The 144,179-nt window shown below is 36.5% G+C and overlaps 8 protein-coding genes, 1 non-coding gene and 3 pseudogenes across 9 annotated transcripts; 5 read left to right on the top strand and 7 right to left on the bottom strand.

The window, feature by feature from the left end:
• Window positions 1–10,471: 10,471 nt before the first annotated feature.
• Window positions 10,472–11,451, top strand: LOC131395708 (olfactory receptor 4C11-like). The gene has a single exon (XM_058527548.1). It carries the CDS (start codon window positions 10,519–10,521, stop codon window positions 11,449–11,451), a length of 933 nt encoding a protein of 310 aa, XP_058383531.1. The 5' UTR covers window positions 10,472–10,518.
• Window positions 11,452–21,455: 10,004 nt separating this feature from the next.
• Window positions 21,456–22,388, top strand: LOC131395707 (olfactory receptor 4C11). The gene has a single exon (XM_058527547.1). The coding sequence runs from the start codon at window positions 21,456–21,458 to the stop codon at window positions 22,386–22,388; it is 933 nt and encodes a 310-aa protein (XP_058383530.1).
• A 14,474-nt stretch (window positions 22,389–36,862) lies between these two features.
• LOC131395706 (olfactory receptor 4C16-like) lies at window positions 36,863–37,795 on the top strand. Its single transcript, XM_058527545.1, has one exon. The coding sequence runs from the start codon at window positions 36,863–36,865 to the stop codon at window positions 37,793–37,795; it is 933 nt and encodes a 310-aa protein (XP_058383528.1).
• A 9,583-nt stretch (window positions 37,796–47,378) lies between these two features.
• LOC131395705 (olfactory receptor 4S2) lies at window positions 47,379–48,311 on the top strand. Its single transcript, XM_058527544.1, has one exon. The coding sequence runs from the start codon at window positions 47,379–47,381 to the stop codon at window positions 48,309–48,311; it is 933 nt and encodes a 310-aa protein (XP_058383527.1).
• Window positions 48,312–53,661: 5,350 nt separating this feature from the next.
• On the bottom strand, window positions 53,662–55,164 carry LOC131395704 (olfactory receptor 4P4-like). The gene is made up of 2 exons (XM_058527543.1): window positions 54,525–55,164; window positions 53,662–53,948 (listed from the first exon to the last, which is right to left on the bottom strand). Exons 1-2 carry the CDS (start codon window positions 55,162–55,164, stop codon window positions 53,662–53,664), a joined length of 927 nt encoding a protein of 308 aa, XP_058383526.1.
• Window positions 55,165–72,928: 17,764 nt separating this feature from the next.
• Window positions 72,929–73,059, bottom strand: LOC131395901 (small nucleolar RNA SNORA18). The gene has a single exon (XR_009216403.1). It is a non-coding gene; the product is annotated as a small nucleolar RNA SNORA18 (small nucleolar RNA).
• A 1,170-nt stretch (window positions 73,060–74,229) lies between these two features.
• Window positions 74,230–75,165, bottom strand: LOC131395703 (olfactory receptor 4C16-like). The gene has a single exon (XM_058527542.1). The coding sequence runs from the start codon at window positions 75,163–75,165 to the stop codon at window positions 74,230–74,232; it is 936 nt and encodes a 311-aa protein (XP_058383525.1).
• A 19,103-nt stretch (window positions 75,166–94,268) lies between these two features.
• LOC131395702 (olfactory receptor 4C6-like) lies at window positions 94,269–95,198 on the top strand. Its single transcript, XM_058527541.1, has one exon. The coding sequence runs from the start codon at window positions 94,269–94,271 to the stop codon at window positions 95,196–95,198; it is 930 nt and encodes a 309-aa protein (XP_058383524.1).
• An 8,718-nt stretch (window positions 95,199–103,916) lies between these two features.
• On the bottom strand, window positions 103,917–104,859 carry LOC131395701 (olfactory receptor 4C11-like; annotated as a pseudogene).
• A 14,303-nt stretch (window positions 104,860–119,162) lies between these two features.
• On the bottom strand, window positions 119,163–120,122 carry LOC131395396 (olfactory receptor 4C11-like; annotated as a pseudogene).
• Window positions 120,123–128,056: 7,934 nt separating this feature from the next.
• On the bottom strand, window positions 128,057–128,995 carry LOC131395700 (olfactory receptor 4C15-like). The gene has a single exon (XM_058527540.1). The coding sequence runs from the start codon at window positions 128,990–128,992 to the stop codon at window positions 128,057–128,059; it is 936 nt and encodes a 311-aa protein (XP_058383523.1). The 5' UTR covers window positions 128,993–128,995.
• A 15,119-nt stretch (window positions 128,996–144,114) lies between these two features.
• Window positions 144,115–144,179, bottom strand: part of LOC131395395 (olfactory receptor 4C6-like) — a 919-nt pseudogene continuing 854 nt past the window's right edge.

The raw sequence follows: 144,179 nt of genomic DNA, 5'->3' as shown, positions 1-144,179 counted from the left end.
AGCACAAATCCCCTTCACTGGGCCCGGGCACCCAGGCCCCAGCTGCTGTGTGTTTGGGCTGCTAACAGCTTACAGACTCATCTCCTCTGGACAATTGCACCAGGGAAAATTGAAGCTGCTTCCCCTGGGGGATGACGCCTGTAACAGGGGAAAAACTAAAAAGCCTTGGAGCTTCTCTCTTGATGCCGCCCCATATCAGTTCCCCTACATTAAACCCAGCATAGATGGGGTTAAAACCAAAAGCACTCATTCCCTCTTCCTTGCTTCTCTAAATTACATTCACATGTAGATATTGGTTGTTTTAGCCTTTGTGTCCCTGAATTCCACCAGACAATGGAGGTAATAAATTGTTAAAAGCCCTGGGGGCTACAAACTGAAATTGTGGCTAATTACCAGTTCTTGAGGTTTGTTACAAGTAGACTGATATCTTGAAATTATCAAGAAGCTGAAGCTCCCCAACTCCTGGTTCGTGGTGCCAAATCCACCATTCATCACAGGAACAGACAAATGGAGGACACTTCCAGCTGCCTTTATCTGGGCTAAACGCAGGCTGATGGGAGGACACCCGACTGCAAAGCATTTATTGGCGGCGGTTTCCTTCCACTTCCCAGGGCCTAATTTTGGGTGATGCTGAAAGATTGATTGATGGAGCCCTAAATCTCCTGCTATAGATAGAGATAACAGCTGGCTTGGCTCCAGAGAGCTGGGACCCCTCCTCCAACAAATAATCACAGTCACCAAGGGTACATTCTTTCCCACAGATTCCCCTTTAAAAACCCCATCTCCTAATGCCTCAGGAGGACTGTGGATTTTGGGACATGAGCCCACCGCGGCCTCATTTTGCTGGTAAAATTAAACCATTTTTCTTCTCCTTGATCCCTTGTCATTGTCTTCATTGATTCGGCTATGGTGACAGGGTCCCGGGTTTTTCCGGCTACATGCCCACTATCTTAGGGCCCAAAGTAGCCAGTGAATGACCAGAGCAGGGGCAAAAAAAAGGCTGGTGCCCTTGCCTCAAGGTGGAATCAGCTCAGTAGTGTAATGTGTCCTCTAGAGTTCCGATGGCTCCAGCCTGAAGCCAGACTCCAGTTGAGACCACATCCTTCCTTTCCAACTGATGGTGCTCAGGGCAAGCTACCCCAGGAGGCACCACTCTGGTATGCGGATTATTTCGAGCTGAAGACAATAAGGACTCAGAGAACTCAGGAAGAATATTTGAGTTTCCCCTCCCAAACTGCCTAAAGAATTTAAAACAAAAGATCTGTTTCAGGCAGGAGTTATTATCATGATGGCTATAAAGATAATGTAGGATAGAGGTTACAATAGAAAAGGCACCAACAAGCCTATCTTATCGGAAGTTCTGTCTCTCTGGCCACATTCTCTGGATGGCCCTGCGAGGAGTTGCCAGACAATCATTTACAAGGGAAATCTCCATTTGTAAAGGTATCTCCCTCTTTGTATTGGGAAGAGGGGGGATGACCTCATTTCTAGAAACTTATCAATGTGGAAGGTGAGGCCTTAAAACTGTATAATAAACCTTACTCTTGTTTACAGTGCTTTAGTGGTAATCTCCTGTAACTGACACCCCCACCCCCAACATTCTCCTTGTCTTTGGTTGAACATGGTATTTAAGACGAGAATTTCTCCTATTGTGTTGAGAAACGCAGTGTCCCTGCTTTCTCCCATGTATACATGTTATTCAACTTGGCATTATTTTCTCCTGCTAACCTGTCTTGTTAATTATTTGGCCAGCCATAAGAACCTTAAGGAAAAGGGCAGAGGGAGATTCTCCCTCTTCCTCCTGACACTACCGTAGTCAGCTTCCCTCAACCCTTCTCCTTATAAATCACTTTCACTAAAATCCCATCTCAGGGTCTGCATCTAAGAAACCCAAACTAACATGGAGAGATAGAGAAAGGTTCAGGAAATATTTAGAAATTATAAACAAAAGAACTTGATATAGGATGAAGATTTGAGAAAGAAGAGCACTAAACAAAACCCAGGTTCTCGCTTAGATCACTGAGTGGATGAGGAAACTGAGAAGATGGAAGAGAGAGAAGATGAGTCTCTGTTAGTGGAAGAGGCCTTTCCACTCTCAGTGGAAGTGGCTTCTCCCCCTGTTTCTGAAGGATTAACCCTGCATTGCCTGAGGAAACTGTAATGGCCTCCCCTGAGGCAGTTGCCATGAAAGACAATGCTGATTCTCCTCAGGACCCACCCCACCACCCTCCTTTGTTCTAGACCTATAACCAGACACAAGTCCCAGCAGGCCCCTAAAGGTGAGGTACAAAGCGTGACATGTGAGGAGGTGCACTGCACTCCAAAATAACTACTTGAGTTTTCTAATTATACGGACAGAAATCTGGGAAATATGTATGGGAATAGATATTAAAGTTATGGGATAATCATAGAAAAAACATCAAGTTTGATCAGGCTGAGGTTATTGATGTGGGCTCATGAAGCAGAGATTCCACTTTTAACGTTGTAGCTGGAGGAGTTAAGAAAGGCTCTAGCAGTTTGTGTGGTTGGTGGCAAACACAAGAACCAAATGGTGGCCCATAGTCAGAGACCTAAAAATACCAGACCTGCCTTGGTTTAATGTAGAGGAAGAAATTCAACAGAGTAAGGAAATTAGAATGCTAGAGTGGATTTGTGATTTAAGATCTACTCAGCCACACTGGGAGGGTCCAGAGAACATACCTTCATCACAACCATAAAAAATAAATTGGAGGGGGGTACCCTGGCATCCTTGAAAAGCTCTGTGATTACTCTTTTCTGTAGACCAGAGCTTTAATGGGAACTATGGTCACTGAATTGGGAAATCTAAATGCAGTGGGAGTAATGTGATCCTGGGTGACCGTGGCCGAGTGATGGCACTCAATCCCTAAAGGCAAGGTGGGCATTGTTACCATAATGGACAGCAGAGTTAAAACAACAATCAGAATAATCAACACAAGAAGACTTACAGTGTGGGCTAGTTGATCATGATGTTCCTAGAAGTGAAATAGAGAAAAAGCCAACTCAGTTTTTCACTGATCTGTGTCAGCAGAGAGATTCTAGGTTAAGAAAACAAAAGTCTAACTTGAACCATAAAAACAGAGCCATGGCCTCATAATCAATTCCCAGACTTGAGCCAGTTTACAGACTGGATGCTTTGAATGAAGGGGAGATCAAGTCCCCTTGAGGAAGGACCCTGGAACACTGCTAAAAATTTATATATTTTTATTTTTCCCAGCCTTCCCCAAAGGGACTTAAAATCTTTTATCAGGGTAACTGTGCACTGTGGAAAAGAAAATAATCAGACCTAATCAGGAACTACTGGACACTGGCTGTGACCCGAAGATGATTCCAGGAGACCCAAAAACAACACTGTGATCGACTAGTCAGAACAGGAGGTTACAGAGGTCAGATGATCAATGAGGTTTTAGCTTAGGTCTATTTCACAGCAGGTCCAGTGGGTCACTGAACTGGTGCTATGGCTTTTTCCCCAGTTCCAGAATGCACAATTGGAATACACATACTTAGCAACTGGTAGAATCATCACATTGGTTCTCTGACCTGTGGAGTGAGGGCTATTATGGTGGCAAAGGACAAGTGGAAGCCACTAATACTGCCTTTACCTAGGAGAATAGTAAACCAAAAGCAATACCACATTCTTGGAGGGGCTACACAGATTAGTGCCACTATTAAGGCCTCAAAGATATAAGGGGGAAGTTCCCCACACACACATTCAACACTTCTATTTTACCTATGCAGGTGACAGATGGATCATGGAGAATGACAGTAGAAAATTGTAAGCTTAACCGGATGGAGACTTCAATTGCAACTGCCATACGAGATGTGGTTTCATTGCTTGAGCAAATTCACAGATCATCTGGAACGGGTTATATAGCTAGCGATCAGGCAAATGCTTTTTATTTCCCCGTCAATAAAGACCACCAGAAGCAATTTTATCTCAGCTTGCAAGGCCAGCAGTGTTGTCCTATGGGAGGGGTATGTCAACTCTCCAGCACTGTGCCATAATTCAGTTCATAGGGATCATGATTGTCTTTCATTCTATAAGATATCATGCTGGTCCATTATATTGACATTGTTTGGGGTTGTGTCTGTGACGTTTGTCTGGATGATATTAACACTCAAATCATTAGACTGAGTAAAACAGATTGTCGTCTCTAAGGTAGATGGTCCTCATCCAATCAGTCGAAGGCATGAAAAATACGAAAAGCTGAGATCCACTGAGTAAGAAAGAATTTTGCTGCCTGAGAGCCTTTGAACTGAAACATCAGCTCTTCCTGTCTGACAGCCTGCACACTGGCACGTTAACTGCCTGATTCTACAGCAGCTTCCTATGGACCTGAACCGGGACATTGGCTCTTACTAGTTTACAGTAGTTTCTGGCCTTTAGACTCAAACTGGGACATTGGCTCTACAGATTTTGCACTTGCCAGCTTCCATAATTACAAGAGCCAATTTCTTATAATAAATCGCTCTCTTTCTCTCTCTCTCTCTACATATATAGCTATGCATCGCTTAATGACAGGGATACATTCTGAGACACATGTCATTAGGCAATTTCATCATTGTGCAAATATCATTTAGAGTATACTTACGCAAAACTTGATGGTGTGTGGTAGTAATCTTGTGTGGCCACCATTGTATATGCAGTTCATCATAGACTAAAATGTCCTTATGCAGTGCATGACTGTATATATGCTATTGGTTCTGAAAGATATTTCATTTTCATGGATTGGAAAACTTAATATTGTTAAGATGTCAGTAATACTTAAAACAATACAGATTCAATAAAATCACTATCAAAACTCCAATGACGCTTTTTGCAGATACAGAAAATTTATCTGAAAAATTCACATGGAATCTCAAAGAAACCCATAGTCAAGAAAATCTTGAAAGAAAAACGAAGTTGGTGGTCTCACACTTCTTGATTTCAAAACTTTCTGTACAGCTACAGTAATCAAAACAGTGTGGTACTAGCACAAAGACAGGCGTATAGACCAATAGAATAGACTAGAGTTTAGAAAAACCCATCACATGAATGGTCAAATGACTTCTACAAGGGTGCTAAGACCATTCAATGAAGAAAGGACAGTTTTTTCAACAAATGCTATCGGCAGAACTAGATATCTACGTGCAAAAGAATGAAGGTGGACCCTTAACTTACACCATATGTACAATAAACACAAAATGCACTGAAGACCTAAACATGAGAGCCAAAACAATAGAATGCTTAGAAAAAGTAGAGAGGATAGCTTTAGGTCATTATATTAGGCAATAATTTTTGGAATATGACACCAAAAACACGGGCAACAAAAGAAAAAAATAGATCAATTGAACTACATCAAAATTAAAAACTTATATGCATCAAATGACTCATTCAACAGAAATAAAGGGCAACTCTTTGGTTAGGAAGAAATTATTGCAAATATACATCTGATAAGAGGTTAATATCTAGAATATATAAAGAATTCCTATAACTCAATAACAAATAATAACTAGATTAATAATGGACAAAGGACTTGAATAGACATTTCCTCCAAAGAAGATATACAAGTGGCCAATAAGTAATGAAAGGATGCCCAACATCACTAATCACACTTGTGTACTCTTCATGGAAATGCAAAATGGTGCAGCTGCTATGAAAGACAATGTGGCATTCCTCTAAAGTTAAAAATACAATTACCGTATAATCCATCATTTCCACTTCTGGGCATATACCCTGAAAGCAGAGACTCAAGGAGATATTTGCACACTCATGTTTGTAGCAGTATTATTCACAACAGCCAAAATGTTTAAGCAACCTAAGTATTCACCAATACATGAATAGATAAACAAAATGTGGTATATATACAATGGAATATTATTTAGCATTAAAAAGAAAAGAGTTTCTGACACATGCTACAACATGTACAAACTTGGAGGATGTGTTAAATGAAATAAGCCGTTCATTTTTAGTAAACTTTATAACAGGTTTATATTTATAGGGAAGTTGTGAAAATGATACTGAGAGTTTCCATATACCCCACACTCAGTTTCCCCTATTATTTTCTTATGTTAGTATGGCATATTTATCACAAGTAATTAATTACCATTATTACTTTTTTTTTTTAACTAGAATCTATGCTTTATCCAGATTCATTAGTTACTCTACTAAAGGATTTATCTTCTCCAGAATCTGCTCCAGGACACCACACTACATTCAGTCATCAAGTTTCCTTCAGCTCCTCCAGACAGTGACCGTTTCTCTGACTTGATCACCTGGCTGAGGTAGTGTTTGTCAGATTTCTTCTCTGTAAACGTACTCTTTACCCTCCTCCCATACTGTGGTCTTGGAAGGAAGCCTCTGTGTACAGCCTACGCTTAAGAGGTGAAGAGTTTGAGGGCAGAGTAGTTACCTAAATCACGTGGAATTCTTCTGTATAGTCTCCCTTATTTAGTTATTTATTCAGTTATTTATATCATTATAACACATGGATATTTACTTTGTACTTTGTGTTATATTTGAATTCAGTGTTATTTATTTGGTTGCTCAATTTTTTTTCCAGCTTTGGCCATTGGGGCTCTTTCGGTTGGCCCCTGTGTCCGTTTGGCGTATCCTTACCACTGTGTGAGTGTGTGTGTGTTAGCACTTCTATACTTTCTAGCACTACAAGGTGCTTCAGTTCATCTTTACAATCCCTGCTCCAGACCTAGAATCAGCCATTTCTTCAAGAAGTCCTGATTCATTTTATTGGAGAATGGTGTTAGAAACCAAGACTGGGCACTAGATGACTATCCTTTCTTATTCTAATCAAAAGATGTCATTTATGATCCATATGAACATCTTTAGTTGCAAGAATAGGCCACCTTTTTTTTTCTTAATGTAATATGGCAAATTGAAGATTAAGTTCTTTGTAACATCTGGTTCATGTTTCTTAATTGGAAGAGAAGGGACACTTTAGGTAATAACCTTACCCAGACTCCTATACTGCGTGTCATTCATGTTAAATCCTCCTATAGGAAAGCCAGAAGAGAAGCATTTCCAAGTCAAAATCCTGTGCGAGCATGGATTTCAGAAAGAGTGGCGTGCATCTGAGACCATTTTAGCCTGCCCTTTGGCGTGAAGGTGAGAATTTAAGCCTCTTTGAGAGATGAAAGAGATCCTGGTTCCAGATAATGAGACAGAATTTAAGAAACATTTTTTATTCTCATTTGAGTAAAGGGTGTCCAAATTGCCTTGGGAAGAAAAGAGGGCAACTGAACATCCTAGGCTCTGCATAAGCTCTTACCAAAGCTGGTAAGATTTGTATTGGGGATTAACTTAATACTTGGAGAAAATGAATCTGATCAACGCTACTGTGAGTATCTAATACATACAATGCATTTGCAGATGGATAGAAAATTTAAGACATTTCTAGGAGTGTTTTACATTCTAAAGTGAGATGATGGAAATAAAAAATGTGTACAGCAGCTCCTGATGGAAATGAAGGTGTGAGAGAGAAGCAAACAGAAACAATATCCACTTTCCCGGAGTTCCAGGAAATACTCCATAGACATGATGACGTGGTGGTGGATATAACAGGATGCAGGCTTCCCTTTTCCTCAATGGCATCTGAGTACAGAACAGTGCAGAACGCTATTGGATTGTATTATAGGGTATTTTCTTAATTCTTTCATTAATTCAACAAATATTTATTAAACATCTAATTTTTTTTAGATACTGAAATTCAGTAGTTTATGGACAAAAGTTCTCATCCTTATGTTGCTTCCTTCAAGGTGTGTCATTTGTGTATATGGAATACTGATGTATATATATTTCTACATACTCATAAAGATAAACAGATATAGATGAGAGATATTTATATAATATTCTTAATTGATATAAACTGCAAACAATTTTCCATTTGTTTGTTGAAGAGGTTTGAGAAGAGTGTATTTGGAATACATCCAAGAAAGCCAGAGAGCCTGTAGTTAACGGCAGTGTGGTGGTGTATGACGTGATTCTAAAGCACTGAGTTCCAGAACTGCCTCTATAGTTAGCTCACTGTCTCACTCACACTCTTAGGTCTCATTGTTGCCTCAAAAATATTGCTCTTCTTCCTGCCCACATCAGGAGACAGTGGTTATGGCTCAGTGATATGCCAGTGTGAATAACAGACTGTCTCCTAAGAAAAGATAATGTTTTAAAAAACTTTACTTTTTTGAGGGACGAAACACATGATAGTGATGTATTTTCAAATTTTACCGAAGAGCACATCTTAGAAATTAGGTATTGCTCACATCTCTGATGCCAAGAATGCAGTTTCCTCACACAGAGAGTACAAACGCACGTTTTTGTTGATATTCTTCTAAGTATAATTCATTTACATTAGAGAATATGCATGTAATATGTTTATTCTGCTTTTAATTAAAACTTACCGTCTTAGCATACAGTTCTGTCCTCTTATATTTAACTTTAAAATATATTTTAGAGACCATTGCATGCATATCAGTCTTTTTTTTTTAATCAACGGTTATATCAATGGGCAGTACGAATAAAAACACCATTCTTGATTCGTTCAGCTCTCTTCAGATGGATTTTAAGTTCTTTCCCATCTTTGCCAGTGAGAGTATAGGTAGGATGTAGAATTACTATGTGAAGTTATATTATCGATGTTGAAAATCATCCCCGAGAGATTGTGCCCACTTAAACTCCTACCAAAATGAGTGGGGTTGACTATTACCCCCAACTTGTCAGCACTACATGTCAACAAATTTGTATCATACAGATTACTTTATTAAAATGATAAGTGAAAATTATATCTAATTGGAAATTTAATTTAAACATATTTAACTGGGAATGAAATTAAGCATCTTTCCACACACTTAATTACATTTAATACGTAGAAGAGGATCTTTTAAAATTGACTCTTTGGCCCATTATTCATTTTACTGTTTTTTTTTTTTTTTTCAGAGGAAGGGTTGCCCTAAGCTAACATCTCTTGCCAATCTTCCTCCTTTTTCTCCCCCCGCAAAGCCCCAGTACATAGTTGTGTAAAGTTGTAAATTCTTCTGGTTCTTCTATGTGAGCTGACACCACAGCACAGCTACTGACAGACGAGTGGTATGGTTCTGTGCCTGGGAACTGAACCCCAGCCGCCAAAGCAGAGCTCACCAAACTTTCACCACTAGGCCATCAGGGCTGGCTCGATTTTTCTGTTTTTTAATGTTGATGAGTGAAACCCATTTATATTTTAAAATTATGCTTTGTCTGGTATATGAGTTGTAAATATACTTCACCGGTTTGATCCTTATAATTTGCTATTGACTATGCTATTATTTGGAGAATATAAAGGCACATAAAACAATCTGTCCACTGTTTGGCATGTAGTTAGATATGAATAAACATAAATTCTCTTTTTACTTCTATCTTCTCTTACTTGAAGTGAGAGTATAGGACATTCAAGATATATATCACAAGAATTCTACTGAAAAGTTTCAGGTATGACTTAGAGCTCATGAGCTCATTTGCTATATCCCTTATGCTTAGTCTTCAGTCTGAAATTTGAAAAAATATTCTGATTTATGGCAAATATTGTCCCTTTATTTTTTCTTCATTTTAGTCTCAGTGAGTCCTTTTGTCTTAAGAAAACATATTGAAAGACTTAGAAAAATAATAAATAAAGGGACAAATTTAACTTTGGATAACATAGTATAATTTAAAAAGTACAAAGTTTAGTAATAGAAGCTGAATTTAAAACTGTAAACAATTAGAAAGATTTGAGAAGTAAAGTAAAAGGAAATGTATTTAGTCAAGGCAACAGATTAAAATAAGTCTCACGGTGGACTGGGCCAACTGGCTGGGTGTCCATTGCTAACATTTTAACTTTATTGTTTCTATCTTTCCACCTCCCTCCTTCTGTCGTGTGTGTGTGTGTGTGTGTGTGTGTGTGTGTGTGTACGCACGCGCGTGTGTGTGTGTTTAGGTTTTATCAAGGAAGACACTCCGAAATGTTTAGATAATCGTTGTCTAATACTATATTTACTAGAAGAGTATGTTATAACTGGACTCTTGGTTGCAGAAAGGTGAAAGCACATTGAGTAAAACATGTAAAAGTTTCCTCTACTTCTGCAACACGCTACCCCAATATTGATACGTTCTTGATGAAAATGGAAGAAAACATTCAGCTGAAGAAGTTATTCACATAATATTTATTTATTATGTGAATATTATATAATTTATTATTCACATAAATTAACATTTATTATGTCTGAAGAATCATTTACTTTTTCATTAATTTTCTATTTCTTATATCATTATTTTCATATGCAATGCGTAAATAGATTGAATAAGTATTATAAATTCTATTTCATTCAGATAAAAGCAGTACACTGCAGGTAAGGAATTATCTATCAGAAAGTGGCAGTTCTGTGATCCAGCATATGTATTCAACCTCCAAATGTAGTATTCATTTTAAAATTCTTTTTTCTTTTCTTCTTTGCAGATTATTTCTAACCAGTGCTTTCTCTGCATTGACTGAAACAATGCAGCAAAATAACAATGTAACTAAGTTCATACTGTTAGGATTGACACAGGACCCTAAGAGGCAGAAAATGGTATTTGTAATCTTCTTCATTTTCTATGTGGGGACTGTGGTGGGGAATTTTCTTATTATTGTGACCATCAAGGCCAGCAAGACACTTGGAAGTCCCATGTACTTCTTCCTTTTTTATTTGTCCTTAGTGGATACCTGCTTTTCAACGTCCACAGCCCCTAGACTAATTATGGATGCTCTGTCTGCAAAGAAAATCATATCTTACAATGAGTGCATGACTCAAATATTTGCCCTGCATTTATTTGGCTCCATGGAGATCTTTGTCCTCGTCCTCATGGCGGTTGATCGCTATGTGGCCATCTGTAAGCCCCTGCGTTACCCAACCATCATGAGCGGGCAGGTCTGCATCATCCTGATTGTTCTTGCGTGGGTAGGGTCATTTATACATTCCATAGCTCAGATTAGCCTGGCCTTGAGATTGCCTTTCTGTGGATCCAATTTAATTGATCATTATTGCTGTGATATGCAGCCGTTGTTGAAACTTGCCTGCATGGATATTTATGTGATCAACATATTGGTGGTGTCTAATAGTGGGGCCCTTTGCACAAGCAGTTTTGTAATTCTGATGATCTCATATGTTGTCATCTTGCATTCACTGAGAAACCACAGTGCAGAAGGGAAGAAAAAAGCTCTCTTCACTTGCACTTCCCACATCATTGTAGTCATCTTATTCTTTGGCCCATGTATATTTATGTATACACGCCCCCCAACCACTTTCTCCGTGGACAAGATGGTGGCAGTATTTTATGCTATTGGAACACCCTTTCTCAACCCACTCATCTACACGCTGAGGAATGCAAAAGTAAAAAATGCGATGAGAAAGTTATGGCATATCAAAATTACCTCAGAAAGCAAAAAATAGATTGAGGGCTCGGCCTGATTACTTATTGAGCCATACTTTGACTGAATCTGTACAGATATCAGATATGACAGTCTGACTATTGTGAGAACAAAAAAGAGTCATATATGATTGTGAGTTGCTATCTTTTTTTCTACTTCACAGGCAAGATGAATGCCAAGGCTTTAATTGTTTAATTGCACTGAACTTACCAGTTCCAGCTATATCCTCCTGTCAAAGATTATTTTGAAATAAATTCAGTAAAACAGCATGAGTTTTCTTGTTCTCATTTCATTTTACCTTCTGGGTCATTATGAAGCTCAGTGTCTCCCCTGGTGTCTCAAAATTGTCATGTCATGCGTGAGGAGGGCCATGTATTCACTGGAGAATGTAAATGCCATGATTCCATTATAAACTCATTTAATCTACACCTCCATAACACCAGCACACACACACACATACACAAAACACAGGATTTCATGGTTATTTGCATTTCAGATGAATGAATGAATGAAGGTAAAAGGTATAGAAGAAAATAAAATAAGCTAACATGTAAGTGAAAAAATGAAGTTAAGATAATAGAATAAGAAGAAGTTACAAAAAGAAGAAAATCTAGAAGGTTTATATGGTTCAAAAGAACTTGCAGTTAAATTAAAACTAGAAAAATAGTGTAAAAATTTTTTTAAATTTCTGGGACACTATACCCATCCAATGTATAGTTTTGAATAGACCCTCCACCCTCAAAAGTGATTCTACTTAAAGAGAAACTATGAATTCTAATTATTCTTTCACTTTAGAAAGTAGTAGAATGCCTGAAATGTGTTCAGTGCACTTTTGTTATCATCCTTGTGTCACATAAAAATAATACAAAGTTAGGTATGTTTACTGAAAATTTACAGATGAAAAATCTAAAGTTCAGAGAAGTGAACAAATTCTATGAGTTTGTTCTGCTAAGAAGGACCAGAAGCAAAGTTTTAAAGCAGTCCTGTATGTCTCCCAAATCACCAATAAACGCTTCTGTCTCACTTTACCTCTTAATTTAAATATCTCTACAAGATGGCTTAAAATAAAGGAAACATTTGGAAGTGGATGAGCGATCACGAACTATATTCATTCTGGCTTTAAGATGGGTGGTATAATACGGTGACTGAGAGTATGAACTGTGGACTAGGACTCATAAATCCAAATCCTGGCTCTACCACTTTATAGCCCTGTAACTTTAGAAAAGATACATGAAATCCTGGGCCTAAATTTTGTCTGTAAATTAGAAACGAAAATAGTCCCTATTTTATTGGCTTGTCATGAGGATTAAACAAGACGGTATACATAAAGAGCTTAGGGGGAAAAAATTTAGTATGTGCTATCTATTTTCATCATGATAAGAATGAAATTTTCAAAAAGAATTTTCAAAGTATATTTACTAAAATTTATATTTTTAAAATAACAGCCCCCATATATGTTTACTAACAGTATTTTTATTTTATTCAGAGAATGTAATTTATAATTATAATGGAAGGTAAATTTTAACTGAAAATATCAGTCAAGTACTGTTTTAAGAGGACTAAATAGAAACCTAAGAGAATGTTAAATGCATTGGTACTGCTTAAGAAAGAAAAGAGACTCTTGAGAACATGCTCCAGGCTGTTTACATTTTGCATCATCAGGTTTAAAGATGACTTATATGTGGAATCTGAAAAAAAAAAGAAAAGAAAGAAAAGTTAAACCCATAGCAACAGGAAACTTTGGTAAAAGGGAACAAACTTTCAGCTATAAGATGAGTAAGGTCTAAGGATCTAATATAAAACATGGTGACTATGCCTGAAAACTTGGTGACTGTATTGTGTAACTGAAATGTACTAAGAGAGGAGAACTCAATTATTCTCACCAAAAAAAAAAAAACAAACGGTAAATAGGTGAGGTGACGGATATCTTAATTAACTATTTGAAGGGAATCTTTTCACAATGTGTACAATATATCAAATAACAAATCACCATGATGTACCCGTTAAATAGCTTAAAATTTTATGTGTCAATTATACATCAATAAATCTGAAATTAAAAAAAGAAAAAATATTTACCCTATGTAAAGGGAAGAGAGGAACATCTATCTGTTGTGAGCATGTGAAGAAATCTTCAAAAATGGGGCAGATGGGCATAAATTCAGATTGACATCTTGCATGCAATTGAGGTTTGAAAATAGAAGAGATAAGAGATGCAAAAATTTCAGAATATCATTCACACTTATAGTCAGGCGCTGCATAATGACTTTTCGGTCAATGATTGACCATGTATATAACGATGGTCCCATAAGATTAGTACCATATAGCCTAGATGTGTAGTAGGCTATACCATCTAGATTTGTGTAAGTACATTCTATGATGTTCACATGACAATGGAATCACCTACTGATGCACTTCTCAGAACATGTCCCCATCATTAAGTGATTCATGACTGTCCTGTAACTTTGTAGTACAGTTTGAAATCAGGAAGTGTGATGCTTCCAGCTTTGTTTTTCTTTCTCAGTAACACCTTGGCTATTCAGGGTCTTTTGTGATTCCATACAAATTTTAGAATTGTTTGTGCTATATCTGTGAAAAATGTCATTGGAATTTTGATAAGGATTGTGTTGAATTCTATAGATGGCTTTGGGTAGCCTGGTCGTTTTAACTGTATTAACACTTCCCATCCGTGAACAGAGGATGTTCTTCCATTTATTTGTGTCTTTTTTGATTTCTTTCATCAAAGTTCTGTAGTTTTCATTGTACAGATCTTTCGTTTTATTGCTTAAACTTATTTCTGAGTATTTTACTGTTTTTGATGCTACTGTAAGTGGGATTGTTTCATTTATTTCTTTTTTAGATATTTTGTTGTTAATGTACAGAAACACAACTGATTTCTGTATGTTGATTTTGTATCCTGCAACTTTACTGAATTTATTGTTAGTTCTGACTTTTTTTTTTTTTGGTGGAGTCTTTACTATTTTCTCTATATAATATCATATCATCTGCAAATGGAAACATTTTTACTTCTTTTCAATTTAAATGCCTTTTATTTCTTTATCATGCCTGATTACTCTAGCTAGTATTTCCAGTACAATATTGAATAGTAGTGGTAAGATTGGACACCCTTGAGTTATTCCTGGCCTTAGAGCATAATCTTTCAACTTTTCACCTTTGAGTATGATGTTAGCTGTGGGTTTGTCATATATAAACTTTATTATGTTGAAGTATGTTCCTTCTATACCAAGTTTATTGAGTATTTTTACCATGAAAGTATCTTGTATTTTGTCAAATGCTTTTCCTTCATCTATTGAGGTGATCATATGATTTTTATGTTTCATTTTATTAACGTAGTATATCACATTTAGAGATCCAAGAATATGCAATGGGGAAAAGATAGTCTCTTCAATAAATGGTGTTGGGAAAACTGGATAAGCACAAGCAGAAAAATGAAACTGAATCCTTATCTTATACCCCTCACAAAAATTAACTTGAAATGGCTTCAAGACCTAAACATAAGACTTGATATGATAAAACTCTTAGAAGTGAACCAAGGGAAAAACTCCTTGACATTGGTCTTGACAAAAAGTTTTTGTATATGCCATCAAAAGCAAAAGATCAACAAGTGGAACTCTATCAAACTAAAAAGCTTCTGTACAGGAATATAAACAATCAAAATAATGAAAACGCAACTTATGGAATGGGAGAAAATATTTACAAACCATATGCCTGATAAAGGGTTAATATCCAAAAGATAGGAACTGAATAGACATTTTTCCAAGAAAGAGATCTAATGGCCAATGAGTACATGTAAAGGTGTTCAACATCAATAATCATCAGAGAAATGCAAATCAAAACCACAATGAGACATCACCTCAAACTTGTTAGAATGGCTATCATCAAGAACACAAGAGATAGCAAGTGTTGGTGAAGATATGGAGAAAAGAGAACCCATGTGCACTGTTGGTGGAAAGGTAAATTGGTACAGCCACTTTGGAAAACAGTGCAGAGGTTCCTCAAAAAATTATAAATCAAACCATCACATGATTCAGCAATCTCACTCCACTCTATATATCCAAAGGAAATAAAAACAGGATATTGAAGAAATAGCTGCACTCACATGTCCATTGTAGCATTATTCACAACAGGCAAGATACATAAACTATCTAACGGTCTGGGGTCCATCAATGGATGAGTTGATAAAGAAGATATGATGTATCTGTGAATATAAATATATGTATATATGTATATATATAAATGGAATATTATTCAGCCATAAGAAAGAAAAAAATCCTGCCATTTGTGACAACATGGTTAGAACTTGATGGTATTATGCTAAGTGAAATACGTCAGACACAGAAAGACAAATACTGTCATGACATCACTATTATGTGGAATTTAAAAAAGCCAAACTCATAAAAACAGAGAGTAGAATGGTGGTTACCAGGAGTTGGAGGTTGGGGTAACTGAGGAGGAGTTGTTCAAAGTGTACAAAGTTGAAGTTAGAAAATGAATTAGTTCTAGATATTTAATGCACAACATAGCGATTATGGTCAATAATACTGTATTATATACTTCATATTGCTAAGAGACCAAATCTTAAATGTTCTCACACACAAAAAAATAGATGATTATGTGACGTGATAATGATGTTATCTAACACTATAGTGGTAATCGTATTGCAATATATTAATATATCAATATATCAAATCAAAACATTGCATACCTTAAACATACACAATGTTATATGTCAATCATCTCTCATTTAAAATTTAAAAATGGGGGCCGGCCCGGTGGCGCAAGCGGTTAGGTGTGTGCGCTACACTCAGCGGCCCGGGGTTCGCCGGTTCGGATCCTGGGCACGCACCGATGCACCACTTGCCAAGCCATGCTGTGGCGGCGTCCCATATAAAGTAGAGGAAGATGGGCACGGATGTTAGCTCAGGGCCAATCTTCCTCAGCAAAAAGAGGAGGATTGGCATCAGATGTTAGCTCAGGGCTGATATTCCTCACAAAAAAAAAAAAAAAATTAAAAATGGACAAGGACTTGAATAGACATTTCTAAAAAGAAGATATGCCAGTGGCCAATAAGCAATGAAAAGATGACCAGACATGACTATTCACACTTGTATGCTGTTCATGGTAATGCAAAATAGAGCAGCCACTATGAAAGGCAGTAAGGCATTCCTCAAAAATAAAATTAGAATCAGCATATGATCCAGCATTTCCACTTCTGGGTATATACCCCCAAAATTGGAAGCAGGGACTCAAAGAGCTATTTGTACACTCATATTCATGGCAGCATTGTTCACAATAAGAAAAACGTGTAAGCAACTCAAGTGTCCATCAATATTTTAACAGATAAAATGTTGCATACATACACTGAAATATTCTTCAGCATTGAAAAAGAAAATAATTCTGACACATACTACAATATGGATAAATTTTGATGACATGTGAAATGAAATAAGCCATTCATTTTTAATAAACTTTATATTTTATAATACATTTATATTTACAGGGAAGTTGTGAAAATAATCCAGAAATTTCCCATATACTCCACACTCAGTTTCCCCTGTTATCCTTTTACATAGTATGGTACATTTGTCACCACTAAGTCATTGATGTTAACACACTATTTTTAAGTAAAATTTGTGCTTTATTCAGATTCCTTAGTTTTTAACTAATGCCATTTTCCTTCTTCAGAATCTGCTCCAGGAAACCACATTACACTCAGTTGTCATGTTTTCTTCAGCTTCTCCAGGTAGTGACAGTTTCTGACTTTTCTTGTTTTTGATGAACTTAACAGTTTTGAGAAGTCCTAATCAGATATTTTGTATAAAAGCCATCAATTGGAGTTTGCCTGATATTTCACTCAAGATTAGACTGGGGTCATGGATTACTGGGAGAAAGACCACTGAAGTAAAGAGCTATTTTCGTACATCACATCAGTGGGTGCATATTCTCAATGTGACTTCTCACTGTTGGTGTTAAGCTTGATCACCTGGCTGAGGTAGTGTTTGTCACATATCTCCTCTGTACATTTATTCTTTTCCCCCCATTCCACAGTGTATCTTTTGGAGGAAGACACTACGTACACTCTAAATAAGAAATGGAGAGTTATTTTATAATTCTTGAAAGCAGAGTAGCTATATAATTATTATGAATTCTTTTTCATGTGAGATTGGTCTATTTTACCCTATTTATTTAGCTATTTACTCAATTATTTACATTACTATGAACTCATGGATGTTTTTAATACTATGAGTTTTACTTCAATTCTGTGTTATTTATTTTGTTGCTCAATTTTTTTTCCAGCTTTGGCCATTGGGGCTCTTTCAGTTGGCTCCTGTGTCCCTTGGGCATGTCCTAATCACTGTGTGTGTGTGTGTGTGTGTGTGTGTGTGTATTTTAGCACTTCCATACTTTCAAGCACTACAAAATGCTGCAGTTTATCTTGTGCATTCACTGCCCCAGACCTAGAATCAGTCATTTCTTCAAAAAGCCCTGATTCATTTTATTGAAGAATGGTATTAGAAACCGAGACCTGGGCACTCAATGATCATCACTTTTTATACTAGTCAAAAGATGTCATTTATGGCCCAAATGAGCACCTTTAATTGTGAGAATAGGCCATCTTTATTTTTCTGTAATGTAATAAGATAAATTGATTATTAAGTTCTTATCACATCTGGCTTATGTTTTTTAATTGGAAGGGAAGGGACACTTTAGGGAATGACCTTGGCCAAACTCCTATATTGTGCATCATTCACTTTGGTATACTCCTACAGGGAAGGCAAAAGAAGCATTTACCAGTCAAAACCCTGAGTGAGAGTGGATTTCTGAAAGTGTGGGATGAATCCGGGATCACCCCTTCTGTCTTCTTTCATGCAGGTGAGAACATAAGCCTCTTTGTGAGATCAAAGAGATCCTGGTTCCAGATAATCAGACTGAATTTTAGAATCACGTTTTTATTCTCATTTGAGTAAAGAGTGTCCAAATTATTTTGGGAAGGAAAGAGGGCAATTGAACATCCTAACCTGTGCATAAGCTCTTATGAAAGCTGGTAAGATTTGCATTGGGGATTAACCTAGTTGTATTTACTACTTAGAGAAAATGAATCTGATCAATGCCACAGTGTGCATCTAATATATAAAAGGCACTAATGGAAGGATAGGAAGTTTAGGGGATTTTCTAGAAGTGCTTTACAATCTAAACTGAGAAGATGGAAATAAAAGATGTTCACAGCAGCTCCTGTTGGAAATGGACACTAGGTGAGGGCTATTTTTAGACTATGATGTGAGAGATAAGCAAAGAGAAATAATATCTGTTTGAATGTTCCACGGATACAATGATTTTGCTGTGGAATATAGCAGGATGCAGGCTTCCCTTCTCAATGGTAACTGAGTATAGAATAGGGCTGAAAACTATTGGATACTATCTGTAGGAAATTCTCGTAATTTTTTCATTCATTCAACAAATATTTATTATTAAACACTTAATTTTTTGTAGGTGCTTAAATTCAGCAGTGAACAGACAAAAATTACTTTCCTTGTGTTGCTTCATTCTAATATATGTCACTTTTTTATCTATCATTCAAATTTATACATATATATACATGTATCAATTTTGTGAACTATACAAATGTATCCATCTGTCTATATCTCTATCTAGTAAGATAGATAAGTAAATAGATGATAGATAGAGAATCTTTTCATAATTCTTATTTGTTAGGAACTGCAAATAAGTTTTCATTTGTTTGCTGAAGAGTTTTGATAAAGAGCATATTTGAAAAACATCTAAGACTGTAAGTGGACCTGTAGTTAATGGCGGTGTGGGGGTATGAAATGTGATAAAGAGCACTCAATTCCAGAACTGCCTCTATGACTGACTCATCATCTTACTCAAACTCCTAGATCTTAATGTGCCCTAAGAATTTTGCCATCCCTCCAGCCTACATCAGAAGACAATTGTTTTAGATAAGTAGTATGCCAATGTGAATAACAAATCACTTCCTGAGATAAGGTTTCTAAAAGCTTTATTTTTAATGCAGCATGATTATGACATATTTTCAAATATTACCAAAGGGAATGTATTAAAAGGCAGGTCATCTTCCCAACTCTGATATTAAGAATGCAATTTCTCCAGCTGGAGACCACAAATATCATGCTATTTTAGTTTTCTAAATACAATTAATTTATGTAAGAATGTATGTGTATGTCATACATATTATTCTGCTGTTAATGAAAATATTACCATCTTAAGCACAAAGTTCTGAATTCTTTCACTTTACAGCATATTTTCAAAACCATTGCATATATATCGCCTTCATTTTGATTAGTACTTGCATAAAGAACTATCCCTGATTCATTCATCTCCCTTCTGATGGCCCCCTAAATTGTTTCCTATCTTTTGCTACCAGGGAAAGGGCTGCAATGGTTGTCTTTGTGACTGTAAGTGAGATTTTCTGCAGCGAATGGAATCACTAGACTTGTGTGTATATGCAGTTGTAATATCATCGATGTTGAAAATCACTCCCTAAAAGATTGCACCCAAACTCCTACCAAAAACATGTGGGATTGATTGTTTCCCACATTATTTTCAGTACTATTTGTTAAAAGACATTTATTCAAAAAGATCACTGTTAATCTAGTAGCTGAAAAAGATGTCTAATTGGAATTGAAACTTGAATGTATTTAGCTGTGAATGAAATTGAACATCTTTTCACATGCTTAATTATTTTTAATAAAAAAGATTTCTTTTGAAATCAGTTCTTTTGCCCATTATTCACTTGCTCTGTGTTTGTAAAGATTGCTCTCTGAAATCCATGCATATTTGAAGAAATTATGCTTTTGTCTGGTATGTATGTTGCATATATATTTTACCAGTTTGGCACTTATCTTGTGTTTTAAACTTTGCTATTATTTGGAGAATATATGTGATGAGGTACACAAAATAATTTGTTTTCTGTTTGGTATGTATGAATGAATATTAGTTCTCTTCTATTTCTATCTTCTCTTACTGAAGTCAGCAGATGGGACACTCAAGAACATAGATCCCAAGAATTTAATTTGAAAAGTTTCAGCTATGACTCGGAGCTTCATGAGCTCATTTTCTAAATCCCTGGTGCTTAACACAACATGAAATTTGGGAGAATATTCTGATTTATGAAAACCGTTTTCCCTCTATTTTTGCTTCATTTTCATCTCAGTATCTCCTTGTGTCTTAAGAAAATATGTTGAAAGACTCCAAAAAATAATGAATAAAGGGAAGAATTTAACTTTGGACCACATAGTATAATTTAAAAAGTATAAAGTTTAATGATAGAAGCTGAATTTAGAACGGTAAACAACTGGAAATGTTTGAGAGAGAACGTAAAAGGAGATAAACTTAGTCAAGGCAAAGGTTGAAATAAGTCTCATGATACTGGACCTACTGACTGGGTGTTCATTGCTAAATTTGTGTTTGTTTCTCTCTCATTCTCTCCCTCTCTCTCTCTCTCAATCTGTGTGTGTGTGTGTAAGTTTTATTAAGGAAGACACGATCAAATGTTTTATCATTCCTTGAATACTCAGAATACTTACTAGAAGATATTTTATAACTGGACTACCAAGTTTAAGTAATGTGAAAGCATATTAAGGTAAATCATGCATAAGTTTTCTCTATTTTTGCAACATGCTTCAAATAGGTCCTTGCTGAAAACTAAAGGAAGACATTCAGCTCAAGAAGTTATCCACTCATACTAAATCTCCTAAATTAAAGTTTATGACGCCTGAAGAATCATTTACATTTTCAACGTGTATATATTTCCTTATTTTCATAAGCAGTCAGGTGAGCACATTGAATAAATATTTTGATTTCCACTTTATTCAGGAAAAAACAACACAGAACATAGGTGAGTACCCATTGGTAAGTGGCACTTCCATAATACAGCATAAGTATTTGAACTCCAAAAGTAGTATTTACTTCATATTTTTTTTCCTCTGCAGGTTACCTGTTTCTAACCTACACTTTCTCCACTTTGAAACAATGGAGCAAAATAACAGTGTAACTGAGTTCATACTGTTAGGATTGACACAAGATCCTATAAGACAGAAAATGGTGTTTATAATCTTCTTCATTTTCTATGTGGGAACCGTGGTAGGGAATTTGCTTATTATTGTGACCATCAAGTCCAGCCGGACACTTGGAAGCCCCATGTACTTCTTCCTATTTTATTTGTCCCTTGCTGATTCATGCTTTTCAACTTCCACAGCTCCGAGACTAATTGTGGATGCTCTGTCTGCAAAGAAAACCATATCTTACAATGAGTGCATGACTCAAGTCTTTGCACTACATTTATTTGGCTGCATGGAGATCTTTGTCCTCATTCTCATGGCTGTGGATCGCTATGTGGCCATCTGTAAGCCCCTGCGTTACCCAACCATCATGAGCGGGCAGGTCTGCATCATCCTGATTGTTCTTGCGTGGATAGGGTCTTTTATACATTCCATAGCTCAGATTAGCCTGGCCTTGAGATTGCCTTTCTGTGGACCCAATTTGATTGATCATTATTGCTGTGATTTGCAGCCCTTGATGAAACTTGCCTGCATGGACACTTATAGGATCAACCTCTTGTTGGTGTCTAACAGCGGGGCCATTTGCTCAAGCAGTTTTGTGACTCTGATGATCTCATACATCGTTATTTTGCATTCACTGAAAAACCACAGTGCAGAAGGGAAGAAAAAAGCTCTCTCCACTTGCACTTCCCACATCATTGTAGTAATCTTATTTTTTGGTCCATGTATATTTATATATACACGCCCCCCAACCACTTTCCCCATGGACAAGATGGTGGCAGTATTTTATACTATTGGAACACCCTTTCTCAACCCACTCATCTACACGCTGAGGAATGCAGAAGTGAAAAATGCGATGAGAAAGTTATGGCATATCAAAATTAGCTCAGAAAGCAAAAAGTGAATTGAGGGCCTTGGTAGATTACTTATTGAGTCACAGTTTGACTGAATCTGTACAGATATCAAATTTGATAGTTATATCTTGACTCCCTCATGCAATCTAATATAATGCACCTGATTTCCTTACTTTTGTCTGTGCTTCTGCCCTCAGTCTAGTAGCTCCTCTCACATTTTCAGTCTGACTCTTTCTTTACCTGAGTTCTCAGTTCTGGCATTGCTTATGGTGAACTACAGTTCACCTCATAACATAGTCTATACTCTGGTTTGATAAGAAGAAAGACATTATATAATCACAACTGTTCAAACGTGAGCATCTATAAGTAAACTGTAGCTAGTGTTCTATGATTTGTATTCTTTCTATTGCACATTTCAAATAAGGTATCCTGCTTTTTCTTGAACATCTCCAGAGCAAAGGAACTAACTTTGTGTATTAAGTTCATTTCATTATGTCATTAGTTTATCTTTGAAGAGTTTCATAGTATTGAATCAGTCTTTTTTCGTAAATTGATATTCTAAAATAATTTTTCTTATTGTTTTCTTTGGCTATTAAGATAACCGAGACATTATGTATGTGATTTTTTAAAAATAGTGTTACAAATGTACCTTGAGATAGTCAGCTGTTTGTGTGATTGGTGTATAGGAACTACAGCAATAGAGTCCTATAACTCTAAGAGGTAAGAAAGTAAAATGGTGTATGTTGTCAGGATATAATGAACATTGAAAATGCACCAGAGATACAACATATTTTCTGAGCCTAAAGTACAGGAAGTAGAACCTGGTTTGAAGAAAAAAATGTATAATCTTATTTTATTTGAAGTTGGATTATGTCAATAACATAAGAGAAAGTACTATAGGCACTCAGAGAACGCTCACTAGACTGGTCTCTAATTAGTGGAGTTAGAGAGAACCCACTACTGCAACAGGAAGCCACTTTCTCTATTTGTACTTTCTTAACAAAGGAATAATACAGATTCATAAGTTAGAATTGTCAATAGAATGTTGGTGCCCAGAGTGGGCAAAGCAGATTAACACACATGTGCCCTGGATGTGCATGCCAGGGGTTATATCATGAACTTTTAATATTTATCACTTTCAGTATATTAAAGTGTACCACATTCTTAGTGACTGTTACAACATTCCATGTCATTTTTAATACTGTTTCTCATTATCTAATTGGAAAATCTTACTAATATTAATATTCTCCTCCTGTCAAAGATTATTTTAAGCAAATTCATTAAAATAACGCATTTTCAGTGTTCTCATTTCTTTTTGCTTTCTGGGATATTTTGAAGTTCAGTGTCTGCACTGGTGTCCATAGTTAGCACGTCATGCGTGAGGCAGGTCGTATAATTAACTCTGAATGGAAATGTCATGATCCATCATAAATTTAATTAACCTCTTATACCTTCTCTATTACACCAGCACACGTAAACACACACACACACATACTATACAGGCTTTCATGGTGATTTGCATTTCAGATGAATAATTGAAAGTAGGAGGTATAGAAGAGAAGAAATAAGCTAAAATATAAACAAAAAAATCAAGGCTGTAAAATAGAAGTAGAAACAGCTACCTGGGGAAGAAAAATTTGAAGAGTTTGAGTGGTTCAAAAGCACTTTTAGTCAAATTAAAACTGGGAAAATGAAGTAAAATTTTTAAAATTTCTGGGCTATCATATGCATCCAACAGACACTTTTTAAGTGACCACCAGGTCTCAAAAGTAATTCATCTAAAAGAAAAATTTATGAATTCTAGTTATCCTTTCATTTAGGAAAAAGTAGTATCTAATATGTGTCCAAGGCTTCCTTGTTGTTACCATATTTGTGTCTCACAAAAATAGTAAAAAGTCATGTACTCCTATTGAAAATATAGAGATGAAAAATCTAAAAGTCAGAGAAATAGACACATTCCTTCAAGTTGTTTTACTACGAAGTACCAGAAACAAGGTTTGAAACCAGTTCTATGTGTCTTCCAAGTCACTAACAAATGCCTCTATCCTATATCATGCCTTACTTCAAACATCTTTGCAAATGGCAGAAAGCAAAGGAAACATTAAGAAGTTGAGGCAGTGATCATAAACTGCCCTTATTTTAGCTTCAAGGTAGGTGATAGACTATAAAGATTACAAGCATAACCTCTGGAGTCAGACTGCATGAATCTAAATGCTGGTTTCACTTTTGTTAACAGCTTTATTGAGATATTTTTTGACTTACAAAAATTGCACGTGTTTAATGTGTACAGCTTGATGTTTTGATATATATATAATGTGAAAAGATCACCACAATTAAACTAATTAACATACTCATTGTCTCTACATAGTTTCCATTGTGTGTGCATGTGTGTGCGATGAGATATAATTTAAAATCTATCCTCTTTGCAATTTTAAGCATACAATATGGTATTGTTAAGCATAGTCACCATGCTATATATTAGATCTCTAAAACTTATTTGTTCTACAAAACTGAAACCATGTACCCTTTGACCAACATCTTTCCATTTTCCAAAACCCCCGGCCCCTGGTAACCACCATTCAATTCTCTGCTTCTATGATTTGAGGTCTCAGGAGATGTGGGAGATCCTGGGGTTCTGCTTTTATTGGGCTCAAGGATGGGGGTCTAGGGTCTCTAGGGCTCACTCTTCATTGGCAAATTCAAAACAGAAGGGAGGGAATTTAAACCGGGGGAAGAGAGAAAAAAAAAGAAAAAATAACAACAGGCTCAAATGGTCAATTGTCTAAATCAACCAGGATTTCTAAAACAAAGGAGCCAAATGGAGGGCAGTGGGGACTGGAGGCCCACATCCTGGCTCTTTAGCTGGTCATGTGGCTGGCAATGTGTTTCTTTGAGATAGCCTTCCTTGAAGCAGATGCCTCTTTGAAATGGATGCCTTGGTAATCAAAGCTTTAGTCAGGCACTTGTATTACAAAATGCAAGGCCAACTGTCAGGGCTTACTAAACACACACACACACACACACACACACACACACACACACTCACACCGTATTTTCTTTATCTACTCATCTTTTGACAGAGTTAGATTGTTTCATGTGTTGGCCATTTGACTAATGCTGCAAAGAAGATGGAACTGCAGAAATCTCTTCGAAATCCTCTTTTAATTTCCTTTGGGTGTACCCAGAACTGGGATTGATAGATCATATGGTAGTTAGATATTTAATTTTTTGAGGAACCGCCATACTATTTTTTATAGTGGCTGTACCAATTTACATTCCTATCAACAGTGGACCAGTGTTCCCTTTTCTCCAAATTCTTGCCAACAATTCTTATCTCTTGTCTTTTTGATGGTAATTATCCTAACAACTGTGAGGTGATATCTCATTATGTTTTTGATTGGCATTTCCCTGATGATTAATGATGTTGAGCACCTTTTCATGTACCTCTTGGCCACTTATACGTCTTTGGAAAAATGTGCGTTCAGTTCTTCTGCCTATGTTTTAATCAGACTATTATCTTTCTGTGTATTCGGTCATATGAATTTTTATATATTATGGATATTAACCCCTTATCAGATAGATGGTTTGCAAATATTTTCTCCCATTCCATAGGTTTACTCTTCATTTTTTTTGATTGTTTCTTTTGCTGTGCAAAAGCTTTTTAGTTTGATATAGTCCTGCTTGCTGATTTCTGCCTTTGTTGCTTGTGCTTTTGGTGTCACATCTAAAAACTTTTTGCCAAGACTAATGTCAAAGAGGTTTTCCCTGTGTTTTCTTCTAGGAGTTTTATGGTTTCAGGCCTTACATTTTAGCCTTTAATAAATTCTGAGTCAATTTTTGTGAGTGGTGTAAGTTATAGGCCCAATTTCGGTCTTCTGTTTGTGGTTATCCAATTTCCCTACAACATTTATTGAAGAGGCTATCCTCCATTGAGTATTCTTGGCTCCTTTGTCAAATATCAGTTGACTATATATGTCAGTGTGTATTTCTGGGCTCTTACTCTGGTCCATTGATTTATGTCTATTTTCATGCCGGTCTCATACTGTTTAGAGAATAGTGTATAGTATAGTTTGAAATCAGGAAGTGTGATGCCTCTAGCTTTGTTCTTCTTTCTCAGGATTGATTTGGCTATTTAGGGTCTTTTGTGTTTCCATATTGTTTTAGGATTATTTCTGTGAAAAAGGGCTTTGGAATTTTGATAGGGACTACATCAAATCTGTAGATGGCTTTGGGTAGTATTATCACCAACTAGGTGCCCAGAGGAACTCAAGGGTGGGTTTGGAAGCATTTAACTGTTTTTCCAAAATGTTTTTTTCCTTTTTGTTATGTTAAGGAGATGCAACCACCAACCACTCTGAACCAGACCAAGCCTCACCACAAGAGCTACACTCATGACCTTTGCCTCATTTTTAATGCTAAGATCTCTCCAGGAGGAGCTTAGGCCTTATCACCCTAACCAGCAGTGTATATGAAACCATGTTTTCCAACTGAGCCTGTGCAAATGAATACGCGCCTCTCCCTTTAGAATATTCATTCCCCATCCAAAATAAAAGATCTTTGCTTCCCTTTATTCAGGGACACCGCGACTTTGGAAATGATTCCTCATAGTCTCCTATTTGCTGCAAATACACTTTACTTTGTAAGACAACTTCCACTGGTGTAGAGTCTTATTTAACTCACCAGGAGGCGAACTCTCTTGGTTCAGTAACAGTGTGGATATTTTAACAATAGTGATTCTTACTATCCATGAACATCAAATATTTTTCCATTTGTTAGTTTTTTCTTCAATTTCTTCCATCAAAGTCTTCTAATTTACAGTGTTCATATCATTCACCTCCTTGGTTAAATTTATACCTAAGTATTTTATACTTTTTTGTGCTGTTGTGAATGGGATTTTTTAAAATTCTTTTTCAGATATTTTGTTTAGTGTTCAGAAATGCAACTGATTTATGTACATTGATTTTGTAGCTTGCAAATTTAGTGAATTTGCTGATTCATTCTAAATTTCTTTTGGTGGAGTGTTTAGGATTTTCTAGACATAAGATCATATCATCTGCAAACAGATATTGCCCTACTTTCTCTACTTAGATTTGGATTCCTTTGATTTCTTTTTCTGGCTTAATTGCTCTGACTAGAATTTCCAGTACTATGTTGAATAGGAGTGGTGAGAGTGGACACACTTGACGTGTTCCTGATCTTAGAAGAAAAGCTTTCAGTGTTTCACCGTTGAGTATGAAGTTAGTGATGGATTTGTCTTATATGGTCTTTATCATATTGAGGCATGCTCCTCGTATATGCAGTTCGTTGAGTGTTTTTATCATGAAAGAATGTTGTTTTGTCAAATGCCTGCTCTGCATCTATTGAGATGATGATATGGTTTTTATCTTTCATTCTATTATGGTATATCACATTTATTGATTTGTGTATGTTGAACCATCCTTGCATCCCATGGATTATTCCCTTTAGGCCATAGTGTATAATCCTTAAGGTGTTGTTAAATCCAATATGCAATATTTTGGGGGAATTTTGCCTCTATATTTGTGAAGTATATTGGCCTGCAGTTTTCCTTTCCTATAATGTCCTTTTCTGGCTTTGGTGTCAGGGTAATGCTGGCCTTGTACAATGATTTTAGGAGTATTCCTTCCTCTTTAGTTGTTTGGATATGATATTTCATTGTGGCTTTGATTTGCATTTCCATGATGAATTGAGATGTTGAACACAATTTCATATATCTTTTAGCTATTTGAGTTTCTTTTTTTGGGAAGTGTCTATTTATATCATTGGCCCATTTTTAATTGAGTAATTTGTATTTTGGGTATTGAAGTATACATGTTCCATATATATTTTCAATATTAACCCCATATTTGATATATGATTTGCAAATACTTACGACATTCCATACATTGCCATTTTATTATGTTGATTTTTTTTCTGTGCAGAAGCTTCTAAGTTTAATGAAATTGCACTTGTATATTTTTACTTTGGTTGCTTTTGTTTTGTTATCCCAAAAATTATTGTCAAGGCCAACAACATCAAAAAAGCTTTTCCCTGTGTTTTCTAGGATTTTTATGGTTTCAAGTCTTACATTTAAGTATTTAATCCCTTTTGAGTTGGTTTTTGTGTATGTCGTGAGATAGGTGTCCAGTTTCAGTATTTTGCATATAGATATACAGTTTTCCCAACATCCTCTGTGGAAGAGACTGTCCTTTTCACATTATGTGTTCTTGTCTCCCTTGTTGAAGATAAGTTCAACATATGTGGATGAGTTTATTTCTGGCCTCTCTTATTCTATTCCATTGGTCTATCTGTTTGTCTTTGTCATACCAGTACCTTACTGTTTTGATTACTATAGCTTTGTAATATAATTTGAGATCAGGAATTGTGACGTCTCAGCTTTGTTCTTCCTGCTCCAGATGCTTAGCTATTACCGGACTTTTGTGGTTCCATATGAATTTTAGGATAGTTTTCTATTTCTGTAAAAATCATTATTGGGATTTTACAGAGATTGCATTGAATCTGTAGATCACTTTGGGTATTAAGACATTTTAATAGTTTTAATTCTTTTAACACTTGAATATGGGATGTCTTTCTATTTGTGTGTGTCTTTTGAAATTTTCTTCCTCAATGTTTTATAATTTTCAGTGTATAAGACTTCCATCTCTTTGGTAGGTTAATTCTTAAGTATTTATTCTTTTTATTGTTAATGTGAATGGGACTGTGTTCTTAATTTCCATTTTGGATACTTCATTCTTTCTGTATTGTAACACTGTTGATTTTTATACACTGATGATGTATCTGGCTACTTTACTGAATTTATTAGTTTTAATAATTTTGTGTAGAGTTTTTGGGTTTTCTATGTATGTGTTCATGACATCTAGAGAGAGGTAATTTTACCTCTTCTCTTTTGACTTGGTTTCCTTTTATTTTCATTACTTGCCTAATTTCCCTAGGTAGGATTTTCAGTACCATGTTGAGTAGAAGTAGTGAGGGTTGACATCTTTGTCTTGTTTTAGATCTCAGAAGAAAAACTGTCAGCTTTTCATCATTGAGTATGATGTTATCTGTGGATTTTTATATAAGACATTATTTTGTTGAACTCTGTTCCTCCTATACCTGTTTTGTTGAGATTTTATTATGAAAAGATGTGGAATTATATCAAATGCTTTTTCTGCATCTATTGAGATAATCAAGTGATTTTTGTCTTTTATTCTGTTAGTGTGGTATATGATGTTTATTGATTTTTATATGTTGAATGAGCATTTCATCACAATATTTATCTCTATTGGTTGTGATGAATGATCCTTTTAATGTGCTTTTGAATTCAGTTTGCTAGTATTTTATTGAGGATTTTTGCATCAGTGTTCATCAGGGAAATCGGCATATAGTTTTCATTTCTTGTGCTGTCTTTGATTTTGGAAAGAAAGCAATGCTGATTTCAAAGAAAAGAGTTTGGATGTGTTCCCTCTTCTTTTTTTTGGAAGAGTTTAAAAAGGGTTGGTATCAGTAATTATTTGAATGTTTGGTAGAATTCACCCATGAAGCCATCTGTTCCTGGATATTTTTTGTTAGAAAGTTTTTGATTCAATCTTCTTGTTTGTTATTGGCCTGTTCAAGCTTTCTGTTTCTTATTGATTCAATCTTGGTATGTTGTATGTTTCTAGGATTTTATCAATTTCTTCTAGGTTATCCAATTTATTGGAACATAATTGTTTATAATAGTTCCTTATAATCCCTTACATTTCTGTGTCATTCATTGAACTATCTCCTCTTTCATTTCTAATTTTATTTATTTGAATCTTCTTTTATTCTTAGTTAATCTAACTAAGGCTTTATTGATTTTATCTTTTCAAAAAACCAAATCTTATTTTCATTGATTTTTCTATTGTTTTCCTTTTCTCTGGTTCCTTTATTTCTGCTCTAATCTTTACTATTTTCTTTCTTCTACGTTTTTTGGGTTTACTAAGTTATGTGTATTCTACTACTGTTGGGTGAAAATTTCTGTATATGTCTGTTAGGTCTGTTTAGTCTATTGTGTTGTTTAAGTCAGCAATTTCCTTATCAATTTTCTGCCTGGCTGTTCTATCCAGTATTGAAATGGGAGTATTGAAGTATCCTACTATGGTTGCATTGCTCTCTTTTTCTCTACAGATATGTTAATGTTTGCTATGATATTGAGTACATATATATTTATAATAGTTATGGTCTCTTGATGAATTGGTCCTTTTGTCATTATGTGTCCTTTGTCTCTTTTTGACCATTTTTGACTTAAAGACTATTTTCTCTGATATCAGTATAGCCACATCTGCTCCATTTTATTTAGTATTAGCATTGGATATCTTTTTCTGTGCCTTCACTTTCATAATATTCATATCCTTAAACTAAAGTTGTTTTTCTTGTAGACAGCATATAGTAGAATCTTTATTTTTTTTTTAAATCCATTCAGCTGCTTTATATCTTCAGATTGGAGATTTTAATCTAAATACATTTAAAGTAATTATTGATAAGGAATGGCTTATTTTTGCATTTTGTTATTTATTTTCTGTGTGTCTTGTATTTCTTTTGTTACTTTGTTCCTTTCTTGCAGTTTTCCTCTATGTTTTGTTGATTTTTTGCAGTGATATTCTTTGACTCCTTTCCATGTTTCTCATTGTATCACCTATACAGGTTTTTGTGTGCTGTTACTATGAGACTTACATAAAGCATCTTATTGTTATAATAGTGTATTTTAGTGATAACGTTTTAACATCAACCACATCTACACTTTTACTTCTTCTCTCATGTTTTTAAATAACTTTATGTTATTTATATCACAATGTATATATATGTATACTGTCTCCATTAAACAAATTTGTAGTTATAGTTATTCATATGTGTTCATATTGTTGTTTATTTTCCTTTCCTTTCATCTTGAAGAAGCCACTTTAGCATTTGTTGTAAGGCCATTCTGGTGGTGACCAACTCCCTCAGTTTTTGTTTTTGTGGAAATGTACATCATCTTTATTTGTAAAAGACACTTTTTTCTGGGTATTGAATTCTTGGTTGGCAATTTTTTTTATTCAGCACTTTGAATATATCATCTCACACCCTTCTCTTCTGCCGGGTTTCTACTGATAAATGCAGGGAGGACTAATTTAGGGCTCTGGTTAAGAGCAGAGTTGTTTCTGGGTCATCCACTTCTTTTTTTATGAATGATACTATTTTTATTCTTTCTGTTCTTTACCACCCTCTCCACCATTCATTTGTTTTACTCTTCTTTTTCCCTGGTACTGTTGGTCAGTCTGAAGCAATTAAAAACTCCTAATCCTTGTTTGTATGTGGTTAATGAGCATGAGGAGGACCAACTTGCTATTCTTATATGCTGAATAGACAAATAAAAAGTTAAGTTTATTAGATATGAGTCTGAATAGCAAAGTAAGGAAAACTTTAGGGAATAATACTTTGTAGGATGCTAATAACTTATGTAATTATTTCTTAAAGTAGTCCCCCTAGAATGCAGACAAGAACATTATTTTCAGTGCTCCGTGAGGAGGCTGCTATGAAAAAAGGATGGTCTGACTCGACTAATTCAGAGAGCCTTTTAAAAGTAAGTGACAAATTATCTCCATCTTTTTACACAGAGAGGCATCATTACAAATAATCCAAAAAATTTTCTAATATACTTCCATATTTATTTATTTATCTACTTTTTTTTTTCTTGGTGAGGAAAATTAGCCCTGAGCTAACATCTGTTGCCAATCCTCCTCTTTTTGCTGGGGAAGATTGGCCCTGGGCTAACATCTGTGCCCATCTTCCTTTACTTTATATGTGAGAGGCCTGCCACAGCATGGCTTGGTAAGCAGTGCATAGGTCTATGCCTAGGATCCAAACCTGTGAACCCGGACCTCCAAAGCAGAGTGCATAAATTTAACCACTATGCCATTGGGCTGGCTCCTTCATAGTTATTTTGACTATATGGTTTCCACATATTCTGAGAAAGGAACAGAAAAAAAAATAATTCAAAGTTTTTTGATGTTTAGTGTTAATATAGGAAATAAATAGAATAAATATAAATGTTGAGGAAAAATGATATTTCAAACTCAATAAATGTTTTATGAGTACCAGGTTTGTGAAAAGCCATCATTGCAGTGTAGGAATAGACGAATGCATTCCATGTGGTAAGGTTTATTACAGTTTCTAGAGATGGCAGAGTGTTAGAAGAGTTCACAGATGATTTTTATGTGAGTTAGTGTGACAAGACAAGTCCTCACTAAGAGGTATGGGTTCTAGAGAGTTAGAAATGATTGCACCTGCTTAGAAATTGTAGAAAAGGTTAATGGAGTCACTAGCTTCTGGAGAATGCCAGCTTTTCCATCTCCAAGAGACATTTTTGCATAGAATTTCTTTATCAGGGTATAAAATTATTACTCCATGTATGCTCCTAAAATAATATCGTAAGAATATAATTTGCAGTTGACACACTTAGGAGATTTAATTTAAAAATAGAATATTCACAGAAAGCTCCAAGGAAACATGACAATGAAGAGGCTAAAAATTGAAAGATAACATGCCATATATGAAGGTGAAAGGTAATATGCCATACATGTGGGAGGGGAGTTCCTGAAAATGTTTTGGGTAAGAATATTCCGTTTTCATTATTTGTCCCTGCTCAACATTCTTCCACATATGATCTTATCTACCCTTCCTCTTCCATGAGGCTCCTGCTCTCTTTAGTAAGATTGGGAAAGAAGAATAAATAAATATTAATTTCATGTCATTTGGGGCAACCAGATATAGGAAACATAAGTAATGGGTATTGAGCTTATTGATGACTTTTTGGTTCTCAGGTAATGCTGTTTCCCAGGGCATATCTTGAACAGATAAGCAGGAATCATGTGATTCAGTTACATAGAATGAGGAGTTCAGAGAAGGTAGATTATATTACTCTTTTATTTGGGATTTTGAGGGGTAAAGAATCTCAGCACAACTTATTAACATTCCCACAGAGACTGGTAAATTCTGTGTAGAAATAAACTGAGTGTAGGGATTCTCCTAAAGATAGAAGTCTAGTGTAACTCAATTAGGGAGGAGTGGGTAGCTTAAGAGACTGTGCCTAAGGAAAGCAATGCTTCTCACTGCAGCATCTGCAATAAAACATAGAAGGACAGAAGGCACAACCTCACACTCTGTATTACACCCTCATCTACTCTCCACCTCTTCCCGTCTGCTTTTCTTTCAGTACTTCTTTGTTTCCCACCCATTCTCAAACCAACACATTCTCTTATCATTGTTTTTGCAAATTTAGCCATTTTAGAGTTGGCTTATCTTGTTTGAAGAGTTGAGGCGAGTACAGTAGTTATTAGAAGATGTGCTATTTTACTGATGCTGTTTTGTCTATGTTACTGATGCTGGATCGTTGTAACATGTTTTTGTGTCAGATTCTATTGATAATCTGGTGAAAGATGTTAACAGTCCTGTGGGGGGGAGGAAATTGGACATGTGGTCATATACATACCACACATAAAAACATGAATCAATTTTAGGAGGATATGAAAAATGTCCTCTTTGTACTCTTAAGGGCCTAGGATTCATGAAAAAAATGCTTTAAGATTATCATTTTTATGGATGTTAGAGATTCGATGTTTTAAATGCCACGTGGTACTGTTCAGAGTACAACATCTTCTACTCCAGGTTGTACACTATTCAAACCTTATTAAAATTGATCTCAGTTTTCTTTTCCTTTTTCTGGTATTAAAAATTGGAAGTATATTTGTCTCTCCACCATGCACAATAGACAGAAGGCCCCAGTAAATTTATGTTGTGAATGAGTTTTGTAATCAATATAGTACAGAAACAAGGAGATAAATATTATCACATTTTAAGGGATAATAGAGAATATTCAGTTTAAAAGCTCTTATTGAGCACCTCCAAAGTACAAGACATTGGGTTGGAACAGTGGAAAATAAAATTCTGAGAACACATAGTTTTCCAAGATTCTAATTCCAGGAAGGAAGCTCAAATAAGCATACTCATTCTTGTTTTACAAGCAATAACACCTAATATTATAAGAAAAGCTATTAAAAAAGCCTTTAGAGAGCAGGAGAATGAATTTCCCTTCTCACAGGCAATCACTGAAGGCCATCTGAGGATGTTTCTCAGCAGTTCAGTCCTAAAGTTCACAGAAGGTTGAAGCAGCTAGAAATGAAAAGGGGTTCCAGGAAGAAAGAAGAAGGCAAGGTGAGCTTGATTCACTATAGCTAGTTATTTTTAATCCTTGGCTTCTACATTACTTCCATTATAGAGATTCACTTGATATATTTACTAGTCTTTGTGTGCTCCCGTTGCATTGTGAACATACCCTGTTTATCCATAGACTTCATTAAATACCTATTGATTTGACAACTATATTCTCCCTTGTCTAAATCATGGGGTAGTATAGATTATAAAATAGATTAAAAATCCTTTTGTTTAACATAAAAGAGAATCCTTAAAATGCACTTGAGGCTACAGAGAATATTTTTCAAAGCCGTTAATAACTATATGACTAAAGTAGCTTGGATTGTTCGGAACATAAATGGATAGAAATGAGCTTTATGAAGGAAGATTGGGTTGTAGACTTTTAATGTCATCGTGAAATTATTGATTAAATATTTGATGAAGACCCATAGTTGTTAATGTTTACTAAATTATATGTGTATTATTATTAATTTTTAAGTATATATGTCCAAATGTAAAAAGGAAATGTTTGTCCTAAAAATGGACAGGCTAATGGGATTGATAGTGGACAAAATCATTGACTAAGTAGAGCAAGAGACTGTTGCATCATCTTGTTTCCAATGCCTACCGTATTTTCAAATGCTAATATTATACGATACGGCACTCATTTAAGTGAATAAAGGAAATTATAAGCTCATCATAATGATTAAGATACCAAGACTCAGTTCTCTTATAGTTTCAGATCTTTGTCCAAGGTCACAAGGTCCAAAGAGACTTTTTTAATCCTTGGAACTCCAAAGTGAATGACTTCATCAGACATTTTCCCAAGAGTTGTTTTTGATTTGGAGGATGATAAGGTAAATTTCAAGTCCGTTGAGAAGAAAATTTACTAAAGGAGAGAAAAAATATATAAGAGTAATTTTGTGTCTATTTAGTCTATCATAGTCTGAGCTTTGGTCAACTCACAACTTCCAAGACAATGTATTAGAGGTATGGATGAGATTGGGGAGGAAGACAATAAGATAAGTAAGTCTTCCAGATTATATTTAAATATGTTAGATCTCAGTTTATATTTTTGCTTTCATATAATGTCTCTTCCAACATCAACTTGGCAATATCTAGAAAAAAAGATTTTATTCTTGGAAATGAGGGTCATGGTATTTGTTTTCAAATTTGAAAATAGAAAACTTCATTGAAAGAAGTTACATTTCAAAGTTCAATAATCTTTGACTTTGTTAAGACAGAAAAATTAGTAAAGAAGTCCATTACTGACTATATTTTTTGCCTGTTTCTAAAACCACATCTCTCTCCCGTTTCTACTTCTCTGCTCTGTTTCATGAGTGTGGAGATTGTGGGATTACAATCATGATCTGGTCCTACACCATCTGCCTGGTGACACCTCAACACACAACCACTCTAGATCTATAATGCTTGGGCTAAAAACTTGAATCATGAAAACAAACTATTAAGGAATATCTCCTGTTTAATTTAGAAATGTAACTCTAATGTGCTTTACAGAAATTGAAGATATACAAATAGAAATGGTATATTTGAGATATTAACAACTATCAAACAACATTTATTTCTCTTCATTAGTATTGGTCAAGAACTAATATGCCAATCTTTCTTGAAGTTTGCAGGAGATTATTTAAAGGCCATCAGTATTTCCTGTTCCTCCTTTCAAGCTGGAATATCTGGGAGAGATGTGCAGAGAACTGGAGAACACTGTTTATTTCTAAATAATATATGTTTGTATAAACGTGTATAACAATATGTGATATGTAAATGAATGTATAAAGAATACATTCTTTATCTTTTTGGGAGTGGTATGGAAGTTTTTTATTTTTATTCATGACTGACAAAGGCAGTCATGTATATCCTGAATGCCAAGTAGTACACCATGCAAAGCGTGGGCTCCAAGATGTATTAAAATTTTAAAAAATTAATGAAATAAGAAAACAGAGACTATCTCTTAATTTTATAGTTGTTGAATTGGCAAAATTAATCAGAATAATCTCAAAGTTAACAAAGGATGGTACTTGAAGAGTGCTGTAGGAAAATATCACTTTCACAAGCTTATTTGAGACTCAATATACCTAATAAACTGGTCATTAAAAATTGAGGAACAAAGTATTGAAGTGACATTAAGAAATCACAATTAAAATGTACCTCTGAAGAATATCCACTCAAAATATTCCATAATCTCACATATCATATTAAATTAATTTGCTTAAAATAGTACATAATTTCTAAAAGCACATCATGAATTAATTCCTTTATTTTTTGCAAATAATCTATTTCACACTCACTCTTTCTTCTTGTTCATGAAATCATGCTGCCAAAAAATAATGTGACTGAGTTCATTCTGCTTGGGTTGACCCAGGATCCTGTTAGGAAGAAAATAGTGTTTGTCATTTTCTTGATTTTCTATCTGGGGACATTGCTGGGTAACTTGCTGATTATTGTTACCATCAAGACCAGTCAAGCACTTGGGAGTCCAATGTACTTCTTCCTTTTTTACTTATCCTTAACTGATACCTGCTTGTCTACTTCCATAGCCCCTAGAATGATTGTGGATGCTCTTGTGAAGAATACCACTATCTCTTTCAGTGAGTGCATAATTCAAGTATTTTCATCACATTACTTTCGTAGCCTAGAGATCTTCATCCTAATCCTCATGGCCGTTGACTGCTATGTGGCCATCTGTAAACCCCTGCACTACATGACCATCATGAGCCGACGGCTCTGTGGTGCGTTGGTGGCTGTGGCCTGGATTGGGTCCTGTGTGCATTCTTCAGCTCAGATTTTTCTGGCTTTGAGTTTACCTTTCTGTGGTCCCAATGCGATTGATCACAATTTCTGTGATTTGCAGCCTTTGCTGAAACTTGCCTGTACGGACACCTATGTGGTCAATCTACTCTTGGTGTCCAATAGCGGGGCCATCTGTACAATGAGTTTTGTCATGGTGATGTTCTCCTATGTTATCATCCTGCATTCTCCGAGAAACCACAGTGCTGAAGGGAGGAGAAAAGCCCTCTCCACCTGCGTTTCCCACATCATCGTGGTCATCTTGTTCTTTGGTCCTTGCATATTTATATACACACGTCCTGCAACCACCTTTTCCATGGATAAGATGATAGCTGTGTTTTATACACTTGGAACACCTTTGCTCAACCCTCTGATTTATACACTGAGGAATGCAGAAGTGAAAAATGCCATTAGGAAGTTATGGAGCAAGACGTTGATCTCAGATGACAAAAGATGAATGGAAGTTTCAAATTTTTCTTCATTGTTGGGACTGATCTAAAAGTTCATACAGAATATGGTCTTATTGTGAAGTTATTACAATCCTAACTTGGGGGCTGAGAGTTAGTTTCTTCAGGAAAATAAATAATGTGAATACATAAACTGGCCAGAGTTCAGTCAAATTTATGAAGGGGAAGTGAGAGCACCAGGTATAAATTGGTATGTAAGGCCCACTGCCTTAGTTGCTGTTCATGGCTGTGTCTCTGCCTCTTGCCTTCCTGGTATCACTTCTGGTTTTGATTTAGTGTTTTTCCTTCTCTTCATCCTGTCAACTTCTGGTGTTTTCTGCTTCTAGACTAACTGAGTCCCCACATGCTTATATCCACACCCAAGCTATTTTACCTCTTCCAAAGTGTTTCATTTATTAGACACTTCTGTCTCATCAAGTTTGATCATGAACCCTCAACTTAGTTGTTGTTCTTGAATCAGTAGAAAGTACTAGATTCAAATAATTGTGGAAAGTTCATGTAGTAAGGGAGAATATAAAATCTAGTAATCTCTCTTCTTATTCTTGAGTGTTTACTCCAAATTCTAACCATGCATTTATTTAGATCTTTCTCAAACTGTGACGTAACAGTGTGGAAATTCACTCTTCTGAGTTAAGTCTCTGATCTTAGGAAGTCTTTGACTATTGGGTTTATTCTCAGAATAGTATTGTTTTGGTAAAATCTACTTTCTGCTATTAAGTTAATTACTTATAATTTAAGGGAAGTCTATTAAGGTTTCTTTTGAATCATATAAACTAATTGTAGCATAGATGGCCCAAATTAAGGGCGATATATTTATGTAATCGAGAAGTAGAGAGAGTAATCAATTGATGTACTGAATTTTAAAATACTAATGGAATAAAACAATAAATGAGATAACATTGAGGAGGATATTTAGTTTTTAAAACAGCAATATTTACATGATAGTTACAAATTATAAATTCCCTTTCAGGAAAAGGCAAAACTGTGGAAACAGTAAAACATCAGTGGTTGCCAGGGTACAAGGAAAGCGGAGATGAGTTGAATAGGTGGAGCACAGGTCATTTTTAGGGAAGGGAAACTATTATTTATGATACTGTAATGATGAATACACGACATAATGCACAAGTCAAAACCCATAAAACTGTAGAGTAAAAAGTGTAAGGCCTAATGTAAACTTTAATGAACTTTAATGCAATGTAATTTACTTCAGTACAAATTTGACAATATTAGTTCATCGCTGTAACAATTGTACAAACTAATGCAATATGTCAGTAAACAGGAAACTGTGAGGGGGACAGAACAGATATATGGGAACTCACAGTACTTTTTGCATAATTCTTCTGTAAACCTACAATGGATCTAAAAAATAAAATCTATTTTAAAAAGTTTTACTCACAAGAGAAAGTTTAACTTCTTATTACCATGTTTGAAAATATTTTACTTTAATTTTTTATACTAACTAATTATATAATACCAATATATGTATTATTTAGGCACATATTGATATCCTCAAGTTTTTTCCAGTTTGCTCTTTTATGCTATACAAATATCATTAATGAAGATGCAAGATTGTATTTTCTGTGTGAAAACAATTTTTAATTGAGATATAAAGTCACACACATTAATTTAAACAATGTTATTATCATGAAGAATTTGCAATAAAGACTTTAGCTGAATTCCACAGGATAGTCTTTAATACTATATATTTACATATCTAAAAAGTTTTTTTCTTATCCTTTTCTTTATTCTCTTTCTTGTTTTAAATACCATCTTCATAGATATTTGCATATCAATAAACACAGAAGAAGATACAACTTTTTAAATAATTTGTCTCCAATAATAACAAAATATATTATTTTTTCTGACTCCCTTCATTCATTTTGCCCACTCCCCCATCCATCACCTCTGGCAACCACCAATCTATTTTCTGTATCTATGAGCTTGGTTTGTTTTGTTTTCTTTCTTTTAGATTCCACATATAAGTGAGATGATATGGTGTGTGTCTTACTCTGTCTGACTTATTTCATTTAGCATAATGCCCACAAGGTCCATCCATATTGTCACAAATGGCAAGGTATCAATCTGTTTTATTGCTGAATAGTATTCTATTGTGTATGTATGTATATATATATTTATATATATATACCACATACCACATCTTCTTTATCCATTCATCTACTTAGGTTGTTTCTATATCTTGGCTATTGTAAGTAATGCTGCAATGAACGTGGGGGTGCATATATCTTTTCAAATTAGCGTTTTTGTTTTTTCGGATAAATACTTAGAAGTGGAATTGCTGGATCATAAGATAGTTCTATTTTTAATTTTTTGAGGACGCTCTATAATGTAAAAAAAATATTTTTTAAATCTAACTATATGTTGTCTACAAGAGACCCATTTTAAAGTTAAGGACACACATAGGCTGAAAGTGAAGGAATAGAAAAAAGATCCCAGGTAAATGGTAACCAATAAAGGGCAGAATCGCTAATATCAGACAAAAAATAGACAAAAGAGACAAAGAAGTTCATTACAAATGACAAATGGTCATTTCCGCACAAAATTGTAACAAATACATATGCATTCAACATCACGGCATCAAAATACATAAAGAGTATATTGAGGGATCTGAATGGATAAATACACAGGAATATAATAATAGTAGAAGACATTGATATCCCACTTACAAAATCAGGCAGATCATCTAGCCTGAAAATCAATAGGAAACAACAGACTAGAACAACACTATTGGTAAAATGTACCTAACAGACATATCTAGAACATTCCACCAACAGTAGCAGTACACATAGGCACACAGAATTTACTCCAGGATAGATCATATTTTAGGGCACAAAACAAGTCTTAACAAATTTAAGAAGATTGAAATCATCCCAAGAATCTGAGCCCAATGGAATGAAACTAGAAATCAATAACAAAAGGAAATAGAAAAATTTACAAATACATGGAAATTAAACAACACAGTCTTGAACAACCATTGACCAAAAAGAAGAAATCAAATGGAAATTAGAAAATATCTAAGACAAATGAAAATGAAAACACAACATACCAAAAATTATGGGATATATCAAAAGTGTTACTAAGAGGGAAGTTTATAGTGATTAGCATACAAATTTAAAAAGAAGAAATATTTCAAGTAAACAACCTAACATTAAACCTCAAAGAACTAGCAACAGAACAAACTTAACCTGAAGTTGAGAGAAGGAAGGAAATAATGAAGATTACAGCAGAAATGCATAAGTGGAGAATAGTAAAATAATATAAAAAATTGATGAAAATAGGAGCTGGCTTTTGAAAAGATAACTAAAATAAAAAAACCCTTAAAGAGACTAACAAAGTTAAAAAGAGAAAAGACTCATGTAACTAAATAAAATTGTAAGAGGAGACATTGCAGCCGATGCCACAGATATGAGAAATAACATAATGGATTATTATGAACAATTATATGCCAAAAATTGGATTAACTAGAAGAAATGGATAAATTCCTAGAAGCATAAAACCTACCAAGACTGAATTAAGAAGAAATAGAAATCCTTCTGACCAATTAGTAATAGGGGATGGAATCACTCACCAAAAACCTTCCAACAAAGAAATGCCCAAGACCACATGGTTTTACAAGTGAATTCTCTCAAACATTTAAAGAAAAATAATATCAATCCTTCCTAAACTCTTCCAATAAATAGAAGAGGGAACATTTCGAAAATCTTTTTATGAGGCATCATTCCATTGCCAAAGCCAGACAAAGACACAAAAAGGAAAGGAAACTATAAGCCAATATCCCTGATGAACACAGATGCAAAATCCTTAACAAATTATTAGCAAATATAACTCAACAGCACATTAAAAGGATGGTACACCATGACCAAGTGGCAGTCATCTCTGGGATGCAAGATCTGTTCAACAAATGCAAATCCATCAATGTGATACACCATATTAGCAGAGTGAAGAATAAAAATCACCTTATCATCTCAATAGATGCAGAAAAGTTTTCACAAAATTTAATATCGTTTTATGATAAAAAATTCTCAAAACGTTAGGTATAGAATGACCTTAATTCACCATAATAAAGATCATATATGAAAAGCCAACAGCTAGCATCATACTCAGTGGTGAAAAATTGAAAGCCTTCCTCTAAAATATGGAATAAGACAAGGAACCCCACTCTCTCCAGTTCTGTCCAAAATAGTACTGGAAGTCCAAACCAGAACAATTAGGCATGAAAAATAAATAAACAGCACCCAACCATAAAGGAAGAAATATAATTACCACTGTTTACAGAAGGCATCATCTTATAACTAGAAAATCCTAAAGACTCCACAAAAATACTCTTAGAAGTAATTAAGTAATTCAGCAAACTTGCAGAATAAAAAAAATCAACATACAAAAATCAGTTGCATTTATATACACTAACAATGAATTTTCTGGGAAAGAAATTATAAAAACAATCCCATTCATGAAAGGCTTGTACAATTAAACTATAAAACATTGATTGAAAAATTAAATGAGACACGAATAAATGAGGAGACATCCTATGTTCATGGATTGGAACACTTAAATATTGCTAAAATGTCCACACTACCTCAAAGTAATGGATAGATACAATGAAATCCTTATCAACGCCCTAAAGGCCTTTTTTTACAGAAATAGAAGAAACAATCCTAGAATTCACATAGAACCACAAAAGACCCTGAATAAACAAAGCAATTTTGAGCAAGAAAAATAAAACTGGAGGCATCACATTTTCTGATTTCAAACTAAATTACAAAGCCACAGTAATCAAAACAGTATGGTACTAGCATAAAAACAGACACATAGACCAATGGAACAGAATAGAGAGACCAGATAAAAACCCTCTCATATGCAGTCAACTGAAATTTGACAAGGATGTCAAGAATAAACAATGGGGAAAGGCTATCTTCTCAATATATGGTGTTGGGAAAACTGGATATTCTCATTCAAAAGAAAGCAATTGGACCCTTATATCACATCAAACACAAATAATCAACTCAAAATGGGTTAAAGACTTAAATGTAAGACCTGAAACCATAAAACTGCTAGAAGAAAACATAGAGGAAAAGCTTTTGGACAATGACCTTGGTGATGATTTTTTGGATATGACCCCAAAAGCACAAAAAACAAAAGGAAAAAGCGACAAATGGTATTATTTCAAACTTAAAAGCTTCTGCACTGCAAGAAACTATTTGGTATTTAAATATAAGTATATATATATATCTATTTTTAAAAATGGAAAATAAAGCTTCTGCACTACAAAAGAAACAATCAACAAAATGAAAAGGCAAACTATGAAATAGTAGAAAATATTTGCAAACCATGTATTAAATAAGGGTTAATATCCAAAATATGTAAAGAACTCATACAACTTAATAACAACAACAACAACAACAAAATCCAATTAAAAATGGGCAGAGGAAATAAATAGAAATTTTTCCAAAGAAGACATCCAAATGGCCAATAGGTACATGAAAACGTGCTCAGCGCTGTTAATCATCGGAAAATGGAAATCAAAAACACAGTGAGATAGCACCTCACACCTATAAGAATGGTGATCATCAAGACTACAAGAGATAACAACTGTTGGCAAGGATGTGGAGAAAAGGGAACCCATGTGCACTGTTGGTGAGATTGTAAACTGGTTCAGCCACTATGGAGAACAGTATGGAGGTTCCTAAAAAAAATTAAAAATAAAACTACCATACAATCCAGTATTCTCACTTCTGAGTATATAACTAAAGGAAATGAAAACAGGTTATTGAAGAGACATATACTCTCCCATGTCTATTGCAGCCTTACTCACAATAGCCAAGATGTAGAAATAACCTACATGTCTATCAAAGGATGAGTGGATGAAGATAATGATGCGTGTGCACATGTGTGTGTGTGCGCGCGCGCGCACACACACACAATGGAATACTATTCAACCATGAGACAAAGGAAACTCTGCTATCTGCCATTTGAAACAACATGGATGGACCTTGAGGACATTATGCTAAGTGAGATAAGTCAGAGAAAGACAAATACTGAATGACATCTCTTATATGTGGAATCTAAAATGACCCCATCTCAAAAAAACAGAGTGTTGTTAATTATAGCCATTCTGACCAGCGTGAGGTGATATCTCACCATAGTTTTGATTTTTATTTGTCTGATAGTTAATGATGTTGAACATCTTTTCATGTGCCTGTTGGCCATCTGTATATCTTCTTTGGAAAATTATCTTTTGAGAACTTTGCCAGTGGGAAAGAGGAGCCAATGGATACATTTGTCCCATTTCTAGCTATTTACAGATGGTTTGGAAAAGGAACATGTAGCATCTCTTAAAAGGTCCAGTGAGATCAATAAATCAGCTATGCTTAGTAGCAAGTGACGGGCAGCTCTTAAGTTCCCTCTATGAGTATGAACAAGTAAAAGCATGATTTTTGGAGTTTGTATGAAAAAAGAAGAGAGAGGTGGGATGAGAGTAGAAAGGGGAAAGAAAGAAAAGCCACAATGAGGGGAAAGGAAAGAGTAAAAATAGGAAAAAAATAAGAAAATATATTAGTGGTCAAGAGTCAATTTTAATGGTTTACTATCAAAAAGTAAAAGAACGAAAGCCTGCACTATGAATCACCTCGGGTACAGGCTGGAAGTGAACTTCTTCCCCTCAATTTCTCCAGAAATCAGCACAGACTCGATTAAAAAGAAAAGCAGTAAACCCCAAATAGCACTATTGAACCCACTATTTTCCAATCAAATAGAACTTTCAAAAAGAGTAGAACAATTAAAATTCAATAGAGAAATACTCCAAAAAGTGATATTTTAATATATATGTTGTATTAAATATGTAATATTTAATATATATATTGATGCACATTTATCCAGTGAACAAGATATATAATCATAATACAATTACTTCTGTTTGCTGAAATGCTTTGGATTAGTGTTATGGTCCTAAATGCCAGAATTGAGTTTTAAATTTAACAAATAAAGAAAATTTTTAAAATATTTTCTTAATAAATTGAAAAGGCATCTGGAATTAAAGCTCATTGTTCGTTCTCTGATGTAGTTCTGATTATGGAGGGAGACTTTGGGAGAAAGGCTTTCCCCAAGGTCATTAACGTTTTGCATCATTCTCTTTAAATAGACTTTATAAGAAGTAGAGAAAAAAGCATTTGTTGCCAAAGATACTGTGAAATGGCAGATTTCAGTAAATGAGAGATAGAACCAGGAACGATAAAGACTTGACTTCTACTAGTCTTTGAGTTTCAGGGGTCAGAGGTTCTCCAGTACTAATTATTCATAAGGCAATTCCTAAGTCATCACTCTTACTTTATTTTGGAAAGCTGCACACATATTATCTCAAGAAAGATAGGAAAATACAGCAAAACTCAAGCCGCAGACAATACTGGTGAGATTTTTTTTTTCTTCTAAAACTAATATAAAACATTTATGGAGAAGGGAAATTCAATCAAATGTCTACATTTTGAATACCTGTAATACAATTGCAAGACACTTCTCAGAAATCAGTGGAGAAGAAAATTATTAAGATGATGATAAGATAATGAAGTGCATCCATACATGATGATGAAGTAGGATAGCATGATGGTGAATAAGAAAATGCCAATAATTTTAAAAGAAATTGAGTCATTATCATGTGTGAAATGCTTAGAAAGTGGAGGGATGGGTCTTGATTCAAGGGGAAAGAAGAATTCCTCTAGGACTTATGCTATGGACAATGGAGGCACAATTCCCAAGCTTCTTCTAGATGAAATCAAGCAACACAACTCACGGTTGTCAAAAACTGCTATGATGAGCTGTCTTAAATTGAAGGGTTCTCTCAGTGAGAGTAGTACTTTTTTCAATACAGAAGGAAAGACCAGAGGGGAATGAGCATGTAAGAAAAGCAGAGGGATGTACTTGAGTCTGAATTTGAATTATTGCTCTTACTGTTACTATTATTATTATTACCATTATTTTGTACTGATAAGAAATGGTACACCTGTAATGACTACTCTATCAGCTGTATTATACAGATCTGAGGAAACGCAGCCCCGTAGTTTCCGAAAAGCTGGAAGTGCCAGGCACAATGTTGCTGGAAAGGGATGCTGAGCACAGAGTTCGGTCAGAGTTGTAAGCGCTAACTTGACAAATTGTCACAGGAAGTGGCTTCAGGTGGACGAAATTCCTAATGATTACCTAAGATGCTATCTAATCCTATCCTAGCCTACAACTAAAGCATCATTTACATCTGTGGCTTGGTTTGGGGAATAACTTGTAAGCCCCTTCAATCAAAACTATTCCACATACCACTTTTCACAATACGTTCCAGTGACCCCGTTAGAACACCTGAAATTCCACCACTGAAGACTCATCCATTGGAGTTAAATATTGCCCTCTTCCCAAACCCATCTTTCCATATACTAAAGTATCTCTCAGTGATGATCTCTTCCACAAATATTTAATTTATTCTACATGGGAGAGCTAATATAGACTAGCATGAAACTTGAAAGATTAAAAGGACGCATGAAAGAATGGTGACATTAAAGGGCAGAGATTTTTTCTTTTGTTGGTTAACACACAAATCTTTAAAATACCAAGTCAAAGTAATTCCTGGGGAATGCAGAAATCACCCAAGACTTCTCCTCCTCTTCTTTCAAATCAAACAGATCTTGCTTTGTCTCCAGCAGTTTATTTTATTGTTTTATCTTCTCTTATTTCTGCCTCCTTACCAGAGTTTTATGGCTATTCCATGCTGATGAAATTGACTTAATTCATGGTAGAAATAACTGTTAATATGATAGATGATAGTGAAATTGAAAGTATCTCATTTCACAAATGGGATAACGAAGACCCATGAAGATACATAATTTATCTAGAATTACAGCACCATCATGTCAGAATCAGGTTTATATCAGGTCCTCTTTCCACTACACCGCACCGCCTCTCGACTGTAAGAGCTTGGTATCAAATAGGGGACCATAAATTCATGTACAAAAAGATGTGAGTTTCATAAGAAGAAGAACCTGCGGAGGTCACCTAGTTTCAACTACTTGAACACTCATGGCAGTATTCAGAAGGAAAAATGCAGACATACATTTACATTTTTGTGTCAAAAATAAGATGAATCTTTTCAGATATATAAATGGTACCATATCCCCAAACACAGAAGTTCTTTCAAAATTAGGTTGAGTGCCTTATACAGAATAAGAACTAAGTAAATTTTTAGAAACAAACAGATGAAAAAACCTTAATAAAAGGTGAGGGAGGTGAGACTCTTGGTTAGATGTGTGACTAGGGGGATTTGCTTTATCTCGCTGGACTTTGATTCCTCATCTGAAGTAAATGAATGGACTATCATATGGAGGTAAGATGACCAGAATATGTGCACTTCAATTTCTTTAAGTATGCATGCTAAGAAGCAGTAAGTATCCATTTTTCCATTTTCAACTACTGTGATTATCCATTTGTTTTGAGTCAGAAGTAAATTTTGTTGATCCTTGTTATGTTTTTCTTTCAGATAATTAATTGTCTCTTGGTAACTTCGCCTCCTAGATTAATTCCATGGAAAAAATTAGCAATGTAACTGAATTTATTTTCTGGGGTCTTTCTCAGAACCTAGAGGTTGAAGAAGTTTGTTTCGTGGTGTTTTCTTTCTTCTACACAGTCAGTCTTCTGGGAAACCTCCTCATTATGCTGACAATTTATGTCAGCAACCTTTACAAGTCTCCGATGTATTTCTTTCTCAACTACTTGTCTTTTGTGGACATTTGTTACTCCTCGGTCACAGCTCCTAGGATGATTGTTGACCTATTAGCCAAGAGCAAAACTATCTCCTATGCGGGGTGCGTGTTGCAAATCTTTTGGGGGCATTTCTTTGGTTGCACTGAGATCTTCATCCTTACTGTAATGGCCTATGATCGTTATGTGGCTATCTGTAAACCTCTGTACTATGTAACCGTCATGGACCGGAACAGATGCAATAAAATGTTGTTGGGGACCTGGGTTGTTGGGTTCTTACACTCCATTATCCAAGTGGCTCTAGTAGTCCAACTACCGTTTTGTGGACCCAATGAGATTGACCACTACTTTTGTGATGTCCACCCTGTGCTGAAACTTGCCTGCACAGACACATATGTGGTTGGTGTTGTTGTGACAGCCAACAGTGGTACCATCACTCTGGGGAGCTTTGTTATCTTGCTAACCTCCTATACCATCATCCTGGTGTCCCTGAGAAAGCAGTCAGCAGAGGGCAGACGCAAAGCTCTCTCCACCTGTGGCTCCCACATCGCTGTGGTCATCATCTTCTTTGGTCCCTGTACTTTCATGTATATGCGCCCTGACACCACCTTTTCAGAGGATAAGATGGCGGCTGTATTTTACACTGTTATCACTCCCATGTTAAATCCCCTCATTTATACACTGAGGAATGCAGAAGTAAAGAATGCAATGAAGAAAATGAGCAGGCAGGTTTTCTGGAAGGCTAATGATAAATAGTTGGAAGAAACAATGTAAGCTGGGTGATCTAAAATTTTCTCACCTGTACAATGAAGACAATAAAAGCAGCTTCACAGGTTTTCTCTTTTGGAGGAACAAATGAGATAATAACACATTCTACACAAGTAAAGTATTATTAATTATTATTTTTATTATATTTGTTCTAATATTTCATAATCAGATAATTCTCTGAAGTATCTAGGCCAGAGAAATCTTATTAATCTCAGAAGATCAGCATGATCATACTCAGCACCATTATATTCTTCTCCTCGGTTTTGCCTTTTTGTAATTTTCTTTAAAGAATGAGAGTCTACTGTGAAATACTTAAGGCTGTTTTCTAGTGTTTAGAACTGTGATTAGTACATACTCAAGACTCAATGTGTATATATTGTATTAAAAATAACAGAGATCCGAGCTAAAATGTTCTTATATAAGTCCTCCAAAACACAGTGAAAACTAAACCTAGTAAACTTAGAATGGGAGGGGAGGTGTTGCAGAATGTGACAGAGAGAAAACACAGACAAAAAACAAAAGACCATTTTTCATCCTCTGGTCTTGGGAAATTTTTTTCCTTTCTCTAGAACTCATTTTCTTTACCCAAACAATAAGGAAATTGGAAAAAAAAAAAAAAAAAACTCTAACATCTCCATTTTAATTGTAACATCCCATTAAAATTCTTCCACTAACTGGCTCTAATCTGTACTTGTCATCTGTAGCCACTAGTCACTAGCACGTAAAGTGGAAAAACTGAAGAATCTGAATAAAAACAAAGACTCCTGTGATGAATAGGCGACTGTCACTCAATCAACAGGATATACATAGTTTGTGGAAATGCATGGTTGGGAAACTATATTTCCTCCAATGTTTGAACCAAGCAGCCTCACTGAATACAGGGAGCCATTTATCACTGCTTCCTTGACTAACGTCACCCAAATTCCAACTGTGGACTCCAGAGAGACTCATTCTGGACAAACACGACTTTCTTATGTGAACTGACACTGGCCCTGGTGACACATTCCTCCTTCACTGTGTGCACCCTGAGCTTTATTTTTCTATCGCAAAGGAACACATCACTGATTATCTCTTTGCCATTGTTTTATTGTCTTTTCCACAAAGCTGATTATTCAAGTTACTGCCTATACCTGGGTATGTGTTGATGGTTGCGGAGTATGCGTGTGTGTGTACACTATGTTAAAGATTGTACACAGTTAGTGCTTTAAACTATGATCGCTGATGTTGATGCCTTCACAGAATTAATGATAAGAAAGACCAAAAGACAGCAAGACATCTGGAATAGAAGTTATAATTAAGAAACCCTTGTCCTGGACCACACAAATGTATGTTTAATGTCCCAGCTTGGACATATACTCACTGGATCTCTATGGACCTCCCTTTGCTCAACTTAAAAACGATGGCTAGGTCAGTGCTTCTCACACTTGTCCAATCATCGGAATCATCTTGACAGATTTTTGGACTATAACTGTACCTATTCTAAGAGTTTCTGATCCACTAGGCCAGGGTTAAAGGGTATACAAAAATCTGTATTTTTAATAAACTCCTCTGGTAATTTTTATACAGTCAGTGGTACATCTGGGAACTTAGATTTGGAAACACTGGGACTAGATGATGCTTGATGTTGTTAGAGAACGAGAGGTCTATGAGTCAATGAGATCCGAAGAGCCCTAACTTTGGAGATATACCCCCATCAGTTCTGCTGACAAGCACAAAGGGAGCTAAACTTGAACTGAATTTAGAAAACTGTGAAGTAAATAAATGTTATCCATTTGATAACTTTTCTCCACAATACTCTTTCCTTTGTATCTTTGCACTAAAGTCTTGGCTATCAAGGGACCTTAGTGATATTGAAATTCTGAAGTCCCTAAGAAGATAAAACTGACAGACTCTTTATTCTCAAAGACCAAGAAGTGGAGCATATAGAATAGTATTCAAGTTTCTACCAATGACTTTGTAAATGTATTCCTGTTCTCAAAATTTCCTCAGAGTCAATCCCAAGCAGAGGATCTTAGAGAGTCTCCTCTTGGTTTCTTGGAAAGAAATGGCCAAGAATCGTGAGAACTCAGACTCTCCCCACTTTCAGTGTGGGTGAGTCAGGTCAACAACACCATTTTATTTCAGGGATGTATGATCACAACATTGGCTGCCAGCTTTATAGTTTTATAATCTTGCTGTTACAAGATGGTTGGTGTGACTTTGATTGTAGCCTTCACTGATGAAAATAAATGGCAATATTTCTCATTTTCCAGATGAATAAATTAGCTTATTTTATAGTTGGAAACAATAAAGGTTTGTCTCCCTATATCTTTTAACCAGTGATTATACTTCTGTCCCTGGAGTAGCACAAAATATTTTAAATATGTTTCCATGCACTGCTCAATTGAATATGTAAAGATAGCTTTTACATTCCTCAATATGTTATCCCTTTCTCATTTAAACATATCCAGGAGATTAAAACATTTATCACATATCAGAACCTCCAGAATTTCACTGTTTTTTATAGTAACTGAGTGGGAATGCCTCATTTCGACAGTGTTCTGATGTGTCCAGTTCTTGCATGGTGGCCAGTTTTGTTTTGTTTTGAGGCATAATGCAACTTCATCACTTTATTCACATCTTCAAAATAGTGTTTACTGTGCACTTTTAGTATGAAAAATCTGCAAATTAAGTGCACCACCGGGTAGAGAGAGACAAACAATGCTGAACTTCCATGCCAGTTAACGTACAGTCAAACATCACATGTACAGAGCACAAAAGTTCAATTTCAGCAAAGACTAAGATAACACTTCTATTTTACACATGAGAAAAATAAGAACTACATGAATTATATCCAAACGTACTCTGAAGTCTGGAATTAAGCCCCATCAAGCTCAACCTAGATCAGCTGAACCCCAGCTTACCAAAAGACACAAAACAGAGAATTAAATGCTTATTGTACAAGCCGTGAGTTTTGAAATGGCTTGTTACATGGCGTAACTGAGCTGGCTGATCCAACAATAGCATGGTCAAACTGTAGAAGTGGGAATTCTGAGGCATATTCTTGAATTAATAAAACCTCTAATATATTTAGTGTAAGGTACTTTGACAGTATAAGAGGCCAACTAGAGAGAATGGACATGAAGGACAGCACAGAACCTTGGTCATGTACATAAAGGACAAATTCTAAATACCTAAGTGTGCAGCCAGTCTCCCTCCCACTATTTCATCCATGGATAACACACAGGAAGAGAAGGACATAATCTAACCACACTTGGGTAGATTCATTTTCACCCCTCTTTTGTTAATAAATTATATGAAGAGAGTTAACAAAAGATAAACATGAGCCATATGCAAACATACTTCTGAAAGTTCTGTCTTCTTTTGGGAGAAACCAAATAGCGAATTTATCACAATAAGCAAGTTTAATTCATTACCAGAGAATGTGGCCTACATATGCATCAATAACAGGCTTATAAAAAATAAACACCAGAATTAGCCTCGTGGCTGTAGACATTTCTGTTCACCTTAACCGTCCTGAATTGAATAGTCCCAGCAGGAGGTAATTGCCACCAGATCATCAACATCAAATATAAACCGTGACTTGATCTGCTATTGTCTTTGTTATCTCCTTTTCAATATACTTCATTACTTTTCTTCCTCCCCTTATGTTCTAAGTTCTCTGACTTTTCAGACAGTACACATGTCAGGGGTTTTTTGGAAGAGAAAAACTATTGCTGAAATCTTGACCAAACTATGGCTAATTTCTGCAAATGTACTCCTCACCTTAAAACTTGGATTGCTGTTGAACAAGGGACAATAATAATTTAAGTACATACAATACAATTTCTTAGCGTGGACTATGGTGGAGAGGATGGAGCACCAGAAAAAGACAGAAATGTCCATATTTGAACACTTGGTGAACCCACCCAATAGCCTCAGTTCCTCAGGTGTGTGTTGTGCTAGTGGATGACCCTAGAGGACATCAGAAGTCCCTTCCAATTCACAAAGCTTGAGGATTCTTGTATAAATTAAGGACATGCATCAATGTACCAAAGATGATCTTGGCTTATGCCCCAGTTTTCAGTTGGTTTTACCTGCTTCTTGGTCTAATCTTCTTTAGTTCTCCCTAGAATAGGGGCCTCCCTGAGTGGAAAAGAGGCAGATTTGCATAGTTTGGATGGTAGAACAAAACATCAAAATATGCTAATTAGCATAAGGAGCAGTGAAGATTAACAAAATGCACCCCAGGAACATCCATTTATTCAGTTATGTGTCTTCTTGAGCCCAGGCCCTTTCACAGGATGGGAGATTTTCTATGTTGCACATTTACATAGAGCATTAAGTTGTATACTAAGGAAGACTTTTAAAATGAGGTAATAAATACAGTCATAGAATTACACTTAGAGGCTTGAAAAAGATGTTCATCATCCAGTTTGAAACTTCTAGTTGCAGTCATCTCTCAGTATCCACGGTGGATTTGTTCTAGGACTCCCCCATACCAAAATCATCTAATGCTCAAGTCCCTTGTATAAAAAGGCATAGTTACTTGGATATAACCTATGCACATCCTCCTGTATACTTTAAATCATTTCTAGATTACTTATAATACCTAAATCAATATAAATGCTATGTAAATAGTAGTTATACTGTATTATTTAGGAAATAATGACAAGAAAAATGTCTGTACATGGTCAACTATCTTAGGCCTTTGGATCCATGGTGGGTTGAGTCTGCAGATGGGGAACCTGCAAACATGGAGGGCAGACTGTACTGTAATACACCACTGACAGGGTACTAAGAATTAATGACAATAACTGCCATTACTAAAGTGTGAGTAGTATAACACATTGCATTGCACTATTTTAGAAACATGATGTTAATATAAAGAATCAAAATATACTACACGTAAAATTTTTGGCATTTATTTTTTTATTGCAATGGAAACCTCAAAAATATGGAAGTGCTTAGGACTCTAGCTGTGAGAAGTGTCTCCGCCAAGATATCTGTTTCTTAAAGCAGGGCACAACTGCCAAACCATACAGTCTCTACAATTTGCCCTGATAAAAGTGCTATAATGTCCACTATGTCAGGGATCATAAAAAACAGTAAGGTCCAGAATGTAAGGCATATATTCCAAATCGTCAGAGCTGGAAGAGACCTGGAGATCATCTGATCCACTCCCGGTCTATACAGTCTAAGAAAAGCAACAGAAAGAGAGTGGCTGAGGGGCCTTTTCTCTTCAAGGCTTGCAACTTTTGATGACAGCACACCACGTCTCTGTACCTGCTGTATTTGTTGACATTAATGATTTTGTGGATAGAGCAGGATTTACCGAAGGGCTTGAACACCAGAGGCCTCATTTCCCTTCAAACAGTTTGTCTCGGCACCACACTTTCCTCATGGCATTCTTCATGTCTGTGTTTCTCAGCATGTAGATGAGAGGGTTGAACATGGGGGCAATCATGGTGTAAAACAGGGCAAAAACCTTGTCGTTACTGACAGAATCAGCTGTGGGGACATAGGTGAAGATGAGGGGCAAGAAGAACAAGAACACAACAGTGATGTGTGAGCTGCAGGTGGAGACGGCTTTGCGGCGGCCCTCCGAGGAACGGGTCCTCAGGGTGGACAGGATGATGATGTAAGCTATTCCACTGCTGGGTATTTATCCAAAGAACTTGAAAACACCAATTTGCAAAGGTACATGCACCCCTGTGTTCATTGCAGCGTTATTCACAATAGCCAAGACTTGGAAGCAACCTAAGTGCCCATCAAGGGACGAATGGATAAAGAAGCTGTGGTATGTATACACAATGGAACACTACTCAGCCATAAGAAACGATGAAATCCAGCCATTTGTGACAACATGGATGGACATTGAGGGTATAAAGCAAAGTGAAATAAGTCAGAGGGAGAAGGTCAAATACCGTATGATTTCCTTCATTAAGTAGTAGATAATAACAACAATAAACAAACACACAGGGACAGAGATTGGATTGGTGGTTACCAGAGGGGAAGGGGGGAGGGAGGAGGGTGAAAGGGATAATTCGGTACATGTGTGTGGTGATGGGTTGTAATTAGTATTTTGGTGGTGAACATGATGTAATCTATGCAGAAATAGAAGTACAATGATGTACACCTGAAATTTTTACAATGTTATAAACCAATGTTACTGCAATAAACAAAAAAAATGTGGAAAAAAAAATAAATAAATAAATAAAGAAATTACCAAGGCAACAAAAGTCAAAATGGACAGCACCCCTGTGGTGGTAATGATCGTGATGACTGACAGGCAGGTGTCCGTGCAGGTCAGCTTCAGCAGGGGGAAGACATCACAGAAATACTGGTCTATCTGATTGGGGCCACAGAAGGGAAGTTCAATAATAATCAGTACATGCAGGATTGAATGGATAAACGCTCCAATAATAGAGGCCGTCACAAGGACATAGCACACCCGTCTGCTCATGATGACCATATAGTGAAGGGGTCTGCAGATGGCTGCATAGCGGTCATAGGCCATGGCCACCAAGATGAAGATCTCAGTGGCACCAAAGAAGTGGGCATAAAACATCTGGGACAAGCAGCCGTTGTAGGAGATGGTCGACCGCTCGGCCAGTAAGTCTGTGATCAGTTTGGGGGCCACCGTGGACGTGAAGCAGATGTCCATGAAGGACAGGTAGCTGAGGAAAAAGTACATGGGCTGCTCACTGAGGCGGCTGCCCCTGATGGTGAGAAGAATGAGCAGGTTTCCTGAGAGAACTGCGATACAGAAAAGTGAGAACAGGACAAAGCAGGCAACCTTCTCATGCTCATCACTAAAAAGTCCCAGGAGGATAAATTCTGTGACATTTTCATGCCCCATTGCTTCTGTGGGTTTGATTATGTGGAGGGGGAAGTTAATATACCTGAAACACTCGACTTTTTGAAATTATTGATTTATTTAAAAAGTCATTAATTTATTCAATAAAAATATATCGATTGCGTATCACTATAATTGGTGCTAAGGGTACAGCAGTGTACAAAATACATACAATCTCTACCGACAGGTAGAGTACTGTAGAGCAGACATACAGTAACAATGATAGCACACATCACCAATTAATTGCAATTATGCTGAGTTCCAAATTCTCTCACTTTCCACGAATAACAAGATGAATACTTAAAAGATGAAATGTTCTTTTTCAGGTCAATTTTGAGAAGCAATTTCAGAATTATACTTTAAGAGTGATGCTTGACTCTCTGGTATGTATAAAACAGCACTGAGGTGCTCTCTGCTTCAAGGGCCGGAAGGTCATTATAATTCTCAGTCCTTCCCAGGGACTTAATCTCTGCTAATTCCTAAAAGTTCAGTAATGTCATCAGACTTCAATGAGCTCATAATTCTAAATATTTGGCCTCTGGGTGACAATTTCAGAGAGTGCCCTTAGAACCATTTCACGAACATTAAAAACAATGGAGGGAGAGAAAGAGCAACAAGCAGATCTTTGAGGAAAAGTGTTGCTCCATTGTATGGGCTTCTAGTACGTTTACGGCTTCCTGGAATTGACCTTATTTCCCGGGTCACTTCCCACCTAACCCAGGAGTTCTAATCATTCATATCTTTTAGTCACATGTTCTGGCACATTCTTTTATGACAGCAACCTTGGAGGGGCAGACTGCGTCCAGAGAGTCTTCTTCACTTGATCTGTTTCAGCACCTTGTATCTCTTTGAACTGAACCACTTTCTTTCTTTGCCAGGCTGATTATAACTCCTGCAACTAAGTCCTGGAATATTTTAGTTAAAAACGAAACATTTCTTTGGTGCAAAATATTACACTACATCTCTTACTTCCTTTCCGAAACCTAATCTAAGATGTATTACAAAACTGCTAAACTCAAGCCTTAGTTTTATAAAAAGACAAATGCTACACATTGATAAATTTTGTCAGCCTATTTGTGAAGAGTTACAACATCAATTGAACACTGCGATTTACTCCATGTGAGTTCCCATTACATTGTATTAGAAAAATGCACATTTGGCATACAAAGAGATTTTTAACAGGATTTTAAGGAAGAACACGAACTTTTGATTTGCGTTCCATCCATGACCCCTAAGTTAACACCCTGTGGTCTAATTTCATGCAAAATCTCTAGAAGTATCACTGTCACACAAGCAAAACTCTAATTGCGATGGTTCTGAGCTGTGGTGTGATTTGTTTAAAATAAAAAGTTAAAGATTCTCTTAACTGTGGATTATTTGTCCTTAAAAATGAATTCCCTCCTTGAATATAGAATTGTGTGATATTAAAATACTGAAACAGGTAGAGATATACCATGTTTATGGGTAGAGGGGATCAATATAGAAAAGATGTAAATTCTTCCCAAGTTAATCAGTTCAGACAATACTTAAAAAGGAATTCTGAAAAAACTTTTCATGAAATTTGAAAATTTGATTCAAAAATTCAGAAACAGTTAATATCTAGAGTAGTTAAGCTAACTTTGTAAAAGAAAGAGTGAAAAGGATTGACATACCTTTTAGAATTGGAATATATTATAAAACTATGACCATTGAAGAGTTGTTCGTGAAGACAGATTGCTGGAATGAAGAGACTCATAAATAAACACAGACATATATCGGAATTTATCCTATATTTAAGTTGAAATTTCAAATTGATGTGAAATAATAAACTTTTCAGCAACTGATGTTAAGACTTTGCATCTGTCTCTGGAGGAAAAATAAAACCTCGCAAAGCGCAAAAAATTATATTCCAGATGATTTAAAGAACCAAATGTATCAAACAAAACTACAAAAAATATTTCAGAAGTAATTAGCATGGATTTATAGCATAGAGTAGGGAAAAATTTTTAAGCAAAGCACAAAAAGACAATTCATAAAGAAAAAATATAATACATTTAAAATTTCTGTATGACAAAATTTCATTTGAACAAAGTATTTTAAAAAGTAACAAACTGGGAGTAAATATAAATGCTACAAATCAATAATGTAAAAATAAGTAACCCAGTTTTCAAAAAGAGCAAAATAGTTGACTAGGTAAAATAAAGAAAGGAAATGACTACTATCAAAAAACATATATAAAAATACTCAACCTCATCAGAAACAGATTAAAGAACAATGAGATACTATTCCCACCCATCAACTTCATAAAAATAAAATTAAAAAGCCTGTTCATATACCATTTTGGTAAATGACCCAGTGAAACTACTGCAGAAAGCATACAAAAATACATTCAGGGCAGACATTCAAATTTGGAAAATGGAAATGATCTAAATTCCTGCCCATGGAATGGAAATAACGTGTGGTATGTTCTTGTAATGGAAAACTAGGCATAAATTTAAATGTTGGATCCATGTGGCATATCTACCACAATACACATCACTAAGATATATATATATTTTTTAAAGATTTTATTTATTTATTTTCCCCCCAAAGCCCCAGTAGATAGTTGTATGCCGTAGTTGCACATCCTTCTAGTTCCTGTATGTGGGACGTGGCCTCAGCATGGCCAGAGAAGCAGTGCGTCGGCGAGTGCCCGGGATCCGAACCCGGGCCGCCAGCAGCAGAGCGCGCACACTCCACCGCTAAGCCATGGGGCCGGCCCCACTAAGATATATTTTTAAATGGAAAATATAATAAAGTGTACAAAGATAATCACAGTGTGATAACTTGTATGTTAAAAAAAAAAAAATCACACATAGTTTCCATGAAACCTCTGTGCTTACAAATTAGCAGGAAAAGGTGTGGAAGGGAAGATTTACTTCTCAGAAACAAAAAGGGTGATAGTCAAAGGGGATTTTAGTGTTATACAATATTTTTATTTCTTTATAAATTTTTTTTTTTTTTTTGTGAGGAAGATCAGCCCTGAGCTAACATCCATGCCAATCCTCCTCTTTTTGCTGAGGAAGACCGGCCCTGAGCTAACATCTATTGCCAATTCTCCTCTCCCCTTTGTTTCCCTTTTTCTCCCCAAAGCCTCAGTAGATAGTTGTATGTCATAGTTGCACAGTCTCCTAGTTGCTGTATGTGGGATGCCGTGTCAGCACGGACGGACTAGCAGTGCGTTTGTGAGAGCCCGGGATCCTAATCTGGGCCGCCAGTAGCAGAGCGTGCGCACTTAACTGTTAAGCCACGGGACGGGCCCCCTTGATTTCTTTATCAAAGAGACTACATTCAGTATTAATTCTGTAATTAAAGTTATTTTAGAAACTCATTATTTTGTAATATGGTTTAAGAAAAATATAATACATAATGAATGAAATTAAAGAAAATAAAATATAAACCATAATCCTTTACTGGAATTTAATAAATCATATAACTTACCACATTATTTCCTCTGTTACTTCAGTAAATGTAGACATAGATGCTAGTCCCTAAGCATTAGATGCCATCAATTGTCTTAAAAAATGTAAACATAACTAGACACATGCATTTCCTACCCCCCTACTCCTCCAGGAGGAGATATTTGACATAAGGAATCAGAAAACACATCTATATCTGCATCTACGTTTATACCAATATCCGCGTGTTCTTTTACACCTATCTCTGGATTTGGTTTTTATATCAGCATTAAAAATCTAGTTATACTTTCATAATCCTGACAGGATTTAAATAAACTCCAAGATGATCTGTTAAATCTGATAGCTGTTATTACTAAAGACTCAAGTTCATAATTTGCTCTTTTTCATGGCTCCTTATTTGGCTGAACTAATACTGGCTCTTATTATAATTTTAATGGAAGAAAACAATAAATTTGTAACAGAGGATGCTGAATAATCAGGGTCTGTTGCACGAAAGGATAACAGCCTCTGATATGAGTGGACTCAGTAGAAATGCCACCATATTTAAAACTTCTGATTATCTGAAATCTTCATCTCTGCTACAACAAGTTCATTAAGAAAATCTACTCTGGACAGCATCCTAAAAGGGATAGTCAGGACACAATGTTCACCCTGTCTTACCACAACCTCTAAGAAGGAACAAAACGGGAAAAAAATACTCAACCCCTGACTTTCAGGGTCATCTTGGTTTTCTCCAAATTATACAGTCCATTCATGGTAGAACTTCAATAGAAACAACAAAATAAATTACTAAGACACTTTTCATGTTTTGAAATTTTTATAGTTTCATAAATTTTATACTTTCATAGTTTCATATATTTTATGATGGCAAAGTAACATACAATTCAAAAGATTTATTTTTTTAAACTTTTCTTGAACTACACTTATAATTGTTTTTCACTGCCTAAACAATTTAATTTTTGTGTTTTTTATGTCAGAAACATTGCAAGGAGGAATGATTATTTTCAAACGTGTGTGTGCGTACTTGTGTGTTTGTGTGCATGCATGTGTGTGCGCATGTGAATGGTAACAGGAAGATGGTTAAAAGATGCAACATAGCAGCAGTGTCAAGATCTAATTAGGTGTACACCTTAAGTATTCAAAAGAAGAAGAGGCATTTTTATGTGAGATGCATTTGCCAGATGTCCCGGATGATTTATTGATCACCACCTCAGACACCGAAGCCAGAGTGTCTGAGTTTGAGTTCCAGATGTGCCTGTAACCAGCTCTGTGACTTTGGGCAAGATACTTGTCTCACTGGAATTCAGATTCTTCATCTATAAATGCAATTAAAATATGGATGTTATTACACATAAGTAATATGCATTCTCCGTTATTATTATAATTAGTATTGTTGCTAGTAGTAGTAGATTAATATTATTATTAGAAACTCTCTGATGCAATTTCCAAGGAAGTTAGTGTAGGAAATTTGGAAATATTTAAAAGACAAAGCATTCAGAGCACAGTTTTCAGACTGAAGTAAATGATATTTAAGGGCAAAATAAGACAATAGCTCATGATGCAAAACTATGTGAAACTGAAATTTCAGTTCCCACTTTAGGCCCTCCTCCACAGGATTTACATGTTCATGCATGTAGACAATTTGTTATAACTGAATGGATTGTGGAAGATATTTGAGGAAGATCATGTATTTAGTTGGATTCAATGATTGTTTAAATTGATATAAAATGTCACTTAAATTATTTCCCCCAAGACTCTCCCCCTTGCCTAAGAGAATATCATATTTTCCCATGGATAATATTTTGGTAGGGGAAGCGAAAGTGGCATATTTAATAGGAAGGGTAGAACTATCCTCATTTTAGAAATATGGAGTTAGACATCCTCTGATTCTTGTGTTAAAGCTACAATTTTTCAAAACTCCTTTATCGCGTGGTAGACATAATTTCAAAATACCCTCAAGATTGCTTGCCCTAGCGCCTAGGACGGTAAATATGGTAATATATGGTAATATATTACAACTATATTAAATTACATGTCAAAAAGGATTTCAAAAATGTAATTAAGGTTACTAATCAGTTGACTTTGAGTTATATATTTGGATCCTACCGAATCTCATAAGCTCTTTAAAAAGAAAGAATTTTTCCTGGCTGGTAACAGAAGAGTAAGTGTGAGAGATTCAAAGTACAAGAATAATTAAATGCACCATGGCTGGATTGAAGACAGAAGGTCCTCTAGAACTGAGAGTGACCCCCAGCTGACAGCCAGCAGGGAGATTGGGGCCTCAGTCCTGCAATCACAAGGAACTGAATTCTGTCAACAACCTGAATGAGCCTGGAAGCAATTCTCAGAATTTCCAGATAAGAGCCCAGCCCAGTAGATCCTGGTTTTGGCCTCATCAATGACAGAAACAAACTCACTCAAACTCCTGACAAGAAGCACTGTGACAGTAAATGGGTGTTTTCTTAGCTATTAATTTTGAGATAATTTGTTATGCAGCAATAGAAATCTAAAACATTCACAATAACTATTTAGCTTTTAGATGTTTAGTTTAGTTTTAGAAGTTTACTTTATTATCTAAGTTTAGTTTAGTTTAACCTTACTTTTAGATTTATTATCACTATACCTAAACTTAGCAGAGCTATGAATTTTCAAAACTCTTTTATCACTATGGTAGACATAGTTCCAAAATGCCCCCCAAGATTTCCTACCATAAACCCTGGGACTGTAAATACGGTAATATATTTTACCTACCTTAAATTACTTGTCAAAAGGGATTTCAAAATGTGATTAAAGGTTAAATCAAGTGTTAAAAGTTGTAGAAAAGTTAAAAGTGATAGAAACTCTATCATGATTTTCTTTAAAACTGCTGAGGGATTTTAGAAGAAAACAGATTTATTTTCCCACGTAGTCTAGGCACACACAGACACATAGACAAAAATAACCCAAGTGTATCAAATACAATGTACTGGTAAATATACGATAACATGTCAACATTGGGCCTCAAATAAGCTCCTTATATATGTAAAAGACACAGTTGGATGATCCCAAGAGTATAAAAACAATTAAAACAGCAAGCCAAGTGATTTAAAAAAAAAAATATGATTTATATTTATCAATAAGTTAAAATGTTATATGATAAGAACTTGTCAGAATGGCAAGTAAATGAAAGATTTGAAGATGTACAAAGGGTAGATCAGAGACTGTTAGAATGCTAGTTGGCCAGGACAGTTCTGTAGATAAACTAATGTGGGAAGGTTACATAGCAAAATCTACTTGTTTTGTGTGCATTTCTCTACCACTCTTTTCTATCATTGGTAACTTGAGTACTATTTTTCCCTCTTCTATCTCACGGGAAAAAAAAAAGATTTTAAAGAAATCCACCGAAGTATAAGAGTATGTTTACCTGATGCCTGTTTGTGGTCAGATTTTCCTTTCCTTGAGCCAAATGGACTGGATGAATGGGAAAGGGAGATGGATGGGAAAGGGAAAGGCTTAATGGGAAATGAAGAACTAACATGAACATTAACGGGTGGGATACAGAAGAGCATTGATGTGGGAGCTAGTAATAAGAGAATTCTTGGACACTAAGACTAAAGAATAGCCCAGAAGAAAACTGAGGAGACAAGAGATCCCTTTTTGTTCAGCCTAGCCCTCCTACATTAACCCATCACATTTGAAATATCTCAGTTTAACAGTCCTAAAAATATGCAACCTTTCCAAAAGGAGGGGTTGGAACTGGTCACTGGTGTGGAGTCTGATCACTTCCTCACCAAAGTGGAACTGAGTAGACCCACTTGGGAACACAGTGGGAAGCACGCTGTCTGTATTGCTCAGAGGAGAATTCTGCCTAAACCATCTCAAAAAAAGGCATACAAAAAAATAAGCATAAGTGTTCCAGGAGCCACGCTCTGACAGCCCTCCACGATGCTACCCTGGAGGACATGGTCTTCTCAAGCAAAATTGTGGGCAAGAGAATTCACATGAAACTGGATGGCAGCTGGCTTGTAAAGTTCATTTGGATAAAGCAGAGCAGAACAATGTGGAGCACAAGGTTGAAATTTTTCTGGTATCTATAAGAAGCTCATGGGCAAGAATGTTAATTTTGAATTCCAAGTTTCAGTTTTAAACAAAAATGACTAAATAAAATATCATTCACAATAAAAAAATACATGCACAGAGCAAATTTGGGCATACCACCATTCTTGAACTAGCAATTAACACCTTGTAGACAGACATCCCCTGGTCGTCTGGAGAAGAGTGTGCTTTGGAAGAGGAGGAATAATGTAACTTCAAATAAATACATTGAAGCCTTAGATTTATCTAGGAAGGCTATCAAAGAATATTGGTCACAGTACAACAGCATCCATTTTGGGGGAAAATAAATAAGTTTAAAGTAGAGGGGAAATTTCAAAATAGTTTTCTCAAATCCAAGGGATATTCAATTTCTGAGATGTTTAAACTCAGTAAAAAAAAAAAATTGGCAAGAATTTGAAGAAGGTGGTCAGAGGGTACAAACTTCCAGTCTAAGATAAATAAGCACTAGGGATGTAATGTACAACATGATGACCATTGTTAATGCTGCTGTATGATATACAGGAAAGTGGTTAAGAGAGTAAATCCTAAGATTTCTTCTCACAAGGAGAATTTTTTTTCTTTTCTTTTCACTGTATCTATATGAGATGATGGTTGTCAACTAAACCTATTGTGGTAATCATTTCACAATAATGTAAATCAAACAAGCATGTTGTACACTTTAAACTTACACAGTAATGTATGTCAATTATTTCTCAATAAAACTGCAAAAAAATAATTTGGAAAAAGGATATTAGAAACTCAATAGGAAATGAATTGTGCTTAGAAAACAAGTCAATAGGATGGCTATTATCAAAGAGAAAAAGACAAGTATTGGTGAGGCTGTGGAGGAGAGGAAACCCGTGTGCACTATGGATGGGAATGTAAATTTGTATAGCCATTATGGAAAATGGTATATAGCTTCCTCAAAGAATTAAAAATAGAACTACCATATGATCCAGCAATTCCACTTCTGAGTATGTATCTAAAGGAAATGAAAACACTATCTCGAAGAGATATCTGCACACCCATGTTCATTGTGACATTATTCGCAATAGTCAAGACATAGAAACAAGGTGTCTATTAATGGATTAATGGATAAAAAAAATGTGAGATATATATCTCTATCTAGCTATCTATTTATATCCATCCATCTCTCTATGCATCTATCTATCTATCTATAATGGAATATTATTTCAGCCATAAAACCAAAGGAAATTCTGCCTTTTGCTACAGCACTGATGGACCTTGAAGACATCATGCTAAATGAAATGTCAGACAAAGAAAGATAAATGTTATGTTCTCACTTATATGCAAATCAAAAAAGGCCAAACTCATAGAAATAGAGAGTAGAATAGTGGTTTCCGGCGGCTGGGGGTTGAGGGAAATGGAGAGATGTTGGTCAAAGGGTAAAAATTTTCCCAGTTATGAGATGAATAAGTTCTGGAGATCTAATGTACAGCATGGTGACTGTAGTTAACAATGCTGTATTATATACTTGAAAGTTGTTAAGAGAATAGATCTTAAATGTTGTCACCACACACACACACACACACACAAGGGTAATTATGTGAGGGGATGGAGGTGTTAATTCAATTTATCGTGGTACTCATTTTGCAATATATATATATATATCAAATCGTCGCCTTGTATGTATTAAACTTACATATGTTGTATGTCAATAATATCTCAATAAAGCTGGAAAAAAAAAAAACAAAAAGAAAACCAATCAAATTTACCTAAAATGTCTAAGTAAATTTTTGATAGCTATTATAATGTTTTCATCATTTTTGTCAGCAAGCTTGGCTAACAGTCCATGCTAAACAAACATGAAAGGTTGCCATGTTTTGAATCCCACTGCCCTTTTATCTCCTTCTCCTAAATCGTAGCAGATGGCACCAGGGGTGACACCTGATGTAAGGCAGTTACTCCACAAATTGGCCAGTGACCTGAGTTTAGTATAGCTGGCTCCACTACACAAGCAAACTTATTCAGATTTCCTCTCTGGAATTCTGAATAGGGAACCCGGCAGGCTTGAGGGAGGAGGGAGAATATTGTAGGACATGTGAAGAGGAATCTGTATCTTGACGACCTAGGGCCACGTGAATGCAGACATTTTGGGTAACCAGAGAAAACAAAGACCACAGGGAGTAAAAAAAGGAAATTAATAGAAAAAGGGTGAATCGTGTCTAAGCTCAGAGAATACCAGATATTACAGGAATCTGGTCTGCCAGAATTCTGAGCTTCTGATGACTTTCTGGTTTATCCTAAAGTCATGAAAGTCCTTATTATTAACCTGATATTACAAAAAACATTATACATTCTCTGTGTTTAATAACTAAATAAGCCTGAATGACCTCCAGTGCCTGAGTCATTATCTCTAAAATACCAATTGTAATTTATGATGATATGCAAGACATAAAACAACTAAATTCTTCCCACCATTCTTTAATGACAAGGAGCGTTTGGAAGATGAACATCCACTAAACAATCTGTGGAGAACTGCATAATACGTGGTAGGCAGAGATACAATGTCTGGTTGCTTGGCATGAAGGGTGAAGTAAGGACTCTTAGGATTACATAGGTATTAACAGATTAATAACTATTTATTAATAGATGACCACTAACCTTTGGAAGATATAGGAAGATGAGTCTGGTCAACTACAGAGCCTTAATTTTGCAAGTTTAGGATAAGAGCTAAATTATTAAGGAAAATAGAGAAGCAACTGCACCCAATGTACCCAATTCGACTAGCAATCCAATTGTCTCCTTGCTTTCATTCAAAGACAGGCTTCTACTGATCTATCTTCCCATTCACTAACCTTGCCACCCTACTTGAAAGCAGACACTCTCCGTTTATGTTTAAGCTGAGGAAATGAATTTATTTCGAATCTCCAAATGTGTGGCAAGAACTGCATATTTGGGGGCTTAATTTGTGGGTTATTAGTCAGTGGGATACGGCTCGTATACTTTCTCCTGATAAAATTCTCTGCCTCTTCCTGGGCTCTGTGTGTGGCAGCGGGGATTGGCGGGGCCACGCTGAGTGCTGGCTGCTGACGCCCTGTGGGCAGTGGGAGGAAGAGCCTCCTGGTCCACGCGGTGGATTTGCATTTAATCCCAGCATACGCTGATGCACGCTCCATCGCTGCCCTCCACAGTGACACCAGAAATGCTTCAGCTCAATTCGTTAAAGAACAAATCTTCAGTCTTTAGTGGGATAGTGTAAAGGTGATGTCACCTGGCTAAGGAGAAAATGACCTGGGGAAATAAACTAATCCTCATGTAATCCAATGTATGTTTCACCCCTACATTCTGTGGAACCTGAGGCTCTAAGCTTTCAGCATCTCAGGAGTTTTGCAGGTGAACTAGCTTGCTATTTCTCTCTATCCTATCCTGTTTATCTCTAGTCTCGCTCTGCTAAGTTAGCTACCTCACACTCTTCTCTATGTTCTGAAAAATGTGTGAAAATCTTTCACCAATTGGTATTTCCTGTCTAGTTCCTTTTGTCTTTATGGATTAATACATAGTTTTCTGTTTTACTCTTATTTTAGTGAGAATTTATAACGGAGAGGAAATACTTTTTCATGGATAATTCACCATGTTTAACAGAAATTTCAATGTTTTAAATATACATTTATAGGTTTTCTTTTATTTATTTATTTATATTGTTGTGGGGAAGATTAGCCCTGAGATAACATCCGTTGCCAATCCTCCTCTTTTTGCCAAGCAAGGTTGGCCCTGGGGTAATATCTGTGCCCATCTTCCTCTACTTCATATGGGACTCCACTGCAGCACGGCTTGACAAGCAGTGCGTCGATCTGTACCTGGGGTCCGAACCTGCCAGACTGGGGCCACGGGAGCGGAGCGCACAAACTTAACCCTTACGCCACCAGGCCGGCCCCTATAGGATTTCTTTTTTATAATACTATGGAATAAAAATTTTTAAAAAGGTGCATAATGTCACCATCTGGATGACCTATTTACATTAAAATATAAAAGAACACATGAATAAGTTTTGAAAATTTAAACATTTCAGAGATGTACAACAAGAATAACATCAAATCATCTCTTTCCCATCCCCTCCTGAAAAGATAATCCCTATAAATGGCTTCTTATGATTCCTTCCATTAAAAAATAGTTGTACACCTATATCCACATATACTTTCTATTTTATATTGTGTTTCTATTCACAGAAAGGGATAATAGTATAAGCATTGTTACATAACGTGCCCCTTTACAGAATAAAGCACCATGACTATCTTTCCATAGGAGAACTGACAAACGAGCCTCCATGGTCTTGTCAGATTGGATTTGGGTGTTCTTAGTACAGCAGATACAATGGAGTCCAGGCCAGAAAATAGTGCTCTCCCAGGGAAGGTTACAGCAGCTGGCAGTGTGAGATGAGATGAATGTGGTGACATGCAGTGTTTGCAATTGAGCATGTGGCCAAAAGTTTGGGAAGTAGTAACTCAGAATCCCCATGAGGATGGTGGCTGGTCATATTTTCTTAACTAGACCTAAAGAAGGATACAGAACTAAGATATATTTCTTACTGTTGCAGCAGTTCCCAGAACCACAACTGAGATTGAACATCTCTCTCCTTCACCACCCATTCTAGATTCTTCTCACCCTTGGCCAGCACTTCATTTGGTTGGGTTGTTTGGGGAGTGACTGAAAACGTTATCTCCAAGAGTTCTATTCCTTAGTTCTCTTGTTCTTATTGGGCTGTAGTTGTTGCAATTGCCCAGTTACAGTATCATTGGGTATGCAAGTGCTAAAACACACTGTACGGAATTCTCTGTGTTCTGGATACAGTCATCCATGTACTAGATCTGCCGTAGCAAACCCTAGACATTCACATTAATCAGAATCAAACACCCCATCCAGAACAGTAACTCTTCTTTGCCTGCTGGTTGACTGGCACAAGGAGCACAAAATGGCAATACCAATTCAACAGGACTCTCACTGTGTCCCTAGGAGATATGTTTTCCTCTCCAGACACTAGGACCTGTATTCTGGTGAAGCTGAAGTCTCTAAAGTGGATTCCTGGGAGGGTTAATAGTGAAGAACACTTTACTTTTACTTCTCATGGCTAAGAATGGTGTATACTAGGCAAATAGGGACCTCACATGATATATTGGACATTGGTTCAGTGTTCAATGCGTATACTGAATCCTGAGGACAGAATCCCAACTTCTTACAGCGTTGACTTCCAGCTAGTTCTTTAATTAAACTCTAATAGGCCTTTTCTCTCTTCTATCAGGCTGGCTGCTTATCGGTGATGGGCTACAGGGTAAAATCCGTGAATGCAGAGATCATGAGAACATAGTCACATCTCTTTTCCCACAAATAGGTGCCATATCCTCGGCAATGTTTATGGGATATTATGTTAATTCATCAGTCTGAGAGCCCTCAAATGTTTAGGTAGGTAAAGTCACTTTGGAGATGAAAGGAAAATCTATATCTGAAGTATTTATCTCAGAATAGCAGATGTAGGAGAAGGTAGCAGAAGCAATACTCAGAACTAGCAGAAGGTAAGTCAGCTTTTATGATAAGGAGCCCATATCAATGATCCTAGGTATTGCCTACACCCCTGCAACTATAGGCACTGTGTTCATGTGCCTGTTGTGCCATCACTGGGATATCCTTAGATTGGCTTATATCAGAGTATGGTTCATCCTGGTCATCTGGATATTTAAAGTCTACTTGCTTGTAGATGCTTTCTAGTTGGTGTTGCCCACTTGAATAGGTCTATTCACATAACTCTTTCCAAAGTCATCTTGTCTAGTCTTTTACCTTCCAGATCCTTGATCAACAACCAAGGCATTTGCCACTTCTCCTGAGACAATGTATATCTATAATACAAGACACCTCTCCCTCTATACAAACAGGAAAACAAGTATATTATTCAGGGCTTTGACCACTGGCAAAAAATTCCTACACTACTTACTTTCAAGGCCACCATTGAAGAGGGTTTAATGGATGTAGTCCTTTTCAGGTTAGTACCAATGCATTGTGGTGACTTGTCTGTAAACGAGACCATGTGTCAGTTGACCATAGAGTACTTCCTATGAGGCCACATGTGTGAGTTGAGAGAGAGGCATTGATTTGACAGAGGTGAGTGATATGAGAGTCATAATCATCGTTTTGCCATCCATCCATTTGCCTTCTGAACTTCCAGGCCAAGTTTTGACCAGCTCATGCTGGTACAATCTACAGAACTTCAGAATTGTTGAATACTATAATATCCAATAAATAAAAGGTAGACCAGGGTGAAAATCTCTTTGAATCTCTGATAAGTCACTCAGTACCTTTTATACTTGCTGTGTACAATTGAACTGAGTCATCTCAGAGTCTGTGATTGGAGTCCTGCCATCATTCACCATAATACAACCATGTGCTGCATAAGGATGTTTCAGTCAACAGCGAACCCTGTATACAATGGTGGCCCCATAAGATTAGTACCATATAGCCCAAATGCGCAGTAGGCTACACCATCTAGGTTTGTGTAAGCACACTCTGATATTCGCACAATGCCAAAATCACCTAACAATGCATTTCTCAGAACATATCCCCATCGTTAAGTGATGCATGATTGTACATTTGATTTTTTGAATGATTGGACAGATTAATAAAGGAGAGAGATGACATAGACTATTGTCCCTGCATTATTCACTTCTCTGATACTGGCACTATTCTCTGCAATATCTTCCAAGATTGATTACTGCTTCTGATTTACTGTCTTTTGGGGGATCAAGGAATGCTTCAGGAGCTTCCATTTGGTCTTTCCTATCATATGGGCACTATTCCAAAGGATAACAACCAATAATAATTGTGCCAGCTTCAAGTACATTAAAAGACTGGGAAACAACCTGGGTTAAACTGAAACTAAACTGAGTGGAGTCTAATACCCCATTAGCCAGACTTTCAGATGTACTTGGGCCACATCTCTGTCACTTGGCCTACATAATCTCTTACTTACATGAGAGAGAACCATAATAGTATTTTGGGTACCTAGGTATCATTGTTAGCTCTGAACTCATACCTAACAATACTTGAAAAGTCTTGGCATCCCCCTTTCTCTATTACACAAGCTACACTGGCACTACAGGTCCTTTGGGGGGAGGATCAAAGAGATATTTATATATTTTCAGTGCAGGGGTCCTTCCTCAAAGAGATTCAACCTACCATTCAATCATTGGGTTCTGAAAATTCATTTAGTTCTGGCCCTGGGTCAGGGACCACAAATTTCCACTGTGGTGACTGACATTACTGTTCTCAGCTCCTCTTATTGCTGTTATTCAAGTCCTGCAATATCTTAATTGTATGTTTATCCATTTAGTTGGCTTTCTATCCATCTTGTCCCTAGAAACATTGTAGTGTATTTGCCATTGTATAGAGCCCTACAAGAAAATGCACCTCGTTGCACTTTAGTTTTGCTGTCTCGATAATTGTATCCACTTTCCCTCTAGCAGTTATTGACTGCTGCTACCTGTTATTCTAGAATCCCACCATTCCTAATAATACAAGGCAACAAAGTTCTAGGGGAGAATCTTTATCTATTAATCCCATGAATCTTCTCAAAAATGTTTGTGCTCTCTGTACCAGTACATTTTTATTGTATTAGTGAAGGGAGCATTTTCTGGGCCCTTCCAGAAAACAGTCAGTTTGTGGATTCTCTGGCCTTAGATTCTAGCATTCTCACAAATCTGAGTCTTCTAATCTCTTATGCCAAGAAACTTCCTGCATCTTCATTTAATTTACTGAGGTGTACTGTGGTAGGCAGAATAACAGTCCCTAAAGATGCCTATGATCTAATCCCTGGAATTTAGAACAATATTAGTTTACATGGCAAATGAGATTAAGATTACAGATGGAATTAAAGTTCTTAATCAGTTGACCTTAAAATTGAGAGATTATCCTGGATTATCCAGGTGGGCCCAATGAATCATAAGGGTTCTTAAAAGTAGAAGAGGCGGGAGGAAAAGAAAATCAGAGAGAGATATGACAATAAAAGAATAGTCAAATGGATGTAACATTGATTGCATTGAAGATGGAGTTGAGAGGCCACAAGCCAAGGGAGGTGGACAGCCTCTAGAAGGTGGAAATCCAAGGAAGTGGTGTCTCCCCTAGGGCCTCCAGAAAGGAACACAGCCCTGTTGACACCTTAATTTTAACCCAGTGAGACCTGTGTTCAATTTCTAACCTACGGAACTGTAAGAAAATAAATCTCTGTTGTTTTAAACCACTAGGTGATTGTTAATTTATTACAGCAGCAGCAGAACAACAATGTAACTACCATCCTGTTTATGCTTTAAAGATCCAGATCCAGATGTTCTGGTCAGAACATCAGTATTAGTTTCTTGGCACTGCTATAAGAAAGTACCACAAACTGGGTGGCTTAAACAACAGAAATTTATCTTAGAGTTCTGGAGGCTAAAAGTCTGAAATAAAAGGGTTGGAAGGGTTAGGTCCTTTTGAGAGCTATGAAGAGAATCTGTTTCATGCCTCTCTCCTAGCCTCTGGTGGTTTACTGAAAATCTTTGGCATTCTTTAATTTGGAGATGGATCACTCCAATCTCTGCCTTTATTTTCACATGGCTTTCTCCCTGTGTGTGTGTCTATATGCGTCCAATTTCCCCTTTTTATAAGGACACCAGTCATGTTGGATTAGACCTCACCATAAAGGTGTCATTTTAACTTGATTACCTCTGTAAAGACCTGATTTGTGTTGGTCTCAGGCTATCATGGTGATGCTATCAGCTAAGAATGCCTGGGGGCTCTCAACTGAGTCATACTGCTTGTAGAGAGCCCTCACAGACACTTCCTCCACTGGAGCCAATGTTGTTGCTGGACAGATCCTGTTGTTCTTATTATGATTACAAGACACACCTCAGCAACGATCATCAGGGGACTTTGGAAAAAAGGTTTATTACTCATAGGTCATGGAGGGTACATGGCACAGCCAGGACTACACAGTGAGGTCACAGGTAAAGAGAGAGAGAGAGCTCATGGACCTGGAGTTCTAACTTTATTGGCGTCAAGAGTGGGGTGCCTGTGGTTTTACCAGTTCACTCTTTATTGATGAATTTAAAACATTAAGAGAGGGGTTAAAGCACAGGAACAGAAACGTAGGGTCATTCAAATGGTCAGCTATAGGTCACCAGGGCTTTCTAAAAGGGGAACTGCATGGACAGGGCAGTCTGGCTCTTTATCTAGTTGTGTAGCTGACAATGAGTTTATTTGAGAGGGACGTCTTTGAAATGGATGCTTAGACAATCTAAAGCTTAATGTCATGCACTCACATTACAATCAAAAAAGCCGATTATCATGCACTTACACTACAAGATCCTATCTCTAAATAAGGTCACATTCTGAGGTACTAGGGATTAGGACTCCAACATATTCTTTTCTTGGGGGACACAATTCTACCCCTAACAATATCAAATTTCAAGTCAAGGGTGAGTGCTTCATGTCAAAATATTCTTCAGTCTCTAGACTTATATATATTTTAAGTGTAAAGTTTTTTTTTTATGTGTAACATCAGGTGAAATTATTTAAAGTCAATAAATTTTATTTAAGGAATTTCACATCTTGGGATTCCTTCCACTGCCCAAGAAGGTACCTTAGTTCCACCAAAGTTTGAGTCAAGATTTATGTACAAGATAGCCCTTTTAAAAATAACTTATGCTTTTTTTTAATTGAAATATATTTGACATATAACTCTGTGTAAATTCAAGGTGTACACTATGTTAATTTCATACATTTATATGTTTTAATATGATTGCCATTAAAAAAAATAAGAACTTGCAAACCACATTGAGAACAGTGTAATGTCAGTGAATTGAAATTATACCCATTCCGCAATGCATGTAGAGAAGTGTTTAAGAACACTTGTAATGAAGATGTTTCTAAGAATGCTAAAAAACACAAAAATTGAATTAATTAATTAATTCACAGAACCTATGTTTAATCCACAGTTGTCATCTCAGTCAGCCCACCATTCTTTTAGTTGGGCTTATTTTATCTCCTCTTGAATATGAACACACTGATGATATACTTCAAAATTTTCCAGCTAGAAACTTTGGGATCTAATTTCTTCAAGCAATTTACTTTAGGGCCTTCTAAACATGAATTAAGTTCAAATCATATTCACTCCTAAGCTATCACACCCAAGAATAGTATAGATTTTTAAGATATTTCCAATAACTAAGAGTAAAAAAAGAGAATGACTATTGAGTCTTTCATATTTTTAGCAACTCTGTCTTGTAGTTCTTTCCCACAGATCTGACAGATAGTTATATGAATAAAGCAAATCACATAGTTACTTGCTGAGGCATTTCCAATGATTTGAGTCCACAGAAAAAGCCCCATTGGGATAGACCTCAACCCCAGATTTATATTCTGCCACTCTGTGTTAACACCTCCCATAATCAAGTGCTCCCCTGGTTCACCCATGTACACAGTAGTCAAGTCCTTCAATTTTCTCATGCATATCATTTCCTCCTAGAGCAAGAGTATACTTTCTTGCTTGAACTTTCCTGTGACTTTCCCCTGGTTAGCTGTTTGAAGGCAATAAGGGGTGTAGGAGGAGGTTCTTGAGGAGAACAAATATCATTGCATGACAACTTCTTCAAATGAAGTAATAGCATGGGGTCTATGCTAGGGAAGACTGTTCTTTCCCCTCTTTCAAGAGAGAGGAAACTACTTATGACAACCAGGAGGATGTAAGATCGTTTGTGAGTTCATGGTTCTCATCCTTCCCACACAAATGTGTCTATTTAGATCTCAGAGTCCCACTCTTTCCTGATCAGAACATTGACTTCAATAAAATATCCTGGTGAGGTTGTAGACTCAGTCATCTTTGCTGTTCTATTATGTTTATTGTAAAATCCTGGACCAAAATTGGATCATAATATCTGTCTGCAAGAGATGTGGTGATAGTAGCCATGGGAGCTCTATGTTAAAAGCAGGCCAGAAGACATTTTAGGCAGAGTGTATCCGGGGCAGCACCTAGACTGGATCTGACTAGATTATATATATATCATCACTTAAAACATGAAGATTCTACAATTGCTTGAATCTAGTACTTTCTGCTAAGTCAGGAAGAACAACCAAGTTGAAGGTTTATGATCAAACATTATAAGACCACAGTGTCTAATAAATGAATTTTTTGGTAGGAAAACCTGCCAGGCTGTGAATACAAGAGTATAGATGTGTAACTATAAGTAGAGAACATCAGAAGTCAATAAGAAGGAGAGCAAGGCAAACATTAGATCAAAACCAGTCGTGATACTAGGCAGGGAAGAGAGGCAGAGACACAGCGCTGATCAACATCTAAGGTAACATGTCTTACATGGCTGTTTGTACGTTGTGCTGTATCTTCTACATAAAATTGACCAAACACTAACTGGTGTATGTGTTCACATTCCCTATATTCCCAAAACAACTAAACCATATGTCCCAAGTTAGGATTATATTAACTCCACAATAAGAAGATAATATTCTCTACGGACTTTTAGATCAAGCCAAATGATGAAGAAGAATTTGAAACTTCCATTCATCTTTTGTCATCTGAGATCAACTTCTTGCTCCATAACATCCTCATGGCATTTTTCACTTCTTCATTCCTCAGTGTATAAATCAGAGGGTTGAGAAAAGGTGTTCCAAGTGTATAAAACACAGCTATCATCTTATCCATGGAAAAGGTAGTTGCAGGGCGTGTGTATATAAATATACATGGACCAAAGAACAAGATGACCACGATGATGTGGGAAACGCAGGTGGAGAGGGCTTTTCTCCTCCCTTCAGCACTGTGGTTTCTCAGAGAATGCAAGATGATAACATGGGAGAACATCACCATGACAAAACTCACTGTACAGATGGCCCCACTATTGGACACCAAGAATAGATTGACCACATAGGTGTCTGTACAGGCAAGTTTCAGCAAAGGCTGCAAGTCACAGAAAAAGTGATCAATCACATTGGGACCACAGAAAGGTAAACTCAAAGCCAGAAAAATCTGAGCTAAAGAATGCACACAAGACCCCACCCAGGCCACAGCCCCCAACACACCACAGACCTGTTGTTGATTCATGACGGTCATGTAGTGTAGGGGCTTACAGATGGCCACATAGCGGTCAACAGCCATGAGGATTAGGATGAAGATCTCCAGACAGCCAAATAAATGAAATGAAAAGACTTGAATTATGCACTCACTGAAAGAGATAGTGGCACTCTTCAGAAGGGCATCCACAATCATTCTAGGGGCTGTGGAAGTAGAGTAGCAGGTATCAGATAAGGATAAGTGGAAAAGGAAGAAGTACATTGGACTTCCAAGTGCCCGGCTGGTCTCAATGGTGGTAATAATCAGAAAGTTACCCAGCAATGTGCCCAAATAGAAAAGCAAGAAAGTGACAAACACTATTTTCTTCCTAACAGGATCCTGGGTCAACCCAAGCACAATGAACTCAGTCACATTGTTATTCAGCTGCATGTTCATGGATGAGGTGTAGGGGGGAGTGTGAAATGAGTTATCTGCAAAACATGAAGGAATTAATTAATGGTGTGATATGTGATGTTATGGAACATTTTAAGAAAAATAAATATTCTTCATCATGGACATTTTAGCTATGGTTTCCTAATAAGTCATCTCAAACCTTTGTTCCACAATTTGTAATCACTACTTCATAGGGTAATTATGTATCTCAAATAAGCTTGTGAATGTTACGCTTTCTGATGGCACTCTTCAAATATAGCCCTTTTTGGCTTCTACATGATTCTGAGTAAATTTGCTAAATCAATTAATATAAAGTTAACAGCTATGGCTCCATTTTATTATTAACTTATATTTCCATATTCAGTGAATCTTGGAGCCCATTTTTGGATGGTGTCATTTGGCATTTTGGAAATATTTGTCTGCTTTTGGAAGTTCATGATATAATTGTAAAATCACACTCTACTCTTACCCCATAAAGAATGTCTTCTTTATGTATATATTACCCACCATATATTTGTTATATATACTTACTATAAATGTATATATTATAAATATTTAATATGCTCCACTTCACTACATACTCACTGGCAGATATCATAGCTTGAAAAGAGAAACAGGAAACACAGCCTCTAAATAATATGCTGTTATCTTGAAGCACCCTTGTGATATTTAGTATTTGACATATATTAATCTAGAGAAGTGAATGTTCTTTGATAGTGGGTAATATCTCAAATATTCCCATTTCCATTTTCCTTTTTCCCATTTCTTAACAATGTCTGTCAGTGGACCCAAAGTCCATGAGGTTACATATAAAGGGGTTTATTATTACTCAATTGTTCATGTTTTCACAATTCAAGTGTTTAGTTTAAGCATTTTAGATTTGAGGTCATTTGTGGAGATGTCACCAGGCAGGTCATGGAGAATCAGATCATGGTTGTAATTCCCAGTAGAGTTGGTATTATCCAGGTACCTGAAAACTCCACATTCTTGTAGCAAAGCAGAGATTCAGAAGAGTAGGAGGGATATAATTTTACACAAGAGGAATAGTGGATAGATAGTAACTGACTTCATTCCACTTGTTTTCTGTCCTGGAAAAGTCAATAATTATTCAACTTTGAAATTTCACTTCTTTCAATGAAGACTTCTTTTATTTTTTTGAATATGGAAAGGAATATTATCACTGGCTTCATTTCTAAGAACAAAATCTTTTCTCTAGATGTTTCTTGTCAAGATGGTGCTGAAAAGGACACTACATGCAAGTAAAAACATAAGCTGAAATATGATGTATTTAGATATAATTTGAAAGACTTAGTTATCCCATTGTGTTCTTCCTCAATCCCATCCATGCCTTCAATACAGTCTTGAAAGCTGCAAGTGGCCAAAACACAGACTGTGATAGACTGAACAGATACAAAATTTCCCTTGTATATTTTTTCCTCTCCTTTGGTAGATTTTCTTCTCCTCAGCAAACTTGAACTATACCTTATCTTTCTCCAAATCAAAAACTACTTTTGGGAAAGTGTCTGATGAAGTAATTTAATGTAGGATTCCAGATTTTTAAAAAAATGCTCTTTGGACTGTGTAATTTTTGACAAATACCTTAAACTATGAGGAAATGGAGACTTGGTATCTTCATCTGTACAACAGGCTTATTCTTTCCTTATTCATTCGAAAGAGTGCCCCATCATTAAATATTTGTAGTTGAAAATAACGCCTAAGATTGTGGCCACTCCACTGTTGTGTGTGGCTTTTGATTTGTATGTTACCAATCCCATTAGAATGTTCATTTCTAGAACAAGCTTATTTATACGTTTGGACATATATTTTGAAGATAAAATAAGAATCATAAATATATATGTGTTCATCACAGGTTAATAATTGTGAGTTCTTAGCAAGTATTTAATCATCAGTTTCCTTCTTTCCTGGAATGTCATTTCATTTCTAACTACTTCAACTGTCTCGAAACTTCAGGACCCAACTTCCAAGAAACTTCTCTGGCAGCCTTCAGTGATTGGATTGCAATAAAGGAAATTCTCTCTCCTTTTCTCTAATGGCTTCTTTTACAGCTTTTCTTATAATGTTACGTGCTACTACTTAAATTCAATTTTGTGTGTGCTTCCCTTTGCTTCCTGCTTGGATAAGAATCTTTGAAAATTAAATATTTTCAGGATTTTATTCTCCATAGTTCAAAATCCAATGCCTTATACAACATAGGTGCTTAGTGTTTCTAAATTTAACTTTCTCAATTACCTCTTAACATATGATATTTATCTGATTTTTTTAGTACTATTCTGATTACAAAATGCATTCACATCATTAATGTACTGTGGCCTTCTATCTATTATGTAGGAGAGACAGACAAACATGCTCCCAATTTATAAACCGAGAAAAAAACCTGAGATGATTTTTAAATAATTTAGTAAATCAGCTCCACAACCTGGAGTGGAAGATGTTGTACTCTGAACAGCGCCACAAAGCCATGTAAGATTTGGGGACTCTGACACCCATAAAAAGGATCATCTTAAACATTTGACGTTTCTTTACATGAATCCTTGGCAGCTAAAGAATGCAGGGAGAGCCTTGGCATTTTTCATATCCTCCTGATATTGATGTATGTTTGTGTGCATGTCTTTGTAGATGACTGTAGGTCCATTTTTTCCAGAGGTGTGTTTACACCTTTCATCAGGTTCTCAAAGGAACCTGACACAAAAATGGGTAACAATGATCTGGAGACAAAGCAACACTAACAAAATAGTACATATTCTGATGACTACCGTACTTACCTCAAACAAGTTTCGCCAACTATAGAGTGGCTAAATTAGTCAAAACAATAATAAACAGGTAATGTGTTGGGTGGGGAGGTGACAGAGGAGAACTGAAAGGAAAGCAGACAGAAAAAGGCAGAAAATAGATGAGGGTGGAATAGAGTCTTGGGTGGACGCTTCTACTCTAAAGATCTGTTTTATTGCAGAGGCCCCAGTGAGAATCACTGCTTTCCTTAAGGACTCTCTCTTAAACTACCAAACCCTCCCTGATTCGGTTACACTAGACTTCTATCTTTGAGAGAATTCCTACACACATATTATTTCTATGCAAAATTTACCATTCTCTGTGCAAAGGTGAACAAGTTGTCCCAAGATTCTTTATCCCTCAAAAGCTCGAATTAAAGAATTATAAGAAACTCCCCTCCCACATGTATGGCACACTTTACCTGTCACTTTCATCATATAGATTTTAGCCTCCACATTGTCATTTTCCTCTGAACTTTCCATGAGTAGTTATTTAGCCTTTCAAACTAAATCTGAAATGCATATCAACTGAAATTATATTCTTATGCTATCATTTTTGAAACATGCAAATTCTATACTGTGATATGCAAAATTCTATTTAAATGTATCATTTGGTGATGGAAAAGCTGTCATTCTCCAGAAGCTATGTCAGAGTCACTACCCCTATTGACCTTTGCTCTAATTTCTAATCAGGCATAATCATCTCTTCTAACTTTTAACACCCATTGTGAGGACTTACCTTGCTCAGTCACCTTACATGAAAAGCATTTGTGAACTTTTCCACACTCTGCCATCTCAAGAATCTGTAATAAACCTTAGGACATGGTATGCATCCTTGTGTCCACACACAACAATGATGGCTTTGCTCATACCTGATACTCATAAAATATCTGTGGAGTTCAAATGATTCTAAAGTTTTATTCTAAAGTTTATATTCCATTCTACACATTTACTGCATTAACAGCAAACATTTAAAAACATTATTTATTTTTTCTCTTTATTTCTCAGAGGAAGTAGGAACAATGCAGTCACAAGATATATAGAAATATATTTAAAAATTATGTTGGATTATTCTGTAATGATGCCTTTCGGAGTAAAAAGATGTAAATAATCCGTCACTTACCTGTTAGAGCATTCTAAATTAGTGTCAAGTCTTTCCATCCCTTTTTGAAAGCAGCCATACCACAGAATACTGGGGGAAAATTCCCTTTCTGAATTCCTAAGGGAATAGTTTAAGTCATAATGATGTACAATATTAGCATCCTAGAGAGTGGCATTCCCTAAAGTTTCCTCTGCTTTGCTAATCAGAAACATCCCAGATTCCATAATAAATTTAACTCTTGCTTCATCCATTTAGCCCATAGAAGAGTAAGTTAACCCTCCTCAAACTCAGTAACCAAATACAAACAAGGGTTTGAGGGTATTAGGTGTGTCAGGCTGACCAAAGATACCAGGGGAAAAGAGGAAAACACAAATGGATGGCAGGGAGGATGACAGAGAACAGGAAGAAGAAACAAATAGTGTCTGTGGGAAAAGAGGAAGAGGATCAGCAGAGAGTGCTCTGCTCTCACCCAGCTCCCTAAATCGCCCCTCTGTGCGTTAGGAGACAAATTTTCTAGCTCTTATAATTTATTTGCAAGTTCAATCAGGGAAGGAAGGTGGTTTGAAACCAGAGGTTCTATGGTTGGGCTGCAGAATCCCTCAACAAGGAACTATAGATTTATCACAAGTGGTTTCTATTTCTTAATGTCAATTTAAAATGTCAATTCTTAGCCACTTTGTGTCATATTTGGAATAAAATCTTTGAACACTAAAATAGCCTGTTGTCCTGTGAAGGAAAGAGAGTTTCTTTGAGGCAGAAAGACTTCCCATTATTTATTAAATGTTATTGGAATATGTGATCTAGAAACTTAGATTCGAGGTATATGATTATCCTTCTACTAACGAAAAGCATATTTATAAAAATATTTCCATCTACTCCTGCATACCTATTTAATTAAAGATGACTTACAAAGGTCGGGAGTGGCATTGTAATTAAGGATCTTAGAGTATTGTATGATATCATAAAGTTCTTTCTTCTCTAGAATATAGGCTGTGTTCAAAAGTCTAGCCAAGCAGAATAAGATCTTCTGTTTGGAAAATGACAGTGAGATGTATCATCTTTACTCTCTTATTGATTGTTAAAGAGCTCTATAAATAGATGAACTTCCAGAACCTTGAGTTCTAAGAGGACCTGGTACCTTCTAAAAGCAGACTCTGTCTGCAGGTACTTTAGCTTGTAAGAAGTTCCTTAAAAGTGCGGAACTCAAAGATAGATAGATTTACCTTCATCCTATTTCATAATTTAGAAACCCAATATGAAGACGTGGTGAGAGAGATGAATAGGTGATGCACAGAAGATTTTTAGGACAGTGAAAACACTCTGTATGATACTATAATGATGGATACAAGTCATTATACATTTGTCCAAACCAGCAGAATGTACAACACCAAGAGAGAAGCCTAAGGTAAACTATTGACTTTGGGTTATTATGATATGTCAATGTAGGTTCATCAATTGTAACAAATGTACCACTCTGGTAGGGGATATTGATATTAAGGGAGGCTATGCATGTGTTGAGGCAGGGAATATTTGGGAAATCTCTGTATCTATCTCTCAATTTTGCTGTGAACCTTAAACTGGTCTAAAAAATAAAGTTTTTAATAAAAAAATCCAATATGACTTATTATCCGATGTATAGACTTTTATACACATGTGCCAAGTGTTTAAGGTATAATTTCTTGGGGTCATGAGCTATATTGAGGCAATGACAGTGGTGTGTTCTTTAGATCAGCCTTACTTACTGACACTATTTGGAACTCCAGCCCCCGCCTTTGGCTCATGAAACACAAAAAGAAAAAGTGCATCCCCTGAGGTGTATGGCAAACTGTGGTCAATATCTCCTTCCAACATGATCTCTCAGTCTCCAAGCCTGATGCAGTGCTTTAATTATTCAGAATCCTTGGTGCCAAAACCATCTCCACACTAAGAGGCACTTTTGTTTATCAACTCCCCAGTGATAACTTCTTCTAGCAACCAATGCTTTCTTGGCAAGAAGCTTCAGAGCTGAATTCTATGATTAAGCTACTGAAAATGGCTCTTGCTAGCAGTGCTCAATTCTCCCAACATAATAAAAAATTCTCTGAAGGCATTACATCAGCCACCTTGAAGGTGTCTCTGTCTCCAGTGCCCTGTTTAGTCAAGAAATGTGACTGAGGCCTCTTTCCTTTCTCCCCAACCCATGAGTTGATGCCAACTCTCTGCCCTTGCACAGAACATCTTCCTAAGATCACTATTCTCCTCATTCCTCTCATTCAGAACATGGGCACAGTGTCATCTTCACATTTAAGACTTGTGTGTACCATTGTTTATATACATGGCACCTAAGGGTATCTTTTTTTGTGTGTGTGAGGGAGGTTAGCCTCAAGCTAACATCCACTACCAATCCTCCCCTTTTTGCTGAGGAAGATTTGCCCTGGGCTAACATCCATGGCCATCTTCCTCTACTTTATATGGGACGCTGCCACAGCATGGCTTGACAAGCGGTGCGTCCGTCTGCCCCCAGGATCCGAACCTGCAAACCCCAGGCTGCCGAAGTGAAATGCGCAAACTTAACTGCTACACCACCGGGTCGGTCCCTAAGGGTATCTTTTTAATGTGTAGACAATTGTTTGTCAAATTTGAGTATCTTGCAAACGACTTCTAAATAGGGATACTCTGAAGTCCAGCTTCAGCCTGGGTATTCAGCCCAAATCATTTATCAGCCTCCACTTCAGCATTTGGAAGGCTGAAGAGCTGAATGTCTACACAGTGTCATTTCTGACATCTCTGCCCTTCGGGGATGTGACTGTGTAGGTTACCACCATGTCCAATCTGCATAATGGTACTTCTACAAGTTAGTCATGGCATTCAGATTCATTATTAATATATGAATGTTTACTCTCAAATATTGATGAACATTCAAGGTGTGACTTGGAGGGAATATCTCCTTATTTGTTGTAATTTCTTCACTTTGGTTTTCTTCTGCATATGACACATTAATCAGATCAACACTCTTTTAATATCTATAATCATAATCCTAACCTCTTTCCCAAAATGTGAACACTGGTATGACAGCCATAGCTGCAACTGATAATAAATCACTCCAGGAACAAGCAAACAGGATCACAAGGCAAAATGAAATTGCACAACTTTTTTATTCCTTCATTTTTTTAAAAAATCTAAAACCTCATTGAGAAAGAATGGAATCCAATTTCTTCTTCTTGCTTCAAACTAATTAAGAAAATCATCTGATAAGGCTAGTACAGGTCTGCAATATTTAAATTTTAACATTTAATTCTGTAATATTTAAATTGCTTAGACTATATGGAATTTATCTTTTAAAAACATTTTTTATTCTTATTTGGTTTGGACTTTTGTAGAGAATAATGACCACTGGAAGGTGTCTTGGCGAATTCCTTCAAACAGATGTTGAGGAAAGTTTTCAGGATGTGGCAGGAAGGACGAAGAGGAGAAAGAAAAGTTAAGATGCAAGAGCCTGAGTCGAGTCACAAATGCACAGTCTTTGGAGGGAAGGGAAATAAGCTCTTCCTCAAACCACTCAGGGATGGTGGGTGCTCTACGCACCACTTCTGCTACCCACAAAGATTTCCAAAATGATCTCTCTGGATTGCTTCCCAGCAGGGCATGCTGAAACAGAATTTGACCCATGGTTCCCAGCTACTAGAATGAGACTGGGAACTAACAATTGCCAAGATTTCTATTCTTGCTGTGTGGCATCAGAGACGAGTGCTAGCACACCTGAGTATGTAGGGAGGTCACTGTAAGATCAGTGGTGTATGATAAAGTTAACTCATCACGGTGATATCTGGAATCAGCTCAGGGGCGCACATTGTGTGGGGACCTAGGTTTCTGGGAACATGAGATCAGAGTTCCCCCCATTAGGTCATAGGAATCCATAATGAAATGTGCTCTCAGGTTGGAGGGGCCTTCAGTTGGATTTGGAGTCACCATTTGTTTGCTCTTGGCCATTTTGTTATTGGTGTTAACAAACTCTAACCTCAGGGTCTCTGGGTTCTTGGAATGAAGCAAATGATGTTCAACACATATTTGTCCACTTCTCCTCCCATCCCAGTTGTCAAAGGTGACAAAACCAACCAGCTGCCTGGATGTAAACTTGATCAATGACCTTCGCTAACTTAATTTTTTTTTCCCTTGTACTTTTTGTATTATTTATTATGTCTGGATTTTTTTTTTTTTTTTTTGGAAAATATGATTTACCATGTATACTATCGTACATTTTGGGAATTTTCCTCCTGCTGATATTTTGAGATGGCACAGTGGACATTCTTTTTTGTTTTTTTTTTTAATGTGCCGCTATCTTCTGTGAAAAATTTCCAAAGAGTGTTTTTTCTTGAAGGTCCCTGATCCAAAAGAATTAAATATTTTTAAATAAAATAAAGTTTTTAAATGTTATTTTTCTTAACATTATAAATGCTAAAAACCAAACTTTGATATGAAGATTAAGAATTTTAACATATTCTAACCACGATTATTCTCCTTGATTTAAAATTATTTAAATTTTTGAAAAGATTTCTTAGCTCAAAAAGGCTATAGCAGTCTTCCCGATATTGTATGGAGCCAACATACTCTCTTAATATTCACACTAGCTATCAATCTATTTTCCCATTTATTTAAATATTTGAAATCTCTTAATTGTCTTGGGGCTGTTTAATGCTTCAGCTTTCATGACTATGGCTAACATTGGAGCATTTTACTCTTGCAAAAATAAATGCACTCATACCTCACCTTGCTTATAGGGTGTCAATACGTAAAACATACAAAAAGGGTCAGATTCCCAGAGCCTCCCCCAAATTGCCATCTTTCTCTGCCTCCCGAACCCAATAAACTATTGGAATCCCAGCCCAGCACAGCAGCTGCCACACATGCTCCTTCTCTAATCACCACCCGGTCCCATAATCCTAGAGTTTTGGTAAACCTCAGGCATAAAAGGTATCTGTGAACGGCTACATTCTCAAACACGTTGGATCACAGGAAGCCGAGCTCCTCTGAGAACGTGAGGCTGGGCTTCCCGGATCATTCACGTCTTTCCGCAAATACTTATATGACCAGAAGGGATTCCCAAAATATAAAGCACAGTGCTCCTCCTCACAATAATTTCAAGAAAATTACCATCTTACTGTCCTTCTCTCCTTCTCGTTTCTCCTCAGTACTTACCTTTCCCATCTGCTTCCTCTTGCTGTGGAGCCTCTCACTTCCAGCTGCTCTTGCGTCATAATCAGGAAAGCCTTCTCTACCACAAAGTTGTAAAACAATTTCACCATAGTTTCCTCGACCACACTGACAGATATTTTCCATTTCAATTTTTATCTATTTTTATTTGCCGTGGTATAAAGAATATTTTTCCAGACAGCTATACACTGGCCCAGCAACATTTTTGAATAATTAACTTTTTTTCCGGTAATTTGAGATAGCACATTAACCTTATTCCAAAATCTCATACCTATTATATTCTATTCCATGGTTTGTGTTCAGTTTCACTGATACACCTATTCTATTGTTAATACCACAAAAATTTTGTAATTATTGTAGCTGTGTGCTATACCTCCCATTTTTTGTTCAAATAGATCTGCCCATGTTTTGCATATTTATTTTTCAATATGAATAAACTTGTCTGGTTGAAAAGTGTATTATAACTAATTTTACTTGGGAACTCTTTAACATGTAGGGTAACTTGTGGAGAGTTGAGATCTTTAGATTGTTGAGTATCTTTAGGACATCAGGAAGGATTAGTGCTGTTAGAGGAAGCAACCCCTGTAACTCACACAGGACCTGAATTAGTTTGGATTTCTCACCCAAGAGAATAGAAAACCTCATAATTCACAGGTCACCAGGTAGAGTATTCAGAAATGCATTGCCTGAGTAGTGATTAAAAGTTAACCATAAACTAAATACTGCTGTGGTCCCACTTATCAAAGCTCAAGATTAATTATAGGAATGCAAAATATCCAGCAACCAAGGTAAAATTCATAATGTCTAACTTCTAAACAAAAATTACCAAACATGTAAATGCATAATCTACAACAATGGGAGAAGAAACAATTAATTCAAAACAACATAAAAAATGACAATGATTATAGAATTAGTAATGATTAATGAATTAATAAATTAGCAATGAATGAAAACAATTTGAATGACTCTATCAAATATTTTCAAGAAAGTAGAGACAAAATTGAATATGGTAAGTAGAGACATGGAAAATATAAAAAAAAAGACTCAAGTCAAAGTTCTAGTGAAAAATGCAATAACTGAAATGAGAAACATACTGGGTGGCAGGTTAATAGATAATTAGATACTGCAGAAGGTTGGACACCACAACAGAAAACGTTAGTAACTTGAAGACATAGCAATAGAAACTATCTAAAATGACAAATGATGAAAAAAACAGACTGAAAACAAATACACAGAGCATCAGTGGGCTATGGAAAAACTTCAAACAGCCTAATATGAGTAACTGAAATCCTCAAAGAATAGAATGGGAGAAGGGATAGAAAATATATTTAGAGAACTAATGGAGAATTTTTTTTCCAAATTTAATGAAAACTATAAATACGCAGATCTAAGAAGACAACAAACCCCAAGCACAAAACTCATGGAAGAAATTACACTAAAAGATACATCCTCATAAATTGGTCAAAAGCAGTGATAAAGAGAAAATGTTAAAAGTAGCCTAAGAGAAAAGACACTTTATGTGCAGAGGAACAAAGATAAAAATTACAGCAAACTTCTCACCAGAAACAATGTAAACCAGAAGACAGTGGAGCAACACCTTTAAAGTACTCAACAAAGATGGTCCACATAGAATTTGACTTGTCAAAAACATCTTTCCAAAACAAAGACGAAGTAAAGATGTTCAGAAATACAAAAGTCAAGGAATTTACCAACAGTAGACTTCCCTACAAGAAAGGTTAAGGAAACCCTTCAGTCAGAAGGTAAATAATATCAAACGGAATTCTGGGTCCCCTGGAAGGAATGAAGGCCACCAGAAGTGGTAAATATATGTGCCAATACAAATAATATGATTTCTATGTCAGCAAAAGTCAACATTAACTCATTTTTCCTTATTGTAAAATGTGAGTTTTTTCACAAAAGAATTTCCATCTTAATGCTTTCCCATTCTTGTACCAAATATTAAAAACTCAAATTTAAATGTCCTCTTGATATAGTCACAACCTCCCTACTAAATCTCCTGAAAGTTATGGGTGCTGGCCCCTATAACACATCCTCAAACCAGGCTTAAAGCAGAGTGTACTATAACTTTTAAAGCCTCATGCACTATGAGAAACATCAGAAATGTATCCTAAAATGCCGTCATCATAAGGAAAGGACCAATTGATTTTACGGGCTAGCTCTACAATGTAATCATTCTGTGTTGTCAGATATCTATCACCTTAGGTAACAGTCCTGCCCTCTGAGACTGGAAAAGGTCACCCACAGAGCAGAGGAGAAGTGAGGCAGCCCCACAGTCTTGGGACTGTAACATAGTCTAATTGAAAATGAAACTGTGTAAGAAAAGTGGCTTTAACAATCTATCCCGAGAACACTGACCTGAACCACATTTACAGTCATAGGAGCAATAAAGTGGAGGAATCTTGCTAATTACAGGAAGAGTTAGCAACAAATGTTTGGGATAAGATCAGAAATAAATAATACTCCAGAGACTGCTGCTGGGGCAACAGTAGCCACTTTCACATCTGGCTTGCTGCCAGATTTAAGATGTTTTGAAATCCGTTTGGAGAAAGTGCCAAATACACCATTTACAGAACTTAATCGAAACACAACACTGTTCAGAACTTTCAAAGAAAAATGAAGAGACAAAGACTCTAAACCTGGGGGGAAAAGGAATAGCTTATTTCTAAAGAGAAGTGACAATAGATTTTTTGAAAAGTGAGAAATTTGTTACACCTGTGGACAAACAAGTTAAGCCAGTGCGATGATAACTACTCAGATAAAGACCAATTCCCGGATGATTTCCTAACCCAGTAGAGGAACAAGCCACACAGACTCATTTTTGCTCAGATTAGGACAACCTGCTAAGTGGTAATTTCTGTCGCTCTACAACTCTTTGACTAATTTGGCCCTTACATGATTTTCCCACCAGGTGGCGCTCCCTCGATTTAATCTAGTCCTGGAGGATTTTGTAGATTTGCCTGTCTTCAGAAAATGCTGATGGATTGTGTAAATTTTAATCAAGTTGTACTTGGTCCTGTACATGGTATTTTGGGACCACATTAACCGGTTTCACTTTAAATTCATGACCTGGATCTCGAAGGAGCCCTTGATGCTGCTACACCATCACAGTGAACAGTTCATTTAGCTAGATCATCACACACAGGTGCACAGTCCACTTACTCTCTCACTGTCCTAAAGTGACTAGACAACTATTAGGACTATTAGTAATAAAGCACTATATGTCCTAAAGGACTATTTCCACCTCTCTGTGTTTAAAACTCCAATAACTTATTCTTTTTCCTCAGTCTCAACCAATGACTTTACTTTCTGTTTCACAGAGAAAGCAATCAGATGAGAATTGCACTCTCATAAAAAATGAATATTAATGCAATGTACAAAGTCCTATGTGATCTGGACCCACCACTCCCTCTCTGACCTCATCTCCTCCTGCTCTCAGTTCCCACCTCACTGGCTAGCTTACGGTTCCAAACCCACCAGACACACTTCTTCATGCATGGCTGAGCCCCTCCTCCCTTGAAATATTTACTGAAATGTGATGCCCTCCACGGAGACTAAGCTGACCCCCTATTTGCAATTGCAGACTGCCCCCAGCTCTAATGATCCCCCTTACCATCCCCTATGTTTTATATTTTCATAGTACATATAAACTTCTAGAAAAACATCCTGTATACTTACGTGTTAGTTTATCATTTATTTTCCCTCTCCCTCACTAGAATCTAAGCTCAGGGGCTCAGAAATCTTTATTTATTCTGTTCATTGTTTTATCTCAAACACCCAAAATATATCTGGCATTTAATAGTTACTTAATAAATATTTTTAGAAAGAATAAGTAAATTTCTACAATGTATAGAACCAAAGTACAAAAAAACTTGGTGGGCTCAGATCTTTGGTCACATATAGTGAAAATAAATTGAACTAAAATTAAACAAATCTCGACTAGACTTCAATGAGTCACCAAAACATTTGCAGACATTTTCAAAATCTTTTCAAAACATCTCATTGTGTATTAATTAGCATGAACTATATGAATATTTTAACATATTTTAAAATATTGTTTACTTAGTAAATTTGAAGAATTGACCATTAGATAAAATGATCACTTTATTCCTATATTTTTAGCAAAATGGCTTAGAATTCAGTGCCAGGCACTAAGGGTAGAAACTACACCAGTTACCAAGGAATTTCTATTCTATCTCTTTTTTTTCCTTTCTCAATTTAGTAAAGCCTTTAAAGATCTCCCTGTAAGAAAAATTGAATCTTTCTTGTGAACAGATATAGTCCACACTTCACACTCGTATTTAGCACTTTGCATTGGCTCCTTTGACTCCCGTTCCATTCACCTTCACTTTGGAAGGTGCTGGAATGCTAAAAGCCACATTCCCCACAATCCCTATGTATTGGTCTCTGGATGTACATTAGATTGCTCCCGTTAGTTGCGCTCCTGAGGGACTTGGAAGGCTATACTGAAGAGGCCATCTTCTTTCAGCTCTTGGCAACAGATGAGCAAATAAGACCAAGAGAAGATGAGCAGTTTCCTTATGCCCAACGTTCCACAGCTAGTAAGTAGCAGATAAAGTATTCCAATTTGTATCTTTAAACTTCAGTTCAATGTTCTGGGTACCTAAACATAGCTTCATTTGATGTGTAAGTGCTTGTAGATAATTTTTGTTAACCCAACTTCAATTACACCTTCGGTCATTTAAAAATAATTTGACTAACAAGTTGGAAAATTATGACGAAGTTGTTGCAGTGCTTCATCAAATATGACTTTTAGCAATGTTCCTCCATGAAAATGCACAATATATACTTGACAGAGAAACATGTTGAGAGTCTCTGAACATGATATTTTATGTTAAATTCTCACAATATCTTTCTTTTCCCAAAAGCTCTGTGTGTCTCTCAACCCTCTTTGAGGCTGTTGAAGGTCTGTTAACACGAGAGTGTGACATTCCCACTGCTGGGTGATGGCAGCTCTAAGGACTGCTTTGCTCACTAGGTTTTTGAGCAATTACACTTGCTTCCAGAAATTCTAAATCCTAGAGTATTACAAGCAATACTTGGACTATTAAAATGACAAAAATTTCAATTGTTGCTGAAAATTAGAAGTAGCAGATATTAGAATAAGAATAAAAGAATTCTTTTCTCATCCTCTGATGGTTATGTCCTGCCTGGTAGGCTGGACTACAACCACGAGCAAGTCAAGGGTCAGCGCTGGAAACGTAGTGAAAAGTACCCTTTAATTCAGGGCGTAAGCAAGTATTTAAATGATATCAAAGCCAATGAATGGGAGTCTGATTGAATGACACCACGAGTTCAATGAGGGAGGTACTAAAATAGTTACGAATGAGACACAAAAATTAAAAATTCACAACAGCAAGTCAGGAAATAGCAGGACTCTGGAAGGTAGTGTAAGCCAGTTTGACTATCTCAGGGTAGACAATCTGGATAGGTTAGGAATTCTTTTAACGGACCAAGTCTTGCTTTCCACTTATGTCGCAGAACTGCTCAAGGATACCAATTGCCATCAAATAACTTCTTGAACTTTAAAAAGAAATTATTCTAAAGGGACAAAAAACAAAGCAATGCATGTTTAGAAGCATATGGCTCTGCTGGATGGTGACATGTGTGGCCATTCTGTGACTGAGGTACAGATCACAGTGTAGGAACAGATGATTACATGGTTAACACTGTGATCTAGATCTGCTTGTGAAGCAGCATGTTGGTCTGGTCCCAGCAGTGTTCTTGCCCCTGGAAACACCTTATTATTAGGGCAGGTGGGTGGAAATTCACTGGATTAGAGATTAGCACCTCCATCAGTGGAGAATCATCCTCAAGGGATGCAACTAGAATGACGCAAGTCTGTGCTATCACAGCTGCTCAAACAGGCGCTCTGACCTCTTAAAGCCCAGGTCCATCACCCAAAGGAGAACTTTATATTCGTAATGTATGTTCTAAGAAGATGAACAAAAACTGTTTCTACTTTGACCAAAAAATACAGTCAACTTGGATTTAGAAAAGAACCTGAAGGATTTGGTGAACACTACACTTGGATACCTTTGAGCAATCGTCCTTAATTGGAGAGAATGTAAATCCCTTGGTAAACCAGAAAGGTTATCTCTTCATTAGGATCATAAACACTTAAGGCTCCTGTTTTAAATCTGTCTTTGAAAACAATAAAAATTCTAGTTTGGGACATTTGACCAAGACATAATAATTGGATGAATTTCTCCTCGTGTATGTCCCAGACACCTTGCCTCCACAATTAGAAAACCCAGCTGGAATCATTCACCTGGTTCTTGGACTCTCTGAAGTTACTTCATTTGAAGGAATCTTGAGTTTGGTAAGATCTTAGGTTAGACTTGAGATGACCTTAGAATCTGTATTTATACAACTTTCTGTTTTTAACCAATTGTTAAAACTAAGCTCTAAGAATCATCTTTATTATTTGGTTAAGTATTTAGTGTGTAGATTTTAGTTATTGCATAGAATTATAGCATAGAAATTACTTACAATATATGACAGTTATTAATTGAATTAATTATATTGAATAAGTGCATACATATCTATTCCTCTTGAATTATGTCAATAATTCATACTCAATACCTGTGTGCTTTATCTGTAAGCAATATTTATTCTCTGGGTAAGAAAGCTTGAGTTATGAACCTGAGTTTATACTTGAGTTCTAACATGAATTAGACCAAGTTATTTTGCTTGATCTGTTTTTATACTCTTTTGAGCAAATTTTTAAAAATTAAATGAATGAGCCTCTACCTTAGGAATAAATATTGGTGAATAAAATGTATAGTTTTCCAAAAAGTGCTCATAGGCAGCAAGAAAGGGAGTGGATAACATATCTGGAAATGGTTCTAAGGAGATTCTCTGATGCCGTTTTTTCCAATTTCACTTCTCTCTCTCATTATTTTAAATTTATTAGTCTTGCCCTTATTTAAGGAAATGGACCACATTTGAAAATTTTTTTAAGTATTTTTTGTCTACTTAATACTTAGAGAAAGTGAGGGAAGTGGACCGGCAAAGGAAAAGAAAAGCATTAATTGTAACTACCCCTGTCTTCGCTTGAAGAGCCTTCTAAAAATAACTCCTCACGACCTGCTGTGAAAGGGACTATGATGAAGGCAGCTGATGGTGTGATTCAACACTGAACTGGAAGTTCAAGGTACTGTTCAGTTCTTGGTTTTGGCCGAAACCAAATTTCAGTCTTTGGTCAAGACTACAGCCACTCATTGTTCCTGGTTGACAGAGAAATAGCAACCAGACTCTGATAACAGATCTGCTCTCAAACTTGGAGGATGAGCATTACCTGTGCCCTACAGAACATTTTAGTTTCCTTCCAGTTCATAAAATGTCTTGGATTGTATTGCTGCCCATTGCATCCTTACTAATTTATTAGGAAATTTGAGAAATATGAAACAAGTAGCAATCCTTAAACATTTCCCAATGGAAATAAGAGAAACATGAAATGGATTGGTTGATGGAGGGAATGAACAAAGGCAGTTGACAAGCCTAGAGCTTACAGACATAAGGACACAATCAGGAAAAAAAAATACACGTATATTGCTTTCCAAAACTTTTCCATGTGTATTACTTTCTTTGGCCTTCAGAGGAGCTCTGTGAGGCAGGATTTTAAAGTACTGGGGGCTGTAAAGCATAGTAGTTAAAGTCTATGCTTTGGAATTAGTCTTGTACCTGCAAAGAAACTGTAAGGTAGTTATACAACTTTTCTAAGCCTCAGTTGCTGCTTCAGAAAATCCACACAATCATAATGCTTATATCATATGGCTGTTCGTTATTATTAAATGAGAAAAAGCCCTGTGCACATTCCACTCATATAGTCAGCAATACACACATGGTATCTGTGATTTCGCTTTTACTAATTGTGCTGCTGTGGAAATTAAGGCTTGAGGAGGTTGAGATTACAAAGGCAGTAAGTGGTCTGCCTGTGACTTAGAGGTAGGTTTTCTATGTCTGAATCCAGTGACATTCCCTGCCAACAGAAAGGCAGACGCGGAAAGAAATGGTGAGAGTCTGGCAGAAGCAGGTGAGATGACATTGGGATAAATAAAGCGAGGAGAACAGAGAAATGAAGCTGAGCAAGTGAGGGGTGCCGGTGACAGGAGTTGAATGTTAGGTAGACAAATTAAATTCTGTACTATATCAACAGGGTGTCTTTCCAAGTTCCAGGCAATAAGAACAGATGAGGCATTAGATATTAGAGTGGTGGCTTTCAATTCTTTTAAACGTGAAATGAATCATTTCTTTAGGAAAATCTCCCCTAAGGGCATAAACAGTTAATGCAATGAAGAGATGAGTGTTTGTGTGTGAAGAAGACACAGTCCCCTCTGTTGTTACTCATCTAGTGAACCATCTTTATACTGCAAATGAGGAAACTGAGGCTCAGAGATGCCAGCAACATGCCAAATAACAGACTAAGTTAGTGATGCAACCCAGAATAAAACCCACCTCTCATTCCCTGATTCCCGAGCCAATGCTCTTTATAATTCACAAGGGCTCTTCCAAGAAAGATCTTAGTTCTTGGGCTAGGTCAGAGAGGATGAGATTAAGTAACATGAATAAAATGGCACTTCCATAGTCTGGTGGATACTTTGCATTTTGTGTAAGAGGTGGGTGTGGAGGTGCGTTGTTAAGTAGCAAGAGTGACTACTTATTATTTATAGTCTTATAGTCCAAATATCGGTTGGAAGCTATGCTCTTTGCAAAATTTCTAAGATGTGGCAGCCAGCCTCTGCTTAAAAGTCTCAAGTAATATGAGATATGTTTTCATTGTAGCTTCTCTTCTAGGTTACAATACTAACTCTCCTGAAACAACACAGACTCTGTTCTTCTCTTCTGCAGTGGGGTATATAGTGGTTAAGAATTTGAGCTGTGGGATTAAAATACCAGCTTCACAGCACACTAGTTATATAATCTCATATAAGAGATTTAACTTCCTAAGACCTCAGTTTATCCTTTTTTCAAAGGGAACCGTACGATACCTACTTCATATGGTATCATGAGGTTTAAATGAGGTAACACATACATCGTACTTGGCACAGTGCCCAGCAACATAGTTAGTGAATCTAAAAGCTAATTGTTTAATTATTGTTGTTATTGTGTTCTGGGATCCTTTGCTCCATTTAAGGAACAGAGGAAACCAAAAGAAATGAGTTGGGCCTATTCAGGTTTGCGTTGGTTATATTGTGGGTCTATGTCTTTACTAGAACATCACGGTTTGTAAACGTCATCATTGAAAAATATATTAGTCATGGATTATAGAGTCACCAGTTTTAGATGTATTTTGATCATTTAATATTTGGAAGTAAAGCACAAAATTACAAAAGAATTGCCATATTATTTGAAAAAGAGCACAGGAAGTAAAACCCACTTCAGATTGTTTGGAAGATAAAACAGGATAATGATTGTGATGTTACCTAGCCCAGTGATCGGTAAGTGACAGACTCACAGCGTGATTTCTAGAGAAGCAATGTTGACGCTGAGGGCACTGATTCTGGAGTCAGAAACGTGGTCCACAGTCTGGCTTCATCAGGCACCAGCTGTGCCATCTTGGTTAAGCTTCCTAAACTCTATGCAAGTCAGTTCCCTCATCTGTTAAATAGAGTCAATTGTAGGGTTATTCTAGTGCCTGGAGGAGGGTAGGCGCTCAAAAAAGCTGGCTATTAGTAATAACAATCATAAAGGGAGGAGAAGGAAAAACCTGTTTCACAAGGAAGAACTGTTTAAAAAGAGAGAAGAAAAGGCTTGGAGGAAACCTTTCATTAATGAAGTAGTTATTGTTTAAGCTCTTTTTTTAGCAGGTTCTTAAAAGCCAAATGCTTGGATGGAGAGAATAAATGAATAAAAACAAACAATGTGATCCTGAGGTCCTGGAAATACCTGAAGCCATATAATCAGTAATTATAAATCATATGTTGCTTTTTTGAGTTTTCCAACTCGCAGCTGGAGCTCATATCAGCACCTGATAAATGGGAAATCAAAATAATGTGACAGAATTCATACTTTTGGGTCTTACAGAGAACCTGGAGTTGCGGAAAACACTCTCTGTTGTATTTCTAACCATGTACATATCCACCGTTTTGGGAAACCTACTCATTGTGGTCACCGTATTGACAAGTCAGAGTCTGAGATCACCTCTGTATTTTTTCCTTTCTTCTTTGTCCCTGTTGGATGTCACCTTCTCTTCTGTCACTGCCCCCAAGATGATAGTGGACTCCCTCTCTGTGAGCACTACCATCTCCCTTGAAGGCTGCATGGCCCAGCTCTTTGCAGAGCATTTCTTTGCTGGTGTGGATGTCATCCTTCTCAGTGTGATGGCCTATGACCGCTATGTGGCCATCTGTAAGCCCCTGCACTACATGACCATCATGAGCCCTCGGGTGTGCTGCCTGCTGCTGGGAGGGGCCTGGCTGGGGGGATTTATCCATGCAGTAACACAGCTTCTCTTCATGTATCAAATACCCTTCTGTGGCCCCAATGTCATAGACCATTTTGTTTGTGATTTGTTTCCATTGTTGAAACTGGCCTGCATGGACACCCACATCCTGGGCTTCTTAGTCATCCTCAACAGTGGGGTGATGTGTGTGACCATTTTCCTTATTCTCATCGCCTCCTACATGGTCATCCTCTGCTCTCTGAAGTCTTACAGCTCTGAAGGGCGGCGCAAAGCTCTCTCCACCTGTGGCTCTCACCTCACAGTGGTCGTCTTGTTCTTTGTGCCATGCATCTTCTTGTACATGAGGCCTGTGGACACTTACCCCATAGACAAGGCAATGACCGTGTCAGGTTCCATCATCACACCCATGTTAAATCCCTTGATCTACACCTTGAGGAACACAGAGGTGAAAAATGCCATGAGGAAACTGTGGGTGAAACAAGAAACTTTGATTGGCAAGTGACTGTCTTTTCTGAGAATATTGTGTGTTTCCCATAGGGAGAAGTCATTCTTTCAGAATGTGTGAGATATAATTGACATATAACATTCTATTTGTTTCAGGTATAAAACAGAATAATTCAATATTTGTATATATTGCAAAATGATCACAAGTCTAGTTAACATTTGTCATGATATATAGTTACACAAAAAATTTCTGTAAAAAAATTGTGCCTCAATTGAAAAATAAAATAAACATTTAAAAAGATAAAAAAGAAAGGTGTGAGAAATAAAACTGTCCATTCTCCACTAGCCACCAGAAGGATCTCTTAAAAATATAATTCTGATTTATGATTTAGAGTATTTGCAATTTAAAGATTATGATAGTCTACTGCTTTATATCTTTCCTTGGCTTCCTATTGCCTTTAGAAACTCCTTACCTTGTCCAAGAATCCCCTGATTAATCTGTCTACTGCCTCTGCAACTTGAGCACCTCACCTCCTCCCTCACTGTGCATCAATCACTCATGTTGGGCTTTTTCTTCTGCCTTTAGAGCTATGCAAGATTTTTCTCACCTTAGGGTTTTTACTTCTCTCTCTCTCTCTCTGAAAACAAGCCCTCTTCCTCTTCAGGTGGCTGTTTCTCTCTAACATCTAGTCCTAATTAAGAGACTAAGTGTCATTACATCACAAAGCCTTCCCCCATGACTCTATTCAAAGATTCTTCCACTCCTGCCATTATTCTCTATGTCAATATCTTCATTTTCTTAGCAATGATGATCAAATGTATAATTATTTTGTATAATTATGATTTGATTTTTGTTGCTTTCCATCTCTCTCTAGACTGGACATCTATGTGGGAAGGATTTTTGGGTTTTTTTTTGTGTGTGTGAGGAAGATCAGCCCTGAGCTAACATCCATGCCAATCCTCCCTTTTTGCTGAGGAAGATTGGCCATGGGCTAACATTCGTGCCCATCTTCCTCTGGTTTATATGGGACGCTGCCACAGCATGGCCTGACAAGCGGTGCATGGGTGCACACCTGGGATCCGAACCTGGGCCGCCAGCAGCGGACCGCGCGCACTTAACCGCTACGCCACAGGGCCTGCCCCGATTTTTGTTTTATTTATGCTCAGCACCTATTAGATTTTCAGTAAATATCTGTTAAATAGCTATAGAATACAAGAGCTTTGTTTTTCAAATAGCTAAATTCAGATGGTTAGGGCAAAATAGAGACAACTAATATGTAATTAAAAGTAAACAAAGAAACAAAACAAAAGTCAGAGAGTGACCATTACAATAGAGTTAATGGAAATGGAGGGCTATGAGTATTTCATGGAGGCTACGTCATATTGTGTAGTCAAAGAAGGATTCTATTAGCAGGTAGCATTTCAGCTTATTTTGAATTCTGTTGAGATATCCTTAGGAAAAGTGATGAAATATACTAATCAATAAGTTTAATAATGATGAGCACCAATAATTGACAAGAATGATCAGAAGCAAACAACCATAAGAGGATTAGTGGGATGAAGATTCTAGAGAGAGAAAACTATAATGCAGGAACCACCATGGTATTTTCGAGGAACTATCAAAGATCAGAGTGAATGGAACACAACAGTCCAGGTAGAGAGTTCGAGAAGCAGAATCAGAAATGTACACAGTGGTTAGATTGGGTAGTGCTCATACATCCAGCCTTCCTTGAATCCTCAAAGAGCATAAATGTTATTATGTCTTAAAAATGACCCAGAGTCAAAAATGCTTTCAGAACGCAGATGGACTCTAGCTTTTGTGCTACAGAAGACTCGGGCAACATGGTGTGAAAAGATTTTGTAGTCAGCTTCTATTTGTCCTTTAATTTTCAATTGTATAAGAAACTTCACAATACCCTTTTTAAATATTTCAGAGTAAAATACTCCCCTGAACTCTACATTTCGTTATATTTTCCCATATATAAATACAGAAGAAAAAATCCATAATAGTGTGATTACCTGGGTCTTTGGAAAAACCTTAGGATGATCTTTATTTAATTATAATCATATAGTGTAAACACTGGGAAGAACCTTGGAGTGAGGTCCTTGACTTTATATTTGTGTAATATTTAATAACTTGAGGTTTAATAACTTCATAAAGGTCAATCAAAGAAACAGTATATTGCTAGCTTAAGTTTATGTTTTGTATGGTACTGATGAATTCTTTGTGACTATGTCATCCTATAATTTAGAGTCACCTGTCTGTTTGTTCACATCTTTTTTACATATAACTAAAATTAGTTCTCATAAAATAGCGTGCCTCTATTTCTCATTAAATCATTTTAGCAAGTAAGGTTGAGTAATTTTTTATGTATCTGCTTTCTGAATCAAACTTTGGTTCACTGATTTCTGTTACTAGGACTTTCTGTTAATAAAATTATATTGTTTTATAAAAAGAGAATTTCCAAGTTGCCAAAATGGGATTTGATAAGATTTAGTCTGAATTATAATTAAAACACAGAAAACTAAAATTAAAATGAAATTCTTTAATTTGATGAAAGGATACGTTCCAGAAACCTAAAGAAAATATCACAGTTAATAGTAAATTAATTGAATTAAATTAACTGAGTTGGAAATTAATTAATTAATCAATCAGGAATAAGACAAGGCCACTTTTTATAATGCTATTATTATATATTTTGCTGAGGGTCCTAACGCAGTGTTCTCAATCTCAGATACCTAGAGTGGCCAGAAAGACAAAACAAATGAAAAAAGCCAAATTGTGCAAGACATTTCAGACATTTGCTCCCTCTGGAGCAATGTCCCCATGAGGGTCTGCATGACTCAGCTCTGATCCATGGTTGTTTTATGCGGAGTATATGTCCAAATTTGCCACATCCTCAGAATTCAAGAGACATCAGGCACCCATATTTTATATGAATTTTAATGATTTGAATATGTTGCTAACTAATTTTTAAAACATTATGTTAAATAAAAATTTTGGATCAAACAAATCTACAAATTTTTAAATTAATTGGGCCCATGGGCTGTCACTTTGGAAACTCATTGTCAACCAATGAAATAACAGTAAAAAGAAATAAGATAATCAAAACTGAAAATGAGGTAACACAGTTCATCATTGGCTGACATGTTCATCTACTTAGAAAAACCAAGACAATCAACTGACAAATTATAATGTTTATTATAAAAATTTAGTCAAATATCAGCATAATAATACTTTCAAATATAATTACAATAAATAATTATAAAATATAATGTCTGCTTCATAGTAACAGTAAGACTCTAAACAACATAACAAAAATCTGTACAGTCTTTATGAAGAACACTAAACATCTTCACAAAAGACAACTTAATAAAGAGTTATAGAATTCATCATGGGAAGATATCCTATTTTAAAGTTGTTAATTTTTCACAATTAATTCACGAACTGAGTGAAATTCCAATCAAAATCCAAGAAGATTTTTTCTTGGAAACTGAGAGAATGATTCTAAACTCCACATGGTTTGATATGTATATGAGAATAGTCAAAGATTTTCTGGGGGGTTGGGGAGAAGAAGAAGAAGGAGGACAAATATATCATAAATCTATAGTAATTTTAAAAATAAGAGATACCCACAGAATAGACAAATATGTTAATAGAATAGAGTATTGAGCCTAGAATTCAGCCATAGATATTTGGTAATTTAATGTATGATGAAGCTGGAAGTTTTTATCAATAATGCAAATAAATTGTATTAAGATAAATGACTATCAATTTGAAAAAAAATGTTAGAACCTATCTCACAAAGTCAATAGGAAAACATTCCTGATAGCATTTTATGTGTATAGGATCATCAAAAACAAAGAGGGAAAGGATGCTGAATAAGCTAAAAATATTTTTAAAATTCAATTACAATGAAAGTGGGGACCTGAGAGACAGTGATGCAAATAGAAGTGATGATATTAAAGTTGATTATGTGCTTGCTTGTAATGTTTTCCTTTTTTTAAGTAAGGGAAATGCATTATTTTTCACTTCTGCAATTAATAATTAACATTTTTTAAAATAATATAAAAACAAATGATATATATTTTTTTAAGAAAACACAGTGCTTAAAATTTCTGGACATAATGAAGAAACTGGATTTTCCTATCGCTATAAGTAGCTAAAACCTGGACAAAATATGTGAAACAATGATTTTCAATATTGGACAACATGCAATATAGTACTTGGGTTCCCAGGGAAAGGAAACAAATCTGGTGAGCTCGAGGGTAACTGCAGGTTTCTGCTGGAGAACATTCTGGACTGTGGTGCAGCAAGGGAGGACCCCAGCAAGGCCCCACAGTTCTCACTGAGATGAGGATACAGAGATCAGAGTTCAGGGTCTGAAGAGGCTGTAGTCTGTGAAGCAGAGCACTGGAGCAGGAGGAGCTAGGCAGAGAGAAAAACAGAAGTCTTCAAAGAGTCCTGTGCAGTCTAAGCCAGTTGCTCAATACTATGAATACTAAGTTGTGTATGTGTGGGGTGAAACTCCACAAGACAGAGAAAAGAACAGAAAAAAAAATTTATTTCTCATTCACCTTATATAGTCCTTGCAATCTAGGCCTCTGCTTCACACAGTAACTCAGGGACAGGTTGACAAAACTCCATCATCTTGTAACTGAATAGATGGTTCCTTCAGCTGCCACTGCAGAAGATGACAGAAACTGGAGATTTGGGGATGTTTTCTCTAATGCCTCAGCCTCAAGGTGGCACACATGGCCCCCACTCACGTTTCTGGGACCTCCAATTCTAAGACATACCTCAAACATTTACAGAGGCCAGGCAGATAAATTCTAAGACGGTTCCATCTAACTGAAAGGAAGCTGGGAAATGGAGTGGAGCAAATGGAACATTCCTGTAAATTACTGTCTCTAGTATAACTTGTCAGTCAAGTGCTAATATATACCCTTCTCATTCCAAAGTTTGAACTCTTTCAACTAATTTCTCTAAGCAACATAAATTCAGAACATCACCTTGGTGGTTTCATAAAGAGTATCCCTGATTTTTAACATTTTTAAAGATTCTCAAAGATTTTTTAAATGTTTTAGTCTATTTAAACATTATTGATGATGTGTATTGTGCTGATGAAAATATAAATAATAGTGATACAGAGAGATTAAGTAACTTAGTCAAGATAAATTGTCAAATCCAGTTCCAAATCCAGTGTGGCTCGAGACTTATAAATTCCTTTATACAAATTCCCTGGGAACAAGAAATGTAAAATCAGTGGAAGAAGCACACAAGTTAATTAAATTCAATATAGTGTGATACATTTAGTGATAGAGGAATTTATAAGTATGAGGGAGTATAGATAAAGAGCCTTTGGCTGAGCTATCTGGGTCAACAGAAAGCTTCCTGGAAAAGGTGATATTGAAGTTGAATCTGAACACATGGGTAAGATGTTTCCAAGTTAGCCAAAATGTAAAACTTTCCAGGTAACGGGACCAGCATGCCAACAAAGAAATAAAGCATGAAGCAGTACGTTACGTGCATTGCTAAGGATTAAATAAATTATATAAAGCCCTTTGAAAAGTACCTGGCACATAGTAATCATTTGGGGTAGATTTATTACATTGTGAACATAATTATTAGCCTGTCTATATTTACACCATTTTGCCTTCTCATTCTGACTCTGGGCAGCCCTTGTGACTCACTTTGGCTGATAGAATATGGTAGACACGAACAGATTGTCAGTTCTGAGCTTGGGCCTCAAGAGTTCTTGTTGACTTCCATTTGCTCTGTTAGAAACCTCTGCCATGCGAATTAGAAAATTAGCATGCTGGATGACAGATCACTAGGAAGAGAGCACTGTTGTCCTAACCAAGATCATATTAGATCAGACTATAGCCTGCTGAACCCAAAACATGTAAAAGATCCCAGTCAAGATCATAGAGACACCTACTCAACGTGCAGCTGACTACTGATGCATAAATGAGCTCAGTGGAAAGGGGAAGTACAATCCAGCTGATCCATAGACTGAAAACCAAAAAAATATTGTTTCATGCCATTGAAGTTACGTGGTTATTTGTTACACAGTGATAGATAACAGATAGAGGATTTAATAATAACTATCTTTACAATTGGTCTCAAGAAATTTTTGACAGATGGCAGTGAAGCATATTGTAAATGAGTAAGCACCATATGACAACTTTCTGCTGTATGAAAGTAAAGCATCTTGAGGATGAAGCACACTTTTTTAATTTGTACAAAGTCACCACATGGACAGGAGGCAGCCATCGGCACATCTGCTGCCATGGGTACCTCAGAGAGGAGCTGTGAAAATGGGTAAAGCAGAGTGACCAAAATCTGGTGTAGATGCTTTGGGTTTCTTTTTGCCTGTTGTGTAATCATTTCATTTTGTAATAAACCCACTCTTCTCCCACTCTCAACAACAAAGTTTAATTGGTGTCTCCATCTATGCTCCAAGGGTAAGTGTATGGCCAAGACTTGGAAAATCAAAGAATCCTATTTTTTTGACAACAGTGATGATTTCGTGGAGGAGTAGTTGACCCTTGTAAAATGCAATCTCAGTATGTACTTTTGCTGGAATTGCTGGGTAAAATAATCCTTTCTTTCCTTATGGAGTTATTAAGTATGTGTGTTTATACTGCAGGCCAGCCTAGAGTCCCAGGGTACACTTAGGACACAAGACACTGTTATTATTTCTTAACTCTGTATAACTAATTCAAGCACTATCATTCTAGCTTCTGCTCTGATCCTCTGCCTCTGACTCATGGGATGGAGGAAGGAGAGTGAGGGATCTCTGCAGTTTCCCGCAGAACTCTGTGATTTGTTTTATCTGCTAGGGTCCTACACGGCCCCTTATTTGTCCTGCTATTTGAAGTGACTGGTATCAAAATTATTTCAACACTAACTATCGTTGTTGGCTGTTGACACCCTAGTGATGATTCTCTTCAGGAACTTAGAGGTTCTTCTTCTGTGCAAGAAGCCTCACACCTGAGTGCAGGGATGAGGGAACTGAAAATGGCTCCCTTGCCATAGAAATCACAAAAGGATTGTAGAAGAGTAGCCTTAGATCTTCCATGAAGTGACTTTGTAATTTCTTTTATTTCCCTGATCCAAAGATTGATTTTCAGACTTCCTTTCTTTCCTCCCATTCCTGTGCTTCGAGGGATTTCTCCTCTCCTTTCCTCATTAATCATTCCTATAGTCTGTCTCTGCCCAATTCCCTTTGTAGTTTTCCCTCTTTACAGATAAGGTTGAATTGTACAAACATTCCTCCATAAAATGTATCTTTTATGTGACTGCAACAAATGTTTCTCCAATTGGAGTAACGTACCATCCCTGTCTAAATGAAAATAAATTATCTTGAAGTCCAGTGTTCATACAAATTCTTTATGAATTAATACTTCTTATGTAACAAGGTGTCATAACTGAAATTTTGACTAGACACGATAGATGGGGAATTACAAAGTGTGTTCAAATCACCTATGCCTATCTCTAAACCAAACAAAATGATAGAGATAATCTCCCCACAAGTAGATAAAGGATATAAACCTGGTCAGAGTGGAAAGTGGGAGAGTGGTTTGTGAGAACATCTTAGGGGAAATTACTGTAGAGATATGCCTGCTCCTCACTCCAAACTTAACACATGTGTGTGTGTGTGTGTGTGTGTGTGTGTGTGTGTAAAATGGAAGGGGGTTTCAAAGTGCTATTGAGAACCTAGCACACAACCCTCCTGTTGGTGGGACCAAGGGACTGAGATCAGAAACAATAACAAAACTATGTGCTTCTTTCCTAATACCCAAGTAAACATGGTAGCCAAGGAAGATAAGCTACACTAGGTCAATGGTACAGAAATATCCTGAAACATCATTTTCCCCCTCAAATATTCATATACCCAAAAATGATTCTCAACATATAAAGAAGATAAAGTTCCTTGTCTCCCACCTGGATAAAATTACCTCTTTCCTTTCACCTTTTCTCTGTCTTCATCATGCATTGTTATCTATTCTCCTTCCTTCCCTTTACTCTCCGTTCTGTATATGCCTGCTGCCAAACTCTCTTATAGCCTCTTCCTTCTTCTTTGGGAAGAACAATGTGAAAGACCCTGAAAAGGCAACAGTCTGGTAATATTGCCTATCACACCCAACCATGAGACTCCTCCCTCCATCACCATTCGCAGTATTTTGAGAGACTTTACAGTGACAGTCTAGGTTTTCCCTGATATTCCCAGCTTTTATTGGAATTTGAGGGTCCGTCAATATAGATTCCCAGTGAGGCAGGCTCAGGCACAGATTTCCAGAGCAGCATTTTCTCAGAGCATCTTGTCTAATCCTCAGTTTGTCAAGACAGCAACCTTGATTCTGTAAGTGTCCAGTCTCATACGGGTTAGCTCTTATCGTCACATTCATAAGGACAAGAATAAAATATAAAAAAATAATTGTTTCATGACATACACTTACACAGTCATTTTGTCATTAGGCAGTGTGTAAATATGGCCAAATGTTGATAGAATTCAAGTAAGGGTCATCATTGGTTGTTCAAAGTGGTTACAGGATTTAAGTAATTTTATTTGAATGTAATCATCTTAGAATAAGGATACTGAATATATAATAAAGGAATATGTACTTATGGAATATATATATTTACATCCACATATTTCTTAATTATTTGTGCCTCAACAGGAATATTTATCTTTACTGTCCTTTAAGCAAAACTAAGCTGTTAAGGAAGTAGACGTTAGAATCCCCATATATTATTTATCAGTTGAAGTCATATTTTGCTACACCATAATTTTTCGTGGCATTTTTCACCTCTGCATTCCTCACTGTATAGATCAGAGGGTTGAGCAAGGATGTCTCAATTGTATAAAACACAGCCACCATCTTGTCTATTGGAAATGTGGTTGGTGGGCATGTGTACATAAATATGCATGGACCAAAAAGTATGACAACTACAGCAAAGTGGGAGGTGCACGTGGAAAGGGCTTTTCGCCTTCCTTCTGCACTGTGGTGTCTCAGAGAGTACAAGATGACAGCATAGGACATAAGCAGAATTATGAAACTCACCATGCATAGGGCCCCACTGTTAGAAACAGCCACCAATTTTTTTTTTTTTTTGTGAACAGCCAGCAAATTTATCACGTGAGTGTCCATGCAGGCAAGTTTCATCAAGGGCTGCAAGTCACAGAAATAGTGGACAAATAGTGGGTCACATTAGGGCCACAGAAAGGCAATCTCAAAGCCAGGAAAATCTGTGCTGAAGAGTGGATACAAGATCCCACCCAGGCCAGAATCACCAACACGACACAGACTTGCTGGCTCATGAAAGTTGTGTATCGCAAGGGCTTACAAATGGCTACATCGCAGCCAAGGCCATGAGGATGAGCACAAAGATTTCCATGCGGCCAAAGAAATGGGCTGCAAAGACCTGAGTCATGCGCTCATTGTAGGAAACGGTCTTCTTCTGAGAAGGGCATCCCCAATCAATCTGGGGGTGTGGTTGTAGAGAAGCAGGCATCAGCAAAGGACAGACAGAGTAGGAAGAAGTACATGGGGCTCTCAGAGGTCCTGCTTGTTTTAATATTCACTACAATGAGAAAGTTCCCCAACAGTGTCATGAGGTAAAGAATCAAGACAACTCTAAATATTGCTTTCTGCTTTCCTGCATCCTGTGTCAACCCAAACAGAATGAATTCAGTCACACTGTTATTCATCTCATACTAGTGGCCAAAGGTAGGATGCAGTTGACAGTTTTAATCTGCAGAAAGAAAAAATAAGTGACATCTTAGGAAGATAAGTGGGCTGAACTCTGAATTAATTGTTTTTGCACCATCCTGTTACCTCCAACTGCCTTTAATCCCCTATGAATCTTTGTAAATCTACAGATGTCCAAGCCTCTCCCACATCTGTTAATTCAGAAACTCATTGCATTGCACCAAAGCTTTTGTGTAAATAAAAAATAAAAGTTCTTTGAAATTTTTGATTTCTACCAAGATTGAGAACTGCAGAACTTGTGCTTTTTTGGGCAAATGATTTAACTGCTTGGGAATTAAGCCTTCATTTGAAAAGTGGAGTCCAAATACCCACCCTACCTTATTCTGAGTTTCCCTAAGAACAAAAAACAAGATTTTATACACACACATACACACGTATATTTCATGTATTATGCATCTTGTCTGTTTGCTTTGAAATCTGAACAACACTATTTCAATATAATTAAGCAGTAATATTGTTGGAGAATCCCTCTTGAAGAAAATATTCTCACTTACTTCACTCATTTTTGTGCCCATTGTCGCTGGCCCCTTCAGGCTCTTGGAGGAAATATGCTTTATTATGACAACCCTTTACCTATGACTCTTGTGTTCAAGATGTTAGCTTCACTGATGGTCATGATATAACAAGTGTTTGGATAATACTTTGAGGTTGTCATAATTTAGGAAACTACTCTTTATCTCTTTATTCTTGAACTTATCCCATTAGAATATGGATCCTCTCTGCCTAGGAATTTGATCTGATATAAAATTTCTGATATGCCTGTAATGTAAGCAGTGTTTTTACTCTTATATGTCCATCTTTACCCTGAAATCCCTGGGATACTTCATCTAAAATCATTATTTTAAAAAATTTCATAATTCCAATATATGATTTTTCTATTTCAAGTCCTTATTCATAGCATATATAGCTTATGTGATTGAAATCTTCATATAATATCATTTGGTGTTCTGATTTTGACTTAGAATTGTTATAGTAGTTCTTCCCATGTTCTTACACTTTCCATAGTTTAATTATCAATTTAATGATGTGGCAATAATATATAAATTTTTATAAGAAGCATTTATTTAACTGTCCTTTAAGATATTTATATCGCTTTCAATTTTCACTCTCATAAATAATAATTCTACAAACTTTAGAATAATTTTCAAAGTACAATATTGCTTCCCCAAATGCTAGAGATTATCATTGTTATTAATAAGTATTAAAATGTTTTTCAATATTTTGTACTTTTTTATTAACTATATTTTTATCATAGAATAATTCATGATCATCATAAGATACTCAAAGTAAGCGGAAGAATGTGAGAAGAAAACTTAAAATCTCCCTCCAAATATTTGAATCTATAATTCTACTCCTCAGAAATAACTGCTTTTAGTTTCTTGTATGTCCTCCCAGAAACATTCTATAAGTATACTTACATATGTGTATATCTCTATATCCTTTTTTATATACAATTATGGCCAATATTTCAAGTTTGATGATGTTTCAGGAAAGCTGATGAACAAGCAGACAAAACAAAACGTTATCTTGTGATGTTATTTTATTACTTCACTTGGTTAATAGGAAAAAACTGTATTTTTATAATATGCATATAAATTTATATTACCAATAAAATTTTACATTTTTACTACTTTTTTTTTTCTTTTTTTGGCTGAGGAAGATTCACCCTGAGCTAACATCTGTGCCAATCTTCCTCTAATTTGTATGTGGGTCACTGCCACAGCGTGGCCGCCAATGAGTGGTGTAAGTCTGTGCCAGGGAATTGAACCTGGGCCACTGAAGTGGAGTGTTCCAAACCAGGCCATAGGCTGGCCCCACATTTTTACTACATTTTTAATGAAAATATTTCCCTTCTGAGAATATTTTATCTTTTGTCAGCTCATATTTTGCAATCTTGATATTTTATCTAGGGTAGATATTAAACCCGCAAACTAATTACATTTCTTGGTTAAGAATACAGTTTCTGGGGGCCGGCCCCACGGCGTAGCGGTTAAGTGCTCATGCTCCGCTGCTGGCGGCCTGGGTTCAGATCTTGGGTGCGCACCAATGCACCACTTGTCAGGCCATGCTGAGGCGGCGTCCCACATAAGGTGGAGGAAGACGGGCATGGATGTTAGCTCAGGGCCAGTCTTCCTCAGCAAAAAGAGGAGGATTGGCATGGATGTTAGCTCAGGGCTAATCTTCCTCACAAAAAAATAATACAGTTTCTGGAGTCAGATGACATGAGTTCAAATCGCAGTTCCACTATATACTAGCTGCAAGATCTTGATAAAGGCACTTTAGACATAATCATGGTTACTACGCAGATAAAATGAGACAAACATCTGTTAACATCTGTTAAGAAGTACGTAAATCTCAGCCTCTGTTACTTCCACTAGTATGATTTGCTTTTTCTCTTTTTCTGTGACTTTTTTTTCCTTTTTACAAAGTCCAAGCTGTCAACTTGTCTAATCTATCTTTTCAAAATATTTTAAAATTATAGTATTTATTCACTTATCTTCCATAATTCCACAATTATCTTTCATTTCAAATATTGAGTCAAAATTGTCTGGAGTTATTGTGAGGAATGGGGAAAATACTCCCCTGTTCTTAACAATTTAATATGAGTTTTAAGATAAATGTAGATAAGATCATTAACTATGTAGGTCACCGTGTGATTGGTATTAGAAGAGTAGAAACCATCTGCAGAGCGATGAGTACAAATTCCTAAAAGTAGATAAACTGGTAGTGAAAAATTCAGAATTATTAAACGATGAACTATAACATTAACTGAAGAGAGTCAGGTTCAAACCGGGTTCTCTGAAACACAAGTAATCAAAAGCAGAGCTGAGGTGGGTTAGCAGAGAGATCAGTCATAAAGCCTGAAGCCACACTGCCTTGATTCACACCCTATGGAACTTCCCATTATGGTGTGATATGTAACAAGTCCCTTGACATCTCTTGCTTCATTTTCTTCAATTATGAACATAAATAATGAAATAACCTACCTTTTAGAGTTGCTATGAAGGTTATATAATCCCACATGTAGAGAAGCATATAGAAGGTGCAGGTATTTGGTTCCTGCATTTGAGGAGGTTATTTTCATTATGATTATTAGCATTGGCTTTTCAAGAAGTACTTTCCTTCAAAACTATTAACTCACATTATTCATTTACCTGTAATATAGTGGCATAACTGTTTTAAAACGTTAAGTTCCTTTGCTGAGTGGCTGAAGTCTTAACAGCACTGTGGCTCACACAGGTTTTCTCATGGTGATCAGAAGCTAGGAATCACAATTCCAAATATCGTTAATAAATATTAAAAAATAAATAAAAGGTGCATAACAGCTTCAATATATGGGGCCCATGATGAGAGGAAAGTAGAAATAAAATAGGTCCTTGGTTGGACACAGATATCTGAAAATCTGAGGAGTGAGGACATTTGAGATGAGAGAAATGACATCAAAGTTTTAATGGAGATGATAGGGCAAACTTTATCAGGCAAAAAAAAAGAAGGTCAATATGAAGCCTCTAGTTTAGCCAGACTCAATGGTCATAGTAGAAAGGCTTGGAAAAGTAAGTTGTCCTCCTAGCTGAAAGTCATGAAAGCCAGGTTATGAAATTTGAATATATTTTTATTGATGAAATATAGAGGCATAGGGGCCTTCCTGGTGGTGCAGTGGTTAAGTTCACATGCTCAGCTTCTGCGGCCTGGGGTTTGCAGTTTCGGATCCCGGGCACAGACAGACATATCGCTTATCAAGACATGCTGTGGTGGCGTCCCATATAAAGTAGAGGAAAATGGGCACGGATCTTAGCCCAGGGCCAATCTTCCTCAGCAAAAAGAGGAGGATTGGCATCAGATGTTAGCTCAGGGCTAATCTTCCTCACAAAGAAAAAAAGAAATCAGAGGCATAAAAAACATGAGAGCAGCTTTTATTAAGATTTATTCAGTACTTGAGAACAAAAATCATTCAAAATTGTTTAGCAAAAAATTTAGTCTTTTTAATTTTTTTCTAACTTGAGTCTAATTGGACTTTGAGGGCATCTGTAATGAAGTGCCTACCTCCTTCAAGATGTCAGAGCTTCACTACAGATGTCTGTCTTTCTAACCCCTTCACTTAGAAACTCAGTGGAAAGCATACAACTGGATTCACTATGGCCCCAGCAAAATGAAGATTGGGCCTGCAGGCATCCCAAACATGATTCATCAGAGGCTTCAGACTTGTTACTTCCTTTCTTAGAGAAGATCATAAGTGCTCACTCTCGATTAGTCTCTGTGGGAAACAGCAAAATTAAATATCTCTACTCAACTTTAATAGGATTGTTTTTTGTTATTGTTGTTGTTTTGAAGACTTTATGTTCCAGAGAAGTTTTAGGTTCACAGAAAAATTAAGAGAAAGTTACAGAGATTTCCCATACCTCACACGTGCATAATCCCTGCCTTATCAAAGTCCCCCACCAGCGTGGTGCGCTTGCTGTGATTGATGAACCTACATTCATGCATCATAATCACCCAAAGTCCATAGTTCACCTTAGGGCTCACTCTTGGTGATGTACATTCTATGAGTTTGGATAAATGTGTAATGACATATAACCATCATTATAATATCATACAGAGTATTTTCACTGCCCCAAAAACAGGGTCATTTTTATACACCCAAAACAGAGAACATAATAATTCCTTTCATACACTATTTAATACTCATTAAATTCTAAATAAATCTCACACAATTTAGTGGAATAAGCATAATACTTTGAATGAGATACTTAAGTAAGTTTTCATTGTGAGAATTATTATTTCATACATACCACAAAATCAGGCTGATATTTCATAAATGTCGTTATTACAAGTGACCAATCCTAGAATTCTTTTTTTTTTTTTAATTTTCTGTTTATGGCAGTAACATTGGTTTATAACATTGTAAAAATTTCAGGTGTACATCATTATATTTCTATTTCTGCGTAGATTACATCATGTTCACCACCAAAATACTAATAACAACCCATCACCACACACATGTGCCAAATTATCCCTTTCGCCCTCCTCCCTCCCCCCTTCCCCTCTGGTAACCACCAATCCAATCTCTGTCTATATGTGTTTGTTTATTGTTGTTATTATCTACTACTTAGTGAAGGAAATCATACAGTATTTGACCTTCTCCCTCTGACTTATTTCACTTTGCATTATACCCTCAATGTCCATCCATGTTGTCACAAATGGCTGGATTTCATCGTTTCTTATGGCTGAGTAGTATTCCATTGTGTATATATACCACAGCTTCTTTATCCATTCGTCCCTTGATGGGCACTTAGGTGGCTTCCAAGTCTTGGCTATTGTGAATAACGCTGCAATGAACACAGGGGTGCATGTACCTTTGCAAATTGGTATTTTCAAGTTCTTTGGATAAATACCCAACAGTGGAATAGCTGGATCATATGGTAGTTCTATCCTTGATTTTTTGAGGAATCTCCATACTGTTTTCCATAGTGGCTGCACCTGTTTGCACTCCCACCAGCAGTGTATGAGAGTTCCCTTCTCTCCACATCCTCTCCAACACATGTTGTTTCCTGTCTTGTTAATTATAGCCATTCTGACAGGTGTGAGGTGATATCTCATTGTAGTTTTGATTTTCATTTCCCTGATAGTTAGTGATTTTGAACATCTTTTCATGTGTCTGTTGGCCATCTGTATATCTTCTTTGGAGAAATGTCTGTTCAGGTCTTTTGCCCATTTTTTAATTGGGTTGGTAGATTTTTTGTTGTTGAGATGCATGAGTTCTTTACATATTTTGCAGATTAAGCCTTTATCAGATGTATGGTTTGCAAATATCTTCTCCCAATTGTTAGGTTGTCTTTTCGTTTTGTTGATGGTTTCCTTTGCTGTGCAGAAGATTTTTAGTTTGATGTAGTCCCATTAGTTTATTTTTTCTATTGTTTCTCTTCCCTGGTCAGACATGGTGCTTGAAAATATGTTGCTAAGATCGATGTCGAAGAGCGTACTGCCTATGTTTTCTTCTACAAGTTTCATAGTTTCAGGTCTTACATTCAAGTCTTTAATCAATTTGGAGTTAATTTTTGTGTATGGTGTAAGGTAAGGGTCTACTTTCATTTTTTTGCATGCGGCTCTCCAGTTTTCCCAACACCATTTGTTGAAGAGACTTTCTTTTCCCCATTGTATGCTCTTGGCTCCTTTGTCAAAGATTAGCTGTCCATAGATGTGTGGATTTATTTCTGGGCTTTCGATTCTATTCCATTGATCTGTGTGTCTGTTTTTGTGCCAGTCCCATGCTGTTTTGGTTACTATAGCTTTGTAGTATATTTTGAAATCAGGGAGTGTGATACCTCCAGCTTTGTTCTTTTTTCTCAGAATTCCTTTAGCTATTCGGGGTCTTTTGTTGTTCCATATAAATTTTAGGATTCTTTGTTCTATTTCTGTGAAAAATGTTGTTGGAACTTTGATAGGGATTGCATTGAATCTATAGATGGCTTTAGGAAGCATGAACATCTTAACTATGTTAATTCTTTCAATCCAAGAGCACAGAATATCTTTCCATTTCTTTGTGTCTTCTTCAATTTCTTTCAGAAATATTTTATAGTTTTCAGTGTACAGCTCTTTCACCTCTTTGGTTAAGTTTATTCCTAGGTATTCTATTCTTTTTGTTGCCATTGTAAATGGGATGGTATTCTTAATTTCTCTTTCTGCTACCTCGTTGTTAGTGTACAGAAATGCAACTGATTTTTGTATGTTAATTTTGTATCCTGCAACTTTACAATATTCATTTATTACTTCTAAAAGTTTTCTGGTGGATTCTTTAGGGTTTTCTATATATAAAATCATGTCATCTGCAAATAGTGACAGTTTCACTTCTTCCTTTCCAATTTGGATCCCTTTTATTTTTTTCACTTGCCTGATTGCTCTGGCTAGGACTTCCAGTACTATGTTAAATAGGAGTGGTGACAGTGGGCATCCTTGTCTGGTTCCTGTTCTTAGAGGGATAGCTTTCAGTTTTTCACCATTGAGGATGATATTAGCTGTGGGTTTCTCATATATGGTCTTTATTATGTTGAGGTACTTTCCTTCTATACCATTTTATTCAGAGTTTTTATCATAAATGGATGCTGTATCTTGTCAAATGCTTTCTCTGCATCTATTGAGATGATCATGTGATTTTTATTCTTCATTTTATTAATGTGGTGTGTTATGTTGATTGATTTGTGAATGTTAAACCATCCCTGCATCCCTGGAATCTCTGCTCTGGGGGATTTTTCAATCCTTGGCTGAGAATACCATTTAAGCCAAGTAAGCAAAACTAAATGTAGCTGATTTCAAGAATGTAAGCAAAACTAACTGAGGTAATTTCTTGTAAATGCCTCTGACAATCACAAACAAACTTAAGACATCTTCCTAAAAATGGTATAAGATAATCACTTTTAACCAATTGCCTGCCATCTGGAAACCCCACTGTAATAACCAATCATTGTAAAAGTCAACAACTTCTTCATTTTCACTTTGTAAGCCAACTTGTAACTTCATGCCCCTGACCTTCATACCAGTCTTTGAATTTGGAAGCTCCCAGCTCACAAACTCTTATATGCACAATAAACTCTTGCTAAATATTATTTATTGATTTGATTGTTTTAATTTTGTAATTTCTGGATTTTTGACATGACTTACTGTGTGCCAGGTGCTGTTCTGGCACATGGGATTAAACAGTAAAATATTTTTTAAAAGACACAAATACTTACCCTCATATAAATTGTATTCCGGTATATATACAATAAACACAAAATAAATAACTAAACTGTATGACATGTTAGATAATGTTAAGATAATGTTAGATAATGATAAGTGTTAAGGAAAAAAATGAAGCAGAGTTGGAGAAATAGGAGGTACAGAATGTTGGTGGGAGATGCATTTCTTTGAAGTAGTCAGAAAAGTCATTATTGAGAATACACACAATATATCAAAAGAATCGTGGGGGTAAGCCATGCATATATCTGGAGGAAGAGTAATTATGGCACAGAAAACAACCTGTGTGAAGGTTCTTAGGCAGGAGCATGCCTGAGGTCACGTAAAAAGTTGGCAGGAACAATTGTTTAGGTGTCACAGTGGTGTCAAAGGATTATTAGAGTTTACTATTAGAAATAAGCTGGAGGGACCGGCCCTGTGGCTTAGTGATTAAGTGCGCACGCTCCGCTACTGGTGGCCCGCATTCAGATCCCAGGCGCACACCAACGCACAGCTTGTCCAGCCATGCTGAGGCCGCGTCCCACATACAGCAACTAGAAGGATGTGTAACTATGATGTACAACTGTCTACTGGGACTTTGGGGAAAAAAAAAGGAGGAGGGTTGTCAATGGATGTTAGCTCAGAGCCGGTCTTCCTCAGCAAAAAGAGGAGGATTAGCACGGATGTTAGCTCAGGGCTAATCTTCCCCGCAAAAAAAAAAAAAAAAGAAAGAAAGAAATAAGCTGGAAATAATGTAGGAGTGGTTGAAAATTAGTGGGTTGAAATTGAGATTTCAGAAGGTTTTTAATTATTGTTAATTACAAGGTCTAGGGTATGACCATGGGAGTAAGTAGCTGAGATAGAATGAAGGAGAAGATTCCTGCTAGAAAATTGGTCAGTTTGGAAGCCAGCATATTGGAAGGATCATCTATGTGGGTATTAAGATACCAAGAATTATGGCTGAGTGATGTTGGAACGACAACAAGGAAGGAGCCAACACCTTCAGGGAATAAGAGGGAATGACCGCAGAAGCAGTAGATGACTTTTATAGAGAAAAGTGGAGTCTGGCATAGTCTGATTGAGATTAAAAGCTAAGTAAAATCATGGATTAAAGAGGTGGGTATGAGCTGGAAGTAGCAATGAGAAGCAACCATAACGAAGTCTCCTCTCCAGGCCTTTAGCATGAGAGATGTGGAAGAGAAAATGGCCCCTTAAGTAGGAAATAGCATAGGGAGGGAAGAACCAGGAAAGCAAGAAAATATTCACATGTGAGATTAAAAGTTTGGGCGATACTGCCTTTTATTTACCGGAGATCCAGAAGATCTAACGAAAGGGGATTTGGGGGGATGAGAGTTATGATGAAGTAGTGGATTTGAAATGCTAATTTTTTTAATTACCACAAAACAGTGCCAGTCTTTAGTTTAAAAAACATTCATGCAGGGGCCAGCCCCATGGCTTAGCTGTTAAATGCGCGTGCTCCGCTACTGGCGGCCCGGGTTCGGATCCCGGGCGCACACCGACGCACCGCTTGTCCGGCCATGCTGAGGCAGCATCCCACATACAGCAACAAGAAGGATGTGCAACTATGACATACAACTATCTACTGGGACCTTGGGGAGAAAAGGGGATAAAAAATGAGGAGGATTGGCAATAGATGTTAGCTCAGGGCCAGTCTTCCTCAGCAAAAAGAGGAGGACTGGCATGGATGTTAGCTCAGGGCTGATCCTCCCAAAAAAAAAAAAAATTTTATACAATTTCTTCAAATCCTGGGAACTCAAAACTCCTGGACTTGCTATTGGGCTTTTTGAAATAGCATAATCCACAAGAATATGAGCTGTGAAGACAGGGATTTTCTTTTTTCATTACAACCTAGAAGTAAAAAATGTTTCTATGGAAGTTCCGGGTGCTAGGTGCCTGGGGCAGAGGCTGCTAGTTATCCACTAAAACCCTTTATCCCTTCTTCTGCAGTAACAGAGGGGCATCTGTGTTCTTGGCCACCTTAGCAAACCCTACTTTCTCCACCCCCCTTTATGTCTAGGTGCAGTTCTGTGACTAATCTCTTGTCAACTGGATTTGAGGAGACAGGATATGTCAATCTCCTGGATGAAATCTAAAATATTGGATTGTACTCTTTAAGTTTCTTTTCCCTTCTTAGCATCTGAAACCAAGCTGGTGGTGTCACAATTGTAGAGGACAGCGCTCTGTGGCAATGGTTCTCGAACTATAATGTACATATAAAACTTCCAGGATTAAATTCAAATTATGATCCGTTAAGTGTAGGATGGAACCTAGGATTCTGCATTTCTAACAAGCTCCCAGGTGGTGCCAGTGATGCTAACATTTGCGTCACGTTTTGCATATGAAGACCCTAGGGGATGACCAAGCAGTAGCTTGGAAGCAACCTGGGCTCCTGAATAAAAAGGAGGAGATGTACTTGCCTGCCAACCTGGACCATTTACATGGAATTCTTACAGGAAAAAGAATAAACAGGCACCCAGCAGTGGCATACTGGTTAAGTTCACCACGCTCCACTTCGGTGACTCAGGTTTGTGGGTTTGGATCTCAGGCATGGACCTCCACCTCTCATCAGCCATACTGTGGTGGCGACCCACATACAAACTAGAGGAAGATTGGCAGACATGTTAGCTCAGGGCAAATCTTCCTCAGCATAAAAAGCAAAAAAAAAGGAATAAATGTCCATACTTTAAAGCACTGTATTGTTTGATCTCTCTCTTTTTTATAAACCTAGCCTACTCAAAAGTAATTACAGAACTCAAATATTCATGAGACCACTCTCCTCTTTTCGATAATACTATACTCATGGGAGAATACGTGGATTTCTAATATTGTACATCACATGCAAAGATGAATTTCCTTACACAACATTTTGAATATTTTTCCCTTAAGGATGTGGGTTTGCAATGGCAATCAAAACTTGTAACACTGGAATTTGAAGGTCATAAAAATAGATATGTAGGAAGAAATCTCAGAGATTGCCTGCCAGGGTGGCACCTTCTTTTCTTCTTGTTGTTATACCAGCTTTATTGAGAAATAATTGACATATAATATTGTGTAACTTTAAGGTATACAATGTGATGATTTGATACATGTATAAATTATGAAATTTTTACCACAATAAGGTTAGTTAACACATCCTTTAACTCACACTGGGGCAACTTACAGGAAACACTGAATTCTGTTAATGACCAGAGATGGGAAGCCTCTCATGGACTGGCTCATTTTGACCATACAAAAAAGCACCAGTGACATAAACTAGAAAGTGAGTTTAATAATTTGCTCCAGTTCACATCTGCTCACTTCTTAGCCTTCAATCACACCATAGCAGTGTTTGGAGCCACCACAACATTAATCACACTCTGGCACTGAAATTATTTGGTTACAACTGTATACAAGTTGTTCATCAGATGACCCAGAGTATATGTACATGTATTCTGAAATTATCATTCAAATGAAAACACAAAGTAAAGCATTCTTATAGAAACCAGCAAGTCCTAGTATTAGGATCTTTGGTTTAGACTCATCAAATTCTAAGCACTCAATAACAACTACCACAAACATTTAAGGAGTTTCTTCAATGTTCAAAGCACTCTACAACCGGCTTGGCATATATTCTTGAACAAATGGACAAAAATCTGTGCCTTATTGGAGCTTACATTCTAGTTTAAACAGACAAGAAACAATAAATATAAGTTAAATAGTGTGTTAGAAAACGTAAATGCCATTAAAAAAGAAAAAACAATAGAGTAACATAAAGGATTCTGGGTTGCTGATGGGAATGCTGTCTTAAATATGGCATAAGGGAAGACTCATTGAGGAGAGATTAGAATAATGCCACAAGGAGATGAAGCAGTTCACCAAGCACCTTACTGCAAGAATATTTTAAGCAGAGAAAACAGCTGAAGCAAATGCTGCCAAGTCAAAGCCTGCCTGATGTGGTCAAGGAACTGCAAGGAAGCCAGTGTGGCTGGAACCAAGCGATCAAGTGTGTAAGTCCCAGAAGAGGCCAAAGAGGCTACAGAAGGTCAAATCATTGTGAGGATTTTGCACTTTTCTCTGAGTGAAATGGAACCATTGCATGGTTTTAAGCAGAGATGTGTCATGATTTGCCTCTAGTTTTAAAAGAATCCTCTGGCTGCTCTGCTGAAAACAGACGTAGCAGAATAAGAGTAAAGTAGGGAGAATTCTTAGAGTTTATGTCTGTGACCTAAGTGAGAGATGGTGGCAGCTTAGACCAGGATAGTAGGAGAATTAATGAGAAAGTATATCATATTCTGCATATATTTTGAAGGCAAACACATTTTTTCCTAATAGATTAGGTGTGAGCTGTGATATCAACTTTTGACTCCATGTTTTTGGCCTGGGAAACCAGAAGGATGGAATATCTCAGGGAAGGTTACAGGTAGAGTATGTTTAGGACAAGAACAATCAGTCATTAAATACGAAGATGCCGTTAGATATATAAAGGAAGATGTCAAGCACGTTGTTGAGTGTACAAGTCTGGCATTCAAGTGAGAGGTCTGAGGTGGAGATATAAATGTGAGACTCATCAGCATAGAGATGGTATTTAAAGCCACAAGAACTGTTGATTTTATTTTAGAGTTTTAATATAACCTACGAAATGAAACTTCTCCTCTGAGCTTTGGTGTCCCAAACAAATGCATTTTCAGAGATATCTCAGTGAATCACAGTTGATGGAAAAGAGCAAAAAGAGCCCTGACCATTAATCACTTTCCACAAATACTTTTGCCCAGAGGAGATTCCTAAAATTCAAGGAATTCTCCACTCCGTAATCTCATCCCCATTACTACTTCTCCTTTCTCCTTTTTTCTTTTCTTCTCTCTGCTTATACCATGTTATATGAACAATTAATATCAATACTAAATTTGTGGCAAAGCTGACAAGGCAAGTATCTTATTGATGCCTTATGTTACAAACCAGAAAATTCCCACCTCATGATCTATAGGACTTGTACTTTGAGATATTTTCTAGTTAAGAGTACGAGCTTTAAATAAATCTTCCAAACTTTTATCATCAGAGTTTGAAGGTCCATCAGTGGCATTATCCCCAAGGAGTCATGCTCATACAAAACCTCTCAAAGTGGCATTTATGGGTTCACCTGACACACTTTAGGGTCTCAGATCCCTAGAAAAAAGGTCTTGATTACATTTCTTCTCAGAGATAGACTCATTGCCCACTCCCTCATGGACTGGCTCCTCTTGTCCACGCTCATTAGTTAACAGTACATGAACCAGAATGTAAATTTAATGAGGTCCATGAGAAATGTAAATCAAAACACAAAAGTGCTTACCTCAGTCACTGGTCAATATCTTTCTCTCCAGGGAGGAAAATCTCTACAAGAAACCCAATTACCATACAAAGTTTGCTTGATGAAGGTGGAATTCAAGAAGTCATAGCCTGAAACATTCCTCCTAACCCAGAAGTGTACCTGCCAGGCAACTGGCCAGTCTTATACACTAGTCAGTGAAACACTTCCCTGCACTAGGACTATATCTGATACCTATGAGAAATTTTGCTTCCTGATATATTTGTTCTGTATTTCCAAGCTGGGAATCTCAATTCTGTAGACATCTTCTCTTTTTGGGTAGATTATTATGACATTAGTTCTGTTTTTTATGTCAGTTGTTGCCTTTTTCATATACATGCTCTCATCCATGAGGTGTTGATTTTTATAATATAACTCTCATAATTTTATAAAATTGTCACCAATTCATCCACTACCGATTAGGGAAGTACCCACAGACTTAAATTACAAAAAAAAATGTATATAAAGCCAATAGTATGAAAAAAAATAATTAACATGAACAAAGGAAAAATATGTTAAATTACATAGAAAGAAATTATGAATCAATGCAATGAATGTGTTTGTTATAACTAGAATTGTCCCTATTTGAATAGAAGGTCATGAGTTATCTCCTTGTACATGTTTAAGATGTAAAGGAAAGGCCAATTTTTAAGGGAGTTACAAAGAGGAGACAAGCATCAAATAGAGGTTTAATTAGTTGATATATATATATTTATACTTATATATAAATATACTCCCTTGGGATCATAATTTTCTTGTTGTGACTCTGGGCTATTCTTGGTTGAGCCAGAAAAGATAAGATCTGGATTTAGTAGAATGCAGAACTGATTTGCCAATGAAATGGATGAGTCAAAATCAAGGACCAATTTTTCAACTTGGATCAGAAACATGGAAAGGACTAACACCAACCAGGCAATGTACGAAGCAGGAGATAAAGCTATAGTTACAACAGGATCTGGCTCATAAGCTGCAGTGCAGAGAGAAGAGAGGAGTGGGCTTATCCTCCCACAGATATTACTGTTCTTGATGTTCCGACACTTTTTGTGATATTGGCTGAAAATAAAATGTGCCTGTGCTCTGCGATCATTCTGCCTGTTTCTTCAAACATCTTACTAAGAGAGGACTAGTTTGCCCACCTTGGGATGAAAATAGTTTCTCTTTTCTATCAATCCAATTTTATTTAATCTGTTACAGAATTAACAATTGGAGTCTTGTGTTCTTTGCCACCTCAAGTCGGAGTTTGTTGTACCAAAATTTTCTCATGGCATTTTTAACTTCTGCATTCCTCAGAGTGTAAATCAGAGGGTTGAGCAAGGGTGTCCCAATAGTGTAAAACACAGCCACCATCTTGTCCACTGGAAACGTTGTTAGAGGGCGAGTGTATGTGAATATACATGGAACAAAGAATAAGATGATAACAATAATGTGGGAGGTGCAAGTGGAAAGAGCTTTCCTTCTTCCTTCTGCATTGTGGTTACTCAGAGAATGTAGGATATAAATATAGGAGATAAGCAGGATTATGAAACTCACCAGGCATATAGCCCTGCTGTTAAACACTATCAGTAGATTGAAGACATAAGTATCCATGCAGGCAAGTTTCAACAAAGGTTGCATATCACAGAAATACTGATCAATAACATTGCGGCCACAGAAGGGTAATTTCAAAGCCAAGAGACTCTGTGCTGAGGAATGGATACAAGACCCCACCCAGGCCAGTTTCACCAATGCACCACAGACACGCTGGCTCACAATAGTTGTGTATCGCAGGGGCTTACAAATGGCCACATAGCAATCAAAAGACATGAGGATGAGCACCAAGATCTCCACGCACCCAAAGAAGTGAACTGCAAAGATCTGGGTCATGCATTCATTCTAGCAGATAATTTTCTTCTCAGATACAGAAACTATAAGCAACCTAGGAACAGTGGTTGTTGAGAGGCAGGCATCAGCAAAGGATAAGTAGAAATGGAAGAAGTACATGGGGGACCCAAGCATCCGGCTATATCTTATAGTCATCACAATAAGTAAATTCGCCAACAGAGTTGCAAGGTATAGAAATAAGAAGACCACAAACACTATTTTCTCCATTAGAACATCCTGTGTTAACCCAAGCAGAACGAACTCATTCACACTGCTATTCAGCTCCATGGTTACAGTGTACGCAGAAAGGATAGAGGTGAGAAATGGTTCATCTGCAAAGAAAATTGGAAAAGTAGTGACTTAGCAATAGCAGTGGACTTGGACTCTGAATTCCAACTTTATGCTTCTAATTCCCTTAACACATAATTCAGTGGCCCTCAAAGTTTTTCACGCATTATAGTAACTTGGGAAACTGTTTTTTTAATGCTGATGTCCATGTTTTAACCATGGATATTGATTCAAGGTCTTCTTGTGTGGACCAAGATTTTTGGGGGGAAATAAAAAGCCCTCAAGTTATTGTGCCCTCTGCCAAGGCCTGAGAACTAATTACTTTGCTATATGATCTTGATCAAATCACTTTAATGTCTTGAAGCTTTTTCTTCATATGAAAATTAGGGTTACTAATAAACATTTTATGAAGTATATATATATGATGTATATATGCATATAATGTATATACACCACAAATACTGAAAAATAATGTCCCTATATAATTTTAAAATAATACATTTGGAGATTCTCTATTAAGAAAACACATTTCTTGATTTGGACACCAATTTGCATCCATTATTCCTGACCTCTTAAGTATCTTGGTTTGATTGTGCTTTAAGAAGAAATTATTTCCCCAACTTTAGGCTCATGGCAGCCATAATTTCACCTTCATCGTCAGTCAGGGCACATGAGATATTTGAGTAAATCATTGAAGTTGGCATTACAGAGGAAAATTACCATATATTTGAAATAATCTATAACTCATATAGATGCATGGTATCAAGTTTCACATCCTATGGATCCAAACGTATGTGCCACTTTTTATATTTTTATAACCTGAATAATCTTTACTCATATATGATTCTCGTACCACTGATTTCCAGAAGTGTGTATTCTGATTTTTACCTCTCTTAAAACATAATTTTAAAAATTTATTTCAGACTTTCAACATACAAATATTACCTATTGTTCTACTCTATTCTTTATTTATACACATACATGTCTATATAATTTCAATCATCCTGTAATATTATTATACTTGCTTATTTTTATTTTTGATTTTTAAAAGCCTTTTTCCATGTAGTTAAAGAGTATCCGTAACACAATTATCCATTTTAGCAACTGTAAATTAACATATCACAATCTCATAATATAAATTTTATAATTTATTTTTATTTAACTTGTTTTCAAATTTTCACCCTAATAAAAAAACTTTTCGATGAACCTCTTCTCATTTATAACCTGTTGCTTATTTTTGATAATTTCATCGAAATAAATTTCTAGGAAATTGCTTCTATAAAATATGAATATTTTCATAATTATTGATAGCCTTTCAATTTGGTTGTTTCAATATTATAAAATTAATATTTTTGCATAAAAATATCCAAAGTTAAAAGTAGATTACAAGGTGAAAAAAACACACTTCTAAAATTTATAATTAACCAATCCCACACTCCAGAAGTAACTGCTGGTTCCTTAAACATTCACTCAGGTTTTTCAGGGTTATATATGTATATATGTCTGGTTAAATATCTCTTTTTATGTACAAATTGAATCATTTCCATTACTTCTCAAATTATAGCAATATGGCACAAATTTCTAATAAAAATCTAACTTGGGGCATTATCTGATTTGTTTGGTTAATAGAATTAAAATTATTCTATATCTTTCTTTGATTAATGATATAGTATAATAGTTTGTATATCTTTACTTATTATATTTCATTTTTTTTGAATTATGTCTATATTTTCAGTTAATTTTTTTTGATATCTTTGAGTTTTGAGCTCTTCAAGGTTTTTTTTTTTTATTTTTTACAGTCAAATCTAACAATTTTTCTCCCCTTTCCAGTTTAGTTTATTACTTCAATTTGGGAGTTATCATCTTTACTGTGTCTTATAATGTTTCTATGTCTTTTAATTTTAATGATGAATGATCTAGAATTTATTTTAGTATGTGTTTTGGGATATTCTTCCTCTTTCTGATTAATCACCAATTCTTCAATGACTCAATAGCACCATCAAATCATCATATATTTACTCAGAGGCTACTCCTCTCCCGTCACTATGGTGTGGCATAGAAAGGTGTTCTCAATCTCTTTACATTCAAGTTAGAGGGATAACACACCTCTAGATATGCTGATTAATTACATAAGAATTACTTACAACTCTGTGTGATAATACCAAATGAATTTTGATTCGAAAAGTAAAAAGATCCCTTGAGAATGAATTGATTGGTCAGTAAAGATTCAAAAATGAGACAGAAGTGGAGTTATGGCTTTAAATGTGTTAAACTGTAGTTTCCAACAAGGTTCTCTGAAACTCAAGTGTTCAATAAGCTTATGCTGGGTCTCCCTAAGTAGAATAAATATTTCAATATCAGTAACTCAAATTGTCCATTTACCTCTAAAAAATATACACATCTAAATAAAACTTTAAGTTTCTTCACAGTCCAGTGAAGATAATATTAATTCAGCGTTATAGAGTAGAGATGATATAAAAGCTACACGCTTTGATTGGCAGTCCAATAATCTCGGACAACTATAAAAGAGAAAATAAATTAATGATTACTGAGTTTCCATACATTAGGTTCTTATAGGGGATAAAGACAAAAAGGAGTGATATTTTTGCTGTGAAGACAGAAGTTAGATGAGAAGAGCGAGAAAAATCTTAAGAATGGGAAGACCATGCATTGCTCCAGGTAAACATAGAGATTATCTCCATAAAAAGTAGACTCTTTAAATCAAAAAGTTGTAAAAGATACATTTGTAGGCAGGTAATGGACAACCATGAAAGCCAGGCCATGTAATTCTGTTTTGTTTTATTTTAAATAAGCAAAGAGAAGATTTGGGGACATAAAGACAGGAGAGGAGCGCTTGACAAGATGTATACATTAGGTCAGATCAACCCCACCTCAGAGTTTTACAGTTCAATTTAGCTATTATTTCCTAACACTCCAGGAATATCCTACCTCTCTAGTTTTGGGAACATCACAGTACTGGAGCATGCTATTTTCCCTTCCTTAATCCTTAATTTTTACTTGTACCTGTTGAAATTTTAACCAGGTCAAATTATATTTGGTACCAAAAGTCTTCTGTGGGGCTGGCCCGGTGGCGTAAGCGGTTGAGTGCGCGCGCTCTGCTGCAGTGGCCTGGAGTTCGCAGGTTTGGATCCCGGGTGCACAGCGACGCACCGCTTGTTAAGCCATGCCGTGGCGGCGTCCCGTATAAAGTAGAGGAAGGTGGGCACAGATGTTAGCCCAGGGCCAGTCTTCCTCAGCAAAAAAGAGGAAGATTGGCATCGGACGTTAGCTCAGGGCTGGTCCTCCTCACAATAAATAAAAGTCTTCCAGTTTTTTCCAGATAAATAGACATCTGCCTCTATCTCCTATACTGCAATATGCTTTATGAAATATAAATATTTAATTGAATAAGGCAAACCTAGATGATATATTATTCTTGTTCTATAATCTTGCCACTTAAACAGATTTTCACTTTTCTTATTTCATTTGACCTGCACATTTCCTTGCAAGGTAAGTCTGGCCATTTGCCTTGTTCTTTTCTCTGTACAAATTTTGCCCTCCAATACAGAAAGTTTTACCACGTATACTCAGGCTAGGACTAGAGTGGGATGATACTGGAAATCATCTCTCTCCAGCACTCACCCTCCATGTCATATAAAACACAAATCCCAATCATCATGTAGACTTCATCCTGGAAAAGACAAATCCTGAGCCATCAGAGAAGGATGCCAATTGATACCTTAATTTCCTGTCCTGACTCCAAAATCAAGTTCTGTAAACTGCATGGTGAGACAAAAATCAAAGCAGAAAACTAGATACCTAAGTGAAGAATAGTGAAGAATAGGGAAGGGCAGGGACTGAAGGAAGTCAGAGTAGGAGAGAGGAGAGTGACAGTGAGTAGACACCAGAGAAAGAAGAGTCAGGGGATAAGATGCAGAAAGATGTAGAGAAGAGAGAGAAGAAGAATTAATTATATAAAAAAATATGTATTAGAAAGGGTAATTTGACCCAAGCTGTCATAGAGAATTCAGCTTCTTTCTCCCTGACCACTGCGCTATCACTTGCCCCCAAATCAGAGAGGAGATGCAGTTGTGGATCGTGAGCAAAGGTTGCCAAGGACCTTGAATACCCAAGTGTGTAGAAAGTGCAGCCATATCTTATACTCTTTCCCACAAACATCACCACTGACCTAAAACACTTCAAATGAGAGTCACCCCAAGAAAGAAATTTCTGCCAAGCTGGTCTCAACACCATGGTGCAGTTTAATGCACCCTTTGTGAACAGAGATGACTTTGAGAGGTAGTATAGCTTTGTGTTGAGGTCAGGGAAGGCTTAGGAACCCTGGACCATAACTTTCATTGGTAGAAATACTCTCCAGCAGCTCCATCATTTGTCAGAAGACACACAGAGCATAGATTCCATCAGATCATTCTAGAGGAAGCAACATAAGGAAAATATTTCAGACAGACTGAAAAACTTACCTCTTTTCTTATGAGCAAATGGATGACTTCCAATAAAGTATATTTTTCATATCTTCAACTTTATTTAGGAGGTGAATCATATGAAGCTTGAATGAAACATGCCTCTTATACTTCATGGAGATTTATCAATGCTTTCTCTCACAAGATGTTTGGGGTGTAGGGAGTTTATGGAGAAAGGAGACTCTGCATGTGGCCATACTTCACCTGGTTCCTGCCCAGAAGCACTAGGTTAGACAAAACAATGTCTATATTTGTGCAAGGGAGAGTGTTGTGAAAAATTAGGGGAAGTTTCTTAATTTGGTTCTTGGAAATTTTTATGAGAAGACTATTCCTGTACTCTGAGAAAGAAATGTCTCTGAAGTCGGTTCTCTTCCCACAGTTTTTCTTTTGGAAAAAATGTTGAGTTAAGTGTTTTCTTTTTACTGCATTGGATATTTATGGTAATTCCCACAAAAGTTTGCAAATGCCTAAGGCAGGCTTTTAGCCTCAGGTGCTCCAAGGAAACCAACCCAGTCCCAAAGGATGTCCAATGAGCTACCTAGCTCAGACAAAAGGGCAAAAGCAAACTTTGGGACCAATTAATTAAACTTCAGCTCATTATGACTTGGAGATGAGGAAACTCTGTTTCATTTTCCATATGATTTGCTTAAGCCCATCTCTTCTAGAGGAATGAAAGTCTTTGAAGTCAGTTATAGGCTCAGATAAATGAAGTATCTAAGGTATACATGAGTCCTGGCCTCACCACTTATCCTTTATGTGATTTTAAGCAAGTTTCTCGACCTTTTCCATTCCGATTATCTCCTTATAAAAGGCAACAAGTAATAATCATTATTTATTTATTTTAACATTATTAATGTTAAGTTCTCCCATTTCTAATCCTTTCAATGTTTATAAATCAATGTAGAGAGGAAGACAGGAAAGAAAGAAAAGAGAAAAGAATTCTTAAATACTTGTCTTATGTAATTTTTTTTTTTTTAAAGATATATGCCTTCCCACTTACAGGGAAGAAAGTTAGATCTTTGCTTTGAAATTGTTGCAATCTACTAAAGATGGATAGAGTACATTATAAAATTACTATGTAACCTGGAAAACCACGTTGGTACCCAGCCCTCTTGCCTTAGAATTGCCTGCAAGTTATGACGTTATGCTAGACATCTTAAATGAGGATGAAGTGAGAGGTCCAAGGTAGGAATGGAAGGAGAAAGGTGGGAGATAGAATTGAGGGGGGAGAATGCAATGAATATGAATAGATTGCACCATGCTTTGCATTTTTGCTGAAGTGTCTAGTGGCAACCAACAGGACCAAATGTCTCAGAAAAAATCACACACCAACATCCGGCCTTTCTTGTTAAATATGGACTAGAGGAATCATGAGGAAGTTTTGGTATGTTACTTAAAGTCTTTGAGCCTCAACTTCCCCTTCAATTAAATGGGAATGTGAAGACCTACCTTTAAAAAGTTTCTATAAATACTAAAATATATAAAACGTGAAAGGAAAGAATCCCTGGCTCAGGGAAAGCGTAGAGGAAATATTTTCACTTTTGTTAACCCTCCTTAAATATGAGGAATTGAGGACCAAAGAAGTGAAATAACTCACCTAAAGTCATACAGCTTGTTAGTAACAGAAATGAGCCTGGAGTCCAAATCTCTTAAGTTTAATTCCAAATCTCTTTTATTTTAATAAGATAAGCAATAATGTCATAAGATTTCTTGGCCTGGAAAACAAGAACAGCCAATGAATGAGTCCCTGCATTAAACTTCCAGTCAAAAAGCCCAAAATTAACTCACTACCTTTGACAGAATGATTCAGTTTCTTAGTTCTCGTGGAAACATTCTGCAGAGGATAATTTCAAAGGAGACCATTAAACTGGCTGAAGGCTAGAAGCTGAGTCAATGATCTCTTGGAGTTCCTTCCAGCTCGGAGTGAACTGACCCTGAGTGCTCACTAAAATTCATTGTAGATGGAAAGACTGAATTACCTAACTGGACTCCAGCTTCTGTCAAATCAGTGCCAGGGTTTCATTGAATGCAGCTGACTATGGTCATTCAGTCACGGAAACTGTGTAAATGGGAATAGATGACATTTGAGGTTTGTACTATTTTAAGTTGGATGTACCTCTGTCTCACATGTAGTCTTAGGATGAATTAGGGCCCTAATTTAAACTCTGCTCATTTAAAGTTGTATCTTACTAAGCTAAGGTTTCCAGTGAATAATTCAGAAACTCTGGCAGAAAATTAATATCATATACTCTTCTTCTTTGGGCCTGAAATGGAAGATTAAGTAAAGAAAAAAATGATTATTTAGAATTTTTTCCAGAATACTCAATGAATAAGTATTTTATTAGTGTTGATGTTCTTGGAGAAACTGAAATATTTTACCATAAACTGAAATATTTTACTGTAAATCATTTATTTCAGAAGCCCCTTGGCAACCTAAGACAAGCAAAACTTAATTATAAGAATGACATGCAAGATGTGTCTAAATTTGAATGATCTCTTCATCAATTATTATTCAAATAGAATTATTTTGACTTGCATAGTAGGTAAAGGCAAGAAAATTCAAATCATCAAATAAATTAAAATATAATCCTCTCTTGAAACCTATTTTTTACTCTCAGATGTCTCTGGCTTCTATTGCCCCTGTAGGGGAGGAAAATCAGCTTACTACATCTGCAGCTTTACTACTGGTTTTGCTAGTAACAGGTCCTCTCAATAGTTCTCTTTGATTGTACTCAGATAAGAGATATTCATTGCTGACTCCCTTATGGAATCTGGCCCCCCTTCTTCTCCCACAGCTGATCGGTATAGGGTATGAGTATGGTATTGGTATGAGTTCCAAAAGGAACTCATCCATACAGATGACTGGGCCAATCAGGGTTTATCTTCCAAGAAATTCATCAAGTGACTCGAATTCAGTAGCAGATGGCCATGGATCATGTTAAATGATGGAGTTATGTGATACAGGTACACCTACAGTTGAGATTCTGAGAATGCTCTGGTCTCTGCCCTTCCTGAGTCCTGATTGTTTTTTTCATCAGTCAATGAGATCAGTGTCCTAAATATAAACTTCTTTAACTTGAAATAGTTTGAGTAAGTTTCTGTTCCTAATCTCTAAGATATTTTTGCCTTCCCTTCACAAAGGTTTTCAAAGCATGGAGTGATTGGCAAGCAGCCTGATAGGTTATTTCTCTTTTCATTCGTTCTTTGATTACTGGATTCTAAGTAAGGATAAAATCTAACTCTTTTTAATTTACATATGAGGATACTGAGTAGCCAAATCAGAGATGATAGGTGATCTATGGGAGAAAACATTATTTATTGACTCCCATGTCAATGCTTCTTTTATTGCATTACATTACCTCTTGTCAAAAACATCCATCCACATAAAGTTTTTATATAAGAAAATTTGACTTTTCTCCTCTTAAATTTAAGACTTTTTCAATGTTAAATGTTTTATTTTTCATTAGAAGTCACCATAATTCTATTCCACACTTTCCTCGTGGTGTTTTTCACTTCCTTATTCCTGAAAGTGTAAATCAAAGGATTGAGCAAGGAAGTTAGGATGGTGTAAAATATTGCCACCATTTTGTCAAAGGAGAAAGCAGACGGAGGTAGAGCATACATATATATGCATGGGACAAAGAATAAAACCTCAACAGCAATGTGAGATCCGCAGGTGGAGAGGGCTTTCTGCTGCCCTTCAGCACTGTGGGTTCTCAGAGAGAAGAGGATGACGCTATAGGAGACAAGCAACAAGGAGAAGATTATGATGCAGATAAACCCACTGTTGGCAACCACCAAAAAGCCAAAGACATGAGTGTCAGTGCAGGCAAGCTCCAGTAATGGGTACAAGTCACAAATGAAATGGTCGATGACATTGGGGCCACAGAAGGGCAGCTGGCAGGTAAAGAGAATTTGTATCATGGGATGCAAGAAGCCCCCTGTCCAGGCTACCCCCATCAGAATGCCACAGAGCCTCCAGGTCATGATGGAAGAGTAGTGCAAGGGTTTGCAGATGGCCACATAGCGATCATAGGCCATGGCAGTGAGGACAATCACCTCCACCCCAGCAAAGAAATGTCCAGCAAAGAGCTGGGTCATGCAGCCTTCAAAGGAGATGGTTTTCCTCTCATAGAGAGAGTCCACAGTCATCTTTGGGGCAATAACAGAGGAACAGCATGCATCGAGAATGGACAAAAAAGCCAAGAAGAAGTACATGGGGGAGCCCAGGAGCACTGGGCGGCTGCTGATGGTCACCACAATTAGCACATTGCCCCCAACAGTTGCAATGTAGCCCAACAAAAAGACAACGAATACTACTTTCTGAACATTTGGATTCTGGGAAAGCCCCAGGAGGATGAACTCAGTTACAGAGCTTTGGTTTTGCATGATTTTCAAGGCAAAGCTGAAAGCTACCACAGTGAGTGTGTAGAATCTACAATTATGAGAAAGAAAAAATTGTCTCAGATCAGTTTATGGCATTATCATAGTCTTCAACAAGTTGGTGCATCCACATGAAAAATTATCTATGTGTTTCTGTCATCACTGAGGACACAAAATTAGAAATGTGCTGAAGGTGGTAGTGGGAGGTCAGGCACAACTGAGGTGGAGACAAATTATTAAGACTTTACAATAGGCAGTTTCAATACACAGGAAGGGAGGTATCCACGTGTGGTAGGCATGAGAAATAGTTTTTATCTCAACTACCAACTCTGACCACTTAGTGGTGGTTTCCTGCAGTGAATTGTTGAGAAGATTCTGAAGCCACATCCAAATTCTGAGGAAATTCGGAGGATGCAGTTTGTTAGTCACGCCTGCCATTTGCACGGAACAGGAGCAGGGGTGACTTGCATGCCAGCCCTGATCAGGAGACTCTTATCTACAAATAGAAGAAAAAACACCTAGTTTATGAGGCACCAGAAAATCATGGCTACTCCCCCAAATATTTCTTTAAAAGTCCAAATTGAATTGGGTCCTTGGGGTGAATTAATTTATTCTTTATAAAATAGAAAGATCTATGGAAAAGTGCCCTGCTCTATAATTAACAGATAATATGTATATACTGTGTTTGATTTTCTTCATTCATCATTTCAAAATAAGAAGAGAAGTTTATAAAAATAATAATAGCTACTTCAGAGTGTTGTCATAATGACTAAATTAAATAATGCAAGGAAAGCAATTGTTTAAGGCCTAGTCTGTGAGAAACAGTCCATGTTAAGTCTTATTATTCCTATTTCACTGGTAGTAACTCATGTAGAAGAAGATAATAACAAATAACGGACGCTCGATCTGGAATTTTAATACAGAAACTCTGGTTTCAACATCCAAGTCTTTCCCACTGGGTCAATAGGAGAAGAAAAAATTTTTCTCTTCTAGCAAGAACTTCAGAGCAGGGGTCCTCTTTCTACTGTCGCCATCCCCCTGTAGAGGTTAAAGCCTTCTGATTCCTTTGTTCATGTTTGAAGGACCCCCTAGGTGAAGGATACAGAGCAAATGATGTAGAATCAGAAGATAATGGACCAATTACTTACAAATTGCCAGCAACCACATAGGTAAGGAATAAAAACATCATGCCAAATATAGCCAGAGTCTTGAGGTTTTGTTAATTACTTCCTAATCATTTATACAATGTGGCCCAATCTGATCAAGTACAATTCTCCAAAGTATATATGTTTCAAATTTATGACTTTATTGTAAAGTAGGGATGTTCATATTTAGCCTACCTGCTCATCTCACAGAATTAAGATGAGGGTCAAAGCGGAAAATTTGAAAATGTTGCTGATGACAAAATGCCCTTACCAATTGTAGTTACTATTCTCTCACTTAAAAAGCCAGCCACCTTACCCACAGAAAGCTTTTCCATAAGTCATCCAGATAAGTATTCCAACTTTTGACTTCATCTTGCATAGGTAGACAGCTTCAAAGAATGATTGTGTCCTCAACTGTACATATAATAGAAATTCATCAGTCAAATATTATACGTGTGTATTCATAAACATATATCTGTGTTTGTTAAATAGATAAATAAGAGAATAATGAGGCTTATTCTGAGAATTAAAAATAAGCCAACTTTTATGAATGACAGCTAACAAAAACAATATTAATAAACCTAACAAATATATCATTGTGTATGTTAATAGCTGCCTTTTTTTTACTATAGAATAACCATTTCCATTATGTTCCCAGAGTTCTATGCGTTCTTAAATGGTCTATAAACTGCACTATAAACTCCATATCAAGTTACAAGCTGTTATCAAGAAAACAAGAGTATAAAACTAACTCTATAAGGTCACTGAGTTACTCAACAACCATTTATTAAAAAGTAAACGCCATCAATATACGATCCAGCTGTGATCAGCTTATCCTGTGGCCAAAGCAAGAGAGACAACAAAATGAAACGAATGAGAACATCAGCTCTAGATTCACACAGACTGAGGTTCAAATCCAGACTCTTCTGCTTAGTTCTATTATGTCATGGAACAAGTTACTTAAATTCTCAAAGCTCAAGTTCAACTTTTATAAATGAGTTTAATAAGAATGTCTATTGATAGGGTTCTTGTGATAATCAGACAAGGCAATAACATAAAAACATTTATGTGGTTAGAAGCAAAGGAGAAAATCACAGTGAATGGTGAAAAGAAGCCCCCAGAGCCATTGACACAGAGCAGAAATGACAGCATATTTACTCCTAATTCCTGGTTTACCATGACCAAGGCTGGCAAGTGTAGTTACTCATCATTTTATTTATTTACATATGATATTTTGTTGCTCACACTGCAGATATGGTATTGTTTAAATGTGGGACACATTTAAACAATGTGTTTAAATGTCCTTAACAATCCCTGAATAAATTATTGTGGTCCTCAGACCCACATGTGTCCACGTCTTTTTCAAGTAACTTCACTGTACGGAAAAAAAAAAAATTGGGTAGTGATGGAGAAGAAGACCAAGCCTCTATATTAATATAATAGTTAATTCTTAGGATCTCCACTTTGATTATCTGGAATTCTAAGAGTAATACCACTTTAGAATTAAACTGTTGATTAGATATAAGCAAATCAATCCCTTCTTTTTTCAGATAAAAGGAATTCCCAAAATTAGTGTTAAAACTTTGCCAATGGAGAGTACAATGTTATCGTGGTTTATATACACAAGGTTTATGATTTTAAGTCATTTGAAAAATAATTGCCCTAAATATAAAGTGTTGTCCTGGATTGAATCCTAGAACAAAAAAGAAACAGTAGTGAAGAAATCAGTGAAATATGAATAAAATCTGATGTTTCATTAAGAGTAATATATCAGTGCTTATTTCATCATTTTGACAACTGTACCCATGGTAATGTCAAATGATGATATTAGGGGAAAATAAGTGAGGAGTGTATAGGAACTCTATACTATCTTGGCAAATGTCCTGTTAATCTTACATTACTCCAAAATAAAAAGTCAAATAAAAATAATATAATAACTGTTCGGTTTCTGCTATCGAAATGTTAACAATCCCAACTTCACCACTTAACAGCCATGTGTCATTGAAGAGACCATTAAGCCTCAGCATCCTCCCCCTTAAAATAGATACAGTAACATTTATTCCAGCTGCCTGGATCACGGGAGTCAAATAAGACAGTTATTATGAAGATGCTTTCCAATGTATAAATCAAAAGGAAGACGTGAAATATTGACGTCAGCATTCTTTTTAAGCAGTGTCTACACACACAAAGTGAGCTGGAAAATTGAATCCATCATAAAAATAAAATATGTATTTTTAAAATAGCCTTTTTTAAATTATACCAATTTTAAAATTGAAGCAATGAAACTGCTTCATGAATTCTATCCTTTGGGAAATGTTTTAGCAAATATTTCCAGAATCATAAACATGTCTGTATTCGCTATCCTAGTAACCCCAATCCTAAAAATTGTTCTAAAAGTGAAATGAGGTGTAAGTTTTATAATGGAAGATGACGTTGTGTCATTTACAATAGTGAAAATTTAGAAACAGACAAAATGTTCAATAATGTGGAGGTGTTTATGTAAATCAGACTACTATAGATTAACAGCACATGACATTGAGAATAAAACATTAATTAACAATATGAGGACATACATGGTAAAGTATTTTTACAATATGTTGAATGAGGAAAACAAGAAACATTAAAATAGCTCTGTGCATTTGTACAGACATTTTAAAATAATTTTAAAACCTAGAAGGAAACATATAAAAATAGTACAGACTTTTTATTTTCAATATGTATCTTGATATAATTATAAGAATATTTAAAATTAAAAATCAAGTTAAAACCTACAACACAGTATTTTCCATCATCTAAACAGTTCAGAAAAAGGAGATGGGTTTGAGGATAATTTTGTCATCTATCCAGTATAATAAATTTGCATAGGTGGAACTAATATCTAATATAAGAAATAATCTTATAATAAAAATAATAAACTATTGTCAACTTTCCATAAATAGTTGTATGATAGGCCCAGCCCTCCCCATCCTCTCACTTGGATCCATTTTAACTTCATGTTCTCCTATAGGAAGCAGTTTATTCTGTTCACTTTTCTCCTAGAAGAGTCCAAGGTGTTTCATTTCTTGACAGCCATGCTCTTTAATATGCTGGAGCTGCAGCAGAGATTGCTCAGGGCCCCTCATGGCCGTGACCTGTGGGCTCTGGGCCATCCTGTGGGGCTGTGACTTTGGGAATTTTGCCCCCTCACTATCCAATACCCACTATTTCCTTCCCATTCATTTTGATAGCAAACTAATACTAGCACCAATTGTTCTGAAAATAATAGAAATTCCTGTTTCACTTTGAAGTATATACAACATTCCAAACTGTATAGGGAATTAGTAGTAAGGTTGTCATTATAAGTAGTGTTTTCTAATTACATATTAAGCAGTAAATTTTAGATGCATTTATATGTACCTGTTTGTGCATATCAGTCACATTCACATATATTTTTCTAAATAAATAGTTATTGCAAATTAAAATAATAGATTAAAAGCCATTCTTAATTACCCTCTCTGTTAAGTTCTTTAAATCCACTGTATTTTTGATCTGGGACTATTATTTACTACAACGATAAAAGGTTTATTCTTTGTCATCTAGTTAAGCATGTTCCTTTCCGTGATATTCTGAGAAATATGTTCTCTTCAGATTTCAGATCTTTTGTCTTCCCTCAATATTGTTCTGCTGATATCCCTCAATATCTCTAGCTTAATACTTTTACTATTTCTGGAATGTGAAGAAAAAAAAAAAAACTTTTTCTGCTTCTACCTGTCACCCCCCCCACCCCCCGTGGATGCCTGACCTCCTCTTGTCTATTGTCTTAGCAATTTAGGTCATTTTTAAAGAGATACAAAGCCACAACAACTAGCACTAAAGCAGTTCAGAGCTTCAGCCATTTAAATATTCCTGAACAACTCTGATGCAGAAATCTAATGTTATTTATGATATCACATGCCTAAGAAAATGTAGTGGACATATTTAGAGAAAGTTAATTGAACATATTTAAAACCAGAAGACTCTGCTCTGTGACTTGAGTAAGCAACTCTTTCTTTCTGTTGATGTCCTTCCCTGTGCCATTTGTTAGCGTTTGTTGTGGAAATATTAAATGCTAGATTATATATAATAACTCTGGAAATGATAAACAGCACTTGAATTGCCATGCTCCTACGTCAGTGTTCTTTCTACAGCCTCAGAAAATTCCACTTGTTAATCTAAAGCATCACAATGGGAGAGCACTAGAGGATGAATGATATATGAGAATACATAGAGAAACAATAAACGAAATGCTATGGAAGAGCTAAAACAAAAGTATATACTTGTTGCATTTCATATTTATTTATTTGGATTTAACTTGAAGATGAAAAACTGAAGCTGGGTTTAATTTCATTAAACTTGTCTTAATAGGTACTCCTAACCCTCAAAAAAAGTTTGCATAATAACAGTTGCTACTTATTGAGCACATATTATGTGTCAAGCACTGTCCTATGGACTCCACATGTATAATTTTATTTGTTTGCAAATCCTTTGAATTTGATAATATTATAATCCCCATTAAAAGTAAAGATTCTGAGGCCAGAAAAGTTATGTAACTAGTTCAGATGTACACAGTTAAGCCCATGCATTGCATTAAACTTGGTAGCCTGGACCACAACACCCATACTTTTAAGTATAACATCACAATTTAAAACCCTCTTTAAAAATGCAAAAATGTGAATTATAAGACTCACTATGTGTCAGTTACTTGAAAATTCTGGTCACAGCAATCTCCTATTTTCTACGGAGAAATGTCCATTCAGTGTCCAGAAAAATGTGAAGTATGTTTCCAAGTCTTACTTCTGCATCTAAGAGAGAGAGGAAAAGCACCTCCGGCAGACAAGGTAGAGAGTGTTCCACACTACTTTTCAAGCACTGTCTTTAACATAGTCTCATAAGAAAAAGAAAATAAACAAGCAAAAGTTTCCTCCTTTTTAAATTCCTCCAATTGGAATTTAAAGAGGTTTCTCTGATAGATCATGAGCCTGTAGGATTGCCTCTCAGTTCCCTTCGGAGTTTGGAAATTTCCCAGCAGTGTGACTTTCCAAGACACAGTTAGCTGTGGCTTGACTTGCTCAAATGTTTGCAAAACTTTTATGTCCCCAAACAATTAGAGGTTTTTTTTTTTTTCTTTTTTCTTCTTTTTAACTGCTCCTGGATTTCTATTTGAAGATGCTTTCATTTCCCTTCATATTCAGAAGTAGAACCTTGTGGATACTAGGATGGAATATAGTGTCTGTGCAGGGTTGGGGTAACATGCCTGTGTACTCTCTAAATGCAAGAGCTGAGTTCTGGGAGAGGGCACAGCATCAATCCATGAAGACGTGTAATGTTTTGGGACCAGAGTAGCAATAAGTGCTTGTTAAACAATTAAAAATTTTATGCATAAATGTGCAAAGATGTATAGAGTAATCCAAAATCTTCTTTTTTCTTTGCAGTAGCTCATCTTAATATGACATGGCTTTAAAAATAAAAGCACAATTTCTAGTTATAAAGGAATTTTTCTCACTTCATTTTTTTAAAAAGAAGGAATGACAGGTCTGTTGACTCTGCCGGAATGTGGCACTGGGATGGACTCTTGAGGGAAAGCTTGGAGATAGCTCATGAGTTCCCTTCAGGGAGGGTCCATACTCCCCTTCAGGGAGTTTTTCACTCTACATACACTTGCATCCTGCCTATTTTTATGTCTGTTAACCCCTCACAAAAAGAAGTAGAATTGAAGTGATTCATCAGAAAAGTGAACACTTAGAAGCACCTTCACTTTAACTGCCTATGGTATTAAAGGACAATTGTTATTTTCTTTGGGGGGGATTATTTTTGTGGTTTTTGTTGGTGGTTGTTGTTGTTGTTTTAATTGAAATTTTAGATGTTTTTCTGACACAGAAGAACCATCTGACATGGACCACACTCCTAGAGGAGATGATATTTTAAAAATATGACTCAACAGCAGGACTCCAAAATGAATCCTGGAACCCTGGTTCCTACTTCAGATCACACTTAGCATCTTCTACTTTATTCCATGCCCTGCTTTGCTTAATCCTTTATTATTTCCTTCTGTTAGAGGAAGCGAGTGGGATAACACTGAAATAATAGTGTGAAGATGGAGTGGGGCAGATAATTTAACAAGCATGTTATTTGTGCAAAAATAGGGTGAATTCAGAAAAACTTTACAAATCAGAAAAGAGAGAGAAGGACAGAGACAGGCACAAAGAGATGTGTGAAATGGGGGGATAGGATGGAGGGAAAGAAATAGCAATTTGCCCTTCCAGAATTTATCCAATAATCAATTCTTCCTCACAGATTTAAAATTTCACCATCATCATTTATTAAATTACAAAATTTATACTAAGTCTCCAAAGATATATGATTCAATTCCTGGGCCATTTCTTCTGTTCTTTAGAATTCTTTATTGCTGGTATAACAAAATGTTTACAAACCAGAGCTTTATGATACGTTCTGAGATCTAGTAGATCTAATCCTTATCTCTGTTCTTCTCACATTGTTTGTAGGACCAAGGTTATTGAAACACAGGCACACAACCATATAAATTTTAGAACTGGTTTATCAATTTCCATGAAAATATGCTTTGTTGTTTGGGGTAGGTATTATCAAATCATCATAGAATTGATATCTCTAAAAGCAAGGCCTCCTCTAGGGTATGCAGAACCACTAAATATTTTTTACAGGACCTGACCATATAAAGAATTTGATGTAAAAAAGAATACAGTAATAAACTATATGACTAAAGAGTATATTACAAAATTCATAAGCAGTATAAGAATAGCGATTTATTGATGGAGATTTACGATCATAGGTAGAGAGCAGGTACTCATGTATTTGTTTATTGTTGAGTCAGAGCACAGAAAGATTCTTCCTGTTGTCCAGACATCTCTCTTCCTGTTCAATTCCAGAATCCATCTCTTCTTGTTCTATAATGAACCTTTGTATTTTGGAATAATGCCTCTGAATTTCCTTGATACTGTGCATTTAATAGTGTTTTACATCATAACTAAAGATGCTGCACCATTTACTGGACTGCCCATGAATGCTGGCTTCCATTGACTCTTAACAGTATTTCCTTGATAATAAGCACAAATACAAATCTGATGACCAGAATCTGCAAGAAAATGTGAACAATAATTCATTTCCAGGTCACATTAAATTGATTGGAAATTTATACCATAAGTAAAGAACTACCCATCTTCCAATCACATCTTCCCTTGAACTCTTTGGGCCATAATCCCTGCATTCCTGGAGTGTGATGTATTTCAACACTGACCACAGCCCTTCCTTCCACACATCGCCACCAGCAGGGAGGAGAGATGAAAGACTTGACCCCAGACAAAGAAATGTCATTCCATTCATGCAAGTTTTGTCCCTCATCATACACAGTTTAAGATCAACACACGAAAACACAATGCCACCGCATCCAGGGGAGGCAAGACACGGCATTAATCAGAATGGCCAGTCCACACTTCAGAGCAAAAGTTTTACAAGCCCTTGAAGGAGAAAAGTCCAGCCACCTCTGAAGAACTCTCTGATACATGGCATCCAGTGTGAGGGCTAGGGTGACCTCCTTGGGTGTCAGCAGGAGGGATGGACAGGATACAGGGTGCCTGCCACCACCCTCACCATCTGCAATGCTGTAGATATGGCACTGTAATCAGACCAAGGACAAATAAGTGCTGAGAAGAGTCCAGACACCCAACTCAAGCGAAGAGTCAGCAGAGGACCATTCATAGCCCATATCCTTGAATTTGTCCTGTGTTACCCAAAATCAGCATGTAAATGTCATTTTAGTAAGCAGCATAGTACAATATCATGAAAGAAATAACACACCAGCCTGTGGAAGCCGTTTGTTTGACACACTGCCCTACTGGAAGCAAGGTTCTGGCTACAGGGCTTGGGGTAACTTCATAGGTACAGAATCCAGAGCTCTTGGGGCCATCTGATTAACTCCATGGGTGGGATAGAGTGTTGAAGAGCACCTCAAAGAGAGAAAACATAAATTTTATCCATGCAGTCTGGGCTGGGCTGGGGCGCCCCACCAGAAGGCACTGTCTAGTCCCAGACACTGGAAGAGGACTTAAAAATTTCACAGAGGACACTTCAAAGTGTGGAGCCAAGAACAGTGGCCCTGCTTGCCAAGGTCCACGGGCAGTAATATCTAAAATATCAGTCCATCTCATCTATGAACATAAAGTGAGTTAGTCATGCAGCTGACTGGGAGAAGGTGTTCCAGGCAGAGAGAACAGCCTATGTAAAGTCCATACAGCAAGAACATACCTGGCCAGTAAGAGGAATAGAAAGCTGCCAGAGTAACCAGATGAGTCAGTGAGGGATTGGTCATAAGAGAGGAGTTTAGAGGAGTGACATAGCAGCCCTATTATGGGCCCTATTATGGTTGCTTATTTTAGTAATTGTAAGGGCTTTAAATTTTACCTGAGTGACAGAGAGAGCCATTGAAGAGTGTTGAGTAGAGGTGTGATATAATCTAACTTATGGGTTTAAAGGATAATTCTGAGTGCTGCATTGAGGATACAGTGTTAGAGCAAAAGATGCCAAGATAAAGCAGGGAGGTAGGTATGAGACCATTGTGATAATTCAGGAGAAAGATGATGATGGCTTGGAACTAGGTAACAGGTCTAAAAGTGATTAGAAGTGGTTATATTTGGGATATATATTGAACATTAAGCCAACAGATCTCCTGATAGACTGGATGTGGTGAATGTGAAAAGAAAGACCAAATGTGCCATGAGCTGATGTAGAGAACGTTGTGAGAGGAGTATGTTTGATGATGGGGGCAGAACCAGAAATGCAGCTTTAGATGTATTCAGTTTAAGAAATCTATTAGACATTCAAGTGGAAATATCATAGAGGAAGTTGGATTTCCAGATCTCAACCTCAAGAAAGAAATCTGGGCTGCAGATATTAATTTGGGAATCTTGGATATGGAAAGAGAGCATGTCACAGAAGACTGGGCTAAATGTTACTGATGGATTCCACAAGATGAAAAATGAGTGATGACAATTAAATTTAGTGACACAGAGGTCATCAATGACCTTGAAAAGAACATTTTCAATAAATATTAGGTAGTGGAGTGTTACTGAAAAGGGTTTAAAGAGAATAGAATGAGAGAAATGAAGACAGGTATTATAGAACCTCTTGAGTTTTTCTACAAAGGAGGGAGAATATAATGGCTGATGAAGGAAATGGAATCAAGGGAAGAAATTATCTTAAAGATGAAAGAGATAGATTACTTTTTGACAATGTAAGTGATCCAGTAGAAAAGGAAATGTAGATGAAATAAGGGTTATAGAAGAGATTTTTAGACCAATGTCCTCGTACAAGCCATAAGGAGATGAGGTCCAGTGGTAGGTAAAGAGGTTGGTTGCCTTCAGATAGGAAGATAGATAATGCATTTATAGGAGTAGGTAGGAAGGTATCATGTAATTGGATGGCTGGTGGCAGATTGGTAGATATAGTCATAAAAGTCTTTGGAAGTTGTCTTCTGATGGCTTAAATTTTTTCGATGAAATAGGAAGCAAGTTCATCTAACGTTTCCCAATAAGTTTGATACTTGCAGTAGCTTTTTTAGGCCAATACCTTCTTCAAATTAAAGCACCATTTTATTCCTACTTTGCTATGCCTTTTATCATTAATAATACTGAATCTTTCAGTTCTAATTTAGAGATAATCATATGATTTACAATCTAATATTAGTAACAGCAAGTTTCTGTAAAAAAGTAGTAAGACGAAGATTTGTTTCAGAAACCAGACTGTTAAAAAAAAAAAAAGACAGACATTGAGCTGCTAAGTCATATATTTAATGAGTAAAGCTATATAATGTGAATTAATTTGGGGGACCTATAAACAGACAAGAGAAGAAATTTATGGAATCTGTCAGGTAATAATTTCAGCAGGAATGGTCAGAACACATCTTACCTACGTAATAGAAGATGTAGATTCTGAACCTACTTTGACACTAGGAAAATTACCAAAAAAATTACATATATTTAAGTTTAGTGATCTCATTATGATCCTTCCAGTGTTTTAATTCTATATTTAAAATAGAAAATGATCATTAAAGTGTTCTGACAGAGATCAATGTTATTACATTGCCATAGGTGTTTTCTTCTTCTTTGACATGAGGCAGGGTGAAGAATCGTAAAGTGAATCCAGAAATTTAATTTTAAGATATTGTAAGCAAGAAGTAAACATTGTGTTCTATTACTGACACAGCAAAAGTTAAATGGAAGCTAGGTGCAAAGAGTTTTGATGCCAAATTGTTGTGTCATCTATAAGCTTATGAAGGATTTGATTTTTCGTTATTATACTAATAGAGTCATTTTGATGTCTATGCTCTTTTTTACCTTGAGAGTTAAAAAGCAATAGCATTCAGTGATCAAGACTCTGCCTATCTTTTACGCTCTACTTGGACCACATTCCCCCTAGTCCAGTGTGCGCTGATTACCCTGACCTCCTTCACTTTAGACTAGTTCCTGCCTTAGGGTTTCTGCACAAGCTTTTCTCTTTTGCCTTAAATGCTCTTCCCACTGATATGCTAAAGGATGGTTCTATCTCATCATGCAGATCTTGGTTTAGAAATCACCTCTCAGAAAAGCCCCCATGTCCACATAACTAGATTTACCCAGTCAAACATGCACCACTCCATTATAATTTTCTGAGAACCAGTTATCACTCCATGGCAGTTTTCATTTGCATATGTTGTTCGTCTCCTGCACTAGAATGTTAGCTCCAGGACAGAAGGGAAACTTATTTTCTTATCCTTCACTATACACCAAAATCCTAGAAGAGTATCTGACACTTTGTAAAACTCAACAAATATTTTATGATAAATAAATGAATCTCATACTTACTGAAAATAGTTGGTGATAATTAATGCTACATATCTATTAAATATACACATTTGGTATTTAAAGATAAAAATCTTGATTTAACTATTGTTTGTTTGAAATACTGTAACTAATATTGTAATTATTGTCATCATATATATTTTTATTTTTTATTTTTTCCAGGTGTACATCATTATACTTTGATTTCTGCATAGATTACATCTTCTTCACCACCCAAATACTAGTTATATTCCATCACCACACACATGTGCCTAATCATTCCTTCCCCCCTACTCCCTCCCCCCTTTCCCTCTGGTAACCGCCAATCCAATCTCTGTCTCTATGTGTTTGTTTGCTGTTGTTTTTTATCTTCTACTTATGAGTGAGATCATATGGTATTTGACATTCTCTCTCGGACTTATTTCGCTTAACGTAACATCCTTAATGTCCATTGTGTTGTCGCAAATGGCTGAATTTCATAATTTCTTATTGCTGAGTAGCATTTGATTGTGTATATATAACACATATTCTTTATCCATTCCTCCCTTGATGGGCATATAGCTTTCTTCCAAGTCTTGGCTGTTGTGAATAATGCTGCGATGAACACAGGGGCGCGTGTATCTTTATACCTGTGTGTTTTCATGATCTTTGGATGAACACCCAGCAGTGGAATAGCTGGATTGCATAGTAGTTCTATTCTTAATTTTTTGAGGAATCTCCATACTGTTTTCCATAGGGGCTGCACAAGTTTGCACTCCCACCAGCAGTGTATGAGTGTTCCCTTCTCTCCATATCCTCTCCAACAATTGTTGTTTCCTATCTTGTTAATTATAGCCATTCTGACGGCGTGAGGTGATATCTCATTGTAGTTTTGATTTGCATTTCCCTGATACTTAGTGATTTTGAACATCTTTTCATGTGTCTGTTGGCCATCTGTATATCTTCTTTGGAGAAATGTCTGTTCAGGTCTTTTGTCCACTTTTTAATTGGGTTGTTAGTTTTTTTGTTGTCGAGATGTATGCGTTCTTTATATATTTTAGATATTAACCCCTTATGAGATATATGGTTTGCAAATATCTTCTCCCAATTGTTAGGTTGTCTTTTCTTTTTGTTGATTGTTCCCTTTGCTTTGCAGAAGCTTTTTAGCTTGATGCAGTTCATTTTTTTTTTATTTTTTCCTATTGTTTCCCCTGCCCAGTCAGGCACAGTACTTGAAAATATGTTGCTAAGATCTAATGCAATCCCTTTCAAAGTTCCAACAACATTTTTTTCATAGAAATAGAAAAAAGAACTCTAAAATTTATATGGATAACAAAAGATCCTGAATCGCCAAAGGAATCTTTAGGGAAAAAAAAAAAAGCTGGAGATATCACACTCCCTGATTTCAAAATATACTAGAAATCTATAGTAACCAAAATAACATTGTAGTGGCACAAAAACAGACACACAGATCAATGGAATGGAATCAAGAGCCCAGAAATAAACCCACACATCTATGGACAGCTAATTTTTGACAAGGGTGCCAAGAACATACAATGGAGAAAGGAAAGTCTCTTCAACAAATGATGTTGGGAAAACTCGACAGCCACATGCAAAAAAAATGAAAGTAGACCATTGTCTTACACCATACACAAAAATTAACTCAAAATGGGTTAAAGACTTGAATGTAAGACCTGAAACCATGAAACTTCTAGAAGAAAACATAGGCAGTATGCTCTTGGACATCGGTCTTAACAACATATATTTTTTTAGTAATACAACCATAACAGAATGCTGAATCACAATACAACCATAACAGAATGCTGAATCACACTATGACCTTAGGCTTCCCATATATCTAGTCACGGGAGGCAGTTTAAAAAGACATGTGTCTCTCTAGTGACAGCCAAAGAAGGATCCTGGAGAAAATAAATACTCTTTGGATTTAGAAATCCAAATCTAGAATGTATCAGCAAGAATCATTCTCCCATAGTTTAAAAAAAAATAGATCTATAGAGTTGTACTTTTTTCATAAAGAACATATATCTTCAAGATACAGACACTAAATTCTGAGGTATCTTGACTCCAGCATGATAGATTATTAGTCTGTTTCTAAAAAGGATGAAAAAAGGTAGTGGAGAATTTTGGTAAAGTGGTGACCCACATTTTAAATAGCAAATTACTAATCTGAGATTATACTTGCTTCCAAAAGGAAATTTGACAGCAGGCAAACTGGGCAAATTCTAACTCATAAAGTGTTTATATTTATTTATCATTCACTACTGCTTACTCAACCTATGAAATTGCAAATACAAAAAAAAAGTCTATTTTAGACTTATATTCATTCAATGATATTTATTAAGCACCTACTAGGTGGCTGGCACTATTCTACCCACAGCATGAGTGAATGAACACCACCCTAGCCCTTCAGGGATTACAATCTTGTGGGGAAAACAGAGAAAATAAAAGTCAAGAAATAATTGTTTTGTCCCCAAAGCCCCAGTGCAGAGTTGTATATCCTAGTTGTAGGTCCTTCTAGTTCTTCTATATGGAACGAGTGGTGAGTAGGTCTGCGCCCAGGATCCAAACCGACAAACTTCAGGCCACCGAAGCGGAGCATGCAAACTTAACTGCTAGGCCACTGGGTCGGCACTGAGAAATAATTTTTTTAAGGAACAGTTTGCGATCATTGAAATTAAGGATATAAGCAGCTGAAGAGCTAGAGAAAAACTGAGGGGAACAGTTAGAGAAACTCATCAGTAAAGACTTGTCTATGTAGGTGGAGGCTCATCTGAAAATGATAAAAGTAAGATGGAGTCAGCAGAGCGAAATCTCTGGAGGAGAGAATTCTAACAGCGATCAGATTAAGAACAAAAGCCCTGAACCGGAAAAAGCTTGAATTATTCAAAAGACAGTTTATACAAGGAGAGAGAGAGAGAGTGGCCAGAGCCTTGTGAGAAAAGAGATGGAGTACAAAATGCACTGGAGAGGCGGGCAGCAACTTGATCGTAGTACCTTAACCTGATTTGCATGCATAAAACACGCCCTTGGCTGCTGAGTCCCCAGTGAATTGGAATGAATGGGGAGAGCAAGACCTCATTGTCCTTGCAGGAAAGATTTGTTCTCAGCATGTAAGCTAGTGACTGCTCAGGGTCCCTTGTTTCATCCACAGCTTCCTCATGGCATTCTTCTGCTCCTCAA

The sequence above is a fragment of the Diceros bicornis genome, chromosome 31, assembly GCF_020826845.1.
Source record: "Diceros bicornis minor isolate mBicDic1 chromosome 31, mDicBic1.mat.cur, whole genome shotgun sequence".
NCBI classification, from domain to species: Eukaryota; Metazoa; Chordata; class Mammalia; order Perissodactyla; family Rhinocerotidae; genus Diceros; species Diceros bicornis.
This window is presented reverse-complemented; position numbering and strand designations above follow the sequence as displayed.

Excerpts from the sequence above, each read along its gene's own strand:
- LOC131395708 (XM_058527548.1), top strand. The coding sequence starts at position 10,519 with ATGCAGCAAAATAACAATGTAACTAAGTTCATACTGTTAGGATTGACA.
- LOC131395707 (XM_058527547.1), top strand. The coding sequence starts at position 21,456 with ATGGAGCAAAATAACAGTGTAACTGAGTTCATACTGTTAGGATTGACA.
- LOC131395706 (XM_058527545.1), top strand. The coding sequence starts at position 36,863 with ATGCTGCCAAAAAATAATGTGACTGAGTTCATTCTGCTTGGGTTGACC.
- LOC131395705 (XM_058527544.1), top strand. The coding sequence starts at position 47,379 with ATGGAAAAAATTAGCAATGTAACTGAATTTATTTTCTGGGGTCTTTCT.
- LOC131395704 (XM_058527543.1), bottom strand. The coding sequence starts at position 55,164 with ATGGGGCATGAAAATGTCACAGAATTTATCCTCCTGGGACTTTTTAGT. Across the intron at positions 53,949-54,524 it reads TTTTGTTGCCTTGGTAATTT|CTTACATCATCATCCTGTCC; the intron begins CTTTATTTATTT and ends GCAGTGGAATAG.
- LOC131395703 (XM_058527542.1), bottom strand. The coding sequence starts at position 75,165 with ATGCAGCTGAATAACAATGTGACTGAGTTCATTGTGCTTGGGTTGACC.
- LOC131395702 (XM_058527541.1), top strand. The coding sequence starts at position 94,269 with ATGGGAAATCAAAATAATGTGACAGAATTCATACTTTTGGGTCTTACA.
- LOC131395700 (XM_058527540.1), bottom strand. The coding sequence starts at position 128,992 with ATGCAAAACCAAAGCTCTGTAACTGAGTTCATCCTCCTGGGGCTTTCC.